A 115,418-nucleotide genomic window follows, 5' to 3' on the forward strand; every position below is an offset into this window, starting at 1 on the left:
AGAGGATAGGGAGGAGAGGTTGCATCAGCTATACCCCGTGCACGCGTTGGCATGTTATGTGGAACACAGCCACGGTGAGGTGCACACAGCAGCTGTTTGTGTGCTATGCAGACAGAGTGGCTGTAAAGCCCCTGTCGAAACAGAGGCTCCATAGGGTTGAATCCTGATTGGCTGAGCCTGTGCATGCAAATTTCAGTGCGCTGAGGCGACTAGATGAGTGTTTAAGCCAATAGAGCCCCGTTAGAGGGCTCCGCCTCTGATCATAGAACTAGAGTTACAATGCATAACTATCATTACACTCTTTGTAAGCCATGCTATATAAAAGCAACAGCTGAAATGTGATCAGGATGGCTGTCTTACGATTTCAAACTGCACGCTAGCTTATAGTGGGTTTAAATGTCTGAGATGTGGCTTGGGTCCAGGAAAATCATAAGATGAATTCTAAAACTGAAATACAGCCAGTGTACTAAAATTAGGGTGATATGATTCCATCTCTTAGTTCTGGTTAAAAGCCTTGCCGCTGAATTTTGCACTGACTGCAGGGTTGTTTTCCGACAGGGATTTCCAACACAGCAGGGATCAAAGAGAGTTACGGTACTCTATAAGAGACTAAATCAGAAATGAATGTCCATACATATGTCCTCAACTTTCTTACATTTTGCAGACCTTAGGAAAGTGAATGAATTCATGAATTAAGTTCTGAAGTAGTGTACCGTATTTCCTCTAATAGTGGCCTGTAGTCAATTAAAAGCCAGGTCTCCGATAATGGCCGGGGCCGCCGTCGACACGAACAAATAAAGGCCGGCCTCAAATACAGGCCGGGGGAAAAAACAAAGGAAAAAGACTAGGTCAAAACCTAGTGTATGGCTGGACCGTGTCCATCTCCTCTCTCCGCCGCTGTCCTCTCCACCGCACCCACGGCCGCATTGATCCTCCCGGTCCAAGCCCCGGACGCCCGGTGACGCATCAGCATCGGGACCCCCGCCGAAATCTCGGCCGGATCACCGGGAACACATCGGCGCCCAGCTTCAGTTAGCTTCAGTTAGCTTCAGCTTACATGCAAATAACGGTGGATACCGGTAAACTCCTGGTGCCTGTTTGTAACTGTAGTTTGTAGTAACGTACAAGTGCCACAAGATGGCTCGGCCGGCGGAAGTCTCTGGAGCATGCCGTCGTCGATTACCGTAATTATCGTAATGCACTGCAGTAACAAAAAAACGTCTACCTAACGTACCCCAACAGAAGCAGATCAGAAAACAAGGAAGCTTCGTACTAAAATATGAGCAAATATACTTATCAAACAGAGGGAATTAGAAATAAAGGCCTGTCTCTAATATAAGCCTGCTTCCAATAAAGGCCTGGTACCCTCTGCAGTTGAGGTAAATAAAGGCCCGGGCCAATATTAGAGGAAATACGGTATAGCTAGTTACTCACCTGCGCAGAATCAGCCACTCCTCCAGAGTAAAAAAAATGACAAGGATATCTACGTTGGCCCTGAGGGTCAAAACACAACAACATTTCACAAAACACAACGGCATTTAACAAAACACAACAACATTTCACAAAACACAACAACATTTAACAAAACACAACAACATTTCACAAAACACAACATTTCACAAAACACAACAACATTTAACAAAACACAACATTTCACAAAACACGACAACATTTCACAAAACACAACAACATTTAACAAAACACAACAACATTTCACAAAACACAACGGCATTTAACAAAACACAACAACATTTCACAAAACACAACAACATTTAACAAAACACAACAACATTTCACAAAACACAACATTTCACAAAACACAACAACATTTAATAAAACACAACATTTCACAAAACACGACATTTCACAAAACACAACAACATTTCACAAAACACATTTCACAAAACAAATGAACATTTCACAAAACACAACATTTCAAAATACAAATTAACATTTCACAAAACAAATTAACATTTCACAAAACACAACATTTCACAAAACAAATTAACATTTCACAAAACAAATTAACATTTCACAAAACAAATTAACATTTCACAAAACACAACATTTCACAAAACACATTTCACAAAACAAATTAACATTTCACAAAACACATTTCACAAAACAAATTAACATTTCACAAAACAACATTTCACAAAACAAATTAACATTTCACAAAACAAATTAAAATTTCACAAAACACAACATTTCACAAAACAAATTAACATTTCACAAAACAACATTTCACAAAACAAATTAACATTTCACAAAACACATTTCACAAAACAAATTAACATTTCACAAAACAAATTAACATTTCACAAAACACATTTCACACAACAAATTAACATTTCACAAAACACAACATTTCACAAAACAAATTAACATTTCACAAAACAAATTAACATTTCACAAAACAAATTAACATTTCACAAAACACAACATTTCACAAAACAAATTAACATTTCACAAAACAAATTAACATTTCACAAAACAAATTAACATTTCACAAAACACAACAACATTTCACAAAACAAATTTACATTTCACAAAACAAATTAACATTTCACAAAACACATCATTTCACAAAACAAATTAACATTTCACAAAACACAACAACATTTCACAAAACACAACGGCAAAAGAGAAAACAATTCAACATTTCACAGAAAACGGAAAAGGTAGGTCCTTTCTTTGTTGTTACTGATTGGATGTATTCGTTGTCACTCAAGGTAACAGGAAGTGGGACCAGAGCAATGGCTCTGAGAGATGTGTTCCGCTGGTTCAAATTACAGTAACAGAAAATGTGAAAATGTTTGTGAAATGTTCATTTGTTTTGTGAAATGTGTTTTGTGAAATGTTGTGTTTTGTGAAATGTTGTTGTGTTTTGACCCTCAGGGCCACCATAGTGTCCCTATAATTGTAATACAGTAAATGCCACTATCAACCAGCTAATTGTATGAAGCCTAATTGTAGCTAGCTAAATAGAAAGCAGAATATTTATCTCTTTCCTTTAGCCAATCCAGTAAGTTACTCACCTGTGCAGAATCACCTGCTGCTCTCTCTGCGGTTCCCTTTTCCATTGACAGTACAGAAAAAAATGAAAAACAATGGTGAAATGTAAATAGAGAACGAGATCCCTAAAACTGCAATAAATACCATGACTGTCCACCAGCTAATTGTACAAAGCCTGTTTGTGATAAGCTAAATATCAAGCAGAATATGAAATTCAGTGTCATCTTACCATATTATTTGGCCCTCCTAGTTAATCCTCACCTGCGCAAAATCAGCTGCTGCTCCTTGCTCCTCCTATACCCTGCAGGAAAAACAATGGTAAAATTAGGTAGTAGTAGTAGTAGTTAGAAATTGATCCCTGAAAAGTATCCCTAAAATTGTATAGGCTAAATACAATTATTGTCAACCAGCTAACTCATGATGCCAAGCTAACTGTAGCTAGCTAACATATATCAGGCAGAAATTTTAGCTATTTCCTGTGGCCATATCCCATTCCCAGCAACACACTCCTCATCTGTTTAAGATCATCATGTTCATGTACCGCTGCTCCTGGCTCTATCTATCTAGCCAATCCCTACATACATGAAGAGTTGGTATCGCACAGTTGCCAACACATGCTTTCGGGTCCTGTCTCACGCTCTCGTTTGTGTAGCATGAGTCACGCTACACAAACAAATCTCAGCCAGTAAACGCGTCAGAACATACTAGAAAGCAACTATTTTTTCTTCAAGGTTTATCTAAGAACCCTGGATTGTCTATTTTTCTTCAAGGTTTATCTTAAGAACCCTAGATTGGCTATATCTTCCACAGCACCGGCCATTTTTTTTGTCACTTAAGTGATTGTTGTTGCACTGCCTGCATCACTTCACCACGTTAGGCGCGAGAAGGTATCCCGAGCTCATCTACGTGAAAAGACAAGATGTATATGTTGGTTAATAGAGGTAAGTACCTTCACCCCTTAGATAACTGTTTATAGTAGGAATAATCTTTGTTTTTGTTCGGTAAATTTTCAGTCAGTAACGTTAGCAGCAGTGCTAGCTAAAGTTAGTGTTAGCTGGCAAACTTGAGACAGTCACAGTCAAACAGCTGCACACCTACCGCTAGTTAAGCGATGCAAATTAACTTAGCTAATGTACAACGCAGATTACAAAAAATGAAGTCCTATAACATACCCCGATTTTTGTTTTGACTTATGTGACCATTTGCTAGATTGCAGAGATGAGCATGATTACGTAATATCTGAGTAAGCCAGACATCTTAACCATGTTTCTCATAACCGGAGTATGAGCTTTTCCGGGTTATTCTAACCGAGTTGTAACGTTTTATTGTGTCAACCCAAAACAGGGTTACTTCAGTCACCAGAACATTAATCTCAATGCATGTAAACGTTGCCATATATAGATCACTTGAGGACTTTGTCCACAAACAATAGCCTGTGTAGTTAAAGTAAGCAATGAACATACATGAATTAAAAAACAAAACAGACAAAAAATAGCGTAAAATACTGTACTGTAAAATTGATTTAAAAAATATTGTATGCAGTCTCAGATTAACTATATTGTTTTAAGCTGTATATTAGTAGTCTATGGAAATGACATAATTCTTATGGCATCATGTACAGCTGCTTTTGGTCATTGTGGAATTCTAATTCATTGTTGAATTGAAACATCACGTGACTGACCACTACTCATTACTCCTCTTTTTCGAAATGGCCAAATGTCAGAGAAGAAATATAGCATGCATTGAAACAAAGAGGATGTAAATATACATTGATTATTCTAATCAAGTTATTTTTTCCTTTGTCAACCCAAAATAGTGTAACCAGGTTAAGAACATCAATCTCCATGCATATAAACGTAGACATAGATAGATCTCGAGGACTTTGTCCACAAACAATAGCCTATGTTAAACCTGCAATAAGCAATTTCAGACCCTATAACCGATCCTGAAACTAACGTGTGCTGTGTGTAGATTTCTTTGAGACGTAATGATATAAACCAATATCCACATATGCGGGTCAGCTGTGTTGCTGTTTTCACCTCTTTTCTAAAGGTTGTTGTCAAAACCCGGCCCGACATGAAGCTCCTCTCGGCCCATTCAGTAGACAGTAGTTTTTCATTTTTTTAAAAGTAGCTTGTCTCCTCCCTAGCTGTTTAAAAGCGCCGTTCACCCCCAAGCATAGTCCTTCGCTAGTTTTGTCCTTTGGGGCCTCCGTAGTCCAGGAGCTTTGCTTTATTGACAAATGTGTTGCGGTTTTTGTCACCCTCTAATTGTCGGAAAAAACAATTGCAACTTTAAGCTAAGCAATGTACATGCCTGAATTTTAAAAAAAAACATAACAAAAAAATGAGTACAGTAGATGCCGTAAAAATGTACTTAAAATATTTATTTTAGGAAGTAATTTCACAGGACTAAAAATGAGGAATTTGATATTCGTCCATTTCTCTGAATATCATTGCCTGGTATCTATCAGCTATATTTCTTCCTCTCAGTGTTTATAGAATTAGAGCACTAATTGTGGGTATGTGTCTCGTCAGAAGATAATTGCATCATTTAGAACATATAGAGGCGCCTCCATTGTGGTTTGCTTAGGACTTGATGATGGTCTTAAGACCTGAAGATGGCCATGGGTACTCTACAGGGAGGGTCACCGATATTGTTGTACATATATACTGTATAGGGTGTCACTGCTATTGTTATATATATATACTTTGCCTTACTACTTTGGTGGGCATTTTTGTACTCCAGTGCAGAGATGCCAACCTCAAACGATCAGAAAGTGTAGTAAGAGGTCTGCAAATGTGTAGTTGGTCAGCTTTGTCAGGGAGCACGCTGAATAAATGTTGGAGATGAGGTTATCTATGGATATCCACTGAGAAGCCTTCTATTTGGCGTCAGTAAACCTACACTCTCAGAAGTGACATAAGTACTCCTATATGGTACATTAATATTCCTTGCAGTACAACCCATAGGCAAAATGTAGATAGGCGCAACACAACGGGCAGACCACAGGCGGAACAAGAACAGACCGGCGTAGTAGCTTAACATGCCGTGCTGCAACTGAGCCACAACAAGTTCAGATATGCAAGTGTTACAAATGCTGCACTCCCTACTTGTCAAATCACATCTGCCACTGATTGGTCAAGCTAGGACAGAAACAGTAGCCTACCATGACCCCCAACGACTGTATAAAAATAGGCACATGTCAATCACTTTCACATCAGTGGATTTTTTTTTTAAATGCAGTAGTTCAAGTGTGTGTTGTAGTAGAGTAGTTGATCGTGATAATCATACACAAAAAGTGTAGTGGTTGGCATCTCTGCTCTAGTTTATATATTTATTGTAGATTTTTCAATTTTTGTATTGTACATGAAATCCGCTTGTTTGGGAATGTGGAGTGCAACTTAATCTTTATGCATTGTTCTGTACTCAGCTAATCATGTGACTGCATGGACTGATCATGTGATTGAATCAATAATGGCTACTTAAGATGGCTTCATTCTATGTTGTTTTTTAAGTCTGAGTCTAAGTCACTGTGCTCGAAACGTCACTTCTCTGGTCCATTGAAAGAATTGAAGGGAGCCTTGCAGTATGCAGACTGTTCTTCACTGATAAATTAGCCATCCCTTAAGCCCACAATTAATGATACAATTCAGTTTCTGAAATGATGAACAGGGTCAGCCGTCCCATTAGCCTATAGTTTTTGAAAACAAAATTATTGGGTGTAATTTTGTGAACTGCAGTAGGTGTAAACATAAGTGAAGGTCCAGGATAGAGTCAATAACGTGCTGATCAGTGTCAAGCAAAGTAATGAGGGGAGGGAAATTATTTGGAATGCACAAAGTAACAAAATGTATTCAATCTTATAATCACATAAAATATTGTGTTTGAAAACTGTGGCACCCTTATTATTGGCTTACGCACTAAGCCTAAGCCACTGATAAGTGTTCCTCATTATTCATCATGAATTTATTTCATGCAAACAGAATACATAGTTACCTACATCTTACTGGACAAAAGAAGATTGCATAAATTATGCTAATGAGCAAGGGATTGATAAGTATGAGAGTCAAGTCCAGAGTTACTGCTCAGTGGGGCAGAGATCAAGGATTCACATCATCACCGATCCATAAGCCTTCTTCAGGGTTAACAGGGATGGTATGAAAAATATAATTATAATCACTTTCTTCTAGAAAACAGATATTGTTGCAATTGTATAATCCTGCTAAAATAAATGTTATTGTAAATGTGATGAGAAGATGTGAGATTATCTCTGTATTAATGATTCATTTTAAACTGAAAACCTTATTTAGCAGGATAGCAGGAGCCAGAAGGCATGGAAACTGAATTCATTTTCAACAGGACTGATGTTGTTAAGGACATACACCTCTGTTATGAATCAGAAAATGTATCTTGCATGAAGGTAATCACCTCTTCAACAATACGTGTGTTATTATATCTTTTCCTTGGTTCATTATCTGTTCTCACAATGTGTGGAAACCTTCTCATAATAATTTCCATCATTTATTTCAAACAGCTCCACACTCCAGCTAACTACCTCATCCTCTCTCTGGCTGTGGCTGACCTCTTTGTTGGGGCTTTAGTCTTGCCGTTCAGCATAGCAGTCTCTGTAAACTCATGTTGGCATCTTGCAGATGTAATTTGTAAGATAGCACGCAGCCTTGATGTTTCACTATCTACATCTTCTATTCTGAACTTATGTTTTATTTCTATTGACAGATATTATGCAGTGTGTCAGCCTCTGAGGTATAGAAGTAAAATTAATTCTCATGCGGCTGTTATCATGATCGTGGTGAGCTGGGGTGTTTCTGGCCTACTTGGAATTGGCTTCATAATTATGGGACTTAATGAAGGAAAATGTGAAGGAAGGTGTTTTTCATTTCACATTCCAATTTCAAGCATTGCCGGATGTTTTTTCTCATTTTACCTCCCAGCAATCATAATGCTCAGTATCTACCTAAAGATTTTCCTGGTGGCACAGAGACAGGCACTCAGCATCCAGAACACAAACTGTCAGAGCATAAAGTCTGGAGCATCTGTCAGTAAGATGGAGAGAAAGGCCACAAAAACTTTGGCGATTGTTATGGGAGTTTTTCTGATCTGTTGGACTCCTTTGTTTACTGCTACGACCTTAAATCCGTTAATTAATTATTTAATTCCAATATCTGTGATTGAAACATTTACTTTGCTTGGATGGTTAAATTCAGTGCTCAATCCATTTGTTTATGCATTCTTTTACAGCTGGTTCCGGGCGGCTTTCAGAATGATCATTTCTGGCAAAATATTTCAAGGTCGTTTTGCAAACTCAAAATTGTTTTAACTGATTGACTGGAGTGCTTAAGTACTAACATGTCAATAATTATGCTTGGTAGGCTACAATAGATACAATTAACTTCCACTTCATCTCATGTATATTTATTCAATTTATTACTGTACTCTACGTACAAATGTTACATTTACATGCATGGAATAACCCAGCTATTGGCTAGATTCTAGTTCTAATCTTATTCAGGTTAAGATGATTACATCATCCTTTGATACTCTGTGATTGAGTATCCCTGTTGCAATAAATAAACCAGTTAACAGATTATTACCGTCCACAGATACAATGGTCTGCCAGCAAAACATTATGAAACATGTGGCTTTCATAATGTGGCCTTTGTGCTTTTTGTTGACATCAAAAAGAACATTGTGCGAGTTTGTGCAGACGGCAAACACCTCAAGCAAAGTCAGTAAAATGTTCACAATGACTCAATTGCATCATTACATATTTATGGTTATAATACCTCTGTGACTCTCATCCGTGATTTGTAGTTGTATAAGCCATTGGTAAGACATGAAGAGCTGTCACTGTACAACAGGTAATGTGAAATGGGTTATTTAAGTTAACAAACATGAATTGTTGTCTACTAATCAGCAGGAAACCATTAATGAAGGATGAAGATCTTTTAAAGGGGGTTGACATGAGTACAGTTTTGGGCAGGCTCTGTTAATGTTAGTAAATGCTCTATTGATGGAAGAGGAAGTTCCAAAACTGTGACAGATCGGTCATAAATAGGTCATGAACAGAGTTAAATTACTGCATTTACAAATGCATTTGTTAATAATCACTTAGTTAATATGAAGAGATTTATTCATGCCTTATTGTCATGGCTGCTCCATCTACTGCCCATTCCTAGTCTTCCTCTGCTTGTCGCCTGCCCAGCTGATTCTTATTGTGCTGATTCCCTTCCCAGTGTATATAAGGTTGTTCTTCCCTCTAGTTTGTGCAAGATTGTAATGCCAGCTATTCGTAGTATTCTGTTACATCACCACACGGCCATCTTGGTAGGAAAATAACAGGTGATTGTAATACATTATCAGGTGATTGCAATCAAATGACAAACACAGCCAATGAGCTGTGTGTATTGTAAAGCGCCATATTGGTAGGAAATGCATGGGACATCATGGAAATACTATGAATAGCCCTAGCCTGCAATCCAGTTTTTGATAGTCCAGTAGTAGACTACCTATTTGTCTGTTCCTATCTATCCTTTGAGTTCTGTTACCTGCCAGTTTACCATTAAACCATCAGTTATCCCTGCAACCTTTGCCTCCGTGTCTGCATTTGGGTCTGAGTCCTGAGCCTCACACTTAGTTAAACATTTGTTCACCATTAATTAATGCATTAACTCACATTAGTTAATACAACCTTATTATAAAGTGTTACCAGTATTTCTTACTTGTACATCGAGACTCAAATCTGAATCAGACATTACTCCTAAATTCTTTGCTGCAATTTGTAGACTGACTACAAAGTTGTTGCTGAATCAGCTTAACCCGTTGAGCTGAAAACACTAATGAAAAGTCTGTAACTCTTGAAATATATACGATTAGCATTCTTAGAAGTGGGACACTTTGTAGCTATGTGGTGTGTTCAATTAATGATAGGTATAACTTACGAATTTCTCCTTAAATACCCTATGACACAATTTGGCTCTGCACATGAAGTCAGGAAAGATATATTACAGAGTAGGCATATGTTGAGACAGTTGTAAAAACTAGTAGGAAAAACTAGGGACTGGGAATTACCAGCAAACATAGGCCAGCAACTTACAGTCCCACCAATGCTAGTCAGCACCAGCCTAAGCTCTGAACTGGTATTGTGGTGCAACACTCAGCAGTCTATTTCCACAAGTCTAAAGTATGTATCCAAAGATTAGTTTCTATGTTCTGGGATGAATGGATGGATTTACCTTTGAAAGGAGTGCGTGGTCTAGATGGTGACCCTGGGAGGACTTCAGAGGCTTCTGCCTCACCAGGGGTACTTACTCTCCGGGTACCTTGGGGATTGACAGTGTTGGATACAGGGTTAGATCTTGTGATCATGTGATCATGTGTTTGAATCAATGATGGGTACTTAAGATGGCTTCCTTCTATGTTGTTTTTTAAGTCTGAGTCTAAGTCACTGTGCTCGAAACGTCTCTTCTCTGGTTCTTCTTAAAAGAACTGAAGGGTGCCTTGAAGTACACAAACTGTACCGATAAATTACCCATCCCTTAAGGCCAATTCAGTTTCTACAATTACTACAATCAGTTTTAGAAATTATGAGCAGGCCATTTTAAGCCAACAGGTTCAGTTGTGCTATTAGCTTTATGTTTTTGAGAACAATGTTGAGGTTAGAAATTAGTGGGTGTAATATTGTGAACTGTTGTAGGTGTAAACAGTGTAGGTCCAGGGTAATTCTGATCAGTGTTGAGAGGAGGCGTGGACCGGGGTGGTTCTGGGAAGCCAGAACTTCCTGTTGAGCCTTCTGGAGCTGTCAGGGCCTGTGATGAAAACTGTGATGGTAGGTGCCCGCTTGATAACCCCAACGACAAATCCACTCTCACCTAACCCCATTTCCTTTAACATCCAAGGTAGGTTTATACTTAGGTGTTCACCCAAAAGAGAACAAGAGGATAATTACATGACAAGCTGTGCATTCTTCAATGTTAACATCTCTGTTAACATTAGATTCATATAAAATACCAAGTCATGAATTATGGGAAATGGAATGGTGATGGAGTGGGTAATGGGGAGGAAAGATTAATAAATAGGATTTGAGCTTTTGAAAGATGATATTAAGCAAAATAATGAGGGGAGGGCAAACACTTGAATTGCATAAAGTAACAAAATGTATTTAAGCTTAACATCATATAAAAAATAGTGTTACAAAGCCTCTTATCATTGGCTTATGAATAAGCCTAAGCCGGTGATAAGTGTTTCTCATTACACACCGGAAATTTAGCTCATGCAAACAGAATACATAGTCACCCACATCTTACTGGCCAAAAGAAGAGTGCATTAATTATGATAATGAGCTAGGGATTGATAAATACAAGAGTCAAGAGTTACTGTTCAGTGGGACAGAGATCAAGGATTAGGTATGGTATGAAAAAATATGGATTGCTAAAAAAAAAAATTATAATCACATTCTTCCAGAGAATACATATTGTTGCAATTGCATAATCTTGTTGAAAGAAATGTTATTGTAAATGTGACTGAGATCATTTCTGTATTGATGATTCATTTAAAACTGAAAACCTTACTTAGCAGGATAGCAGGAGCCAGAAGGCATGGAAACTGAATTCATTTCCAACAAGACTGATGTTGTTAAGGACATACACCTCTGTTATGAATCAGAAAATGTATCTTGCATAATGGTAATCACCCCTTCAACAATACGTGTGTTACTATATATTTTCCTTGGCTCATTCTCTGTTCTCACTATGTGTGGAAACCTTCTTGTAATAATTTCCATCATTTATTTCAAACAGCTCCACACTCCAGCTAACTACCTCATCCTCTCTCTGGCTGTGGCTGACCTCCTTGTAGGGGCTTTAGTCTTGCCGTTCAGCATAGCAGTCTCTGTAAACTCATGTTGGTATCTTGCAGATTTAATTTGTAAGATAGCACGCAGTCTTGATGTTTCACTATCTACATCTTCTATTCTGAATTTATGTTTTATTTCTATTGACAGATATTATGCAGTGTGTCAGCCTCTGAGGTATAGAAGTAAAATGAATTATCATGCTGCTGTGATCATGATCATGGTGAGCTGGGGTGTTTCTGTCCTACTTGGAATTGGCGTCATAATTATGGGACTTAATGAAGGAAAATGTGAAGGAAGGTGTTTTTCATTTCACATTCCAATTTCAAGCATTGCCGGATGTTTTTTCTCATTTTTCCTCCCAGCAATCATAATGCTTAGTATCTACCTAAAGATTTTCCTGGTGGCACAGAGACAGGCACGTAGCATCCAGAACACAAACTGTAAGGGCATAAAGTCTGGAGCATCTGTCAGTAAGATGGAGAGAAAGGCCACAAAAACTTTGGCGATTGTTATGGGAGTTTTTCTGATCTGTTGGACTCCTTTCTTTATTGCTACTGCCTTAAATCCGTTAATTAATTATTCAATTTCAATACCTGTAATTGAAACATTTATTTTTCTCGGATGGTTAAATTCAGTGCTCAATCCATTTGTTTATGCATTCTTTTACAGCTGGTTCCGGGCGGCTTTCAGAATGATCATTTCTGGTAAAATATTTCAAGGTGATTTTGCAAACTCAAAAATGTTTTGATTGACTGGAGTGCTGAAATACTAACATGTCAACATTTATGTTTGGCAGAATTGAGACAATTTATTTCTACTTTCTCATGTATATTTATTCAATTTATTAATGTACTCTATCCACAAAGGCTACATTTACATGCACAGAGTAACCCAGCTATTGCCATATTCTAGTTCTAATTTTATTCAGCTTAAACTGTTTACATCAGCCTTTGATACCCTGTGATTGAGTATCCCTGTTGCTGTGAATAAACCAGTTAACATAATATTCCCATTCACAAATAGAATGGTCATTATGTCAAAATAATATGTAATATATGGCCCTCAGCTGCTCACTTTAACTGAGCAGTAAGTTACTTCTAATATAGGTGAAAGAAATCAGGATCCCCATAGTAATAGTAAAAGTAAGTATTGTTTGAAGCTGTATATTAGTTTTCGTATGAAAATGACATAATTCTTTTGCTATCAGTAATGGCTGCCTTTGCTCACTGTAGAATTTTAATACATTTCTGAATGGAAACATGTAAACAATTACGGTAGCTGATGGGTGCAAACGCGCTACAAGGGCCAAAATAGAAATTGCATTAAGCAAAACGCACTGCAACTTCAAAAACAATACAAATTCAAAAATACATTCAAAAATCTAAAGCAAATCTAACAGAAACATGCTGCAAAAGAAGAAACGCGCTGCAGAATGCCAAAGCAAATACATTAACAGAAAACATGCTGCAAATTCATAAAAGATGCAAATTCAAAAACACAAGCAAACCACAAAGACAAATGCAAAAGAAAAGCGCTGCATTATCTAGTCAACATAATGGAAGTGCTCCAGGCCTCTAGGGAAGCGTTAAATGGAATAGGATGATTTTCGACACGAGAGAGAGAGAGACACACAGTTTCAACTGTTAGGCCCTATATCTAAATGTTGTTATGCTTGTTATTATTACAGTATGGCTGACTTTGAGGGCCTGATATGACTTTTCTTTAACAGCTTGGGCCTAAATGTTAGTGTGTAGTGAGAGTAGGCTACACATCTGCAGGAGTGTTTTGACATAGAACTTGTGCAGTTACTCTAAACTGTACAGTGTCCAGTCAGAAATATCAAAAAGTGTAATACATGCAGCATTTATAGTTAACAATGGCACATATTATAGCATTTTTCATTATTATTTTGACATCAAACATTACGTAATATGGGTGTTCACTTATTGAATTTGATGATTAAATACAAAGTAATTGGTTTAAAATAGTATTTATACATGTTTAAAATATTGCGCTTTTATTTTGAAGGCTAAACGCCAGAAGCGTTATTTTCTGTTAATTTGAACCAGCGGAAGGCATCTCTCAGAGCCATTGCTCTGGTCCCACTTCCTGTTATCTTGAGTGACAACGAATACATCCAATCAGTAACAACAAAGAAAGGACCTACCTTTTCCGTGAAATGTTGAATTGTTTTCTCTTTTGCCTTTGTGTTTTGTGAAATGTTGTTGTGTTTTGTGAAATGTTGTTGTGTTTTGACCCTCAGGACCACCGTAGGTATCCCTATAATTGTAATAAATGCCACTATCAACCAGCTAATTGTATGAAGCCTAATATTTATCTCTTTCCTTTAGCCAATCCAGTAAGTTACTCACCTGTGCAGAATCACCTGCTGCTCTCTCTGCGGTTCCCTTTTCCATTGACAGTACAGAAAAAAATGAAAAACAATGGTGAAATGTAAATAGAGAACGAGATCCCTAAAACTGCAATAAATACCATGACTGTCCACCAGCTAATTGTACAAAGCCTGTTTGTGATAAGCTAAATATCAAGCAGAATATGAAATTCAGTGTCATCTTACCATATTATTTGGCCCTCCTAGTTAATCCTCACCTGCGCAAAATCAGCTGCTGCTCCCTGCTCCTCCTATACCGTGCAGGAAAAACAATGGTAAAATTAGGTAGTAGTAGTAGTAGTTAGAAATTGATCCCTGAAAAGTATCCCTAAAATTGTATAGGCTAAATACAATTATTGTCAACCAGCTAACTCATGATGCCAAGCTAACTGTAGCTAGCTAACATATATCAGGCAGAAATTTTAGCTATTTCCTGTGGCCATATCCCATTCCCAGCAACATACTCCTCATCTGTTTAAGATCATCATGGTCATGTACCGCTGCTCCTGGCTCTATCTATCGGCTAACGTATACAGAAAAAGTGTCAATCCCTACATACATGAAGAGTTGGTATCGCACAGTTGCCAACACACGCTTTCGGGTCCTGTCTTATGCTCTCGTTCGTGTAGCATGAGTCACGCTACACAAACAAATCTCACGCCACTAAACGCGTCAGAACATAGAAAGCAACTATTTTTTCTTCAAGGTTTATCTAAGAACCCTGGATTGTCTATTTTTCTTCAAGGTTTATCTAAGAACCCTGGATTGACTATATCTTCCACAGCACCGGCGCATTTTTTTGTCACTTAAGTTGTTGTTGCACTGCCTGCATCACTTTGCCACGTTAGGCGCGAGAAGGTATCCCGAGCTCATCTACGTGAAAAGACAAGAAGATGTATATGTCGGTTAATAGAGGTAAGTACCTTCACCCCTTAGTTAACTGTTTATAGTAGGAATAATCTTTGTTTTTGTTCGGTAAATTTTCAGTCAGTAACGTTAGCAGCAGTGCTAGCTAAAGTTAGTGTTGGCTGGCAAACTTGAGACAGTCACAGTCAAACAGCTGCACACCTGCCGCTAGTTAAGCGATGCAAATTAACTTAGCTAATGTACAACGCAGGTTACAAAAAATGAAGTCCTATAACATACCCTGATTTTTGTTTTGACTTATGTGACCATTTGCTAGATTGCAGAGATGAGCATGATTAGATACTTACCGTAATAAGAAAGGATGGTGGAGTGGAGAGAAAGAGAGGAGAAAGGGAGAGGCCTGAAGAAGAGAAGGATAGAGAGGGAGATACAGAAAGAACGGACAGTGCTGAAGAAGAGAAGCAAAGAGAGGAGGATGATAGAGCAAGAAAAGACACTGAGGGAAAGGAACAAGAAGAGAGAGATGAAGAAAGAGAGCAGAGAGGAGCGAGCCTCCAGAAGTGGAAGATGATTTTCAGGTAACATATCCAATGCAGCAGTGGCAGATTTTAGTGTGCGGTCATGGAAAAGCTTTGTATACTTATTGATGAGTAAAATACTATAAGAATGTACAAAATGTGTTGATCTTAGTTTAAAAAATATTTTGTCTTACGTAATAAGACTGAGTCCAGGAACAGACTGTCACTTGAAGGCACACTATCATCTGTAATATTTATCAAGATGAGTCGGGTTGAACCGTGTTACAAATATGAACCTCCAGCAGAAATGATTAAGAAATCCAAGTCTGCAGCAGCAGCATACAACCAAGAGCATTCCTGATGAAGTATTACTTATGCACATTAGGCCTACAGTACTTTTTTTTTTTTTTTTAGCACAGAAACATGTTTTTCTAGCATGTGCTCACTGTACAACCCTGCTGTGGATATATATTGTTTATTTGTTTAGAATAAAACTTACCCATACTGGGTATTATTCTGGATGTGAAACCGCATAATTGCTAAGGATTGGTAAACAGAAGTGACTGAGTGAGGGAATGACTGACTGACTGACTGACTGACTTATTACATAACGGAATGCCTGACTGACTGAGTGACAGACTGACTTATTGAGGGAATGCCTGCCTGACTGACTGACTGACTGACTGACTGACTGACTGACTGACTGACTTATTGAGGGAATGACTGCCTGACTGACTGAGTGACAGACTGACTTATTGAGGGAATGACTGCCTGACTGACTGACTGACTGACTGACTGACTGACTGACTTATTGAGGGAATGACTGCCTGACTGACTGACTGACTGACTGACTGACTGACTTATTGAGGGAATGACTGCCTGACTGACTGAGTGACAGACTGACTTATTGAGGGAATGACTGCCTGACTGACTGACTGACTGACTGACTGACTGACTGACTGACTTATTGAGGGAATGCCTGACTGACTGACTGACTGACTGACTGACTTATTGAGGGAATGCCTGACTGACTGACTGACAGACTGACTTATTGAGGGAATGCCTGACTGACTGACTGACTGACTGACTGACTGACTGACTTATTGAGGGAATGACTGACTGAGTGACAGACTGACTTATTGAGGGAATGCCTGCCTGACTGACTGAGTGACAGACTGACTGACTTATTGAGGGAATGACTGACTGAGTGACTGACTGACTTATTGAGGGAATGACTGACTGAGTGACAGCCTGGCTGACTTATTGAGGGAATAACTGCCTGACTGAGTGACTGAGGGAATGACAGACTGACTGAGCAACTCAGTGAGTGAATGACTGACTAACTGAGTGAGACTGAGTGAGGGAATGACAGACTGAGTGACTGACTATGACTGAGGCATTGACTGACTGACTGGTTATCCTGTTATCACGTTACAAATTTATGCTTGTAGACAACCATACTTTTTTGGATTTTTTCAAAGAAAATACATGTATGAATTTCAATGATTACTGGCCTAAATATCGCTGATTCCCATTATATATTTGTTTAAAGGTTTTAGAATTATTTTTAGTGTTTTACTGCTGTAGAATGCAGAAAATTTTACGATTTATGAAAATCAAAGTCCCCTATTATGGTTTCAGCTGGCATGGGGGTGAGTATAGATTATGACTGAATTTTCATTTTTGGGTGAACTATTCCTTTAAGAATAAGCGCAAATAAATCCAACAAAGTTCAAATGAAAAGGCATGAAAATTGAAGTGTTGTTGCTTATTATTATTTTTATTATTTAGTTATTTATTTATTTTAATTTTGCAGCAGACTGGATGTTTAGGCATATTTTTTCCCTCTGCTGGATAATGCACTTTTTTATTTTGTCTTAAATTGGAAGACATTTTTGCAGTCTTCAGCAATTTAATCTCTCTTTCCAATTGTATGTTTATTGTCATTATGTCCTGGTAATGTTTTTAAAAAAAATTCAATAACTCCCATTTCTGCTAAATCCCTTTTCATCTTTTCCTTTCTGCTAAATAGTATTAATATATGCCTTAGTGTCTCTATTTCACCACATGTAGTTCTTTTGAACAGTTGGGGATGAGTAAAGACGTTGTTATGTCAAAATAACTGACCCCCTTAGCTTTTTTCAGGTAGTATTTTCAAGGGGCGAGGGCCGTTTTTGTTCCAGAGCCCAGCAAGAAGGAGGTTTTACTCTTTTTTTTTATTGAGTATTTATTTGTGTCAATCTGCCTTGTCACATTTACGGTCAAAATGTGTTAAGATGTTTTTATTATTCATTTTCAAAACTTTATTTGATAACATTATGCATTTTGGAGGTTAGTTTAGTTTGGAGGTTAGAGTTAACTTTGTTATGATGACATCTCATGCAAACAGAATACATAGTTCACCACATTTGATTGGCCAAAAGAAGATTGCATTAATTATGACACTAGGCTGAGGATTAATAAGTACAAGAGTCAAGTCAAGAGTTACTGCTCAGTGGCACAGAGATCAAGGATTCGCATCACCATATGCATGAGAACCATCTGCAGGCTTAATCCGTATGAAAAAATATGGATCTCTAAAATAAAGTGAGCATTTCTTTTTTGCAGAAAACTGATATTGTTGGAATTATATATTGTTGCTTGAAGAAATATTGTAACTGTGAGTGAGATTATCTCTGTATTAATGATGATTCATTTAAAACTGCAAATCTTGTTTAGCAGGACAGCAGGAGCTGAAAGGCATGGGACCTGAATTCATTTTCAGCAGGACTGATGTTCTGAAGGACATACATCTTTGTAATGAATCAGAAAATGTATCTTGCATAATGGAAATCACTCCTTTAACAATACGTGTATTATTGTATATTTTCCTTTGCTCATTATCTGTTCTCATAATGTGTGGAAACCTTCTCGTAATAATCTCCATCATTTACTTCAAACAGCTCCACACTCCAACTAACTACCTCATCCTCTCTCTGGCTATGTCTGACCTCCTTGTTGGGGCTTTAGTCTTGCCGTTCAGCATAGCACTCACTGTAAGTTCATGTTTGCATTTCAGAGATATAATTTGTAAGTTACGAGGCAGCCTTGAAATTTCACTGACTACATCTTCTATTCTGAATTTATGTTTTATTTCTACTGACAGATATTATGCAGTGTGTCAGCCTTTGAGGTACAGAACTAAAATAAATGTTCATGTTGCTGGGATCATGATCCTGGTGAGCTGGGGTGTTTCTGCCCTAGTTGGAATTGGCATCATAATTATGGGATTTAGTCAAGGAAAATGTGAAGGAAGGTGTTTTATATTTCATATTCCAATTTCAAGCATTATGGGATGTATTTTCTCATTTTACCTCCCAGCGATTGTAATGCTCAGCATCTACCTAAAGATTTTCCTGGTGGCACAGAGACAGGCATTCAGCATCCAGAACACAAACTGTCAGAGCATAAAGTCTGGAGCATCTGTCAGTAAGATGGAGAGAAAGGCCACAAAAACCTTAGCTATTGTTATGGGAGTTTTTCTGATCTGTTGGACTCCTTTCTTTCTTTGTATCAACTTTAAACCTTTTAATGAGTCAATACCAGTTCCTGTGATTGAAACACTTAGTTGGCTTGGATGGTCAAATTCAATGCTCAACCCATTTGTTTATGCATTCTTTTACAGCTGGTTCCGAATGGCTTTTAGAATGATAATTTCTGGCAAAATATTTAGAGGTGATTTTGCAAACTCAAAACTGCTCTGACTTATTGTTTGGAGTGCTGGAATATTGGCATGTTATTGTTATATTTCCACTTCATGTCATCTATATAGTTTTTTTTTATTATTACTGTACTCTACACACAGAGATATCTCTATCCCTTTAACAATAAAGCCAATGTAGTCAAGCAGGATACATAAATAAAAATAAACAGGTAACAGCATTACATAATGAATGTGTGTAGTAAATAATGTACTGAAATGAAAATAATGCTTACGTTTTTTTTGTTTTTTTTTGTTTTTCAGGAATTAATCTTACAGGATCTAAATCAAGTATCAATTGCATGCAGTCTCAGATTAACAATATTGTATGAAGCTGTTTATCAGTTTTGTTATAATAACATCAATAACAATTCTTATCACATTGAGAATGGCTGCTTTTCTCTCATTCTGAAATTTCAATAAATGCTTTATTTTAAACATCAAAGTCACACACATCTGGTCACTCCTTTGAAACAAACGATGGGAGAATATATGTGGGAGCTTTGTTTTTGATGATGGTGAACAGACATTAAGCACATATACAATAACACAAACAATAAGACAATAATAAATAAAAGAAAGGCAAACAAAAATATCTTGCTATAAATCAGGATTTATAACAAGTTTACATAGGAATTAAAATATGTTTGGATGTCTAGAAACAAGTTACATTAATTGTAAGCCCGGCTGTATAAGTGGTTCTGCCAAATGCTTAAAATGTAAAATGATCAGCTGCACCTGTCTCAGGCTGCACTCCGCCAATGGAGGTTAAAGGTCAGAGATTTATAATATTTAAAGCTACACTAAGCAATTTTTTCTGACCACTAGAGGGTGACAGAAACTGCAACACATTTTGTAAACACACACAGCAAAGCTACTGAGCGACGGAAGCCCTTAAGGACAAACTGTGCAACTTTGACATCAAGCTTTAGGAAAGAGGTGAAAACAACACAGCTGGTCCGCGTGTGTGGCTGTTTGTTTATATCATTACATCTCACGGAAATCTCCATGTAGCACACGTTAGTTTCAAGATTGGTTACAGGGTCTGAAATCGCTTATTGCAGGTTTAAATATCATCCCATCTTAGTTCTGATTACGTAAAAACCTTGTTACTGCATTTTATGGGAGAGGGATTTCTGACAAAGGAGAAAAGAGAGTTACAGTACTCTACACAAAACATGGATAATTTTCTCAAGGACCTTAAGGTCAGCAAACAAGCACAGACCCTAAACAGGCCCACAGCGCGTTTTTAATTCAATTCAATGCAAAGTTTTAATTAGTCCATCAAGAATTATAATTTATTATTCCTGATTTTTTGTTAATAAAACCGGAATTCACTAAAAGCCTTTGTTTTATTTATTTATTTATTTAACCTTTATTTAACCAGGGAAGTCAATTGAGAACCAAGTTCTCATTTAAAATCATGACCTGGCCAAGAGGCAATAACAGTATACAAGTCTATACAAATAGTAAAACATAAACAAACAACATTTGAGTCAGTTTACAGTAAAACATCATGATATACACAGTATGTACAACAACAGAAATCTATGTATAGTTGCAGGGCCAGAAGAAGCAAATTCAAAAGCAGGTGCAGTAATCAGAAACTATGTCTTCTAATGATTTGTTAAAGGAAGGCAGTGGAATGAGGGTGTGGAGTTTTAGGGACTTTTGCAACTCGTTCCAGTCACTAGAGGCAGCGTACTGGAATGAGTGGCGGCCAAAGGAGGTGCGGACTTTGGGGATGATCATAGTTATGACTTTGCCGAAGCATAGATTACGGTTGCTGGTGGTGATGTTGAGTAATGAAAAAGGTATGTCGGATTTTTACCAATGATGGATTTATAAATGAACTGATACCAGTGGATTTGTCGCCTGGTGTGAAGTGATGACCAGTTGACTAGAGAATAGTCAATAAGTGTACTCTAACTGTACTCTTTTCAACAGTTGGGGATGAAAAAAAATGTGGTTATGTCAAAATGGTCCCTTTAGCTTTTTTCTGGTAGTATTCTCAACTGCCAGGGGCCTTTTTGTTTCAGAGCCCAGCAGAAAGTACATAGCTATGCTCTTTTTATTGAGCATTTATTTGTGGCAAGGTAGATCTTTTTTTAGCCTGCCATGTCACATTTAGGGTCAAAATATATTTAGGTTTGTTAAGATGTTTGTTTTGTTCATTTTCAAAACTTTATTTGAAAATATTATGGATTTTGGAGGTTAGTTTAAACACATGCACACACACAATCATAGAGTTGGTGCATTATTACTCATCACAACTTTGTTATGATGACATCTCATGCAAACAGAATACATAGTTCACCACATTTGATTGGCCAAAAGAAAATTGCATTAATTATGACAAAAGGTTGAGGTTTGATAAATATTAGAGTCAAGTCCAGAGTTACTGCTCAGTGGGACAGAGACCAAGGATTCACATCACCATAGATGCATGAACCATCTGCAAGCTTAATACATATGGTATGAAAAAATATGGATTTCTAAAATAAAATGAACATTTCTTTTTGGAATTACATTTCTTGTCAGAATTACATATTCTTGCTTAAAGAAATATTTTTGTAATTGTGATTGAGATGTGTCTCTGTATTTATGATGATTCATTTAAAACTGTAAATCTTGTTTAGCAGGATAGCAGAAGCCAGAAGGCATGGAAACTGAATTCATTTTCAACAGGACTGATGGTGTTGAGGACATACATCTCTGTTATGAATCAGAAAATGTATCTTGCATAATGGAAATCACTCCTTTAACAATACGTGTATTATTGTATATTTTGCTTGGCTCATTATCTGTTATAACAATGTGTGGAAACCTTCTTGTAATAATCTCCATTATTTACTTCAAACAGCTCCACACTCCAACTAACTACCTCATCCTCTCTCTGGCTATGTCTGACCTCCTTGTAGGGGCTGTAGTCTTGCCGTTCAGCATGGCACTCTCTGTAAGCTCATGTTGGTATCTTGCAGATGTAATTTGTCAGGTAGGACGCAGCCTTGATACTTCACTGACTACATCTTCTATTCTGAACTTATGTTTTATTTCTACTGACAGATATTATGCAGTGTGTCAGCCTTTGAGGTACAGAGCTAAAATAAATGTTCATGTTGCTGCGATCATGATCGTGGTGAGCTGGGGTATTTCTGTCGTAGGGGGAATTAGCATCATATTTATGGGATTTAGTCAAGGAAAATGTGAAGGAAGGTGTTTTATATTTCATATTCCAATTTCAAGTATTATGGGATGTATTTTCTCATTTTACCTCCCAGCAATCATAATGCTCAGTATCTACCTAAAGATTTTCCTGGTGGCACAGAGACAGGCACTCAGCATCCAGAACACAAACTGTCAGAGCATGAAGTCTGGAGCATCTGTCACTAAGAAGGAGAGAAAGGCCACAAAAACTCTGGCGATCGTTATGGGAGTTTTTCTGATCTGTTGGACTCCTTTCTTTCTTTGTGTCACCTTTCAACCTTTGAGTAATTATTCAATACCAGTCCCTTTGATTGAAACACTTAGTTGGCTTGCAATGTCAAATTCAATGCTCAATCCATTTGTTTATGCGTTCTTTTACAGCTGGTTCCGGGCCGCTTTCCGAATGATAATTTCTGGCAAAATATTTCAAGGTGATTTTGCAAACTCAAAACTGCTCTGACTTATTGTTTGGAGTGCTGGAAGTATTGGCATTTTATTGTTAGGTATTGAGGATGGCACAATACAGGTCAACGCCTTATTTCCACTTCATGTCATCTGTAATTTTTTTAAAACAATTACTACTGTACTCTAACACCTTTAACAATATAGCCAATGTAGTCAAACAGGGTACATAAATAAAAATAAACAACAGGTAACAGCATTACATAAACAATGCATGTAGTAAATGTAATGAAAATAATGCTTTCATGTTTTTTTCCCCATGAATTCATCTTACAGGATCAAAACCAAGTGTCAATTGCATGCAGTCTCAGATTAACAATATTGCATTAAGCTGTTTTTTTAGTTTTATTATAATAACAACAATGACATAATTCTTATAACATTGAGAATGGCTGCTTTTGCTCATTCTGAAATTTCAATAAATGCTTCATTTTAAATGTCAAAGTCACACACATCTGGTTATTCCTCCTGTGAAACAAAAGATGGAAAACAAATATGTGGAAGTTTTGTTTTTGATGATGGTGAACAGACAAGCACATATGCAACAATACAAAAAACAAGACAATAATAAACAAAAGACAGGGAAAAAAGAAGTTACACTAATTGTAAGCCCAGCTGTATAAATGGATCAGCCAAAATGCTTAAAATGTTAAATGGTCAGCATCTGAGGATCTCAGGTTGCATTCCGCCAATGGAGGGTAAAGGTCAGAGATTTCACTAGGAGTAATCACATAAAATTAGCTCTAAGGGGGCTTTCACACCTACCCTGTTTGGTCCGTTTTAATCGAACCATGATGCGTTTACTCCGTAAGTCCGGTTCGTTTGGAGAGGTAAGAACACGCATTCGAACTCTGGTGCGGACCAAACAAGCGAACCATGGTCCTCCTGAAAAGTCGGGACTCGGTCCGTTTCCAAGTGAACCACGGTTCGGTTCGCTTTAGGTGAGAACGTAATCAGACTTAATATAGGACCTAATATAGGAAGCAAACCAAAATACAGTGCATTGTGGGTTGAAAATGGATGTTGACACTTGGCAGAGACAGCCGTGCCGCTCACTAGCCTAGCAGCAAAATGAGCCGAGGGCAAACGTGGGGGAACAATGAGGTGAGGGCTCTTCTGGAAATATGGGCTGATGATACTATTGCACAGATGCTTGTGGAAACACATAAGAATACCGAGGTCTTCAAACTCTTCAGTGATAAACTGAAAGAAAGGGGAATTGAGCGCACAGTGGACCAATGTCGGTTGAAAGTTAAAAAACACCAAATCATAATAATCAAAGCTACTATCGCAATCGCAATACTCTGCTGTTGCTCCATTGTTGTCCGTGACAATGTGATTGACAGGAAGTGATTTTCTCTCGGAAACGTTCTGTCCAATAGATGAACGGCATGTAGGACGGCATGTCATTTGTTTACAAATGTCGGTTCACTTAACACAGGACCGTGTGAACACTGACCGGACCTAATGAAAAATGCAACAAAGTAGCAACTCATCCACTGATTCGGACCAAAGCAAACGGACTATAGGTGTGAAAGTGCCCTAAAACTAGCAGTCTGCCAGTAGAGAGGTGCTAAAACTGGGGAAATACAACCCCATCTCTTAGTTTTGCTTAAAAGCCTTGCCACTGCATTTTATGAGAGAAGGATTTCTGACAAGGGAGCAAAGAGAGTTACAGTACTCTACACAAAACATGGATATCTTCTCCTAGGGTTAGGGTTAGGGTTAGGGTTAACCCTAACCTTAAAAGGTAACTTCGGTATTTTTCAACCTGGACCCTATTTTCCCATTTTTTTGTGTCTAAGTGACGAAAGGGGACAACAATTTTTGAAATTGGTCCAGCATTGAGCGAGATCGCTTCAGCCGGCAGCCGCAAAATGAGCTGCAATGTAATCCGATGGGGCAAATCGCACCGTCAATGTACGTCCACTAAAAGTGCTTGTTTTTGCCACTGACAGGCTCAGATTGTTGTTATAAGTGTCCGACAACATTATGGAAAGGACCCTACAGAGAAATGAAACGTTTTTCTTTACCTTTCGCTTGATCCGGTCTGTGTGTAACTTCCTGCAACAACTCAACTCTCGCGAGACTTGGTTACAGTGGACGTACATTGACGGTGCGATTTGCCCCGTCGGATTACATGGCAGCCCATTTCCCGGCTGAAGCGATCTCGCTCAATACTGGACCAATTTCAAAAATTGTTGTCCCCTTTAGTCACTTAGACACAAAAAGATGGGAAAATAGGGTCCAGGTTGAAAAATACCGAAGTTACCCTTTAACCCTAACCCTAGTCCCTGTACCAGAGAAACTCTGCGCCCAGTTCACCAGGCCTGACAAGGAGGAGGCAGTGGCCAGACACAAGTCACGGTTCTTCAAGGACATGTGAGGTTTGGCTCAATACATAATATGTTGTAAGAATACATTTCTGGTTATTGATGTTTATGTGATTATGTTTGCCAGTTCTATTACCACCCGTTGATGTATCCCTGTCATCAAACTCTAAAATCTACCTACTTCTTTTTTTAAACAGGCACCAATGAGTTCCTGTCCAGGGGTGGGGGTTGAGAACAGGCCCAGGTCCTGTCAGCCCGACTACACTTCAGACTGCTGTGTACTCCCTGGTTGTACTCTTCACATGGAGCACGGTATCTGAGACCACACACGAATAAATGATTGCAATAACCAGACACTTGTGTTGTATCAGTACTGAACACTAAACACCATTTTAACATGGGGAACAGTGACCCACCATCTACATCAAAGAAAATTAAAGAATAAAGATTCCTGGCAGGGTAGTTTTAAAATTGAAGAATACCGCTTCAAAATACTCAGTTGAAACATTTTCATGTGTTTTCTTTTAATAAGGATTTTAAACAGTTTTTAAATCGTTATCTATGTCTGTAAAGACTACCTCATTGACCAGTCTTTGTATCTTGCTGAAACTTCTGTTTATCTGAGGCACTTCAGCCAAAACTCTGGGGTTTAGTTACTCTTTAAGGTCTGCAAAAGATAAGAAAAACAAAGCAGTAATCTTTAACTGGAGGAAGCAGCATGGAACACTCCTTACATGTTCATTAACACAGAGGTTTGAATCAAATATCAAGATCAATAGCAGCAGGATTCACACTGGCTGACAGACAACCAATGTGATGCTGAATCATGGCTGGTGACAAAATACTGTGAACTTCCCCCTAAAATACCTAAAAATACCCTAAAATAAAAGACCCCTGGTGGGACCACCAGGGGTCATTGAGGGAGTTCCAGGGGGTCCCCAGCAAATTGATGAATTGTTTAACTTCAACATGATTTCATTTACAAGAGGTTAACATAATTAGAGAATGTAGAAGAATGACTATTTTGATCATAGTTTCACTGTTATCTCTCTACCTACAATACAGATAGTCATGGAATTCTGGACAAAATCATATCTGACAACAAAAATATTATCAGATTTGGGTCCGAGAGACAAAATCTCATCATGTAAAATACTTTATATCTTAATAAAAGCGAAACCGGACTGTACGAACACAGCTGACAGACGCAGCAGCAGATGAAGCAGGAGGCTCGTTCCCGATGCACAGCTCAGAGGCGCGTGCTTTGCTCGTACCCTGAGGTGACGTCACACACAAAAAACAGTGTTTTATACGGCTCTGAGTGATTTAAAAAAATAATCGGCCTTCATGGTTAAAAAATACATAATTCAAAGAGTGTTTTAAGGTCTTGTGTGGTGTTGTAGGTATCTTCTGAACAGTTTTAGAGGACTGTCTTTTACAATGGCCGTCTATGGGAAAAAGCTTTTTGGGCCGCAGGTGAATTTTAGGCTGCAGTACCACCGTTGGCCACCATGTCAAATTGACAGCAAGGCTGAGACCCTTGCACGTTCGTTCACGTTGATGTTGACGTCATCTCTGAGCGACGTCGCAGCTTCACTGCGGTCATCACATTCACGATGGCAGAACCTGAACCTGAGTATGTATTTGCCTTTTAGTCACTATAGCTAGATCTAAATCCATCCGTTCCATTTTACTTACATGTTTAGCCTTTCGTGTCTTTACTAAGAAATAGACATTCAAATGATTCGGTCAAGAGCTCTATTTAGAAAGTTGACGGTAGAAAATGTAGTTTCTAGTGAGCACAATTTCACATGGGCCTCTACCGTGTAGTGATGAGATGCTCACAACACAGCTATGTTTCTGTCAATATGGAACCATTTCTGTTTATTAAACTTGGCATAAATGTATCATGTAGCTTCCGTTGTGCATGTTTTTATGTTTGTGTTTTGTTTGGAATCGGCACAGAGCTAACTCGCTAAAGTTTGCTAGCAATCTATAAAAGTTACCAACACTAACTGGAAAGTTAACGTTGGATATCATTTATTTACTCGCAGTTAGTGCAATTTGGACAGTACTAAGTGTTATTTGTTAATTTGCTAAACTATGACCAGTTTTCTGTTGTTTTCTTCACGGACGTAGATAGATAGATGGATAGATAGATAGATAGATAGATAGATAGATAGATAGATAGATAGATAGATTATTAGCCACACGACCAAAGCCGGTGGAATTTGTTTTCGGTACAGTATATTAAACTCTGCAGCACAATACATACATGGACAACAGCAGAAACTCCACATATTATCGTGAAACAATACAGTGATACAATAGCAGAAACATATTACACACAGTCACATACATTAGGTGAATGGTATGCATGCCAGTAGTGTGTGAGGAGGGGACTAAAGGGAGGAGTTCAGAGTCCTAATACTCCATATTTATTCCAGCATCTTTGCACTCTGCACCATTGCACTATTGTCCTTTGCTTACAAAGAATATTTGTACATAGTAGTTAAATGTTTAGGTTTACCTCTGTTCATCTTGTTGTCCTTGTTTTTAGCTGTATATCTATTCTGTGTAAGTATATTGAGAGCAACGAAAAACCGGAGTCAAATTCCTTGTATGTGTACATACTTGGCCAATAAAGCTGATTCTGATTCTGATAGCTATGGGGAAAAAGCTGTTTATGAAGCGTTTAGTCGTAGTGGCTGACCTGTAGCGCCTCCCTGAGGCTATACTATGTTCCTGCAATACCGGAGGCTGCAGTTTCAGGACCGCAGTCCTAGGACTGCATTTCTAGGACCCTAGTTTTTCGCGACAGCGCCACCTAGCGAATTGGATGACCGCAAATAGAGGAGGCTGCAGTTTCAGGACAGCAGTCCTAGGACCGCATACTTTCTGTCTAACGACTTATAGTTTTAAAGGTTTATTCCACCCAAATACTACTTTCTGTCCAAGTACTTAGTTTTAAAGGTTTATTCCACCCAAATACTACTTTCTGTCCAAGTACTTATAGTTTTAAAGGTTTATTCCACCCAAATACTACTTTCTGTCTTGCAATTCAATTTGGTTGCTAAGAGTTGCATGTTGGGCAATTTGTGGGTGGTCATTGAGAGGTCAGAGAGAGAGAGAGAGAGAGAGAGATGCAAGAAAACCAAATAGAAATAACATGTTATTGACATTTGACTTTTCCTGACCCTTCAATATTCAAACCCCAGATTGTGAAGTAGTTAACAGCACTACCTACCAATTGAATGGTCTCCCTTCTTTCCTCAATTGCTCGTCTATCCCTCTATTAAATTCCTCCACTTTACTGAAATAGTAAACGGACAACATAATCACTGCTGGGTTAACAGAAATATTGGTAACACTTAAAAAAGGGTACATTAATTAACATTACTACTTCTTAATTAAGGTATTAACTAATATTAGTAAATAGTTGATGAAGAGACTGGCTGATAACACGTATTGTGGGGTAAACAGGCAGTCAGCACAGTTTAATTATTAAGATTATTTAAACTTAATTAAAATGGTAAAACAATGAGTATTAAACAAGCATTTACACTGAAGACAGTAGGCTACTGCTGATTTAATGTAGCTGACAGACACAGATCACGACATGCTTTTATCATCTTTTGAAGTTTAATGTGCTGGCTAGAATTAATTATCATAGTCATTAAGTCAACAATTAATATAAGACACCTAGTTGGGCTTGCCACAATTGCGCTATGGTTTCATTAAACAAATAAACAAATAGGTTCGTTTTGCAGCAAGCTATCATAAGCTAACAGATGATTGTTTGTAGTGCCTTTAAGACTATCATAGTTAGCTACTCACACTTCGGCTGCCGTACCATACTGTAATAGAAGATGTGATGATGGACTCAATGGTGGCTGAGTAGAACAGAACGAGAAGTTGTCGTTGTTGAGCTTTTGCAATGATGTGTTCAGTGTTAGTTTTGTTTTTTTTAATTTCAGGTTATTATTGCTAATGTATGTTCTGAGGAATTTAAAAGAGTCTGTTTGTGTGTGCTCCTGTCAGAGTGAAAAAGGTGATCAAGTTGGTTCCTGAGTACCTTCTGAAAAGGAGAAAGGCATACCAGGCCATCAAAGCCACGCAAGCCAAGCTTGCACTGCTTGAGAAGAGAAAGGTAAGTGATGGTTGTCTCTTTTTTTGTTTAGCAGCTGCTGTGTAAAGAAGCAAAAAGAGTGGGAATTCGTTCAAATGCAGGGAAACAGCATGACAATTATGCTGTATGCTATGATGAATGTCCACCTAATTACCATTTTAAAGACATGGCTTGACTAGCAAAATCTAGATTTAAAGGAAAAATCCACCCTAAAACACTTTTAGAACACTGTTACACAACAGCTATTGGTGCTGTACCTTGCATTTTAGGTTTTGTTGTTTGGTGGTATTTTTTCTTTTTCCCAGGGGTAAAGGGCAAAACTTAGACGACGGGATGTCATGTCGAGATATTTCCAATGCAGTTACAACACAGTTTGATAGCAGAAAATTTCTGATCCATCTGAACAATCAACAGTAAACTTCAGGTTTTGGTGTCAGTCCCTCAGAATCAAAGAGCAAATGCTTCTTTCTAGACTCACCATTTTACACTGTTGTTCCACAATCAGACGGGGAGAAATCCATCGCAGAAAAGGCAGAGAGACCGATTTCTCCACTGACAGTATCCTCACTAGACCAGAATGCAATGCAGCCACAAGACATGTATTTTGAGTTCTCAACGTGGGGTCCGAGGACCACCAGGGGTCCTTGAGGGGGTTCCAGGGGGTCCCCAGCAAATTGATGAATTGTCAAACTTCACCATTATTTAATTTACAAGAAGTTAAATCCAACTAGAGAATGTAGAAGAATGACTATTGTCACTGTTATCTCTCTACCTACAACACAGATAGTCATGGAATTGCGAACAAAATCATGTCTAACAATAAAAATATGTTCAGATTTGGGTCCAAGAGAAAATATTTTATCAAATGGGGGTCTGTGGCCCTATTGTGGACTGAATTAGGGGTCCTTGATATGAAAAAGGTTGAGAATCGTTGCTCTAAGCCATGTCTCTGTGTTCCTCTAGGTATCAAAAGGCAAACCGTTGAAGTTCAAGCGTTTGGAAGACTTCTTGAAAGACAGCCACCGGTCGCATCGTGATGAAACTCGCATCCGGAGAGCTGAACAGAGACCGGCCGCCCCTCTGCTTCCTGCTAAGAGCAAACTGGCCTTCGCAGTCCGCATCAGAGAGTGAGTAGTTTGACTCAGCTGGTGTTTCACAGGGGGAATGGCGTCTTCTACTATTGCGAAGAGATGGCGATCGACTCTAAACGGACAAATCTGCAACCTGCTTTCTTGCGTCTTTCTCAGTGAACCTCTGTCCCACATGGATGCAACAGCAAACAAATGTCATACACACAGAATGTCAGAATGTTTCTTAGTGACTCTAGTTGTTTGGACTTTGAGAGGGAGGTTGGTTGGTTCAGCAATTTTGAATTTAATTAGCATAAAAATCTTACAGGTAAATCTTACTGGGTATTAAGGTATTCCTCTGGCAAAGCCTACTCCTAGGAAGTGGAGATGCAACGGTGTGAGATTTTCATAGTACAGTAGAGTCTGAGGAAATATTACGGTGTCAGGGTATTACGATTATTAAGCAGTTATAATAACAATTATTTTTATGCCACTAAGGACAGGGAAAACTCCAAACTCGCCTCTACGTTGTTGAGTATAAGTGACAATTTCATGTTTAATCCCTACCAGTGTAACATTTCTTTCAGCAATTTACCACAAAGCTAAACATGATTCAACAAGGGCTGCAACGATTAGTCAGCATAATCGACAAAATAGATTATGCAAATTCGTAGACATGGATTATTATAGATACACCACATTTATACATTTTCATGCTCAGTGCATGATAGATATGCATTATCAACAGTCAATGATGCAATGTGCAAAGGAAGCACTGGATGGCAGCACTGCTTGAAATTCCTAGCTGGCCGTCATGCAGCAGAGAGGCAAAGAAGACATTCATGTCATATGGCTGAAAATTCAACCAAACCCACAAGACGTTAAAAAAAAAAAATGTGATCCTGAGTTTCAGAACAAAGTCTAGGAATATTTCAAATCTAAATGCAATAATAGTCTAGTCTTGTTTATTTATAATAGCCCTTTATCACAGTCAAGTCTCAAAGAGCTTTACATACCATCATATACATGTCATATACCATACTACATCACACATATACATACTACATATATATACACATCATATACATCCTATACTAGGTCATATACATGCTTCACATACATCGTTTACAACATCCATATTCATACTATACATCATATACTAGATCATATACATCAGATACCATACTACACATAAACACACATCAAATCGTGAACCCCATAGTGCTTATCGTATAGTGAGATAAGCATATCGTCCCATCCCTAATATTAACATAACACAATTGTGGTTGCATATCTTTGTACAACGAAAATCCATATATGTACGTGAACGAGCGTCATCCCAGTTCAGTAAGCATCAGTGTCTCCTCTCCTGTTAGGGTCAAAGGCGTCAGTCCCAAAGTGATGAAAGTGGTCCAGATGTTGAGGCTGAGGAAGATCTTCAGCGGGGCCTTCGTCAAAATCAACAAGACTTCGGTAGCCATGATGAAGATGGTGGAGCCCTATGTGGCCTGGGGGTAAGTAACTGCTGACTAACGCTTGCCTGTTGCATCCCCTCTCCTTCCATCTTCCCTGTAGCTCTCTGCTCACTACTATGTTGTAAAGCAGTAATGAAATGAAGCAGGCTGAAAGTTCTTCATATTTTAAAATGTGTCGTTTTTAATAGTTTTACATTGACTCACTGAAGGCAGAGCTGTATGGATTTAATATGAGGGGATGAGGAGGTACTGACTGAACAGTGTAATGTCTGTGCTGACTATTAGGGGAAAAACAACGAAAGCTGCACTCTTTGGTTTTGATGTGTACCACAACATTTGCAGAAATCCTTCCAACATCTGCTTAGCTGGAGATTGAAACATTTGCTATACCCAAGTGCCATTCAGTCACGTCTTCATTGGCTGCGTCCATTGTCCTTTACTAATTAAACTTGGATTGAACTCTGCTTGTTGCTTATTGTGCACAAATTGCACCCATCCCAACAGATTTCCCAATTTGAAGTCTGTGCGTGAGCTCATTCTGAAGAGGGGGCAGACCAAGATAGGCAGACGGCGAGTTCCTCTCACGGACAACACCCTCATTGAGCAGCACATGGGTAAGTCTCTTCCGTTGTGATACAGCCAATACAAAATGACAGCAGGGTGTCGTGTTTAAGTATCCTTGAGCAAGACATTCGACCCTGCGAGTCGGCTGTGTGCAGTTAACTCGTGTCATGTTAGATGATTTCTAGGTATTGAAGTTTAAAATGTTTTAACAATTGCCTCTCATTTGAAGCCACCAACTTTGTGATGTTGCCTAGCGCAGCTTTAAATAATGTTTGAACCTGTAAATTGACAGCTTTTCCCTATGCTTCATTTCTCCCTTTCTCTTCTGGCTTACACTCTTCTTACTGCAATTTCTGTCTCTCTCATCCCTCCCATCCTGTCTATCCATAACTTCCTCTTTCCCTGCCCTCCTCCTCTCCATCACTCCCCTCTCTCCTCTCGTTTCTCAGGTAAACACGGCATCATCTGCTTAGAGGACCTGATCCACGAGATCTACTCCGTTGGTAAGAGCTTCCGGCCCGCCAACAACTTCCTGTTGCCGTTCAAGCTGTCAGTGGCTCGTCACGCTGCCAGGGATAAGGCCGGTCTCTTGAAGGACCTCGGAAACCCCGGATTCAGGGGGACAGACATTAACTCTATCGTCAGGCAACTCAACTGAGGAGGAACACGGGCAAGATGGACACTCGGCAGCAACTTCAAGGATGCTTTTCCTGAAGGACCCAATGCCAACGATGACAGAAAACATGTTTATTCTGTCACTGTCTTTGGCACAGCAGCTCGTGGGTTTTGCCCAGAGTTATACATTTATTTTCAGATGTATTTTGTACACTCATTCTTCTCTGGTTTCACCCCTTTACAGCAAGCTGGAAGAAATCAGAGGGACTAAATTGTTTTGTTCAGGGAGTCCCCTGCCTTTCACATGTTGTGCGCTCATGGTTTGAAAATAAGGCCATGTAATGCACCTTACCCCAGACTGTGATAGAAGCAGTTGTGCTCCTTTATGGTAATCTTTGTAACAATATTTTGTAAAAAAGGAAAATATCTTAAAGGGTTGCTTGGCTCCTACACAGTATTCCTCGGGTTGTCAGAGGAATGGATCTGTGCTTGCTACATACAGAAGACAGTAATTAAATAATCAGGATGGGCTGTCCTGCATACAGGAGTCATTTATTGGGATCAATAGTTTTCAGTGTCAAAAGGTGTAAAGGCTCCTTCAAGGGCCATTCCACCCCCTCAGGAAAAAGAAAATCTGTGTGTAACACTGATTGGATGTGATTTAAATGTTTGTTTTACAATAAATGGAAACACAACTGAATAGCTGCCTTTTGTAACAAGTTGCAAGATGTTTGCATGATTAGAGGTGGAAATTATAAAAGGTAGATTTGCTATGTTGCAAATTTTTTATTTTGTATTTTTTTTCAAACTGTACCCGAGGACACAGGGATTCTTACCTCTCCTGCATTGTTGATAATTTCTCCAGCAGTGGCAATTGCAACTGTATAGTCTATGTATAATATTACTGGCAGGGATGGTTTGAGCTTACATTATTAGCCAGCAGCCGCCCAATCGCCCACAACTTTTGGCAGAGGCCTAAAGCTATTTCTAAAGTAACTCTACATTATTATGTTTCCATAAAATGTGTCTGGTTGCATTTACACATACAGGAGAAAAAGCTCTCATGTCAAATTGTATAGCACACATTTTCATGGCTGTCAAACAAGGGAGATACTACACTTAATTTTATTTTCTGTTCAGACCGATATAGAGGGATCAAATCCATCCCATAAATAGCATCCGTTTTTCTGTTTCTGTGGAAATGTTTACAGCCTCAGTCGCCCCCCGTGGTGGCTCCCTGCTTGTCACTGTTAATTCAATGAGAAACATATGAGTCACAAGCCGGAGGACAGGGAAGGATGTGGCAACCTATGCAGCTGCGCTTTTACCGGATGAGCAGGGAGAAATCGACGATTGCGTCAGAAAAGCTTAATAAATCTAACCGATATTTAGTCATTACAAAACATTACGTGGAAGTGGTAGGTAGACTACATGGACCAAATTTCTGCAATGAAGGATAATCGTATAAAACGGTACTTATCCTTGCTTTCGACGTAGCAAAGGACAGGTAAGAAAGATGACAGCGTGCGTGTGTATGTGTTGTGGGGGGTGGGGTGTGGGGGTGTGATTACCGTCAAAAAAGCTGTAAAAATCAATCAAGTGACGCGCGAATTGCCATGGTAATTAATTACCATGATGACGATTTTCCCTTCCTCCAGCGCAGCCAGGGATGCTGACTGGCGTCATGAGAAATCAGATCAATTTACTACCAATGTCGCCCATTTTTACAAAATATAAAGAACATTGATCTCACCAATTACACAGCTGCCAAACTGTTGTCAGCATATTTTCCCTGAGTCTTATTTTTAATTGAGTCCAATTTCAAAAAGGACTTCATTTCTTTTCAATTATGTGTGAATAAAAAAATCTGAATGGAAAATACCCCATATGCTCACAAATCAATATTGGCAGTCAGATTATGCTCTAATCATTGCAACTCAGCCAAAGCACGTGTTATGATGCCTTAAAGTGCTATCGGAAATGTAATTACGGTTTGACAGACATACGTGAACGGCCCAACAAAGTGGCAAATACGGCGTTGAAAGTCGTTTTCCTGATACTTGAGTTGCCGAAATGTGACGAGGAGGGGGCGGAGAGCATGGAAGCGGTGTAAAATCGTAGCAAAAGTTATATTTGTACAGTACAGCAACCTTTGACGAATATATTCATAAACTATCACATGTCTGATGCACATTTTCTCCTCTAAGTTCTGCACCACAAGGTAGCTTGATTTTTTAACGAGTGACCACCAAGAAACTGCGTTTGCTACAGGGTCCATCTCGTTATTACATTCTACCAAAAGCACTTCAATGCGCGAAGTCGTATTTACAACTGCTGTGTCGGAATAAGGAGTTTACGAGGCGCACGTGAAGGCAGCACTATAACCGGTGTCAAGGAGAATGGGCGGTCCGCCATCGCCTGACCCCATTCGTTCCTACGCGAAGCGAAGTGATGTATCTGCCAACCTAGAAGAGAGTACTCAACGGTAAGAATCATTGCTTGCTTTTGTATGACAGAGGACTTGCCTTAATGTACGAATAGGATGAATGTGCTTATAATGTCATTAAGCGTTAACCACCGAGAGCTCGGAGATTGTGTCATGGTGAACTCCAATATCAGAGAGTACTTAACGTTACCGTTGGTGCACGAGTCAAAGTTTGGCTGGTTGGTTAAGGTAAGACCATGCGGACGTGTAGGTTAGTTACATAGTAAGCTAGCTTCTGTTAGCTAGTGTGCCTCCTTCTTGCTATTCTTAAGGTTGTGATTGTATTTGATGACAGCTGCCATACACTGGAAACATTACAGCCGGGTAATGTCACCTCCTGTAGCGTTAAATGCGCCAAGATTGTCAACCACGTTAGCTAACGTTAGCCGGTTTGGCTAGTTCACTCACAAGGCGACTGCATTGCTCAAATGAATGACTTGTCGGAGCGTGTGGGGATTAATTAGTCAACCTGGCAACAAATCTGTCCATTCTCACACTGCTTGTTACAGAAATTGCTAAATAATATTCTAAACCCTACAGTAATACATTATATCAGCTTACCTGCAGCTCTTATTTAGCTATGTCTGTGTGGCTGTTATACTCGTGATCAGATAACACGTGTAAACATACACGGTCAACGACTCCCGTATTATTGCCTTTGAAGTATACAGTCAATATTTACCTGTTGGTTCGATTTAACTGAAGCTTTATACTTCCGTTGAATACCATCAGAGGTGCTGCTCTGAGCCACCAGGTGCCTCTTTGGTATACCTGATATTTACATAGGCTACTGACTGTGACAGTGATCCCCGAACTGGGGGGCTGGACACCTCAAAGCATCCATTACATATGACAGAAAAAGTTTCATTTTGCTGTTATTAAAATATTGAATGGTATCTGTCCTTAGTTTCAGTCCCTCCCTAGACAGGCATACCATCTAGTGGTACCATTTCAGTTTGGAGCCAGCGGACAAAATCGGCATAGATGGGGTCCCCTAACCAAATGTGTATTGTTTTGAGGGTCCTTGACCTGAGAAGTTTGACAACCTCTGGGGAATGGACATGCACCCTACTCATCCCATAACCTTAGACAGTCTAATCAAAATATTTGTAAAAATTTGCCTCTCATAGCTAGAAATTAGACATGTGTCCGACCAAAGACACAACTTTGATGAGCCAGCTGCGCATGTTCCCATCACTGAGTTGCATCACTTCAACTATGAATGTAACTACAAGTTAGTGATTGCATGCGGGCCATTGTGTGATGTAACCCAGAAATTGTTCATTGACAACTAACAATTGACAGTTCAGTTTAGCAAGTCATAGCAATGTTTCTGTGGTCTTGACGCAGAACCAACAGACAACCTATGATTACACAGCCTGCTTGCATCACCACTTGCAGTGTAGCTCAGACCTCGGTTCAAATCCCGAGTCAGACAGTGTATGTGTATTAATTGGAATGCCCACTTTTCCCTTTTCCCTTTTCGTCCTTACTTCACAGCCTTACCTCCTCTAAATAACTATGTTCTGTGTAAGATTATGAATGGAAAATCGAGACACGGGTTCAAATTATGACGACAAGGAGGTAGTTATAGCAAGCAAGCGCTGATCGTTGTGGCCAACTTTACCACAGTCCAAACTTCCATTGTTTACTTGTTTGGCAGATTTGGCAATTTAGCAAGCACCAAGATGGTTGCAGCTTATCAAGGATTACATGCTTGTTTTTACACGTTAGGGAGAGCCTTTTTCATGTTCATTAATCAAGACTGAGCTGTCCATATGTGAAATCTGTTTCAGTCTGGATTCTCCCATTTGTGAACTATAGATCTTAGAGTAAATGTGAAAAAAAGCAATGTATTTGACCAGTGGGTAAAACTGAGAGTCAGAGGCCTTGACTCATACATAATAAGCCCAAATATTTGATTTTGTCATCCATTTGGGACAATTTATCTAGCCTCTCATGGCTTGTTTAAGCAATCATTTGCTAAAGAGAAAGTACAGAAACAACATTGAGAAGGCATCGGCAACCGTGCTGCATTAATGCTCAGTTCTTAGAAAACATGTCTTTTGCTCTACACACACACACACACACACACACACACACACACACACACCTTCCCAGTGGTGACTGAAGTCCTGTGTGAATTTTGTCAGATGTGCTAGATAAGTCCAGACTGACCTTCCAGCTATCAGCTGTGAACAGCTACCACATCTTCTACCAGCTAATGATTAGACACAAGCTTTAACCAAACATCATTCTCCTTGTGTTATCTATATATTACAGTAATTCTGTCACATGAAATTGACACATTGTTCATGTCACGTTTTTGTTTTGCCCAGTCTTATCAGTCTTCAGTGCAGCAGCCCATGCTAGGCCTTGATTCACAGTCACTGTCTTTTAGCACTGATAACAGCAAGTTGGTCAGTGTTGATGAATATATTTTTATGTTTTCCTTAATCATGGCCCTTATATCAACTACTTATAAAAAGATCTTTGTGCTGGTCCCAGCCCCTCTGTCTGTCTGCCTGTCTCTCTTTCTGCCTGTTATATCGCTGATTCACTGAGCAGGCCAGGGTTCAGCTGAAGGTTTAATGATTACTCAAGATTATTGCCCTTTTGGGTTGCTCAGATACAACCAGGACTGGGGCCCATGGGTGCACAAATTCCAAAGAAGATGACAGTGGACCAGCTATGTGTGCATGCGTGTGTGCTCACGTGTGTTTGTGTGTAGAGGGCACAAGGCGTGGGCAGTGTCAAGGTTGCTTGGTGTGATTTTCTTGGCCAAAAATATCTCAATAGACACTGTTATCGCAATATTTCTGAAAATTGGATGAAAAAAGAACAAAACATAATATTGCGCTGTTGTTTGTGTCAGTTTTACATATGATGACATTTGGCTCGGGGCATTTAATTGCGTCTTGTGAATGTAAGTGGATCTTGTGTACCGAGCACATAGGCTTTAAAAACAGCATGACTCATCTAAACTCATTGCATGCATCCAATTGTCTAACATTGAAGTAATGACATGCATACTAATCTATCACTAGGCCTAATTGCCGTTAGTGATAAAAAGCAGTGTTCAGGTATTCTTCTTCTTTTTTGTATTAATTTCTACTACCCAGAACCTGTGAAATAATATGGATGTGCATATGCTTCTTTGAGACCATTAGGCTTAAATATCAAATTCTCCTGGTCTCCGTTAAAACATGTCTGATGCAACAGTCTGTCGTGTGCAGCTGCAAACCTTCCCGCGCTGTAATTGCTCTCTTCCCATCAAACAACTGGTTTTCTATTTTCCATCATTTACACAGATGAAAGGGTGAGGGGGTGGAAGCATCGCAGCCAGCAGCTCAGCCCTGCCGACATAATATGTAATGTGCAATCATTGTCCCTGTGTTGCCAGGCAACCGTGGCTTCCCTGACCTTTTTGTGTGATGTTTTTTGTAATGGTGCCCCCCTCACCGCCAACCTGGCCAAACATTAAAGTAAACTGCAGAGCCTCTGTGGGATTTGGCTTTGAAATGTTGTCCTTTTTTCTTCTTGAATCATTATAATGGTAGAGTGTGGAAACCCTTTTAATGAAAAGATTAAGGGAGAGAACATTGTTTTGTGATTATTTTCAGTGTCGTTTCTGCTCTTCTTGACCTTGTACACAGTAGAGAGAGACACAGTTAAAATGGAAGGCTAGCGGGAGGACATAAGACAGGGTATGACTCAACATCATGAGTACACAGACTGTACATGACATTATATCACAGATTACCCTGAATTCAAGATGTCTAATACAACATTGATGCAAGTCAGTGATAAATCTATTGCAGTTCTTCTCAGTCTGGAGGTAACAAGATGATTTCTGCAATCTAAAAAATACATGAATATAATTGAGTTGAATATAAAAATGTATCATGGTTTGAATCATAGCTCATACCACAGTTTTTGTGCATGACGAAGACCTTATTTTTTTTGCGCAATAATGAATATTTGCAGTTTCTAGACTTCTTCCAATAATTTGTAGGGATGCACCGATGCCACTTTTTCAATGCTGATACCAGTTACGAGTATGAAAGTTTAAGTATCGGCCGATACTGAGTACCGATCCAATCCATTACTTTTACTGAGGCTAAGGCTTACTTCCTTAGTTTGGGGTCAATGGACAGAATTATTGAGATAAAATCCTTGTTTTTCCCACTGTTTGAGAAATACAGGTTTCTATGTGCCACAAATGCATAAAATCAAGACAGTTTGCTTTTATTTCTTACATGTTACTCATGGCTTTTATCAGATTTTAGTCTTGGGTAAAATCTCCGATGCCGGATATTCCATTTTAGCCTGGTATCGGCACCGATACCGATACCAGTATCGGTATCGGTGCATCCCTAATAATTTGTCAAAATAGAGAAAATAAAGAAAAAAAAGATCAGTTAAAGTTTGCTATTTTGCACACTCATACCTACAATAACTAGATGTGAGGAAGGAAGTTTCTTAACTTTTTCACCTAGCAACCCCCCATAAATAAGGCCTTATTTATGGGGGGTTGCTAGGTGAAAAAGTTAAGAAACACAGCCCTAGTGAAATAGGCCTAGCCTTGGCCAACTGGTGCAGAAGCAGATTGTTTGCTCTGAGCCATCTTTCCTTTTTAAAGGGCAGTCTAATGCAGCAAGCAATCAACTGTACTCTATACTTCAGATTGGAATAGCTTCTGGGGTTCCTGTGTTTCTGTTAAGTAGCCTATTGGAGTCAACATGAAGAGGGTGACTCTGCCTTTGCTTTCCAGGAGCCCACACACAGCATATTCAACACAAGAGCAAAGATGGCTGAATCTTTCTGATTTGAATTTATCTAGAATTATGAGTCTCTACCTACAGAAGCAGATTCAGAGAGCCTCACCCTCGTCCTCTCTTGCAACTGAAAGGCAACCTACTGCACCACGCCCCATGACCTTTTTAGTATCATTTAAGCTATGTGGACTTCATGCACCCCCTGTCACACATTATGGTTAACAGCTGAGGGGAACACCTTCTGCTTTGGTGAACTGTTGGCATAGCAAGGCTGCAACATCAAACCGCCCCTGCTATAAAGGTCATTCCAGTTGGGTTGAGTTTCTCTTAGGCTTGGCTGAGAGATAAAGCGGTCAGTGTTTCCCATGCTTCGGCTGTGTTTTCTGTTCTTGTTTTTTTTGGAATGCAGATTAATTGGAAGGTTTTCGGGAAATGCAGAAATGGATATCATCTGTGTTTTGTGTTGTTTTTTGTTTTTTTTTACAAGTATAGTATAGCGGAAGCATATTTGAGAATCATTGCAGCATTTGGACCAGATATGTGTTTGTGGGTTAATGTGCGCGTGTGTGTGTGTGTGTGTGTGTGTGTGTGTGTGTGTGTGCTCACCTGTGCATCTCTGTGAAAAAATCGATGCGGGTTTGTTGTGAGACGATGAAGCTAATCAACTGTAAGTACAAAGCAGAACAGATCCCAATCCCAATTGATTATACTGTAGTGACTCCAAGTCCTAATCTGACAACAATTGGTGCTGTCATCTAGTTGTTGAGGACACAAATATCTGAATATTGAACTGTTCATCCAGTGTTCTCTGGTCTTTTGGAAACGCGCTTTTATTTTCTGAAATATGACACATTCCCCAGCAATTACAACTTGAGACATTGTGTTTATTAGAAGTTTTATGGTATGTCAAGTTTAACAAGGCCATATCCTTCAGAGGTTTTCAATAGTCCCTTAGTAACAACAGGAGCCATGACCGGTTTCCCCCCCCCCCCCCCCCAAGTATCTGCTCAACACTGCAGGCTAAATAAGTGGTTTTCTGTGGTCAGGTGTGGTTCATTAGAGACACGGCAGAGATGATAGTATTCTTCTTGTCTTTAATGATTCACTGTGCATGATTTTCATTTTCCGACTGATTTTACAGTTCATTTTGTATGTTGACTTTAGATCTACATTAGTTTGTCGTTAGTCTGTATACAATACACACAAGGTTGTGTTTGACCTGATGTGGTTGTGAATTGCTTTGATAGTCTTAGATAATGACGTACATTTTAGATGGGGAAACATCTTTGACCGTTAGGATTGCTGTCTATTTTTGAGGTTGACTGTCTATTGATCTTGAAGACTTTTAAATTCTCTTGTGACTACAAACTGCTGCTGCCCACAAATGGTACACTGGAATGTAAAGTAAAGTCTCCCAAACCTTAACTGCTCTGGCTTGTACATCAAGTCTGGCATTTTAAGTAGCTTTACCTTAGTAATTTTCCATAAGTCCCATGCTGTGAAATGGCTGTGGTGTGGTCCTTGATTTAATTGCTGGAAGGATTTTAATCCAAGGGCCGTTTCTAACCTGTCGGAAAGGTCTTAATGCATTGTTAAATTTTTACCATGACATCTTAACAGTAGGGAGTTTATTATCTTTACCAGCAGGGCAACAAGGGGCTTGCCAGATCCAGCTCAGTAACTCTCACACAGGAACAAAGGCTTTCTATGGAACAGCAGGCTGAAGTGCAGACTAGCGGTGTTCAGAGAGGCTACTATTAGTATTTGTATCTGTATTTGAGACCCAAACTTTAGAGCAGTTTTTGGATCACAGTCTGCCATGGCTCAATCAAGATTTGTAAACGGAGTGGCTTTGTCATCAGTGGCCACGCATTGTGAATGATGTGACTCAAGTGCTGCAAAACAAATCCTAACCCCACAATCATTCATTTATATTGATGCAAACTTTGCAGAGCTCTGTACAAGGATCCTGTGTCTCAAACATATTGAGATGAAATTGATCAAGCTTGGTTAATGATTATAGTATTTTAAGATATAATTTCATTGCAACGTTAATTTACTGAAATGTTTCCATTCTGAAGATATCATAGAGCTTGGAACAAACAGGGTAGAACATAAGTGGAATAAATCCAAGACGTGCAACACTTGCACTACAATGTCATCAGCAGTGGAAGGATGCAGCAGTAATGGATTCTCTCATTTGAAATGAATGACCTTCCATTGGAGAACCACATATTCCATGCATTAGCTTTGATTGGGATGAGTTAAAGAGCTACATTATACCTCTTGAAGCAGCTGTGTGATGATGAGTGCATTTAAATTGCCCTCTTAGTGTCTATAAGAAGAATCAGACATGTATATTTTTCTGTTTTTATCTCATACTAGTGCAGTGCCCGTTCGCTTTGAGCCCCGCTGCTGCACAGAGCGCTGTTCGCCCCGCCCCGCTGCTGCACAGAGCGCTGTTCGCTTGTTTATTCAAAGTTTAATATTAATATTGAACGTGTCGCGTGTCCAATCCGACACTGCACATTCTTGGGTCCCCAGCAATACACCCGCCGAGTGTGAAGTAGATCGGACGAACGGTTGTCGAGATATGCGAAGGACACACATACAGAGATTCCTCGCTTTATTAGTATGATATATAGTTACACATTTTGAACCAGTTTTGGAATCGCTTCTCTGTTCCCAACCTAATTCATACCTCAGGTTATAGATAATGAGCCGTAATGATGAGTGTGGTATTTAATGGGGTCAGATGTCTTGGCCAGGGCTTGATCAACCCAGCTCAGGAGAATCACACAGACAGGCCTGTCACTGCAGAACACTACTTTTGTTTGATCAACACACACACAAACACAGTCTCTCTCACTCTCTCTCGCTCTCTCTCACACACACACACACACACACACACACACAGAAACAGAGAGACTGAGGCGGTGAAGTTGCCAGAGGAGTAGACTATGTGTGGGAACAGGGGGTTGAAGGCTACAGCCTCCTGGATCACACAACAAGCTTCATGGGCAAAGTAAAGCTTTTGAAGTCCATTTTGAAGCCGAGTACACAGCAAGTTTACTTCTAAAGAGGTACACTGCATCATCCCTCTCCTCTGTGATCCTGTAATTGCTGTATCATATTTGTCAGTATGTTCTGTGAAACCCTGTAAGTTATCTGCGCTAATGTCAATTTTTTTTTCATGTTGACTAAGATCAGATGAAACTATTGATCCCCTCTGGCGAAATTGGTAGTTGTCCTCATGGTAGTTGTTCTCTCTATGTTTGATTTTCCTCTTCAGCTCCCTCTGGATTGACTAAACGTCCTCCTGAAACCACTCTTTTTGTGATTTCATGTCCTTGTATCCATGGTTTACTGTTGGGAGAACGGCAAACTGTTTTCGTTGGAATTGTAGTGTCCACACAGAATTTGACATAGTCCATAATGCAAAGGTAGAGTCCTTTGGTCCATGTGCTGAAATCAGCCCTCAGCCCTGTAGAGGCTCCATAGACTCACTGTCTTGATGGCAATGGGCTGCTGTTGTTCTCGTCATTTTTGGCCAGGTCACCCTTAGGAAATGATTCTTCTTAATCTCAGTGGGACTTACCTGATGAAATGAAGGTGGACAAAACTGTTTCTGATTATCCAGCGTAGTTTGGGGAGCTATGATAATCTTTAACTTTACCCAGCCTTTTAAAAACACTACAGTAGAGAATGCTTAGCCAAATGAGACACTCATGTATTATGGTTAAATTTCTATCTTCACAAGCTAGTATATTGTGTCATTGACAACATGTCAATTATAAGGCACTGGGCTGCTGAAATAGACTAATACGTGTGTGTGTGTGTGTGTGTGTGTGTGTGTGTGTGTGTGAGAGAGTGTGTGTGTGTGTGAGAGAGAGAGTGAGAGGGAGAGAGAGAGACCTTGAACCTTGGAACCATTGGCACCTGATGTCAGTGTTCTGAATGCAAGTAGCTCATCTTTTCTCTCTCATAATGTGTGAACTTGCTTTGAAGTTGATGTAAATGAGTTTATTTAAAACCAGCCAGTTTATTTTTAACAAAATGACCATGTTTTCACTCTGGCTGAAATACCAGTTTTATGCTTGCTGGTTTTGGAATGAATTTGTAGTTGAAGTTGCTTGCAACAGGTGCAGAGACTTTTGTCTTATTTAAATACTGGAAGTGGCAAACTAACCAAATTACCCAGCCCAATTTTCTTTATAAAAGACAAAAGTCTCTGCACCTGTTGCAAGCAACTTCAATTTAGGGAAGCACTTTCATGTAGCAGTCGTGACCCCTGCTGTAGGGTAAGTTGCTCCCACTGTTAGAAAAATGTATAGACAATTAAAATTCATCATCTGGTCTCATTGAGCATCCAAATTCCAAAATCCCCAAAACAACAGGGTAATTACAGTGCATTTAGTCCCTATTAATTGACAACAGAATACATGGGTCCAGTCAGCAAAATTTCCCTGCCGGCTCTCCTAATACTACAAAAGTGTCAGTGACAGTGTCTGGACTTTGACATTAGGTTGACAGTTTTATAGCACAGAGGAAGAAAATTAAGGATGTTGCATTTATGACAAATAAGTAATGATCTCTTGGCAACATTTTAAAATTGCATATTTTTTCTTTTGCTGCTGGGAATTTTTGTATAGGTGATTTAAATGAATCAATACAGTACTACCTGAAAGATCTGATTTAAATGTGTTGGACAGCAGGACATTGGTTCTTTTTGTGCCTTTTTTTTTTTTACGAACATCTTCTACTGTTTGAGCTAAGCATGTTGTGCAAGCTAGTGAACAAATTAGGAACAAGCTATCACCAAGTTGGATGCATTGATTCAGAATTCAGAATGGTGAAAGCTCACTTAACATAATGTTGCCGGATTATGAAAATAAGAATCATGACCAGCCCAAAATTGGTTAAACTATTAAGTTGAACTCAAGTCACTAGCGGCAAACCAACGTCATCCTATCACCATGTGTCCAAACCGAGGGTGTCATTTTTTTGAATGGGTCATTTTTTATAGGCTATATACCGCACACAGATACACTATCTCATGCAGCCATAGGCCTGCACTTTCTCTCTGATGAACACATGACCCTGTTTTAGAGGGGTAATTGAATTGGAGCCCAACATCTCACGAGATCCCACCTCTCCCTCTCCTCTCCCCTCGTTGTTCTTTCCCTCCTCCTGCCTTGTATCACTTGTAATTCTCCACCGCCACCCACCTCATACTTTCCCCTAATTTCTACTATCTTCTGCTGCACAGATCCTCTCATCTCTCCCCCCCCCCTCCCTGGTCTGTCCTCCTAACCCTACTCCACACCTCCTCTCCTCTCTCCCTCCCCTCACCTCTCTGCAGTAAGCTGCCCGTTGGCTCTTCCTTGTCGTAGGGAGCGTAGGACAGTGCAGCTCCAACATTGCGAAAGAGCAGGTTGTGAAAGAGAGGATGGTGTTTCGTGTAGTTGAACAGGAGAGGTATGTGAGACTCAAATGAGCACAGCAGGGAGTCAAAAATCTCTCTTCACCTCTGACAACAAAAACATATCCAGTAAGTGAAACCTGTAAAAGCACGCTGTTGTGTATCGCTTGTGCAAATATAACATGGGATTCAGTTTTGTTTGGTCAAAATGATCCGTATTGAAAAAGAAAAGAAATACATGTTTTGGGAAAGATTGTGTTTGTATTGAATCTTTGGTAACAATGTTGTGACAGGTGATTTTTCTTATGTATGTGTTTGGTGTGCTGTGTTTTTTTTTTTTTTTGCAGAATTTCCCTGTCGACTCCACAGTGGTTGTGATTGGTGGTTGTGAGCGAGATACTCCCCTTCGGTGAGCGTTAAGTCTGAGTGGTCTGTGTGTGTCAGCCAGCCGACGGCAGCTCGAACTGAGTAGGTAAGTCTTTCTGTGTAGCTTTCTCTGTCACATACACACACTGCTGCTACGAGGAAAAAGATCATATCACTTGTTTTTTTTGTTGTTTTCCCCTGAATAATTGTGTTATGAATTGTGACGCATCTATCAGAATGCATTGTTTAGGAAGCTGTAACACTGATTCTTATTAAATTAGGTTTGCAAGTTAGAAATAGACATTTTTGTGAAGCCCTAATGCGGACACAAACATAGCACTGTACTAATTGTGATTGTAAGTGTACTGAAGGCATGTGGAATAGTCAAGAATATGTTTTTTTTTGTTGTGGAGTATGCAGATGACTGTGTGTGTGTGTGGCAGGGAAGGGAAGGTTGAAGGTCATGCATGCCTGCGTCTGGCTTATTCTCATTTTTACCTTTATCTCACGGATCCTTCACTAGCTTTTATATGTAGGAGGAAACTAGTCATTGAGCTCCAGAGTTTCTGGCGTTCAGAGGCCACAATCCAATTTTACAATCTTTGCTGGCTAATTTTCTATCTTAAACTTAAACAAAAATGCTGACTCATAAGATAGTAACACACAGGTCATGCTGCCCTGGTGCACAGTTACCCTCACACTTGAAGCGGTCTTGTGTGTGTGTGTGTGTGTATTTTCAAGGCTGGGTTGCTTCAACAGTATCAAAATCAAACTTGCTTTTGATTAGATGTACTACATAAAGACGTCACTCTCTTCACTCTTTTTCGCAATCATCCTCTCACACGTACACTTCTCACTGTCTCTCACTTTTTAACACATGAATTTCCCCTCTCTCCTTAATGCAACACACATTCATCTGTCTTTCTCTCTCTCTGTTATCTAGATTAAAAAGAACGGGCAATATTATTCCTGTTCTGGCGTCTTTGCTCCTGGCAGTCCCAAGGTCCCAGTTAAGACTTACGGGTGATAAGGCTTTTGCTTTGGCTCCATCAAGACTGTGGAATAGCCCTCCCCAACCATCAAATCAAGCAGTCAAAAATGTTTAAAATGCGTCTTAAAACCTAATTCATTGGCCTTTCACTGTGTCTGTGTCTATTTCATGGTTTTAATCATGTTCTTATTACCTTATTTCCCTTACATCTTATTTTCCTGTTGGTGTTCCTTGCTCTGCCTCCTTTTTTCTCAGTTTTGTACCCCACCTTTTGTGAAGCACTTTAGTACACATTGGGTTTGTGTTTTTAAAGCGCTATCAGTGCTGTATAATGCTCTACAAGTAAAGTTGGCTTGACTTTCTCACATTTTCTCTCTCTCCTACTCCCCCTCCCTCTCGCCCTCCAGTTAGCTCTCAGTGAGTATCCCTATGGGTGAAGCGCTTCCTTTGCCGTTGTGATCGACCTCCGAGGCCGTGCTTCCAACAGCCTTCACCCCTCCACCCCCCAGCCTCCACCTTAAAGCATCATGGGGGAGGTAGTCCAGATGCAGTTCTCCACGGTGGACTACGTCATCTTTGCCTTGCTGCTGGTGGCCTCGGCTGGCATCGGCCTGTTCTACGCCTTCTCTGGCGGCCGCCAGCGCACAACACAGGTAGGCACTGGGGTTAGACGGATACATCGGCGAAGAAATCATTTTTTTCTGCTGATGATGCCTCAGTAAATCAGTGTTTCCTATAGATTTGGGTTTTTTTTTGGGGGGGGGGGGTTTCGGGGGGGAGGGTAATTTAGTTTATGAAACTCGGGTTTGCATTTCTGTCTCTCTCTCTCTCTCTCTCTGTTCCCCCCCCCCGCCTCTGTCTCTCTGCTCTCCCCCTCTGTCTCTGTCTCTCTGCTCTCTCTCTCTGTGTTTTGGGCAGGCTGAGCAATCAGGCTAGATAATTAATTTTCATTGTATTTACATTTTCCTAGCTGTAGGGCAATTTTCCAGCTTGGAGGTGGAGGGTGGGGTTGCACTGCAGCTAAATTAAACACTGGATTTAAATTGGCACAAAATTAGATTTTTTTTTTTTGTGTTTTTAGAAACAGTGTCCTGACCTGACATTGGCATTTTGCTTTTCGTAGGAGTTCCTGCTGGCCGACCGGTCGATGAGCTGCCTGCCTGTGTCTCTGTCCCTGCTGGCCACTTTCCAGTCGGCCGTGGCCATCCTGGGTGCTCCGTCTGAGGTCTACACCTACGGGACCCAGTACTGGTTTCTGGGCTGCTCCTACTTCCTGGGCCTGCTCATCCCGGCCCATGTATTCATACCAGTCTTCTACAGGTTGCGGCTGTCCAGCGCCTATGAGGTACACAGTACACTGGAGAAGTAATAGACAGCAAGTACCCATGGTTTGAAATGAACACTCCTCTTCTAAAAAGGTTATATGCAGATCTACTTGATTGAGACAAAATCCGGTTTAGATGTTATTTGTCTAGTTTGTAAAAGATATTCTTTAAATGGAGGTTTGTAAATGATATATTTTTCTCATCTATTTCTCTGTTGTTGTGTACTCTCTTCTTTCTTCTGTCTCTCTTTCTGCCTCTCTCTCCCTCTCAGCACACTCTTTCTCTTGTTCTATCTTTGTCTTTCCGATGTATGTCCTCACAGCTCAACTTTCTTATCTGTTAATGTCCAGGAGAAACACGTCTGAACGGCTGTGATGGCTCTTTATCTACAGCCAGACTGACAGTTTTTATCCTGAACTTAAACAACTATAATTTGCAAATACACAGGAACTAATGCAGTTATTTCATGTACCTTAAGGATGACTGCTTACTTGCATATCTGGCTTTGATACTGGGGAACAAAACTACGAGTAAATGTCCACAGCGTTAACCTTAGATCACAAGATGACACTGACTTTGAGATTGCATTTGTAATCGGCCGCTTTTGTTCCCTTTCTCTCCTCTCGGCAGTATCTGGAGCTGCGCTTCAACAAGACGGTTCGCATATGCGGGACTGTGACCTTCATCTTTCAGATGGTATCTTTGTTTATTTCATAGTTTGTGTGTATGTGGGATTGGGTGGTGGCATGTCTCCACATTGTTTTAGTTGTCAGTGTAGTGGGGGGTGATGTGGATCTAATCTAACTGATTAACCTGATGATTGATTCAATATTATTTTATTGCAAGCTAAATTAATTTACAAGCCTCCACCACAAAAATAGTTCAGCCGGACTGCAACCATAAAAAACGTCTGCAGCTAGCATCCATGGGCTACACTGTAGCAGAACTGTAACCATAGCAACATAAACAAATCCAGTAAAATTGATGTTCAGCCTCTAACCAGTAATAAACGTTTCATGCTTGCAGAATAAATTGAAAGTAAAAGTCTTCCATGTTTCTAATTTCTGTTATCTGAGTGTTTGTCTACTGTAACCAGAGTGTTTTTGGTGTTTTTAATAATTTGATTGTACCCATAATCACAGCAGGGAACGCCCTCCAGGGTATTATTGCTTATTTATGGAGCCAGACTAACCTTTGACCCCTAAAAATGTCACAGTGGCCCTTGTAAAATTTCCACTTTGGGATGTATTTCCTTGATGAGGTTAATAACATCTATATTCTTTTCAGTAAGAGTCGGAAAAGTTTTATACACAATGTTGAGTAATGTCTGTCATTTTTTTCAGCAACTTGACTAGGTTTTCTAATAGTAGCTAGTCTTGAAGCAAATCTATAGACAAATCAATGCCCCAAAATCTTTTCAGAAATGTGTATGAACAATAGGCTCAGTTCAGGTCATGAATTTATTACTTATTTAAGTTTGGGCCTGTTTTGGGGTCAACAACACTGTTGAAAACCACTAGCAAAATGTCATGTATTACCTTAGGTCAGTTCCACAACATGACCGCTGATCTCAGCTTTGTTTGCGTGTCCCTGCTCTGAAATGTTTGTCTCTGCCTCTGCAGGTCATTTACATGGGGGTAGTCCTTTATGCTCCGGCCTTGGCGCTCAACGCAGGTAAATACACCAGAGTAGCTTCTTCTACTGTGTCACATTTTACCACAGCATCAGTTACACTTCTGACAGACACTTAACTGGGTTGAACACTGGGTTTTGCTAGGCTTTACTCTCATTTGTATGTTCAATTTTGAATGAGAGTCTGGGGTTCCCGGTGATCCCGAATACAGCATGTGTGTTATAGCTACTTACTGGGAAATTAAGTTCAGCTAGAAGATGATTGCATAAGAGCGTTGTTGTGTAGTGTTCCCTAATGAGATCGCTGTGTTCAATTGCAGTGACGGGCTTTGACCTGTGGGGGGCAGTGCTGGCCATGGGACTGGTGTGCACTCTCTACACTACTCTGGTAAGAGACTGAACCTACGCTTTGTCTCCTACATACCACTTGTCAGCTTGTTGTTTCAGTTCAGTGGTGATTGTTCGTAACACTCATGGAGCTTAATAAAAGTTTTGGACTCTCTGGAAATGTGAACTACCCCTGCCTGAATCCCTGTGACTCTGGGGCTTAACTTAGTAGACACTGGTGATTGAAATCAAGGAATACTTCATGTCCCCATCTTTTACCTGAATCACATCATTCATTCCCATATCTCCTCCCCTCTACTTATTCTGAAATTATCCTGAAATGCTTCCTATGTTTCCCTCTTATTTCTTTATCTAGCACCTCTATCATAAGTGATTACTCAAGGGACACAGACGCATTTGTTACATTTATTGTCAGTAAACCAAGACCCATGCACACCTTGTTATTGGTTGTTTGTAATGTTGGTGATCTAGGAATTTAAGTTTGCTCTACTGTTGCGCTCATTTTATGTCGCTCTGGATAAGATTGTCAAAGTGTAAATTTTAACCATGGGGACTGCTGTATGTTGTGTCTTCCAGGGAGGCCTGAAGGCGGTGATTTGGACGGATGTGTTCCAGACGGTGGTGATGTTTGTGGGCCAACTGGCGGTCATCATCGTGGGGGCCAGCCAGGCGGGGGGGATAGGAGAGGTCTGGAGGAAAGCCGTCAACGGCAGCCGCATCGCCAGCCTAGAGTGAGGAGCCAGCATTTTCATAGTACAGATAGTACACAAAGTATTGCTCATTACCTCAGAAATAGCGATCATTTGGACATGTGACTCGGACACATTTCTGGAAGACATTAAGACATTAAGTATAAAATTTGAAATATCCATGGACCATGTGTACATATTCCAAATTTCTGCAGTTGACATAATTTTAGTTTCATGCATAAATGAGGAAATTCCAACCATTTTTATGAGTAATTGTATTTATTTTGCATTGCCAATTTTATTTGATTATGGCTGTTCTAATAACTACCTCAAACTGTAGTAATAATAATGTAATCATGTAAAAATTACACTATTGGGAAAAAGGTGATAACATTATCAATGGTCTGAAGATGTTGTTAGCTGTACAATAAACATAGTTGCTCAATTATTGCAAGTAGGATAAGAGCATAAGTTAAATACATAACATATACAGTAAAAAGGTAGGAGTTCAGCGTCTTACTCAAGGACACATGGCTGTCGATAGACACCTTGGCTATTGCGAGAATCAAACCTGTGTGGACTTCATCTTCATCTCACTGTATCTCACTTTCTGCCTGTCCAGCCTGAACCCCGACCCTCTGGAGCGCCACACTTTCTGGACGCTGGGTGTGGGCGGGGTCTTCCTCATGCTGGCTCTGTACGGGGTCAACCAGGCCCAGGTCCAGAGATACCTCAGCGCCCGCACAGAGAAAGAGGCTGTCATGTAAGTATGATCCATTGCTCAGAACTTGTCAGTGTGGTTACTTAGAATTGGGTTACGCCTAATGATGTCAAACCGCCTGCTGTAGAGAGTGTAACCCGTCTGAGATCGTGTACCTAATGCAGATTGTCCTGAAGCCCCTTGGCTCCCCCACTGAGAGGCCGTCAAGCAAAGGCTCAATGATCTGAGAATCTAAAACCTCTTTACAGAGTTTCTGTTTTGTTAGGATCATTTACATTGCAGAGAAAGATAGAAAACACGTGTCACTATCCAGGAAAAGTATCAAAAGTTTTTTAGATAATAATTAATTTAATTTCTCAGGCCAGGAAAAGTTTGGGAATTTCTAAAAACTGGACGGAAGTATGAAAACATTTTGTCACACAGTCCCAATACAATCATAAATACTTATAGGCCCACTGTCAATTCACGTATTGTCATATTATTGTAAAGAAAGATTTTCAGCTATAGAGTGATATGGCTTCGTCGACAGTCATATTGCCCAGCTACTCACAGCAAACATCATATTGAACATCAACCAAAATCTTCAAATCCAGTCAAGAAATTAAATTCTAGAAAAACCACAGAAATCGGAAATGGAAAATTCATCGGAATCCCGTCATATTTTTATGTTGTTTTCCCTCTTCAACTATAGGGGTCGAATACTTTCTGGCGCAATCATATAGCTAATGGCATAACACAGTTACAGCATATTCATAATGCATCTCAAAACACATCATTTTCTAATGTGATCATTATGTAAGTAATGTGCATATAAAGAGTTTATGGTGCCACACAGTGCAGTTCAGGTAAAGTGTTACTGAATTTCACAGATTAGTGAGAAGAGCACTGGATCTTGTTTCTGATAAAAGACAAAAACAATCAGGATAGATTTAAGGACCGTGGCTCCAGGTGGTGCTTCCCTGATAAAACACAGGGTATTATTCTGAACTTGATGTTTAGTCATAACAGAATACAAATGCAGCGTTGAGCACTGAGGTTCAGTTACACACTGATAAAACACAGAGGTGAAGTGATGCTAAAATACAGAAAGGAGAGGAAATACAGTTTTTTACAAGTGAGATAAGAAACCCCAAGGGACTCATAAAAAACATCTCCCCTTAAAATGAACAGAAACAAATCAAACTGCAGCTCTAACCTTAACACACATCTTTTTACTGCTACTTTTGGATATTTTTTTTAACCATACTTTATTTTTTAGATATTTATATTGATACTTTTTACACTTTTAAACATGACTTTCTCTGTTCTTGTGTCCCTTTATGATGTTGGTCATCTTGTTTCTGTTGTTTTCTGTGTTTCTCAAGGCCCTGAACTGTTTTTAACCATGTTTGTTAAGCATGTTGGGGGGGGGGAAACCCACTTGTAACTTTTGTCCCCACCCTCTGTGTCCTTCCAGGTCTTGCTATGTGGTTTTCCCGTGCCAGCAGATCGTACTGTGTTTAGGTTGTCTGATGGGTCTGGTCATGTTTGCTCGTTACGGAGAGGAGAGCCCTCTGGACAAGGGCTTCGTCAAAACCAACGACCAGGCGAGTGATACTCTACTCTACTATAGGGGTTCTCCACCTTGGTGATGATTAATGAAATGTGTGGTGGGGGGGGTGGGGGTGATCTAATATATAAATTTACTATCATGTGTGATGAGTGCCTTAGTCTTGTGAAATAATTAATATTTGCAGCATCAGGGCTTCTTTCAATAATTAATCAAGTGTAATAGCTTGGGATGGAAAAATAAAATTCATCCATTGCTAACAAAGTTCACCATTCTGTATGCTTATGCCTGCAACAGTTGGTCAAGAGAAAGCATGACTTCGATTTTGGGGGGGTCATGCACCAAAAATGAGACCCGCTGCTCCACTACCTTGATTACATCACATCTGATGAAATATCTTGCAAAATCCCCTAGTGAGGGATTTTGGTCAACTTCCGCCTGTTATGTTTTTTTTCCCCAATAATTCAACTGGCAAACAAGTTCTGCTTTTGCAACACTGCAAAATGAACTAATCTCAGATTTTTCAGCTATTGTACATATGTTTACTGATTTTATTTTAATAACTCGCACACTTTCTTTGCAAATAGTCAGGCTGAGATCAATATTTGTTAAAAACTATTTCCTCTAACTGACATGTCTGTGGAGGCCTTAGTCAAACAACTCAGGGAACACTTTAAAAATGAATGGTTGCTGGCTGGTTATCAAGCAAAAAGAGATTCAGTTGGTCAATAATACATTAATTACCATTACAGTTACAACTACAATAAATTGCACAATAAATATCAAAACTGTATTCGAAATTTCCAAATCACTGACCTGCAGAGGGAAATGTGTTTGACACAGCTTCTTAAGCAAGTGCTGTACAGAATCACTGTTAAATGTCAGATAAAGACTTACATTTTATTCAAACAAAGCAAATCCTAAGCAGTTTAAGTGTGGAACAACATTCAGACTTTTTTTTTTTTGTGTCAGTATCTTTGCAGCGTCAACTCTGATGTAAAAAGCCATGGGAGTTCTTGCATGAGCTTGATTGTCCATTCTGGTTCTGTAGGTCCATCCTAATGCCCAGTTTCTTTCTGCAGATGGTGCTGTACTTTGTGATGGATGTGTTCCAGGGCCTGCCGGGGCTCCCTGGCCTGTTTGTGGCCTGTCTCTTCAGTGGAGCTCTCAGGTAAGCCACCCAAGAAACAAGGCCTGGAAATAAAGGGTCATCCCCCGGGCCAAAAGCTTGTCCGGTGTTTGTCCTCTGCCAGCCATGAAGGAGTTAGTTTCTTTCCAGGTTGAAAAACTATGAAGCTGAGTCACAATTTGAGATCAAAACAAACAACTAAACAACTGGTAAACTAGAGTAGGATGAGTATTCTACCTTGGTTGTAACGTGACCACACACAAAAAAAAAAGAATCTGGTCAAAACACTGGTCCTACTGTTACTGAAATTATATGGTTGTCATGGGAAATTGTTTTATCATTGTTGGCTAGACCCGAGTAATTTATAGACCTTGGTTTCAACCCAAGGGGAAGCAATCTGTCTCTAAATAATAAAGCCTGGCAATAACATGCCTGGCCGGCTGTGATTATATTCTCTTATGTGCTGGGTAGTAAAACGATAAGGAGTTGTTGGGCACAGTCCATTAGTTTTACTTTGTGTGTGTGTGTGTGTGTGTGTGTGTGTGTATGCTTCAGAAATGGGGTTTTTGTGACTTTTATGGATCCCTCCATCCACGCCTAACAGCATTAATGTAATGGTGTTTGTTCTGCACTTGATTTTATAGAACACATTTCCAGCCCATTATACAGTATATCCCCAGCCAGAATGTCACACACTGCAAAGCTCTATTGTCTTATGGTACTGAGTGAGTTTCCTTGGGATGTGACTGTTTTGTGTTTTTTTTTGTTTTTTTTTTTTCAGCATGTATACACAATAAATTCCTGCTCTTTGAGCACAAAAACACCCCCCTTTATCTCTTCAGTAGATTCAATTGTACTTTTATTCACAACATAGGTTATTGTCAGTGCAAGGTTAACACTTTGGTAAATGAGGGATGCAAACTATTTATATTGATATAATGGTTTGGCTTGCATTGTCCTGGCATGGTTTAGGTCCGCTAAGCCCCAAGAAGACAACGTAAACTCCAGTAAATTGTCAGTGACCACCCATTCTTTCCTGATGGGAGTGGCATCTTTTAGAATGACAAGGCCCCTGTTTACAAGGCCCAAGGGGTCTCTGACTGGTGCAGTGGTTTCCCAGAGTTTTCCCCACAGGGATTAATGTGTCGTCATCTATCAGTGACGAAGTGAATGATTATGAAAACTATATATATGTCATGACCGTCTCACTCACCAGATCCTGCTGCACTGCCCAGGAGAGCATTTTCTGTCATCACCAATAAGACAACAAATGATGTCACTGTTTCTAAAAAATCCTAACTGTACATTCAATCCCCTATTTTCTCTCTGTGTTTCTCTCTCTCTCCCTCTCTCTCTCTCTCCAGCACCATCTCTTCAGCCTTCAACTCCCTAGCAACGGTAACCTTGGAGGACCTGATTAAGCCTCATTTTCCAGCCATGACAGAAGCCAAAGCCACGCTGCTCTCCAAAGGACTTGGTAAGATCAGTGGTGCAGACTGCTCTGTCTACTACACACACTTAATTTGCACACACTTTTTGCTACATTTAGTTTACCACCGACATATAAACACAAAGCTTTCTTCAACTTAAATAAATAAATATATAAATAAATGATTCTTACTGGCAGTAAAGTTGTAGCAGATGTTTTCATTAAATCTCTTGGTTGTCCATTCCGCAGCTTTGGCCTATGGCCTGGTGTGTCTGGCTATGGCCTATATCGCCTCTCTAATGGGATCTGTGCTTCAGGTAACTACTCACATGGTTTGCATTATAATTAGACAGTGATGTAGGACTGTTGACAATTAATTTACAATTGTAATAATATTGCCCACTGCAATTTCCAAATCAGAAAGGGCTGCCATTTATTGTCAAGATGGAAAAAACATATCAGGCGGCATCCTAAGCGAGGTATTTTTGTTCTGCACGGATTCCCTTTCCTACAAATAAAGTTGTGCCATTTTATTGGAAAAGTTCAAATCCTAAGCATTAGCATCTTGGTCACTCACATAATTGTTTTTGAACAATTTTAAACATAATTTTTTTTTAAGAAATTGTGCAATAAAAGCTCTGTCCACATGTATTGCAATTAATTTTGCAATATTCAGACAAAAAATCTCAAATCAAGTTGGTGTTTGTTTTTTTGGGTCATTATGCAACTGTACCATGATTTAACTAGTTTTAACTAGTATACACAGAACTCAACAACTCAAGTAAAGTGACACCCACTGTACTGACATGCTGTCCTGTCTTCCTCTGTTCCCCCCCAGGCAGCCTTCAGCATCTTTGGGATGGTGGGCGGTCCGCTGCTGGGCCTCTTCTGCCTGGGAATGTTCTTCCCCTGGGCGAACTCCATAGTGAGTCACTTTTGAGTTTTTGATTCTCATGTCTGAAATAAGTTATTTGGTTTGGGGTTGATCAGGCACTCGTCTTTTAAGTTTTTCTAAGCCTTGATGAAGTTGGGTTTTCATTGATCAGAGTGTTTTTTTTTTTTTGTGGCAGCAGGTAAATGGTAAGAAGAGAGATGTGAACTGTAATGAGGAAAACACCACTGTCTCCTCTGAATCATCTCATGTTGCACTACAGTGACACACAGTCACAAACCTGACTATCATTATGTTGGGTCTTGTTTGGGTTCAGGCTCATAGCATGCTGTTCAGGTGCAGGTTTAGGCCAAAACGGCTTGGACTGGATGAACTCATGTCAGGCCGGGCTGAATCTCAGTGTCCAGACCCACAGGCTGAGCCTGCACAGACTTTCTCGCACATTTCCTGTTCGAACAGAGTCCAAATTCCATTTCAACTTAATTATAGAAATATGGAGTTGGTTATTTGTTGTCTGATCTCATCCAAACGAGCACTACTACTTTGTCCACCATGACAGTTTCTGTTCTTCACCAGATAAAGCTTCAGCTCATCTTTGTTCTGCACCACTCTTCTGCCTTTCTGCTTTTCCTGTCTTACCCTGCTTGTCTCATCTCATCTCCTCTTCTCTTCCTCACCTCTCCTCCTCTTTCCTCCTCTGTCACCCTCTCAGGGAGCGGTGGTTGGTTTGATAGCAGGCCTCGTCATGGCCTTCTGGATTGGCATCGGCAGTTTTGTGATGCGTATGTCTGCTTCACCGTCACTCAACGCCACCGCCCCACCCCTCCTTGGCAACATGACTACCGCTGTCATGACAACGCTGGTCAGCTCTGCCACAACCAAGCCAAGGTAACGTCATACATCAGAGTTCTGCTTAGGGATACAACTCTTATCTGTTGAATCCTGAGTACTAAACTTAATACCAATGCCATTACTTTTACTGGACACTATAGATGCAGACCAGCTGTCATTGTACAAAACATAATATGACATTGTTAAGTGCTAGACATATAATCATATTTCTCCATTAGAGAGATGTAACATCCTTCTTTGTGGAAGGAAGGAAGGAAGGAAATGCATTTTGCTTTGATTTCTGACATGTTACAAGGAATAGCTTTATCTCTTATGTCTGCCAGGATCTTAACCTAAGATGTGATTTTGAAAACATCTGTAGCAGATAACATGGAAACATTGAAATTCTTATTTGTCACCAGTGGGATAATGAGATTTAAAATGTTTTTTTTCTTTCTATTTGTTTCTCTTTGTTCCATCTTCCTTGCTTTCTTTCCCTCTTCATTTCCTTCCTCCATTCTTTCCCTCTGTTTTCTCTCTTCCTCCCCGTACCTCCATCAGGCCGACAGGTGTGGAGGCGCTCTACTCGTTGTCCTACATGTGGTACAGCGCTCACAACTCAACCACTGTTGTGGTGGTGGGACTGATAGTCAGCCTGCTAACAGGTAGACACACTCAGGCACACATACACTCACTACTTAAGTTAATATTCCACATCAAGGACTCAAACGGGTCCTCAAAGTATAGTGATACAAGTACACAAACACTTGAGCACACACAAGCAAACTTTCATACAGGCAGACAGCGCACAGACATAAATGGTAAATGGGCACAGACAATGCACAGCCACATAGATTGTGAATGCAAACCCCCAATTAGTAGCTAGGTAGCTAGCTAGTAGCTAACTAGCTACTACTACTACTACTGCCTAGGCTACAAGTAGTTAGCTATAGTGGGCCAAATATATTACCTTAAAATGTGAACCTTTAGCCCTCTGGATTTTTTTATTTTTTTTATTTTTTAGCCTTGATATCCATTCATCTAATATGTTTTTTCAGTGGGGAATGATATGGTGAAAGTGAAATAATACATTTTTCGTATTTCCGATGTTTGTATGATGTGCATCGTGGTACACAATGGTAGGACATAGCTGGGCTGTACTTGCTCTTCCAGGTAGAGGTAGGTAGAGGTAGAGTGTGTCGCAAGTTCAATGGCTGCCGTAAAGTCCAATCCCTCTCCCTCACTCTCCACTCTACTTCCTACAAAGCAGAAATGCAAAAACAATCCACCGAAATATGGTAATGGGTAAATTGCTGTCATGTCCATGTATCCCACCCATGTGGCAGGTCCCATGAAGGAGAAGGAGCTGACCCCAGGCACAGTGTATCCAGTCCTGGGCAAACTGCTGTTCTTTCTGCCTGAGCGCTACAGAGAGAAGCTCTGCTGTGTCACTCCCCTGGCTTACAAGGTAATCTCATATTTACGATCAATGCCGCTTTGTGTTTTCCTGCTTTGTCTGTTCACCTCAGCCTGAGATTTCATTGGCCTTTTTGTGCTTGTTCATCAGCCCAAAGCAATCAACACGCAGCCTTACCAGATAGCCAAGAAGGAGAGCAATGGAGCAGCCTACCCCAAAGAAGAGGTGATCACAGAAGACAAAGAGACAGAGGAGAGTGACAGAGCGAAAACAGAGGAAGGAGACGAGGAAACGGGGACTCCTCTGCCCTCATGTCAACTGACGGGTCACACGGTTCAGGAGACGGCTTTGTGATCCTCCTGTTCTCCTTCTTACAACACACAAAACACACACACAAACATACACACACACACTCTCACTCCCAACTACCATCCACCCTGGGCTCAGCACGTTCTTCCTGGGGGAGAAGCCCTGTACCGGGGCATCAGGGGCAGGATGAAGCCCCTCTGTGTCTGGAGCTTAGATGTGAAGTCCATCACTAAGTGGACAGCGGAAAGTGGAGTTTAGTCCCAAAGCCCTGCAGAATGGAGAAGATAATGCAACACTAAGGTTTGGTGTTGTTAGTTTGTTTTTTTTACTTTGCGAGAATCAATTTGATTAGGATTACAGAACAAGGCTAATGAACTTCAATATCAGTGTGTGGAATGGGTGCATTTTATTGGTACTTCACTGCGCCACACTTCCTCTCAAATGAAACCTACTGGAAATCACCACTTGCCAGGCTGGAATTGTGCATTGGAAGCCAAAATGGCAGCAATCAAAGGAGACAACGAAATGGAAACGCAAGCAATCACAAGGCAAGTTGGGAGGGGAAAAAACCTCTCGTTACGTCCATCAGTCTCCATTAGCCGCCCTGAAAACCCTTGACCGCGCACAAAGGCTTTTGGATCTGTCCTAATGTGTCCAGTAACAGTTTGAAGTTGAGACAGTGGGGAGTTACTCATGCACAAGGAACTGTTCCACTGTGACTTTGGATCTAAGTCATTCTGCTTGACAAAAGCAAAAAAAAAAAATCAGGTAGCAAATAGTGTAAACACAAGATGTGTACATAAAATTTGTTATTGTTATTTTTGTAGAGACGATGGGAGCATAAAATCACAGAATATATACAAGAGAATATAATATAAAAAGAAAATTATGTCCCGCGAGACTGACACTTAATTGAAGATTAAGAATGAGATTTGTGCTATTGTGATAGCCTTGGTTCTTGTGTTGTGTAGTTTCTTTACATGGCCTTTGTTTAATGCTGTTTGCCTTCCCAGCTGCTACTATAGATCTATAAATACTATAAATCCACTAAAACAAAGCTGTAAGTTTTCAGATGAGGGCAAAGATGGCGTGCCATAGCAGCAGAATTAGACGAAGCACAATATATCCTCAGCTGCCATTATCATGTTCCTAGAAAGGAGGTGCATGAGGAGAAAACGTCATCACCGTCAGTTATATGCAGTACAAGTGTGCATGTCTTGCCTGAGAGAGGCTGTACAAAACAGAGAACTCATGCATATGTTGCCTCCCTCATTTGGACTGGCAGTGACATTGCTGTCTCCTCATGCATCTTCTAGTCTCGTTCCCGGAAAGGAAATCGTCATCCGCTGTTTACTTCTCATTTTCATTGTAGAGTACTGTACCTGTATTTTGCTTTCTCTTGATGCCACAAATCCTTTTTTGTGGCCATTTAATTAACAGCAGACATTCTGTGTCCCTCCAAGTGAGCACTGTGTTCAGTTCAGTTCAGTTGAAAACGCACAATCGTACATAAGAGACCAACCTTTCCTTTCCTCCTACTACTTCACTGGGTACGGGTTGAAGTGTACTTATGGCTTCTGGAAAGCATGGGAACACTCAGGAGAGATGGTTTTAGCAAGGAAATGGAGATTGTCCAGCTTCTTTTTAAAGACATGTATTTGTATCTGAATCTGTGGCAGGGGAGCTTGCTTTTGGGCCTCAAGTGTAATTCACTATACACAACAGAGGCCAGTATGTTGCCCACTAAATGCATCTTTCGTCAACGGAAGTGCAAATGGTATTCTATTACATAACTAATCTAATCATCAGAACGTCTGTCGCAAATTTGGTTTATGTCACTCTTCGTTGTGTTCACCGTGACATTACAGTTTGACACACAATCCATGTCCCTTTTCTCCCAGGCAAAACCCCATGAAGTTATGAAGTGCCTCATTTCATAGCCAGTTTATTGAATGTTGTCATTTAGCCTCACTGTTCAAGCACGTCAGCGGTGCTCCGTTAGTCCGTATGTGTCTTTGGTTTTCATTAGCTTTATACGCATTACAGCACAAATGGCTTGGCCGCCTCCTTTCCCCCCCCAGCGTTGAACTTGCCCGTGCTTCTGCATGGGTTTACATCCGGTCCTTTGTGGGACGACTGCCCTGAATGATGATAGACAAAAGCACAGCATTTGTCCGCCATCTTGGACCTTTTGGGATGGATCTCCTTTAGCTCTGTTTGGCAGTTACTTGATGTTTAGTGTCATGTTCTTGGAAGTAAAAAAAGATGTTCCAGTCATCTCAAGTAATTTTGTATATGTATTTTAAGCATCTTTGTCAGTGCCCGTCTTTTTCTTTAATTCAGGTTAACGTGTTGCCAGTGCCGGTACGTGATTGATTTGCGTAATGATGTGTAATTTGAGTATGTACTTTTTTTTTTTTTAATTTAAAGAATTTGGATCCTGCTGTGCAGAAGGTTTGCATAACTATGTGCTCAACAGTTGCTTCATCAACATCATTTGTCATTTTTTGGAATCTCAGTGAATTCTTGACCATCCTGTCCACCTTTCAATGTTGGATCCATGTCATCTCTTGTCATCGTGTAAGAAGGGGGATGTGCCTGTGTGTGTGTGTGTGTGTGTGTGTGTGTGTGTGTGTGTGTGTGTGTACAAGTGTTTTTGGTCTGTGTTTTGTCTGTGCTCTTGTGCTAGGGCTTGATAATGGACCTCAATGCCATGCCTGTTTATGTGACTTACTATGGTTTGATCATGACTAGTGTTGTTGAACGGTACTGAGCCTGTGAAACTAGTCTGGCCTTACACCTGTTCCCAAAGAGTTTCTTCTAGCCCACATGAAGTACACTCGTAAAAAAGTAATTTTTAATGCGTGTACAACCCACTTTTTTGTTCCTTTTCTATACAAGATATATTAATAACCAGTTCTGTCAGTATCCTTGTCTCAGATTAGATGCAGATGTGTTAAAAATGACATCCTTTTCAAGGGTGCATATAGAAATTTCTCATTTAGGTTCTGCAGGTGGTGAAATGACGCTTTTTTTTTTTTTAGCCTAACATATATTCATTTTTTCATTTTTTAATTGGGTGCCCTGCCTTTTCCACCAGATATTATTCCTGTTTATGAATGAATTCTTAAGTTGCTAGAGTTGTGATTGTCCTTATATTTCAAGTACAGCCTCGCCAATTAAGGTGAGACAGACTTGAACAGCAGAAAAGGAGCACTCCACTTAGCATGTCTCCTTTTAATTGAAAAGGATTATGGACTCTCAAGACTACTAGATGTTAAGCCCCTTTAAACCATGTAAGCGCCAGTCCATTACAAAAGCAAAAGATGTTTGTTTGTACCATCACCCTAAAGCTCAGAAGTACTTCTATTTATCCAAAGCATATAGAATGTGAATTCATTTAATATATTTTGATAGTTTTTTTACCAATAGAAAACATATGGAAATCATATTTGTATATTTTCGTAATTTCACGTAAAGCCTGTGTACATTTCATGAGTTGAAATGTACAATTCTATATGCAAGAACCATGAAATGTTTTTTTTTCCGTGAATGACAGGCAGAAATGGTAAGGTAGACGTCTGCTAACTCGTGGACACATCTGCAGCACTAGAAATTAGCGTTAGCATTTTTCAGAGGGACAGTAACAGCCTTCGCCGTGTTCCAGCATTATAAAAATGTTGGTTGGTTTTAGCTTATTGCTAGTGCTACATCCCATGTTCTAGCCGTCACATTCACAATCAATCAAAGCATTTTAATGGTTCCTAGAGAGGTTTTTAGATACTTTTTAATTACATCCTGTGACAAGTATGTAAGTTGAGACAAATTTTTATTATTTATATGATTGCATAGTGTTGAATCCTTGTTCTTCATACCTGAAATTACTTGAAGTGTGTGCCTGTAATGCTATACCCTAATGATACACAGATACAACCTCTTTAAAATCGGGGTGATGAACGCCACTCATCCACAAGTGCTGAGATATTATTATTATTATTATTGATGTTAAAGATGTCCTTTATCAGCCCAGATTGGGTTGAGCACTGTGATAATGATGACAACAAAGCACAATGAGGTCAGTAGTCCTCTTATTTAAATAATCTCACTGAAGCCATCAGTTCTTGTAAAACAACTTAGAGACATTACGTTCATAAGTTTAGAATTGTGTTGATTGTAATGAGGCAAATGACTTGCTTGAGGTCGTCTCTAAAATTACGATACAGTATATCTATATTCTATTGATTAGTGGCCTTTTCTGTACTGGATCAATTTGGACCGCACAAAAATACAGCTGACTGAGAACACACTTGATTTGCCCGTGAAAGAAAAGCATGGCACTTAGTAATTTCCAGCGATAATAAATATTCAGATGATCGATATTTATTATCCTGTGTGATCGTTCTCCCATTCATAAGAATTCTTCCTAATATGCATTCCAAAAAAACCCGAAACAAAACCCATAAGCACTGAAGTCGGGACGACTCCTCTGCTTTGGCTGTGCCTTCATACAATCTCTGTATTGTGATACTGTTGTTTTCTTCAACTGTTGGTCTTGATAAAAATCTGTGGTTGAACCTCAGATGTTTCCATGATTTCCTCTGTCCTGATCTCATTTTAGAGAGAGAGTTTTTTCAGGATATTCCCCTCTGGAGCTCGACTCTAGCCTGAGAATTTCAGCTCAGTCTGAAAAATCAGTCTAGACCTGGACCAAACCCAAGGAGTATGATCCTTGGTGAGTCTTGCTAAAGCCCCAAATTGTTAATAGTTCAAGAATGAATCACTAAGATCCATATTTTTAACATTTTCCAACTTGATCCCAAACCAAACCCCGCTCCCAAGAATACAAGAGATCATGGAAACACACATCTGAAGATGCAAATGTATGTTTTACCACTGAATATGTCACTGAAATCCAGCTTCTGATGGAAAAGTTGATACATTAGCCAAATTGGGGGTTCCTCTTAACTCCCCCATGTCAACATTGATTTTGTCATAGAGATCTAATCATTTGAACTGCTGTCATAAGAGAGAACGCACCGTTTTTTCCTCTTTAGATAGCAAAGAAAAATCCTGTCACATGATATGGTGGGGAAACGATCCTATTCAAGGAGGGAGTGTGAAACAGGGTTATGGTCCATACACTTTTAATTCAGTTAAAAATGTAAACTGCAATTCAGTCGCTTGACACTGAAGTTCCCAATTGTTTGGCAGTATTGGATGTGTAAGTTTGATGTATTTAAATTTTGAGATGATAATATTAAAAATGATCACAATGAAAAATTCCATTATTGGCTGAAAGTGTTTTGACCCCAACCCTGATGTGAAGAAGGGCTACAGGGTCCCGCTGGTACGGCAGCGCGTCCAACATGACCACTGTTTGTTAGCGCCACCCAGTGGGCAGAGTTTTCCAAATGTTGATATTTTAATTGTCCTCCCAAGATTCAGTGTTTGTAACTGGATGGGCTCTAGTGATAAAAGACCATTGTTGTTGCTCTGTTTTTGAAAAATAAAGAATGTGTGATTAGAAATGTTTTTGTGTTTTTTTGTGAAAGTCACTCAAGTCATTGCTTTCAGCCAAGCGAGCTGGTCCATGTGCTCCGAGTGTGCTGCTAGTTTCTACTACTTTGAAGGAAGCTACACATGCATCAGTAACTGTTGTATAAAATCTGTTACTGCGGTTATGGATACTTCATGGTAGCAGTGCTCAGCTGCCTAGTGTACCTATTGTATCACCACAATCATAAAAATGAATGTCCTTCTAGGTTTGCATTGCGTATTGTAATTTATCTATCTACATCCGTTTACCACGGACTACTACTATATACGTTTACTTTAAAGTTTTACTGCACTACCCCACATTTAGAGGTAGTAAAATAATGTATAATTGATGAGTTTTGTTCCAAATAGGTCATAAAAGTAGAACTTATTGGAAAATAAATAATAAAACATAGGGTGTAAAATATTTTCAAATGATGATGTAACAATATTGACTTTTATAATAACTCCTGTTATTACATTCTAATTCTTCCAAGTTATTACATTTTAGTAATATTATTACATCATAAAAATATGTTACACACCTTATGAAGTAATAATTACTGGTCAATGTAACAATGTGATGCTATAACATTATTATTACTATTATTATTATTATTTTCGACCCATTTAGAATTCTTATTTTTTTTACATTTTGACAAGTTATTACGTTATCGTCTTGACAGTGGTCTCATTTTTTTATACCAGCGTATCACAATTAATTTGTACATGATATATTGATGTTTAAAAATGCTAAATGTACCTTTAAGTAAAGAGTTTGTTTTGTTAATCCACTGCTGCACAAACTGGGATGTCTGGGAAGGTTCTTTCTCTGTTGGATGTTTTGAGAAACTAAGATCTTTCCCTTCGGTCGGTGCTTTCCGATCCCAGGGGAGAGTCTTATTATTATTATTATTGATGTTAAAGATGTCCTTTATCAGCCCAGATTGGGTTGAGCACTGTGATAATGATGACAACAAAGCACAATGAGGTCAGTAGTCCTCTTATTTAAATAATCTCACTGAAGCCATCAGTTCTTGTAAAACAACTTAGAGACATTACGTTCATAAGTTTAGAATTGTGTTGATTGTAATGAGGCAAATGACTTGCTTGAGGTCGTCTCTAAAATTACGATACAGTATATCTATATTCTATTGATTAGTGGCCTTTTCTGTACTGGATCAATTTGGACCGCACAAAAATACAGCTGACTGAGAACACACTTGATTTGCCCGTGAAAGAAAAGCATGGCACTTAGTAATTTCCAGCGATAATAAATATTCAGATGATCGATATTTATTATCCTGTGTGATCGTTCTCCCATTCATAAGAATTCTTCCTAATATGCATTCCAAAAAAACCCGAAACAAAACCCATAAGCACTGAAGTCGGGACGACTCCTCTGCTTTGGCTGTGCCTTCATACAATCTCTGTATTGTGATACTGTTGTTTTCTTCAACTGTTGGTCTTGATAAAAATCTGTGGTTGAACCTCAGATGTTTCCATGATTTCCTCTGTGTCCTGATCTCATTTTAGAGAGAGAGTTTTTTCAGGATATTCCCCTCTGGAGCTCGACTCTAGCCTGAGAATTTCAGCTCAGTCTGAAAAATCAGTCTAGACCTGGACCAAACCCAAGGAGTATGATCCTTGGTGAGTTTTGCTAAAGCCCCAAATTGTTAATAGTTCAAGAATGAATCACTAAGATCCATATTTTTAACATTTTCCAACTTGATCCCAAACCAAACCCCGCTCCCAAGAATACAAGAGATCATGGAAACACACATCTGAAGATGCAAATGTATGTTTTACCACTGAATATGTCACTGAAATCCAGCTTCTGATGGAAAAGTTGATACATTAGCCAAATTGGGGGTTCCTCTTAACTCCCCCATGTCAACATTGATTTTGTCATAGAGATCTAATCATTTGAACTGCTGTCATAAGAGAGAACGCACAGTTTTTTCCTCTTTAGATAGCAAAGAAAAATCCTGTCACATGATATGGTGGGGAAACGATCCTATTCAAGGAGGGAGTGTGAAACAGGGTTATGGTCCATACACTTTTAATTCAGTTAAAAATGTAAACTGCAATTCAGTCGCTTGACACTGAAGTTCCCAATTGTTTGGCAGTATTGGATGTGTAAGTTTGATGTATTTAAATTTTGAGATGATAATATTAAAAATGATCACAATGAAAAATTCCATTATTGGCTGAAAGTGTTTTGACCCCAACCCTGATGTGAAGAAGGGCTACAGGGTCCCGCTGGTACAGCAGCGCGTCCAACATGACCACTGTTTGTTAGCGCCACCCAGTGGGCAGAGTTTTCCAAATGTTGATATTTTAATTGTCCTCCCAAGATTCAGTGTTTGTAACTGGATGGGCTCTAGTGATAAAAGACCATTGTTGTTGCTCTGTTTTTGAAAAATAAAGAATGTGTGATTGGAAATGTTTTTGTGTGTTTTTTTGTGAAAGTCACTCAAGTCATTGCTTTCAGCCAAGCGAGCTGGTCCATGTGCTCCGAGTGTGCTGCTAGTTTCTACTACTTTGAAGGAAGCTACACATGCATCAGTAACTGTTGTATAAAATCTGTTACTGCAGTTATGGATACTTCATGGTAGCAGTGCTCAGCTGCCTAGTGTACCTATTGTATCACCACAATCATAAAAATGAATGTCCTTCTAGGTTTGCATTGCGTATTGTAATTTATCTATCTACATCCGTTTACCACGGACTACTACTATATACGTTTACTTTAAAGTTTTACTGCACTACCCCACATTTAGAGGTAGTAAAATAATGTATAATTGATGAGTTTTGTTCCAAATAGGTCATAAAAGTAGAACTTATTGGAAAATAAATAATAAAACATAGGGTGTAAAATATTTTCAAATGATGATGTAACAATATTGACTTTTATAATAACTCCTGTTATTACATTCTAATTCTTCCAAGTTATTACATTTTAGTAATATTATTACATCATAAAAATATGTTACACACCTTATGAAGTAATAATTACTGGTCAATGTAACAATGTGATGCTATAACATTATTATTACTATTATTATTATTATTTTCGACCCATTTAGAATTCTTATTTTTTTTACATTTTGACAAGTTATTACGTTATCGTCTTGACAGTGGTCTCATTTTTTTATACCAGCGTATCACAATTAATTTGTACATGATATATTGATGTTTAAAAATGCTAAATGTACCTTTAAGTAAAGAGTTTGTTTTGTTAATCCACTGCTGCACAAACTGGGATGTCTGGGAAGGTTCTTTCTCTGTTGGATGTTTTGAGAAACTAAGATCTTTCCCTTCGGTCGGTGCTTTCCGATCCCAGGGGAGAGTCTTATCGTACACTGCCCCCCCCCCCCCCCCCCCCCCCCCCCCCCCCCAGTCCCTGTTAGGTCAGTCTGACTGCGGCCCTCTGGGTCCCTGTCTGCTGTCGCCCTCTGAGTTTACACTATCTGGTCTAGACATTTGCCAATGCTGAACAGTAGAATAAGCTGGTCCAATGATAAACTGTGCTGACAATATTCCTACGACCCTAGAATTATTATGAAGTGCCTGGAAAAGAAATAAAATAAGAGCCGAAGATAGTTTGTTTTTATTAAATCAAATTACTAATTTAGCTATTTGTTCATTTGAATGTTTGATTTAGTCAGTATTAGTTAATTGATTCCTGTGTCATATGTTGATATACCAGGTGATGTATGTTATTTTGTTTCGCTGTGACAATTGCAATCTATCTATCTATCTATCTATCTATCCGTCCATCCATCCATCCATCCATCCATCCAAAGACCTAAATGCGACCATAGCTTTACACTTGGTTTTCACATCACCGTACCATAGCTTTTTATTAAGTAGTCCTATGAGTGAATGTACATACACAACTATGTAGTCTCATTTGCCTTCATTTATGAAAATGTTCCTTGACTTTATCCTAGGTTGCATTATATGCTTTTTGGCAAAAGATTGAAAAGAATAATGAAAATTACCTATCAACCTTCACACCTTACATGTCATTACATGTTTGCTCCTTATTTATCAATGTAAAACACTTATTCTGACATTAAGATAACTTTTTCATAAATCACAACTTAGGCTTGGATTTGGTCATAGGTTCAAAATTTGGATGTGAAGATGTTCCATAAACAAAGAACCTGGATGTCTTCCCCTGCCATGCCAAGTCATTCATTCATTTCATTTTCAGTTCCCTGGAAAATCATCGCAACAAAGATTAACTTGGTGATAAGATGCTTTGGGGAAATCCAGCCAAGTGTTGTTGCCCTGAACACTGTAATATCAGCAGAGGAAGGAAGCAGTTCAGCACGTTTGAAAGGAGGTTGTGTTTATGTGAAACAGAACTGTAACGACCCCAATAACTTACTGCTAACAGCTTTCCTCTCCAACAGATAGGAGTTTTACATGTACAAACATTTCTCATAGGCAGAAATAATCTCATTGGTTGAGTTAAACCTCGGTGGGTGGAGCCAAAGAACCACAGTTTTTCTGGCAAAGTAACATTAGCCTGAAACCCAGTGAAAAAGGTAAGGTATGAAGCCTAGCGCTCTGCTACTAACTGAATGAATACAATGTACATACTAAGTTAGCTAGGTTAGCTAGTTAGCCTAGCTGACCTTCCGAGTTCAAACTAGCCACACTAGCCGCTATCTAGGTAAGCTAGTTAGCTAGCTGCTGACCTTTCAAGATCATTAATGGCTATTTATATTTTTCTTAACATTTTGACCAGAGTTCCTTCTTTGCTATTCAGGTTTTCCAGTTAGTTAACTTACACTGAAAAACTGTGGCTCTTTGGCTCCGCCCACTGAGGTTTAACTCAACCAATGAGATTATTTCTGCCTCTGAGAAACGTTTGCAACACTCCAATCTGCTTCTCTCCTCCTCACCTCTCTCCATTGTTCTCAGCTATTGTTCAACACCATCCTCTTCCTCACTTCTCCTCCTCTGCTCTCCTCCCTCTCTTTCTTCTTTATCTCCTTTTTTTTTTACCTTGTTCTTCTCTATCCTCCTGTCTTTCTTCCTCCTTGATCTCCACTTTCCTTCTCCTCTCTCTCCTTCTTCTCCGCCGCCCTCCCCTCTTCCTCCTCATCCTTCTCTCCAGTCGTCCTTCTCGTTCCTCTCATCCTCTCTCTCTCTCTCTCTCTCTCTATTCCTGCTCACTCCCGGCAAAGGCCTGGCCAAGCAGGGGGAGTGTGGCCACACAGCTCCATAAATCCAGCCTGAAATCAGCATGTACCGGCCATAATGAGCGGGAGATACTGAAAATATGTTGATTATCTCCCAACATGGGGGATGAGGGGGCAGGGAGTTTGGACATGGGCTTACTTGGAGCAGCCCCAGTGGCATAAATAGCTGTCTTTACATGGAAACATGGACACAAACACACAAACACATACACACTCATACACAGACACATACACTCACACTTTGAAGGCAGCCTCAGGGCCTGCAGATGGAGTTGCTCCCTTGTATTGCACCTGTGACTGAGGTAACTGCCCCAATATACTGTAGGCTTTGGTTCTGCTATTTATAATGAGGCTCCTATTCTATATTAAAAGTGAAAGTGCATAAATTCTTTACCTAAATTAAAGTGGAAATCTCTGGTGGAACAGAACTTGAGTGAAAATTGGAGTATTCAGATTCTACTTGAGTAAAAATATTTGGCATGAAAAATTATATGTTCAATATAATGTTCTTGTATCTCAGTGCAAGGAGCCTTTTTGTTTCCATATACTTTGATAACTTTGATGGATTAAGCTGAATTTGTTCCTGGTTTATTTATGTTTACTGCTTCTTCTTAAAGATGGCTTGCTCAAGGAAAAAAAAAATGCAGCATTTTTATAAAAACATCATGTTTGTTTGTGAAATATTTTTCTTATAAGTAACTATCTGGTATCTGCTGGTTAGATGCAGTTGAGTAAAAAGTGGGAATTGAGTAAGAGTAGTAGAGTAGTAGAGTAGTAGAAGAGTACTTCAAAATTGCAAAACAGAAAACATTTATGACTTATTTATTCTGGTCCAAAGTTAACCCAGTAAGAAACAGGGAATCTTTGTGGAGAATATCCAAATATCTATTCAAATCTTCACTAATCCTGATTGGAAGCTCACAATTGTGCATATCTTTCTTGTGCGTCATGCTTGTTCTCTCATTCCCACCTTTGCAAATGCACTACACACTTTCTTGCAGCACTTGTCTGTACGTTTAGAAAGTTTTCAATTCTAAAGTCTATGCTTATTCTATACTTATTTCTCTTCTGTCAGTACTATCCACCAGCTCAAAACTTCTGCACAGATAAATGTACTTTGCAAACCGTGATTCTGAGCCTGTTCCTGATTTGATCTCCGCCTCTCTCGCAGTTGCTTTACCAAACCGTCTGGCCTCTCCTTTCCTTCTGTAACCTCCGCCTTAGTAGTCAGACTCCAGCAGCTCCAAATTAGTCATCACTACACGAGGCAAACAGGGGTAGCAACCTCCCCTCCCCCCACCGGAGAGATTTATTGGGATAGCCTTGAACGCCGGGCTGTTTCTCGTGGAGCCGAGCCCATCTTGTTCAAGGGGGAGACGAGTTCAGCTAGTCTGGCCTCTCATCCGTGGTCGAGAGAGAGAAAGTGCGCAGGCGTTCTCATCCCTTCTCTCAACCCTACCAACAGGATTTATCGCATCTGATTTCTGTGCCGATCCTTAAAATTACAGCTCCCTCATTTCTGTAATTACAGTCTAATTATACAGCAACAAAATACGATACATGGTAAATAATGAGTTGATATAGAAACTACAAATAAGTGTCAAAAAAGAGGGAGACTAGGAAGTGTTGAAGTGTTTTTTACTGATGGTTTATGTATCTCAAGGTGTGACCCAGTCCAAGAATTTCACCAGCCAATATTCAGGTGAGTTCAGGTGAATGGTCGGCCTGTTAGCTCTGAGATCCAGTTGCTTCAAATTTTGTCCAATTTTGTTTCTACATAATTATACTGTTATGTAAAGGAGCTGCAAGGGAGCTTAAGTGTGGCTGATGTTGTCGCTTTGAAACCATTTCAGTAGACAAACGTGTTATTATGCTGTTATTTGCAATCAAAGGGCCGGTGTTAATATTTAAGTGATATTGTTTATGTCAAAATTGGTGGTAGATGCATTAAATGTCATGAAAATATCACAAAAACATCCAATTACTTAACTTATGGTTCACATGATTAGTTTTCAGCCAAAGACTAATCGCCTTACAGCCCCATTGACTCTCCAAAGGAAAAGGCCCTGTAAAGTGCAGTGGGGACCGTACAAAATACTTTAAGCTGCTGGGAAATGCAGCATTTTTTAGCTTAGCTAAATATTTGAGTTGGGATTACTTGTGAGTTTGGAATCCAATGTATTCCACCTATTTCTAATCTAGCCTTGTCTTAGTTTGGGTGGGTTCATGTGTTCATTGTGTGACATTGTCCCTTATGTGCTGGGTAGGTTTTAAGGCTCTATTCAAAAGAAATAGTAGTGTAGTTTAGAAAAATGTGTGGGCATCAATCTGAAAATTAGGCTCCTAATTCCATTCCTAATTGACTTTTTGAAAATGCAGTGCACAAAGCATTCATCCGTCACAGTGATATGCAGCATTTGGCCTTCTCTCAGTTCTCATTCCTATGATAATAATTTTGAAATCCCATCTCACTTTCATCATGGGATGGCAGAGTGCATTAGTTACAACATTTCTCACTGCCAATGGACTGGAGAGATTCAATTATTCAAGTAATGTGCACCATAACTTAAGTTACCCAGTTAGTTAATCAATGTATTATCTGCTCATCATCTGAAACTTGTAATTTATAAATAAAATGAATTCACTTTACCTTGGCTAAAAATTGAAATGTTACTATCTTGTGTAAGATGAAGTCCAAGTAGGCTACAAATTTCTGAGGAACACCTAACATTTAGTTTGTATGTGAGCCATTTCAACATGCCTGTCTGGACCTAAATCTAATTTGTATTACATGCCACTGTATAGCCCGTCTCTCCAAGATGTTGACACTTGGCATGCTGTGTAAATGACGATGACAGCACCTAGGGGGATTTTCTGGGGATAAGGGCACATTTTCTGGTTGAGAGCTGACAATACTATTTGAACATAACAAATCCTAACAGATTTTGTGAGTCTGCAAAATCAGTTTTGAGTCTTGGTTCTCTGATTTCTGCCTTTTGCAGAGAGTTGTTTACATTCATGCAAGTCGTAGATTGGAGTTTCAGTTATATAAACATTTTTCGGAGGCAGAGTTGTTCTTGAGGCAGAAATAATCTCATTGGTTGAGTTAAACCTCAGTGGGCGGAGCCAAAGAACCACAGTTTTTCAGAGCGCAAGCTAGCTAACTGGAAAGTCAAAGAACGAACTCTGGTCAAAATATAAATAAAGAATATAAATAGCAACGACTTCTTTTCATTCAATCATCACCATGGCATTCATGATGTTGGAAGGTCAGCAGGCTAGCTAACTTGGGGTCACCACATTTTCAAACCCCCAAACCGGGACCCTAAAGTGTACCGCACGTTCATGCACGCGCACATGTATGCGCTTATGCACGCACCATAGGCGTTTTCATCAGGATGGGGGACAATTATTTCAGCGCTTAGCACACCTAGTGACTGCACCTTTCAACACCATGGACGTGTGGTGCATTGTTTATGTTTTTTGATTGGGTTAGGTAAAAATAAGCGGGACAGAACATGATAAACGTCTATGTAAGCGCTGAAAACAAGTATAATACTATTATTATTATTTTAGTTGTGGTGAAAACCAGGACAATTTGGTAGTCAATGTTGAAAACCGGGACATTTTAGTGTTTTACAGATATTTGTCGGGACTCGGGACAACCATCTTGAAACCGGGACAATCCCGGACAAACCGGAACGTCTGGTCACCGTAAGCTAACTAGCTTACCTATAGGCTAGTGTGGCTAGTTTGAACTTGGAGTCTGCTAGGCTAACTAGCTTACCTAAATAGCTATAGGCTAGTTTGGCTAGTTTGAACTTGGAAGGTCAGCTAAGCTAACTAGCTAACCTAGAACGTGGTAGCAGTGGCTTCATAATTTTACCTCCTCCTCTCTTACTCATTGCCTTTTTACTGGACTTCTGTCTGAAAAACTATGATTTTTTTTGGCTCCGCCCATTGTGGTTTCACTCAACCAATGGGATTATTCCTTCCTCCGAGAAATGATTGCAAAACTACAACTCCGAAGAATGACTAATGAATTCTTATCGTAAATGGTGTGTAACTTGTGCGTTCTGTGGAAGAATTGTGACTAAGTGGTCATTACTACACAGATGTGAAGTGGTCAGGGTTTCACAGCTGGACAGACAGCTGCCATGTGTTCCCACAACAATCCCTCCCTTGCTGCTTATCTGTCTGTCCATCCTTTCACTCCCACCACACACACACACACACACACACACACACACTTTATCTGACACCAAAAACATCTAATAAAAAGGAGACCCTGATAAAGGTACATTTTAATTGTTTTTACAAAAAGCACACAAGTGACAGAAATCTTCCATACTGTGAACGTAAAGTCTGACAAAATAAAACTATAATACTGTACAACCTTTAAATCAAGATAAACGGTGACACACTGTTCCTCCATGTGGTGATTTGTGTTTCATGTTTCTGTTATAAATAATAGTGGTGTAATTTGCTAAGTGAAGCGGCCTTTTCATTTCCTTGTATTAAATTCATACCTGACACCCTGCTGTCTAATGCTCAAATGATGGAATTTTTAGCATTGGCATGGCATTCACTGCAGTTAGACAAACATGTACACACTAAAAATGTCAAGGAGGATGAATCTAAAGCTTGTCTGTGTGTATTAATCTCTGTGTGTATATGTATCTGTACCTGTGAGAGTGTGTGTGTGTGTGTACTCTTCCTTTTCTGTCTGTACAAATCAAAGTGACCCCCCAAACCTCAGGGTTTTAGAGCAAGAAAAACCCTTTCCAATGATCAGAGATTGTTTTTAGTTAGACATGCAGTGTATTCATGAATCAAACAAAACAGCTTTTGGATTTTTACCTAATCAGGACATGGAACTAACCTTTGAGCTACCAAAAGTCATTTTCAGAATAGAATAAAATGATGTAACACCGGGTGGCAACCTGCCCAATTGGCTGGTGGAACTGACAGATTTACCTAGTAGCCACTGCCAAATATCATGTGGCTGGAGGTAATTTAAGCCCTGAGCTTTATACTCAAAAGACACCGAAGACTGCAATATATTTTAACTGAAAACTGAATGTATTTTATCTCCCTTCAAAGTAAAAGTGAAATGTTTGGCTTTCTTCTTTTTGTAGAGAATTTCTTGGGGGGGCAAAAGCATTGTTTTTCTGTATAATAATGACATTGCATTAAAACTGAGAGATAACCACAGAAAATGTAGTGATTTTCTTATTTTTTTTATTTTGATTGTCGTGGCTTAGAAAACCGATGAGTAGAAAGTGCATGAAGCCCGCCCCACTGTAGTAAGCTTGCTGCTTATCTGATCAGTGGTATGTTTTGCAGTCATGAGATTTTGTATTATATGAAATTGGAGATGCACATAGGATCATTTTTATAAAGTAGTTTGAACTCCTTTTTCTAAGTAACTACAATTAACAAAAATATATTTCTCTTTAGGATAGCTTTGCTGTAGTTCAACTTCACCAAGTAAGTACGTTCAAAGCAGTTTCTCCAACACTGCTAAATGTTACCGATCACTTTGTCCACATTGCTTTGACTTGTCCTTTGTCATCACATCAGTGCACGATTCAGTACCTGGCTGGCTGAGATTAAGAGTCAAGGAAAGGGGAGAAAGGTGCGTCCAGCGTTATTCTGCGTCGGCCTCTAAGGTGGGGGTCAGTGGGCGTGTCCCGTCCCGTCCTGGTGGAGGCGTCTGATTGGTTGGAACTCCTGATAGCAGCTCTCCCATGCTGCCGCAGTAGAGCAGGGAACGCATGGGCCACTTCTGGAGGGAGAGACAGCGCACTATGGTCACCTCTGTGATCATGACTCACACATAACTGCTTGGCATCAAGAAGATGTAAGACTGAGTAAAAATGTATTTGGCAAGATGTGACAATATGCTGTTTTAAAAAATTTGAATGCTATCTAACCTATCATTTCCTTTACATGTCATGCTAATACAATTCATCACCTAGATCTGTGGTCATGTATGTGTACAGATACATTAGCTTTCATCTTATTAGCTTAAAAGGGTGAAAATATATATGAGACAAATTACACTTACACAAAAATGATTTAAAGTCTTTGCAAGAAAAATGAAACAATGATTGTTATTATTTATTTATTTAATTGGAAATTTTGTTGCCATTTGAACCAATTTTGCCTCCCAACCAACTTTTCATCACCACTGTTGTTACGCATTGGTTTTTTCCACTGATTCTTGCCAGCTATTGGCCAGCTTGTATGTGCTGCATTCAGTACTTGCCTATAGACCCAACAAATATGCCATAATTTGCCATGTACATTCAGCAGTCCATGTATAGGTCAGTAACAGTCAGTACAATATACACACAGTACACAGTATCACATGCACACCACGGTTAGGACCAGGATATGGTTTTCCTGTCTTACCTTAACAGGATGGAGGTATCCGCCCGGCCTGGAGGGCAGAATGTGCTCAGTCCCTCCCTGGTCCAGAGTCTCTGTTAGGTGGGCGATGTAGTTGGTAGCCAGAACCAGAACATCCAGTTTGGACAGCTTGGTATCTGGTGGGACTGAGGGCAGAGCAGCCTGCGGAGAGGGGAGGAGGTCGGACAGACCTGGGTTCAGTTCCCTCTCAAGTCACTCAATTCAAACTCAGGAGGATTTTCCACAATATCCAAATATCAAAACCCTCTTGCTCGTGAGGGCTGTCAAATCTGAGAATGAATGCTTGATCATTAGTCAAGAAATTTGAGATTTTATTTTCATTTTCAGCTGACTGAATTGACAGTGAATTTTACCCCAGGGGAAGATTTATAAGTTCTAGATACTAGATTGGTATTATGCACATAATAGACATTAGCATATTGTAGGGTGACAGGGTGGGCTAGCGGTTAGAGAGACAGTCCCATAACCAAAAAGGTCACAGGTTTGATACCTGCAACAGTCATGTGTCTTGGTGCTGACAAATATGTCGGATTATTTGCAGCAGTGTGGCCTATTAATTAGACTGACTGTCCTGTAAAGAAAATGTTGCAGGTTTGATCACCACAACATGAGTCCTATCAAAGTCTCCTTGAGAAAGTCACTGCACCCTTATCTGTTCACTCGTAAACCACAATGAACAGTGGCAGCCAGATGGCTAAAATGACAAGTGTAAATGTCATAAAGATGCATGTATTATAGATGTAGATGTATTATTCTGAGGCTAGATGCACACAGGAAGAGAAAAACTGTCTTTAACCTGGTGTGACCCAAATTTGATAATTTCAGGCTAAATACAGAATAACTCTCAGATCAAGGTCATGTAAAGATCTGATTTTTTAAATTTCCTGATCTTGTGTAAATCCAGCCAATACTATCTTTTCTTACAATGATTCCCCATCGAAAATATGTTTTTGGGTCTAGGCAGAACTTGATTGGATCTATTCCTATCCTGTCCTTTCCTGTGTGTGTGGTCTACCTGCAGACTGTGGAAGGCCTGTCGCAGGTTGCGTACGCGGCTCCTCTCCCTGGCAGCGTTTTCTGGGGAGTGCTGGGGCCTCAGCATCCTGGCCTGGACTGTCGACCCACAACCAGAACCCGAACCGGTGTTTGGGCCTGAACTGGAGCTGGGCCCAGATCCAGACTGCACCTGGATCAAAGTATCAGACTCTTAGAGCTTGACATTTACGCATGTACTCACTAATACTGTGTAAGGTCTTAATGAAAAGTTCTCTGATACAGAAGTGTGACTGAGTGATGTCCCATACTGTTTTCCTTACTGGAAATCTATAAGGTGATGTGTTGCGTTATTTCTCGGTGCAAAATTTATTGGACCAAGTGGTTCCTATACCATTTATGTTCAACGTGTGATGAATGTTAGGCAATATCCAACTGGCTGCCCAAAGGCCTTCATGGCTGCATCATCACCAGTCTTTGAAACCAGCGTCATGCTTGACTTTCAATTTGAAAACCTTCATCCTACGTAACATTTATATTGTCCCGTCCTGTTTTTACACCATTGTGAGTATATTACACATTACAGAGATTTTCATCAAATTCTAGCAGTATTTATGTGTACTTGTGTGTTATGTGTACTTATGGTGTGACATGTTTTTTGCATGCTTTTTCATGTTCACCCAGCAAACACATCTCGGTCACATGGGGTAGAAACGAAATTTTTCATGCAGAGCAGGAAGACTCACCCACTTTCTTGGTTCCCGGCTGCTGCGTACGCTCTGCCTGTGGCCATGCAGGGATGCTTGGCTGCCGGCTGGACAGGCCTGCTGGCTCTGTGGGTCGGAGATGAGCTGGTGGTCCACCGCAACCGACATGAGACCTTCCAGAGGATTCACAGCCATGGATGCTACTGGATAGCGCCCTCCCAAACTGGTGTAGCAGCCTGTCCTGATGCCTTAAAACTTAACTATCTTCCTTAGTCCACTTTCATTTGCAGTCTGCTTTGTATTAATCTTTTCAATAGCTACTGAAGACCATTCTGTGCAAGTGAGCTGCAAGCACCTCCGAGTGCCTTTCCAAAGTTCACGAACATCTCTGGTGACCAGCTCCAGCGAGGACCACCCCAGTTGGAAACCCAGACCCCCGAACAGCTGATGAAAACGCTCCGCAGTCACACCAACGGCGTTCATTCGTTTTCCTCTCGGCTGCTTCTCTGCGCATCACCGTCCATCTGGATCCCTCCAAGTCTCACCCTCTGTCTTTCTCTCTCTTTCTCTCTGCCTCGCTCCTTCCTTCTCTCTACTTGTTTCCTTATCGGGTGAGGTAATGTGGGGATCTTCAAGTGGTCCTTATCTCCCCCGCCCGGTCGTCCTGATCCTCCCCTGGACGTTCGGCTGCCAAGAAGAGCAGGCAGGCGGGCAGGCCGGCCCGGGGGAGTGGAGGATTGGAAGGGTGTCCCGAGCCAGGGCACTAGGGGGCTTGGGAAACTCCAAGCCCCACTAACAGCTGGACAGGGGTGGGAATGGGGGTTTTGGGGCAGTGGAACGTCAAACATCACCGAAGGGAGGTGGTGGAAGTGCATTTCTGTTTGGTTGAAAACTTTGGGGTAGATGTTCTAGGATGGGATTCCCCTGGCTTGGATAACACAGAGGAGGTTGTCGGTAGCTTTAGAGGAGGAAACTTAGCACTGTTGGACCCTTACACACATATGATGTCAACAAGATGGAATAGAGGGATCTTGATTTAATAGAATTATTTTCACCACACATGCAAACACAAGCACACATGCGCTCACACACACACAATTCACTTAATTGATTCAATAAAACTGCAGAAAACACATCAATAATGGGCAATGTCAAGTATCATCAGTCTACAACATGGCATATGCATTTATGGGCATATATAACTAAGGGGCTTGTGCAACAAATGAATGAATCTTTGTTTTTGAGATTTTTTGGTATTTCTGATTTTCACAGTCAACAGCAGAGAGAGAGAGAGAGAGAGAGAGAGAGAGAGAGAGAGAGAGAGAGAGAGAGAGAGAGAGAGAGAGAGAGAGAGAGAGAGAGAGAGAGAGAGAGACAGGTTGATGACATGCAACAAAGGTCCCAGGCTGGAATCGAATTGAGGACATTGAAAGTACTTGGGATGTGCCTTAACCAATTGAGCCATCTGGATGCTCCAGAAAACTGTCTTTTTATATAAGAGACTGACACTGAGACAATGCACCACTCAATATCAATTTTATTTGGTCAAAAAATAACGTCAGAACATTGTGTCATTATCTAAAATACAACATGCCATTCAGGTCATCTTGGAATGATGTCAAACACTGCAATAGTGATTCTGTTTCTTATCTATAACTTAAAAAGGCAAAGATCAATTATTGGTGGTATTATCAATGAAAATACTATTTCACAAGCTAGCCAAAAATTAGACAAAAAAGTCTAGAAATGTAATTTTCAAGGCATTACTGGGTAAACATTCAATCTCACACTATACCAATAATGTGAAAAAAAAAAAACATTTTTCAACTCTCCCTACTAAAACAAGATTAACCAATTTCTATCCAGTGAATAAATTGGTTCATTTATCATTTTCAAACAAAACTTGTCTACTCAACTTTACTGGTAGTATATATGAGATAATCATGAGCATCAATTATCATTTTGGTCTCTTTTCAGCATTGTTACTCTCATTTCAGTCTATTAGTAAGTTACAAATACTAAATATCAAAGTATCAACAGAAGCTTTTTGAAACCAAATGAAAAAAAAATTGTTAAACTGGTAACTTCTGCTTCTAGCCATTGTAATTTACAGTGCTTGGAAGCATCAAATCAAAGCTAATCAGTGAGTTATGCTGTGTAATTTATGCTCTGCAAGTATACTAGGAAATAATTTGATAGATAACAGTTAATTGAGAAAGCTCCAGATTAAATATTATCAAAGGCAGCTGTGGTTGTCGCAGTACAGTAGTGTGCTGTTGTTGGATGTAAACACTTCATCCAGAATTTTGTCAAAATATCTGATAGCAACAGTGCATTTCTGAAAAAATAAAATGGGGTTTGAATGGGTTTGAAAGTGTGATAAAATGTACTGAGCACACAAAAGTCTATGCATGCATTTCACTATGATAAAGAAAGAAAAACAGGATTTGGAGGTGCCAGGCAATCGTGTGGCAGCAGCATGGTTGTGTGTCTAGCGTAAAGGAGTTTCGTGTTATCAGGGAGAGGAATGTCTGGCACATTCTCCACGCTGTCATCACAACAACACCAAGCGCTCCCTGACCTCCCATCTGGGGCTGCTGAGTAAACTACAGTCAAGACTACAAGGCTGAGGCGAGTTTAGAGGAAGCCAGGAACTCAAACAGCTACAGCAGGAGAGAGAATGAATGGATGCTGGATACTGGAGATTTAGACTGAACAGACACACACACCCTCACCTCTAACTGTGAGTTTGTTGGCTGGCTGGTAAGCTGGCTAGTGGCCCGGCCCACAGCACAGTGACTCTCAACCTTTTCAGCTCATGACCCCCCAAAACAATCTGATGCCTCCTTGTGACCCCCTGCTGCAGGCATTTACTTGGAAAATGTTAACTTTGACACCAAATGATGACTTTTATTTTTTTTTTATTTCAGGCTATTTCACTTGATCGGTAATTGAAGTAAGCCTAAAGGCTGCAAATATTCATTATTTCGTAACAAAAAGGCATTCATCAAAAAGATTAAAATCGTGACAATACATTTGTATATGGGAGATATTTTACATTACATAAATCATCTTGTGACCCTCCGGAAGGCCCCGACCTCCAGGTTGAGAAACAAGGTTAAGATTGACCAGTTTGAGGGTCCAAAAAGTAGATGGGTAGATGCTCCAAAAGGAGATAGACTTTATTTTGTATTTCTTTCTTGCCCAGTTTCTGTGGTTCTTTTCACAATAAAAGCCTCTGGCTGTTGTTCAGATGGAACCTGCATCTCTTATCGTCACATCTGATTATTGTATAACTCCACTGTTCACATTACAGTGCTGACATGGGACTATAAGTCTGCATTTTCTGTTCTTTCTGTATTGCTTTCTCCACAGTGCAAGTTTCAAACTGTTTGAAAAATTTCCGAAAAAGGATTCTGACCCCAATCCAATGAACTCCATTGTGCCAGATATCAATACATTTTTCAGATACTAACACTACACAAGACTGGTCCACATATTGATAAGTATTAAGAAATTTCACTGATAGAGCTATAGTACATTGTTTTATCAATCCCACCTCATAGAGAAACACAACAGACAAGTCTTAACCTAGAATCCCAATCTGAATGTTTCTACTTGCTTACTGCTCATGAACATGCTCCAGATCTTGTTTCTCTACATCCATCCAACCAATCGATCTGCCCATCCACTCACAAATCAACCTGCTCATCAATCCATCCTCTACTATTTCTTCTTCTTCTCCAGTGTCTTGGTGAAGCTCTGGATGTCCCGGGCCATTAGCTGGGGCTCCTCCATGGCAGCAAAATGGCCACCGCTGGCCATGGGCGTGAAGGTCTTGAGTTTGCGGTATTTCTGTTGGACCCACAGCTTGGGTGTGTGCATCAGCTCGTTGGGGAAGCAGGCAAAACCAGTAGGCACATACACTGGGATCCTGGGAGGGGAGGATGGTGTGTTAGAGTCAAATTAATTAAAGGTACGCCTTAACATTTAAGCAATAAGCAACTTGAGGCTGTGATTTTCACTACACAGTCCGGTCGTTGATTTGTTGATTTTTGATTGTTGATTTCTAACCCAATAACTCACAACATCTTAACCAAAATGACTCCTTGGTTACCGCGAAAGTCCTGCTCAGCCAATCAGAACTGAGGACCAGAACTATCTGTTTCATAATTTGAATTGTATGATGATAAATTTATTAAATAAACAATTCAATAAACAATAAAGTTTCTCCATTTGTTCGGGGACTCGGGGATGCCACTCACTTCTCATGGGGCTGGTTGAGGCCTTTGCTGAAGTTTTCCTTGTAGAACCTCATGGAGGAGACGATGCAGCCGGACGTCCAGTAGATCATCACATTGGTCAGCAGGTCATCCAGAGAGAACTTCCTGCAAGGCAACACACAGATGCTAGACAACACAGGCACATCAGATAACGGCTGCAGTAGTTTAACATAACAGTAATGACGATAATGATGATTCTGCTATTAATGCTACTTATTAGTAGCATTGTATTGTAGAAGCTCCCCTTCATCCATTTATCCTGCACATGTCCTGGATTAGTACTGCAGACAAATCTTTCTTGAATATTTTATAGTAGAAAAAAAATATTATATTGAAAAAGAACAAACCAGAACAAAACACAAGAGTGTCTCTCAAGTACTGCAGCAGTTCAGCAACAAGCAGTGAAAACGGCTGCATCCATAACTATTACTACTAACCACAAATACTACCACTACCACTGCTACTACAAATAATAATAATGGAAATAATAACTATTTATATATTTATAGTTTAAGTAGTTATATAATTGTAAAATTGTATAATAATTTGATACTGATAAGAGAAGTGGGCTTCACACTGTGCTGTACTACTACACTAAAGTGAAAGTTTTAACAGGATGGATGCCTTGATGGCAAATGTCAGCACTGATACTATTCTATTCTATTCTACTCTATTCTGTTCTATGTACCTGGTGAGTCCTCCGTCGTCCAGGCTCCTGAAGTCGTGGTCGGTCCATGTGGAGAACTTCTCCAGAATGTAGGCAGCCAGACCGACTGGGGAGTCGTTCAGTCCTCGACCTGAGGGGAGAGAAAGTGACTTGAAGTAATAATAATGACGATAATTAAAGTTAAAAATCATTAGTTATTTATTCAGTTATTTATTCATCATAATTAGAGTATTTGTTGTGATTGTAAATTCCCAATGTTAATCTCCCATAGCCAACCCCAACACTAACTCTAACCGTATCTCTGTCCCATTAATCCTAGTTGTTTACACTCTCTTCTGAACCCTAATAAAACCAGGCAAGAAGACCAACAACAGATTCCTTGGCTAATAGTTCCAGGGGGGAGGAACTGTACAAGCACACATTCATCTGGGAGCTGCACAGTACTGTACATCCTCTCTTGTCTCTTACTGTTGGCCACTGAGCAGCTCCACTAGAACAACTGGGAGTGAAGTGTATTGCTCCGGGGGAATTCAACAGTATTTGTTAAGAGAGGGGAGATAGTATCTTTTCTACTTGCCCTCCATACAGTCTGACTAATCTGAATCTGACCACAAACTTGCTTATCTGACCATTATGCTACCATCAACCCCCCCCCCTTACCACCTCTCTCTTCAGCTGTTTTCCTTTCACTTCTCTGTCATGCTTGATCACTCAAGGTTTCACATAAATATTTTGTTTTATCTTATCACTTCATTTTATCACTGTGGTTCAGTCCCTTGCGCTCCTTACTACTGGTTGCTTGCAGTGTTGGTGATCTAGGAATTAAAGCTCATTCTACTGTTGCTCTCATTTCTGTGTTGCTCCCGATAAGAGAGTCTGCTAACTGCGTAAAATGTAACTAATGTAACTATGATGCTGCCTCAGATCGCCTTTTTTTTTGTTTGTTTTTCAGCTCTTACCCACGGTGTCAGGTTTGGTGGCCTGGATGTGCATGTAGCCAGACTCTTTGACGGACTCCACCACCAGTTTCTCCATGCAGGGGTAGAGCCGCTGAATGTCCATGTCCGTGAAGCCGAACAGCTTGGGGAAGCGACGGCCGAGCATGATGGACAAAACCATGGGCAGCCCCGGCTTGGAGGGAGGGGCAAAGTTCAAGTGCAAGCCTTTCACTATCCTGGGGTACGCAAAAAACAGCTTGAGACTTAAAAAAAAACAATAGAGCAATATGGCTCCACGTTATTCAAGAAATTACAAAGATAAGCTAATTAGAGATTATGGGAATTATATTATATGATAAATATGTATTTTCATAGGATTGCTCTTCCCAGGACAAGCAGATGTACACTGCAAAAAATTAGGTTAGCATCTTGCATGGTTAGCATATGGTGTAATACTTCAAAATGAGGTGTAATTTTACTTCAACTAAGTAACGTTATCTTCAACAGACATTTTTTCAGATGTTGAGGAATTCCTTTTCTCTCTTACTTGGGCTCCAGCTGAGACATGTTGGTGGTGATCAGCCAGCCCCAGTCTCCTCCATGGGCGTAGAACTGCTGGAAGCCGAGACGCTTCATCAGTTTGTGGAAGATGCGCGCCGCACACACCGAGTCAAAACCTTAAACAACCACAGAAACACGTTCACACACACACACACACACACAGCGAGTCTGAAACTGCAGTATGATACCAGGCAGTTTCTGGGGATGTTTGATTTCTTTCTCACAATCACCATTAAAAGGTGCTGAGTGTAGCATTTCAATATCAATACATAATTACCACATTCATTTTGAGGCATTAGTATAAATATGGTAAACAAACGAGACCATAGATTAAAAGATTAGCAGTCTTTACCGTCTTATTACTGCATTTCACATTGTGTGCCACCGGGCCGGATTTCGGCTGACTGACCTTTCTTATGTGGGGCTTCGGAGTAGCCATAGCCCGGTATGGAGGGACACACCACCTCAAACACAAGGTCATCTGGGTCTGACGGCTCCGTTAGCAGTGGGATCATCCCATAGAACTCGTAGAAGGAGCCGGGCCAGCCGTGAACCATCATCAGTGGAACAGCGCTGGTTCCCTCCGGTAGGTTCTTGGGCTTCACGTGCACGTAATGGATATCGATGCCTGGATGGAGTTCAAAATGCAAGAACAGGATACAGATCAACTGGATGAGAATTTTGCAGATGAAAAATGAAAGTTTGCAAGCTTGAGAGCTTTCCTTTACAGCCATAGGAAACCAAATGAAAACTACATGCTCTACTGATCAAGCTACACAGCAATAGAGCCCTCAAGGCATAACTTCAGCCTTTTTTAACCTGGTCCTTATTTTCCCATCATAACGATCGATTCTGACCAAATTCTCGACAACTGCTTAACTACACAGCTACGTGCGTGTGCATCTCTCTAATACAGTCCTATGAGGCCAGTGAATACTCAAAATAAATAAATGAATAAACAAATACATAAATCAACCCCCCAAACAATCGATGGGAACAGGGTGCAGGTCGAAAATGGTTGGTTATGCTTTAAATCTGGCAGTGTTAGTGCCTTGCTCTACCTGTTGACCAACACAGGGAATGGAACCACTAACCCTGGCAGTGTTGATACCAAACTCTATCCACTGACCTACATAGGGAATATAAACCCAATCTCTAGTAATGTCAGTGTCACACTCCACAGGACTTGTAGGACAGTATCTTCTTCATGAATGTGCCAGCAGTGCAGCCTCACCTTCGATGTTGGTTTTGAAGTGTGGGTACTGGTTGAGTTTGTCCACTTGTCTCCTCCAGTCAAAGTCGTTCCTCCAGTAAGACACCACCTTCTGCAGGTACTGGGAGTTGAAGCCGTAATTAAACTGGCTGTCCTCCAAAGAGGGAATGGGGCGCGTCTGGTCTATCCTCCTGTAAAGGTCCTGGGAGAAGAGGAGAGTGGAGAGAGTACAGTGAGGGCTTTGAAAACTTTTCAACCTGGGTACTTAATTCAGTTGACTAAGGGTGCGATCACACATACAGTTTGTTTTCCAAAGGTATTCAGTGGGAAAGTTTATTTTCTTGCATTTTTGTATTTTGTTTGTTTAGGTTCACACTGCCCAATTATGAACAAACCAGGACTTGTACACAAACGTCACATGGACTCACAAGTAGCTTGTTTATTGGACAGAGTTTTGGTAACCTGTCATCCTGCCAGGTTAAAGATTTTGGCAGCTGGGGAGTCAAAACAAATTTGATTTTAGTCCCTGTAACTTGAGTTTTAGTCTGCGCTTTTTTTCTGCATTTTACCTTCTCTGAAGCTCACACCAGTTAAGAACACACAGCTGAATATGAGCATCAGTCCAGGCTGCAGTTTGCCCTCGGTTCATTTTTTTATGCTCGCCTTTCAAAGATGCTGCTATCACGTGTCAACATCCGTCTGCTCATAAAACTGTGTTTCCTGTAGTTGGTTTGGATTATGGATTATGCATTTCTGACTGATGATATAGTTTACTTTGGCAAAATGAATGCAGATTAAGTCCCCAAAGACTATAATGGTCCAACTCTGAGCATCTGCTGGCCAAAGTCGAAGGAATGAAGGTTTTTATCAATCTGGACCATAGACAAGTTAAGAGATGAGATAGAGGCCAGTAGGTGTCAACATGTCAGCGCAGGGAAATTAGTATTGTATGAAGATGTCGTAACTATACTGTATTAACGTCATAAATTTGAATCTTGCCCAGGAACAAGTCAACACCTCTCCATTTCTTTTCCTAGTTTTCCCTCTTCTTTCCTGTTCTTCTCGGCTGTGTTCTGCCAAATGGAGCCCAAAAAGAAATAAAAACATTTTGAGAAAACAACAGTGAATCTAACCTCCAGCTCTTCGTCACCAGTGGTGACTTTGTAGGGGCGAATGGTGAAGTCCTCCCCGTCATCGGGGGGCGCTCCAGACCCCCACCAGCCATCCTCCGTCTTCAGAACCTGAGTCTTGCTCCTCTGAACCAGGAAGAAGATCAATCCTGCGATCACCAGACCAACCAGCACCTCGGTGAACATGGTGCTGAGGTCTGCACCGAGAGAGGGACGGGTGGATGGAGAGAGACTGGATGGACAAGGATGACTAGGACAAAGGGAAGGCAAAGGGTTTATCAATAAAAATGATGGTAAAATATCTTTGTCAACAAATACTTTACATGGCCAAGACTTGATGAAAACCAGACAGTATTCATTTCAAATAACAATGATGTTTACATTACATTCTACTTCATGTCATGATTTTGTCTTTAAAGAAAGAGTAGACATCTTTGCTCTCACATACATAGCACATGTTTCACATCTTCAGGCATGGAAAGACTTAAAAAACTGTCTGCAAAGTTTTAGTAGGTCTAAAATACCCAAAACGAGATGAAAATACGACTTAAATGGATGTGACAGAGACTAGCCTAAAATGTCCAGAGGATTTGCTGACTAAAACTAAGTGAAAACAAAAAAAAAAATGGATAAAATGACAAAAATGTCATGAAAACTAAAGAAACGTTTGAGTCATCAGATGCAGACTAAAACGAAATCTAAACAAATCACTGCCAAAATTTAAACTGGGAAGGACAGAAGAAGGATGATAAGAAAACAGGTGAGGCAGGAAGGAGGGAGGAATAGAGAGAAAAAAGGAATACAGAGGATGGAAGACAGATGATGAATGCAGGAAAGACGAATAGCTCAGCAGTTAATAGATAGACACTACAACGCATAAACTGGCTATAGTAAAAATACTGCATAAGCAAGAACATATTAAAGTGGAACTATAACAGTTTACCAAGCTAAGCATGTATGAGTGCCTAGAAAAAAAAAACACAACACAACAATTTTGCAAACCATGATGCACACAATAATTCCTTATCTCTGTGACTTTCTCCATCAATGACACAAACAATTTGAGTCTGGAGCATGATAATATAATTAACCAGGACAGGAGTGTACAGAAAAATGTGGGAATGCTTAAAAACAAAAGTGCCACTGTTGTTGTGGCTGTTGTGAATATCCCAGTATAGCCAGCTGAAAGGATTAGGTAGAGAATGGGGCAGATAAGGCCCTGCAGTCAGTCACAACTCCTGAGGGAAAACATGACGGCTGCATGACAAAGCTTTTCTCTATCAGGAATAGCTGCAAACATGGAAACAAAAACCTTCACTCTTTTCTGCTCTGCTTTACTCTATGGGGTATTTCTATGGGATTGACAACCAACAGATCCCATTTTTCATGACGATCACAACTCAAACTGTCATAACTTCACCTAGTCCCTTGGACTGGCACTCATAGCTTACTGTGCATGCATGTCGACAGGAAATATTGTAAACACTGTGTACAAAGTTAAATGTCTGGTCCATGAAACTAGGTTCAGACATAACAGTGTTTTTTTCTAGAACAGGCATTAACGAACCAGGCGGCGATGCAATGACACCCCCCTAACGCCCCTAACACACACACACACACACACACACACACACACACACACACACACACACACACACACACACACACACACAGCAGACGCCTGTGTGTTACAATCTGATTATAACGGCTGCCACAAAGTTGACAAATTGTTGACGTCAACTTTATTCAAGTTTCGTCCGAGGCACTGACGTCAAGTTGATTAACGTTAATTCACTTTCAACTTTCCTGTTAAAGTTAGTTCACTGTCAAGTTGAAAAAGTATGCTAACAACTTGCTCTATGATCCCAAACTGCCCCTTGACCGACTTTACATTGGGCAACAAACGCAACATTGGTCAGCAACATAACTGCAGAAGCATTCAGTGCAACTAGCATAGAAACCAAGCGATGATACAGCTCGAAAAGATGAATTACACCGAAAACAGTTAAGAAAATGTAACGTTAACCGAAATTTACAAAAGTCTGGAGAAGTTTATGCTAATTTACCTGTTTTCTGGCCCTGTGAGGAGCAACGGCAGCTACAAACTCCTCGACCAGACCTGCCGTTGTAACTGCCCACTGTTCTCTGGCCCCGTTCCATTACAAAAATTTGTTTCCTCTCAACTGTCCTAGCTTACTCTTCTAACTCTATACCAAAAATAACTTTGAAATTGAGAAGGGTGAAAAATAAAGGCCAACCAGGTTCGGTGTATAAATTGTTTGGATCCTTCGAGATATACAAAGGGAAAAATAAGGCGAACACAAAAAAGTACATTCGTTGGAATTGAATGTGGCTTAATGAGGCGAAAATGTGCAGAAACGGATGCTGGGAAGTGTAGTGTTTCCCTTTGTGTGTGCCTGTGTGTGCGTGTGTGTGTGTGTGTCTGCAGGTAAGTTAAATGTAAGGCTTTTAAGACCTGCTTAATATTAGTTTAAATCAAACGAAGACTAAATTGGCGAATGAGCCTGGAAAGTAAAGAAAACAGTAGCAGTATCAAATTATATGACTACACAAACAGGGAAATTTATCACTAGAAAAATGGTGCATGGAAAAAAACATTTGAAGACCCTTGAAACAGTACTCAAGACTCAAAGGTAACTTTTAACCATGTTAAACACTTTTAGTTTTTTACAGTTCAATTTAAAAAGGACTTGTAGACACACTGACTCAATGTTATTTGTACCTGACAGGTTAAAATTAAAGAAAGTTACAATTATGACAATTTAAAGTGTTTGTGATATGAGGTAAAAACAGATAAATTTGAAACTGAAAACTACCTCAGCTCTGGTGCGCTGAGTAAATAGGAGCTACATTATAACCAGAAGAAATATAGATTTTTTTTTTTGTCCTGTGATTAGCTTTAACTCTCTTTGTGAGGAACTTTGCTCAACTACAGTATGTTATCTAAAACTTTACCCAGTAGAACACATCCTACAGAGCAGAAGCATGTACAGATTTCTGATTAGTTTCAACACGTAGCCTTCATATAACATCACCACAAGACAAACAGGAGAGATACTGGCAGCACTGGGGTAAATAAACATTTATTGAACATGTAACGCAGTTAGTTTCAGTAGACGAAATGGCATTGGAGGCGTGGGGTTTCTCAACAGTTTTGCAAGGAAATCAGAAGGTCCCGCTTCAGTCACGTGGCACATGGTGTCCGTGATGAACATATTTCTCCATGTATGAGGAAAAACAAAATGAAAACCTACTGCTGTTATAAAATCCAAACCTACATAACTATACAGATGTAAATAGACAAGACATGCAACGTCTTCTTTGTCATTCCACCTTTAAGTCCACCTTAAAACCGAAAATAAACGCAAGCTCTTCTAAATAACTCAAGGTGCCGAATCTGCTTACAGAGCAGCAGAAGATCTGTACCCCCCTACCCCTCCCTCCCTCCTCCATTTCTCCATCTTTAACCTATCCTTTAATTTTCCCGGCTGCCCACACTGGCTTTACTACACATTTATACAACCAGGGATGCGATCAAAACATTTGAATTAATCAGGCGGAAAAGCAGGAGGGGAGTCTCAACTGGAAATGAAAAGGAAAGTGTTATAAAAAAAATGAAATCCTGAGAAAAATAAAATAGATTTACATCACATCTCTGACAGTATTAGTGTAGGTAGCCAGGTGGAATCTCATCCCATCCCCTCCGAAACCTTCCCATTCGCCCGTCTCTCTCCGACTCTCCGCTCCGATCCTATTGTTTTGTGCTCTCAACAACCGCCGCGTCCAGATTCTGATCTCAGTCCAGGTGTTCTAGAAGGTCAGGGCTTCTAGAACGTTTCAGTCCGTCTCCATGGAGCCGCTGTGCGTCTCCTTGGACACCATGAGCCTCATCAGTTTGCCGTGGAGCTTCTCGATCTTCTTCACATCCTGGGCCTGGTCCGTCTTGTACTGTAAACACTGTAGGAAGGGACAAAGTGACAGAATTAAGTTCATGGGCCTCAAGGTTAAGGAATCACCTCAGGAGTGTAAGGAAAGATTGCAAGAGTACCATTTTCTTGCCATGTTCCCTCATCATTTATCCCCCCCCCTCAAAAAAAGACATCTTGGAAAGCGAAGTCATTCTCATGGCAGTGATGCATGTACAGAAGCCATGGTATACAGTTCTGTAAGATATTACCTTTTACTCTATTTTGTTATCCTTAGGGAAAGAGGAGAAATTCTGGAAGAAAATAAATATGGACTGTGTGTGCGCTGTGCCACAAGACAGAAATGGAGTCCAAGTCTATTTGAACTGGAACAACAGAGTTCAGTGGTGTGTGTGTCACTGTTTATCACTTTCCAATCAATGGCCACATGACTCCACTTGATGATGAGATGTGTAAACTGAGGCAGGGATACACCAGTACCAATGCTGGTATCAGATATTGGGCTAATACCGAGTAAATATAGATTTTCCCCAGTAAAATAACTGATCCAAGAGCCACGTATAACATGTCACAAATCAGCCTGATTTTCTGTTTTATCAGACATAGAAGAATGTTAGAGAAAAAAACATGATTAGATTTTCACCAGCACTCCGTATCGGTTGATACTAAAAGTTCAGCACTCAAAACTGGTATCTGTGACTCTTTAAAATGAAAATTAAAACAGTAACTCTTCATGTCACTTACCACGGCATCGTCGGTCACTTTAATGCAGAGGTTTCCATCGCAGTGTCTGTACTTGAGAACCACTCTGACCTGCAAAAAACACAACGACTTCAACTGCTGAATGAAACTATTCACATTCTCAAAGAAAAATAATCAGATCTCTCTTGACATGTTCACGTCGCTAAGTTCAATGCTAGCAAACAGTCAGTGCTGTGTTAGCTAACAAGCTAGCCAGCTACCATGCTAACCTACAAGAGAAAAATAATGTTTTCACCTTCATGGGATCTGTCAAATACAGTTTTTCCGCTGCACGAGAGAACTCCTCCCATGTCTGATAGTAAGGCATTATTATAGTGAAACAGAAATATTATTATACAAAAGAATCTGTTTCAATCTGCCTTTCGGGGTTTGCTAACTTCGGAACACCACATCAGCAGCAGCGTGAGCTCGACCAATCAGCGTGAAGAGAACATAATACCGCAAGCACATCCGGTTCACATTTTCAAAATAAAAGCACGTCTATGAAGTCACAAGAAAATGAACAGAGTATTTATATTTATGATACACGTAGGGCAGCAAAACCAGCCACTAAATCAACAAGGATCAACAGAACAGGTAAGGATCAGGTGTGCCAATCAAAAAAGTTAAATGCACAGCAACTACTGCAACTTGTTTTTTAGAACTGTGCCTTTGTAGGACTTTTATTTCCAAAATACTCCTCAGCGGCGGAACAGGAAATAATACTGTGCAGCACGGTGAGGGAAATCCTACATCTCGCCCTCTAGTGGTTAGGCACGAAACTGACTGAAAAAAAGCCTGCCACTTTCATCCATATTCCTCAGTCTTTGATGATATCACAATTTACATGAATAATCTTCAATCCTAGTTCTTGTAATCATGCATTTTCCAATAGGGTGCATCAAACCCCATCCTAGATATTTAGGTGTCTTGCTCAGGGGCATTACTGTGGCTGTGCAGCGTATCAGACATCAGCAATCCAGTCCTCTAGCACAGTGGTTCTCAAACTTTTTGGCTCGTGACCCCTTGAAACGAAGCAATGCCTCCTTGTGACCCCCCCCCCCATCACAGGCTGCATAATGCAGAATGGTGAAGAGTTCACCCAAAAAATGATTTTCCCCTTTTCAGGTCGTTTCATTTGATTATCAGAGGAGACTGAGAGGCTGAAAACTATTCAATATTTCACAAGAGAGCAAAAATGAGAGAAAAATCAGAAAAATACACATGATAATACATGTTTATAGTAGAAATATGTTTTTTTCCTATCTCATGAATCATCTCGCAACCCCCCAAAATTATCTCGCGACCCTCTGGGGGGACCCGAGCCCCAGTTTGAGAACCTCTGCTCCAGCAGGTAGCTCTTGGTGTATCACTGTAAACTGTCATTCTCTCTGTGTGCTTCTCTCTCTAGGTTATTTCTCACTCCAAGATTGAATGTAGCTTAAGTATGTAAGCATGTAAGATAGATAATGATAACAGCTTGACGGACTGGATCCTCTATATTTTAGAGATACTGAATGATGAACCCTAAAACATGGATATTTAGTGTTTTGGGGATGAGATCTGCTGGGGGACAGGAGTGATATTTCATGGTTTGGACAGTAGATGGCAGACAGAGTTCAGGTATTTTTACAGTCAGCCATCCACAGACACTGTTCAATTATCAGACCTCATAAACTTCAATAATAGGTTTTACACTGAAGTATACAGGACACCTTAAGTCTTCTGATAGCTGATTCCAAAAACTAGTTGGTGTCTACATGCAGCAGAGTCTACATGTTAAATTCCAGTGCAGGTTTATTGGAGATTCACGTTTGGCGCTCTTCTCCCGAGCGACTTGCAGTGAGTGCAGCAGTAGAATAAGCTTCACTTCCTTGAGATCCAATGAAAGTTACTGGATCTGCGTGTCAGATGTCACAGTAACAGAGCTGGTGAGGAGTGGGTGGTGCGGTGACGGCTCCGACATCATCAGCTGAGTCAGTTGCAGCTCAGTCACCAAGTTGGTATGTTTCAAATTTTTTAATCAAGGACTCCAAAGTCAAGGAGTCAAGGAGTGAGTAAAGGATCGTGTGACATAGTATTAATAACATTGGGTGAAGGGAAGTTGTCTTGATAGGCCTAGGAAATAGTAATATACTGTTTAGCGGGATGCTTTCATCTAAAATGCCCATAAAGTCACAATGAAACTGCATTTTGAGAGCATCTTGCTTACTTAAAGTGATGTATTTCCTAATGAAACAGGATGTTGGGGCGGGACATAATGCGGGGAGAGGTCAATCAAGAGTGTAAACTAATGGGAGATCAGTTAGGGAGAGAAACCGTTTTATTGGATGGGAGGGGCGGAGGGGCGGAGGGGCGGAGGGGCGGAGGGGCGGAGGGGCGGAGGGGCGGAGGGGCGGAGGGGCGGAGGGGCGGAGGGGCGGAGGGGCGGGATCGTTATGTCTGTGATGGTTTTATTTGTTGGTGTTTTTATGTCGCCTCCTGGTACACAATGAAATCACCACTAAAGATTTTCTGTTTTCCAGAAAGTAAAAGTAATGCGATTTTATAATATAAAAATACAAGAAAATAACATTTTTGTGGCATAAACTGTCAAATCAGTGCATGGTGTGATAGTTTGAATGCGCAAAAAAGGCGAAAAAGTAATTTTCATTTCAGTGTGACTTTAAATACCATTTTTATTATGAACAGACCCAGTAGAAAGTGGATTCCTAACTCTAGAGCTTTACCGCCTGAGCTACACAGAAGCAGCAATCTCCCTCAACAACCTAACAGACCTGCACTGACACGGAGTCCAAATTGCGTGATAGAAACTTGCTTTACTGGCTATTATATGTCGGTGAAATCAGCTTGCCCTTTCCACAGAGGCGAACTCCTCCATCAAAGTGTGGCGACATTAGATAAAGGGAGGAGAGCACTTAATGTGACCTTTGCCTCCACCTTTTTATTTCTCAGAAAACCCTTTCATAATCCTCTTTCAGAACATCAGACACCCGGCAGGGGCGGCTGGGCCTCTTTAAGCATAACATTTACTGCATATCCACAGCAGCTCATGTGTCTGCTATGTTGTTTATTACCTGCCATCATCTTCCTCATTGTCACATCCACATGTCAGATATAGTACGATGTCTAATTTCTACTACAGGGCCAAACAAAGCTATACAGGGCTTTTCCTTTGGTCTGGTTTCCACTAAAATGGCCAAAAAGGGCTATAGGCCAGGACTTACTTGTTATTCATGTCAATTCCCCCACTCAACGTGCTTATGATTCTTTTTGCATCTCACTGCAGATAGAGATGATACATCAGTGGGGGAATAGTTTCCCTTTAAGCTTAATAAAGAAATGGTGCTTTTCATTTCTGGCTGTAAACATTCTGACTTGGCCTTGGCTCTGGTGAAGCCTCTCTCGGCCTCTCTATGGATAAGTGGCTTATAGTATTGGCTTAAATTGCTGCTATATGCCATTATAGTAATGGTGACGTCTAATGTTACACGGACACATGACACAGACACACACACACACACACAGACTGGTGCCATGAACCCTCGCTGCCTGCCTGTCTGTCTGTCACGGCCTTGGTGACATCAGAGTGGCATTTTTGTTTCTTGCTGACATGTAGATTAAAGCCTGAAGGATGACCGTAACTGCCGGAGCTGTCTTCTTCCTGACTCTCTCTCTCTCTCTCTCTCTCTCTCACACACACACACACACACACCAGTAAATCACACAGCCGGTGCTGGGAGCCACCTGTGGCAGGACATCATCTCCTGCGTGTGAGTCTGACGCCGGCTCTTGTCTGTAGAGAAAGTCTGCACACTTTTTTTTTTTTGACTCCTAACTTCAAATTTTGAATGGAAAGATAGACTCAGTGTCTTATGTGCTAATTGAGTTTCATGACCCTTTGTGCTTGTGCAGACTGTTTAAATCATATTGCATGGGTGTCAAATGCCAACCTATGGTGATAAAGCAGTTTTTATTAATCCCTGAAAAACTGGCTTTTTGGAAAGACAAGGTTATGATATCAGTGTTTTGCTATTGGGATTTTTATGAATACCCCTTCCATTGACGGCATCACCCCATTCAAATTTCTAATCTCCTTTTGAAAACGGCTTATGTCAAAAAGCGCAGTATGATTAGGCCTCTATCTCCAGCAGTTACAATCCCAGTCATGAGAAGGGTGTGTTGTGCATCGGGGGAATCGGGGCAGTGATGCACAGCTCACATTTCACTTGGCAGGGATCATTTTCTCACCTGGTTGCGCTGCTGTTTGCTCTTGTATGAGCTGCTTCAAAGGCTTGTGGGAAAACTGTCTTGCCGTCGGTGAAGCTGCTGAAACGGGACGTGAAACTTCTCCAGCCAGGAATGCAAATGAAAAATGGATTTGCTCGCCCCGGAGGCCCACCTCATTTATTTTAATGCAGAGACCCGCTGTTGTTCCCGCAACCCTTAAACCAAGCTCTGCTTCTCTCTGTTTCTCTGTGCTCTCTTGTGTTTTGGCAACTGTCTCTGCAGATCATTTGTGATGATTAAGGTAAAATTGAAATATTGGAGGTAGGGAGCCATATTCATGATTTCACTATGAAATGTAGATAATAAACTTTGCTTGCTGGTTGCGGGAGCCCAGACTCTTTCTTGTGCACTATGCAAGCAAGAGATCAAACACATGATCATTGAGTGACTTAGGCAACAGCTCAGCCCTGCTTTTGCAAAGTTGCTGGGGTTTGGCAGAGAGAGCCTGCAAATTGTTATTGCAGATTGCAAATTGCCTGCAAATCCCTATAGGCTATGCTCCTACTATGTACTATAACATTTCCATAGGGATTCAATAAAGGGTAGAGAGATTATAGCGACCTTATCATGGTTTATGGTATTTTTTTTATCCCTATTGTATCACGTTAATGTCTTTTATTCCTACAGGAACTTATAGGCCTAGTTTATAATCTTGCTGTGATATTTGTATTGTATCATTCTAAAATGTAGCTGTTCTTGGATCACTATAGTTATTTATTTATTTTCAAAAGGAAATTTGATAAACCCGTGGCACGCTGAATTTAACATAGTTCTTTGGTAACATCTTCACTGTACTTCGATCCCACGGTCTACATCACAGCAAAACAGATCCAGCTCAGTTGTCAGGGGCAACTTGTACGTCTCCTACGTCCCACACGTTCTCAAAATCGTTGCGTCAATTGCTGCCTTCAAGTGCTGTCGGAAACATCACTATTCCCAGTAAAGAGCTTAAGAAATGTGGCAAATGTGACTGGGAAAGTCGGAATTTCCATGACACCCAAGTTGCCAGGATGTGAGGCAGGGGGTGGAGAACATGGCAGCTGAATTAACAACTGATGGTAAAAGTGATGTTTACAACAATTACCCCCATGACATAAAATTATGGAAATCCTGACAAATGTATAACATCACAACAAAACTCCCTAAAAAGACCCTATAGGAATATTGCAGGAATATTAAATAACATAGAATACGATAAGGCCATGATACTCACTATCGATTACCACAGATACAGAGTAGGCTATATAGTGATGTTGTATTAGGGTAAAACACCATTTACATGCCTGATGCACATATCCTGCTCTTCATTCTGCTGCTGCAGCACAACAGCTCTGGGCCTTTTGATTCATACAGTAAAATGACCTTTGTTACAGGGTCCATTTTGTTTTTATCTCTGACCAAAAGTCATGGGTATGGGAAGATATAGCACGTGTGATACTTGAGTCCAAATTTGATCTCGTAACCTAGTTGTTGTCATTATAAAAGAGAGCAAAGATAAAGCAAAGAATTGCCAGAAATCTATTTGAAAGGCATATATTGGAAAAAAAAATCACACCAGAGGAGCATTAAGGACAGTGATGTAGTGGTAAATATAAAGGTGTTAAACTATGACACCTGACTGTAGTCACCACTAGGCCACCAATATATATAAACAAAAAAATAACAATATTTACAGAAAAGCATTAATTCATGCTTTCCCCCCCTGTTCTCATGTAACTTCCATCCATGTGATACCAGTTACTTTGATGTTAGCCTTTACTCTGAACTGGATAACAGAAACATTTAGGTCAGTGTAAAAAAGGTTGGTAAACTAACTTTAAGTGTTTAACTTCCACTACATTCCTAATTCAGGACCAATGTTTCTATGTGTGCGCCTGTGCAAGACAATTTGGTGACCAACTACATCTAACAATTTATGAGACCAAACAATATCTTGTCATTCATCAGTCATGGCTCCACTTGTCCTCAGAAATTTAGTCGATATAACTGGGTTTTGAAGTTTTGGTGGTAAATGATATTAGATCCAGGGACTTGGCTTTATAATGGTGTTTAATGAAATGAAGCTCCTGCAAAAAGCACTTGAATGCGCAACAAGAAAGTTGTTTTTACCAGGGTCACTTGGGGGCATTCCTGAATTTAATTGAGAATGCATGGTAAATTCCAATTCAGTTCCTGTTGGTAGAGAGGTTGCTAATGAATGGGTTATGATTACATGTTATGCATCAAATACCACCTGAAAGGTACCTTTAACATTATATAATATTGATAATATATAACATTACGTGTAATCTCAGATATGTGGGAAGAAAAAAACTAAAAAACACGATATTTCATGGAATTTCAATGAATTAAATTCAACTTTCTAAAATTCCAACTCAGTTCCAATTCTGTTTCTTGTAGGGTTTTTTTTGTGGGTTTTTTTCAAATTGCAATTCCAGTAGGCTACCGGAATTGGAATTGATGAGTTTATTCATGAATTGACCCCCAACCCTGTTTTTTTTTTTTTAGGATAAGGCCGGTGTTTTTTAATGCATTGCTTACAAATCCTATGAAAATCAACAATGATTTTGTTTTGCCAGCCAAACAAGTGTTTAGCTTACAATCGGAGCCAATTACTTCCGGGTTGACGGCTAAAAACGGTACGTGGGAAGTCAGAAAGTAACGGGAGTAGAGCAAACGCATTGTTGATTTTGTTATTTTCATAGGATTTGTTGACGGTAAGCAATGCATTAAAAAACACCGGCCTTATCCTTTAACGACTGGAGATCTGGGAAGTCGGAGCTCACGCGGAGCACGTGAACGCAGCACGTGTTGCAGCCAGCAGGCAGCGGCAGCAGACGGGTTTCCCAGCGGCACAGCGCCGCATCACGCCGACTCCAGCGCGTTAAAACACACCGAGAAAACGCTGCGATTCCCCTCCGCTTTTTCTCTCTCCTCAAAGTAAACGCCGGCAGCGGAGACGCGACGCTGTAGAACAGATCATGTAGGATTCATTTGTAAATTCCCCATTTCTTTTCTTTTCTTTTTTTTTTTATTTTTTTTTTTACTTTTGTTGGATAGCCTTCAAACTGTGAGCCGATTCTCTCCCGTCGGCGTCTCATTCATCTCGTCGTTGCAGCCGATTCAAGTGGCGAACTTTTCTCCAAACTACTAAACAAGTCAGCCGTCGTCGATATCCGAGGGAGTCTGCGATATATTCGGCGTGACAGCACTTCATCATGAGGTAAGAAGCCCTAAATGGTTTTAATTATGAAACGGCATTACAGAATTGACCGGTATAACATGATGAAACTTCAGCTCGAGCTCTGGAGCTGCGGGGGGTTCATCATGCTAGGACCGTGTCAAACGAGGGAAACTACAATTAGGATACAAAGCACGTTGATTTGATATGTAACGGACAGCAAGTCTGCCTTTTTTAAAAATATGCATCCCCAGCAGTTTGTATGGCAGAAGCCCACCGCAGTGCTCCGTCTTGTCTGCTTGCAGGGCGAAATATTATCCTTTGCTGCACAAGAGGTTGAGGATGGTCAGTTTACACACATTGTTGAATGCATCTCGTTGATGTAGACAAGCATGACACTTGTAAAAAAAAATAAAAAATAAAAAAGACACCTAGTCGTTACAGAAGAGTACACGCCGTTCAACTCCCACAGCTCCAACATGAGTCTAGTCACACAGACAATTTCTGCTGCATTTCTGGACGTGCATTGGTTTGTAATGGCGCTTGCTCATTCCTGCTGCTGCTGCTCCCGCACTGCATAAGAGGGATTATCTTTTAGCACTGATGATGGGATGGTATTTTATTTTGATGCCACATTATAAATCATATACACACGCGCGCGCACGCACGCACGCACGCACACCCGCTTTTGACCACCAGAAGCGTTGACTGTCTGCTTGTCTTGTTTCTCAAAGCAGCTCGTGCACTTTTGGGCAGGCTCTTTGAAATGATATGGAGAATGGGCTGGCACATGTCATTGAATCTCTCTCTCTCTCTCTCTCTCTCTCTCTCTCTCTCTCTCTCTCTCTCTCTCTCTCTCATACACACTCACACACACACACAGACGCAAAATATGAATGCTTTTGTCAGCCACTTGGTTGTCTGAAGCCTGTGTCAGCAAGGTGACAGACACTTCATAGATCAGTCTTCAGCTTATGCAAGACGTGCATGTGCAGTCAGGACACACCTTTTTAAAAACTAATGACAGTCCACCTTTAGCAGGCAGGGACGCACCGATCTGATACTAAAAGTGGGTAAATTTCCCTTAAAAACATGGGATATTCAGCCTTAACTGGTCCAGCCTGAACCATGCTGTACATGTGAAATGTGAAGATGTTAAAAATAAGTGCAGTCATGTTGTAGGCTATGCATTCCTCCGTGTTATGCAACAGGAATGGAGTCTTTGTTTCCCGGCTTCAGCGTGATGTTCACTGTCTCCTGACCCCAAGCACAGTGCATCCATACAAGTGGCTCACTGTATAACAGCTGGCCGGTTATTAAAGAGGGAGACTGAGAGAGTGTTTGGTGCTCAGCGTGTCGGCCGACACTCCGAGTTATTAGTGTCCGACCGTACTGGAAGTGAATCGTGTCGGCGCTTCCTTACTTGTGTGTTAGCTGGATACGAAATGCCTGAAGGTCTTAAGATAAACAATTAGACTTTAAAGACTTTCCCCTGGTCATTTTCATAACCCCCTGAAATGAAAACGTCAGAGTTACTGTATGCTTACTATCTTTGTCTTGTTTGGGACTTTTCTACAACATTATTTCTACACGTTATCATTGTTGTGTGCTTTTAAAATGTATTCAACCACCTATCTGTTTGCAAAAGCCACACTATTTGTTATGCTGCCGCCTAAAATCCTCACCGAAAGCTTGGAAACACCTTGTTTATTTAGGATTATACACATGAATGCCAGTAGAGTGATAGTTTTCAGCTTGTTTTTGTTGTTTTTTTGTAGATTTGTCTTTGTTTTCCCCCCTCAGGAATCTGTGCTAAAATGGCATGAGGCTGCTGATCAAGCGAAATGCGTTGGTTTTACTTGATTCTGTTGGACATGGCTGTGGCGGCACAGCAGTTTCTGTCAGACATTTCCCTTCGCATGGTGCAGTGAGTGCTGCTCTGCTCCACACAGGGAAAGTTCAGATGTCAAAACAGCTTCTATGGAAGTGTGTGACCCTGATTTTTTTTTTTTTTTTCTTTTTTTGGGGGGGGACCCATGACTCAACTTTGTATATGTGTGTGTGAGGGAGTGAGACATGCAGTGCGAGTGGGGCTTGTCCCCCCCTTAAAGAAAGCCCCTAATTGGATCCAGCTGTTGGAATCTCTCTGTAGGCCAAACTGTGGTTAACAATAGCTTTGGTTGTTTCAAAGAGCCGCATGTTGTGTCGACGTACCGGAATGGAAACCTCTAACTCCTTTTGTGTGATTACATTGTCTGTTTTTATCTTACTCATTCGTTCCCCTCCTCTCCCTCGTCCTGTTTTAACAAACGTCCCATCGGTCGCTTCTTTGAGTTTTCTCGCTGCGTATCGCACTTCAAACCCGGAGCGGAGTTGAAATTGGGTTAACAGAAGACTAGCGATGGCAACCGAGAGGAAAATGGACACGGTTGCTTTTTGTTCATCAGGCCGTGTTTTCGCTTTAAGGCATGGTTTGTTTTCCCTGCTTTCATTCAAGGAGAAAAACAAGTGTGTGAAGAAGAGAGGTATTGATGTGTCTGTGGGGTGTAACAGGTGTGTGTGTGTGTGTGTGTGTGTGCTTGACTGGCGGCTCCAGCTGCTCAGAGCTGATTCATGCAGGCCATTTGTGTGTGTGTGTGTGTGTGTGTGTGTGTGTGTGTGTGTGTAAGGTTGCAGCCACAATAAGAAACCTACATTTTTATCCTCTGACTACATAGCCTGTTGGGTTTCAAAGTTAACTCGTCATTTTCAGTATTTTACCGACCAACTTGGTGCCATGTGTTCACACTGCAAGCAACGAACAACTGGAAGTCCATTCACTTTCTATAGAGCTGAGCAGCCTGGGGAACTGGAGCATGTGTGGACGGTCAACAAGCTGGTTGGCTGGGAACAGTCGGCCACGGCTGAACTTTCATCCGTCGTCAAGCAGCCAGTAAGCTTTCTGTGCTTCCTCATTTTCCCCACCGAAGTGACTTTATGAACAATATTTCCGCCTGGAAAGTGCAAAATGGATGAGAAGTTGATTCCAGCCATTCGAAGCTTCCCGGCGCTCTACAACTTTTATTTGAAAGACAGCAGAAATAAACTTCTCAAAAAGGAAGCTTGTGAATGGTTGGGTCCATCATCGGGGTTGATGGTAAGCTAAGAGTTGACGATACCAAAGCAGCGAAATATAAAAACATATCTGCACAAGACCTCTACGTAGATGCAGTTGGAGCCTCTCACACAGCCCACTATCAGTCAGAACAGAGAGACCCGTCACTCTAGTTGCTCACAACGGTTCAGTTAGGGCAGGGCGATATGGCAAAAAATATGATCACGATAATTTTTTTCCATATTGATCAATATCGATATTTATCACGATATATAATTTGATAATGCTGCCAGTTTGAAGAGTATCCTGATAATGACTGATGAAGCCTGAAGAAACCAGAGGGTTCATTAGTTAAACTTTAGAATATAGTTTATTAACATCAAAAATAGAATAACACCAGAAGAGGGGCAGAAAAGCAGATTTCTACTTTTACTTAAAAGACACCTGTCAGTGACACTTCTGCCGGTTAGATGTCCCGGTGGCAGACGGTGGCTGTCATGCGCACACACACAGGTATTTAGTCGGTGCTGGCTAACGTTAGCTGTCCGGTTAGCTTCCACTGTCACTTCGGTTACTATCTGATGAAACGGACAACAACGAGCTCCTCACATGATGAAATAGTATGTCATGTTACCTTTTTTGTTAACAGTTTCCTCACCTGAGGATAACGCGAGTTCACTAGTTTCACCGTCGCTTTCGTGTCCCTCGGCACTCATGTTTTTCCTCTTTTTTCAGAGGACATCCACTTTCTTCACCGGTAGCTCAAACAATGCTTTGCGGTAGGAAATGGGCGTGTACTTTGACGTGCAAGCCAAAAACTGCAGACTGACTGGCTGTTGTCGCGTTTGTTCCCGCCGTGTGATAGGCTGTTAGATCTATCCATATCGAGTAAAACATGTCCAAAGCTTATCATCGTTATCGACATGAGTTCTATCGCGGTCCCCTATCGAGATCGTTTTATCGCCCAGCCTAGGTTCAGTGGTGAATAACCTTCAAAACATGGTTGGTTCCCACGCTGGTTGTATCTCAGCTATTTCGGCCACACGTACCTGGCTGCAGCAGATTCCTAAACCATGAGGATGGAGCTTTATAAATAAGGGCAGTCAGTTGGTTCCCCTGCGTCGTGTCAGGCCGCACTTAACATCGATGTCAGCATATCTAAGGCCGTTTTTGATAAGCGTCGTCCGGGCGACGGGGCTGTGAAGTGTCACGGTAACGAGCCTTGACAACCGCCGAATGACCTCTTGCCTCCCAGGCGTTGCAGGTTCACGCCAGAGATGAATGACAGGAGCTGAGGTTCGGCCCGACTCTGTTATCTACCCGGCCTGAGCGGACAGGGAGCCGGACCGCTGCGTCAGAGAAGCTGTTTATACTGAGAAGGAAACTCACAAATCACTTCGGAGCTTGAGTTGGACCGGGGCCAGTTGCGTTATCCGGTCCAAATGAGGTATTAATGAGGTCAGCGTGAGGTTAATTTGAAATGAGAGTAAAATGGGTCTTTTAAGTTGATTTAAAATGCTTAACGTTTAGTCGCTGACTCAAGTAGCTTCTTGAGTTGTGTGAAGTGTAGACGGGATGAGATGCAGGGAAATACTCAGAGGGGAGTTTGACTCATGGGATTGAGGTGTTGCTCTTCTTTAGACTTTAAATCCGTCATATAGCGATAATATTCCTACAAGAAGGAATGACTTTATTACCAAGGATCATGCCAGCCTCATGCACAAACTATTTCAATGTAGCCTTCTTTCCTTCAGATTTCCTGAATAGCTGAACTTGTTTTGTCTCCATTCTTTTAACTTAAGTTACCACTAAAGGAGAGTGGTAACAAATTACAGAATTAAAGTTTGTTTCATGTTTTTATGATGCAAACTAATCATCAGACATACAGTATATATTGACATTAGGAGAGGGGGGAATAGATGATTGCTCCCAAGGCTGTGTCCAGACTTGAGAAATTATAAATTGACCAATGATGAAAGGTTTTTATCAACCTTATTAAGTGTATAAATCTCCAAAATTGCGTCTCCTGTATTAATGTTCCCCATGTAAATACAGGCAGTGATGTAAACAGACCTTGTGTTAATCCGTACATGTGTGTATATTGCTCTGATGCCAGAGATGTGCTTATAATCTTAATGAGGTAATTCATACAATATGTTTAAAAGAAATCATTGAATCTGACTAATGGAGGAGAGGAGTCTCAGTTGACCTAGACCCCGTTCAGGCCTCCCTGAGCGAAAGTCAAGGCAGACCCACATAATCTCTCTCTCCTTCTCGTTATCTTTCCGTCTCTCTCCCTCTCTCCCCCCCTTTTCTCTTTCTCTGCCAGCCAAAGCCGCGGCCATTTTTCCTCCTCTTCTGAATTTCATCTGACGGCGGATTGAGCCCTAAAATGTTAAGTGCTTACGGAACAGGACAGGAGAATGACGTTATTGTGCTCCAGTGATTTTCTTTTGAAGTTTTTTTTTGGGGGGGGGGGGAGAGATTTTGATCGCGCTGGCTACCGGCCACCATCTGCTCCTCGCTCTCCTCATCTCTCTCCCTTCTTCTGCCCTCCCTCCCTCCCTCTGCCAATCCATCCTTAATCTCTCTCTCTCATTTCCCCTTTCTATCTGCTCCGAAAAGGCCCGCTTTGCAGTTTTCTGTCAGCCAGGAATCTTTGTTTTTTTTCATCCCGTTTGACGTCACAGACGAGTTTCATCTTTCACGTCTCACTTTTTCAGTTTCAAGTTTCCCCCTGACCGATTGTTTGCAGAGGTAAAGTCAACCCAAGGAGGAAAGTAATCACAGCCCCTGTGTTCGAGGCGGACCGAGACAGCGAGCCTGCGTGCTTTCTGCCGGGATTACTGCTGATTCACCGGAGTGGAGGATATGACTTTGCGCTCTCAGTGTAGCCACAAGCGGTAATTGCGGCGTCAAGCCACATGGCAAGGCTTCTGTGGTCGCCAATATTAAAATATTTAAGGGAGAGCTTTTTCACAGAGGAGATTACTTTATGGCATTTCTACTTTAGTAGATGGTAGAGAATGATAGGAAAGATGGGGATGGCATGCAAGATGATGTTATAGCTGCATGGTATCTTCCTTAGCCCACCTTCCTTTCAACGTCATATAAATTAACTTTTTTCACCTTTATTTAACCAGGGGAAGTTGACCAAGCACACATGCTCTTTTTTTAGCAGAACTCTCTGCAGCAGTTGGGGGTTCGGTGCCTTGCTCAAGGGCAACTAAACGCCAGTTGTTGAGGGAGCGGACAGTGTTACTCACTAGGGCTGAACAATTCATCGAAATTTTATCAATCGCAATATGGCCTACTGCAATTTTCAAATCGCAGGAGGCGCAATATTTGTTAAAAGGCGAAATGTGTGTCAAAATACCATTTTAAATGAAATATTGTCGTGCTGCAGAGATGTCCAGGCCTACACATCATATTCTACAGACTTAAGAAAACATCTTTGTTTGGTACAGATCCCCGCAGAAATCACACCATAATCATTTTAATACGTTTTTCAATGAAAATGAGAATAATGATGTAAAAATGATCATTCCCGCTAATATCGCAAATCATATCGCAATTGCAATATCAGTCAAAATAAGCGCAATTAGATATTTTTTCAAAATCGTTCAGCCCTATTACTCACTCACTTTCCCCACCCGCGTTCTCCCAGCCGGTCTGGTGATTCAAACCGCCGACCTTCCAGTCACAAGCTCACAAGCTCAACCTCTAGGCTACCACCGCCCTTTTTCAGATTGGACAATGGCTTAAACTAGGCTGGCGTGTGTGTGTGTGTGTGTGTGTGTGTGTGTGTGTGTGCATGCACATTCGTTTAGTCATAGGTCCTCTGATGAATGATGCTGCAGTTTAATCCTGTGGCATGTTCCTATCTTTTTGTGATGACTCCTTTAATAAGACAGTCAGGATAGTCCGGACCAGAGTAAAGAAATATCTTCTTTCTTTTTTTGGCTTTCAGGGGCATTTTGGTCCTTTTTTCTGGGGCAATTTTATTGAACTGTGAATACATTTTCATTGCATATTGGCAAACAAACGCTCAATTTGTACCACTAAGATTTACATAAACGTCTTTCCCACTGCTGGAAACTGGCAGCAGGCCTTACAGAAGAGGATGGTCGTCGCCTTTTTCCCCTCGCTGTCCCCAACCGACCGGTCCGTCTTCCACCCTTCAATTGTGTTTTTTTTTTTTTTACGATTGCCTATTGGTGGTTCCTTTGCTGATGCAGCGTTCTCCTGTTATCAGGGGCATTTTTTGCCTGCTCATTTTTTATTTCATAGGCATTTTATGAACTTTCAACTCGTTTTTTGAACTCGAACTCGTTTTTTGCCCTGAGCTCCGGTTAAGTTGACCCGACCTCGGTCTGGACAGTCATGAAGCTCCTGGCCTCTCTCTCTCTCTCTCTCTCTCTCTCTCTCTCTCTCTCTCCCTCTCCCCGAAGCTCCTCTCTCTCTTCCTCATCTCCCTTCGTGTCTCCCTCCATCCCTGTCCACAATGAAGCCTCTTCCTCCCAGTGAAATGAAGAAGATGAAGTATTAGTGGCATCATGGGTGTTTGGCCTCGCTTCACTGACAGGATATGAATAGCCGAGGACGAGTCAATATGTTTAGAACATGAGATCAGAAGGATTATTTGAAACTCTAGCCCAGCTCATGAATCATATCTCTGCTGGCTAAAACGATCCAGAGAAGAACTAGGCTTCCCCGAAATGCTGTCTTTTGGGAAGAGACGCTGATTGACATGGGCTCAGTAATAAAGCCCCAGCTATGTTCCTCAATATTGCAAAAACGTCTTTTTATGCTCACTTGAGGCAAAAAAAAGTTTATCGATAAAGAGGCTGCTATCCAGTGAATACCGCTGGAAAGGCATTTGGCAAACAAATAATGATATAGCATAAAGACTTTATTTTCCTCATGGATGCTTTTTCTGATGCAACGATTTACATTCAGGAAGAGCATTATGGACGGAAACACACTTAAGTTTGTTTATTTTTTTTAACAGTATTCCAAATGTTCACTTAAAATTCCCTTGACAGTTTGCTTAAAAGTTAGTTAAGCACAACAAATCTTGTGTTCCTTGTGTAAATATGTTGTTATTAAATGCGATGATGATGCCCCTGACCTGACAGATGGATATGATGGAGAATGACACAGTATTTTCAGAGTCAGCAGTAGGGCTGCAACTAACGATTATTTTCATTGTCGATTAACCTGTCGATTATTTTCTCGATTAATCGATTAGTTGTTTGGTCTATAAAATGTCAGAAAATGGTGAAAAATGTCGATCAGTGTTTCCCAAAGCCCAAGATGACGTCCTCAAATGTCTTGTTTTGTCCACAACCCAAAGATATTCAGTTTACTGTCATGGAGGAGTAAAGAAACCAGAAAATATTCACATTTAAGAAGCTGGAATCAGAGAATTTTGACTTATTTTTCTTAAAAAATTACTCAAACCGATTAATCGATTATCAAAATAGTTGGCGATTAATTTAATAGTTGACAACCAATCGATTAATCGATGAATCGTTGCAGCTCTAGTCAGCAGTAGTGGGGTTGCTATCTAACCTCAGGCCGGCCAACTTTCTCTTGCTCCTCTGTCACTTTTTTTTCTTCTGGTCCATTTTTATCACCTTTCCGTCTCCCCTACAGCTCAAGAAATGAAAGTGTAATACCAGAATAGAAGCAATATACACTTGTGTGGCAACTAAGATTATCTCAGCAAACCACACAACAGCAACTCCACCTTTCCACACACAAACCTGCATCTACTGCAACATAAATTGTTTATGTTGTATCTCTCAATAACTGTCAAAATAATTGATCATTTCTGCCATTATACCCACCTAACAACCAAGCAAACGCCTAAATAAAGAAATAAAGCTTTTTAGTGTTTTATTCGGCCCAAAAAAACTGGACAGTCCTCACTGCTTCCCATGTAATGTGTGATATTCATAAACATAACAGTGCACATGTTGCTGTTAGAAATAGGTCTTTGCTAAGCTCCAGAAATGTCCATCTGTGTGTGTGTGTGCGTGTGTGTGTGTGTGTGAGCGACAGGAGCGCTGTGTGTTTAACCTCAGAGGTGTTGTCCTCGGCGTCCTGTGGGTTTGGTGCGCTCCTGCCAGTGACATCAGTTACCGGGTTTGGAGCCGTGGAATGCTGTGAACATACAAGGTGGTGTCTTCACCTGGGGCAGGGTGAGCTCACAACACATTTGTCACCGAAGAGGCCTGACCTCCTGCTGTGTGTGTGTGTGTGTGTGTGTGTGAGAGAGGGAGAGAGAGAGAGAGAGAGTGCGAGAGAGTAGGTGGGACAGATGGCAGCCAGAATGAGGATCCTGACAAATGCACAGACTATATGTGTTTCCCATTCACACACTTGTGCACACACACGCACACACACACACACACACACACACACACACACACACACACACACACACACAGGCTCTCACCACAAAGCCCTACCTCTCACCCAAAGTTGTTTCATTTTCACTGATGCGTACGATTTTCAAATGTCTTATCTGCTCAGTATAATATTGTGCATGTGTAGTTTATGCTGCAGATCGTGTCGAGAATATAGTTTAAGTAAATTAAGGATTAATCCATTAAACATTAAAGGAAAAATCCGCCCAAATCACTTTAACACTGTTAAAAAAAAACAGTTATTGGCGACACACCTTGCAGTTCTGGGTCCATTTTGTTGTTTGGTGGTGTGTTTTTCTTATTTCCACAGATAACCGAAAAGTATTCAACATCTATGTATTTATTTTATCCAGATATGATGAAATATAGGTCTAGTGCAGTGATTCTCAACCTTTTTCATATAAAGGACCCCTAATTTAGTCCACATTAGGGCCACGGACCCCCATTTGATTATATTTTTTCTCTCTGACCCAAATCTGAGAATATTTTTATTGTTAGATATAATTTTGTCCAGAATTCCTTGACTATCTGTATTGTAGGAAGAGAGATAACAGTGAAACTAAGATCAAAACAGTCATTCTTCTACATTCCCTAATTGTGTTAACTTCTTGTAAATGAAATAATGCTGAAGTTTAACAATTCATCAGTTTGCTGCAGACCCCCTGGAACCCTCTCAAGGACCCCCGGTGGTCCCCGGACCCCACGTTGAGAACCACTGGTCTAGTGCATACATCAGTGGCTTGTCAGCTGTTATTCATGTTACCTAACACACATAAATTGCGTAACATGCGTGGATCTGGCGTGTGTGTTTTCATGTATACGTCTGTGTGTTTGTGAGGTGCGAGTGTGTTTGAGTGACCCCTACTGAATCTATTTTTTCAGCTGTGCACCAGTGTTTGTAAGACTTTGCCAGTGTGTGTGTGTGTGTGTGTGTGTGTGTGTGTGTCCTCACCTTGAGCGTCTCGGACGGTGCCGGTCGACAGTATCTGGTGGCGGCGAGGCGGAGCGCCGACCAGCTGCATGCCCAGGATGCGCTCATCTGTGTGATTCGCCAGCGGGAGGCCGAGCTAGCATGATGAGCCGCGACAGCTCATGAATGTGCATTTCTCCGCTCTGCCCTGCCAACCTCTCGCTCTTTCCCCTCCCCTCCCCTCCCCTCCCCCTTCCCCTCCGCTCTCCCATTCACTTGTATTCTTTTGAGATTATGTTTATGGCGTTTCTGCCCTGTTGGTCAGTATGCAGTGGGGAGTGGCAGCAGAGAAAGGAGAGAAGGGGACGCAGAAGCATTTTTCCCCGCCTCCCCTTTCCTTCCTTAATTTCTGCACGGAGTTTAATTGGAAAATGAGCGAGGGAGAACGCTGCTACAGTTCTGCATGACGAGCATGATGATTGGAGGCTGGTCTCTTGTTTTGTTAAGCGCCGTTCTGTCTCAGAGTCATTTAGAGCAAGCAAGCTGGAAAAAGAGCCTGATAAGATACCAACAGTCTGTTAATGCCTTGCAGACTTTTCCACGTTAAGACATTTTCACTTCATATGAAAAATGACTCTATTGAATAATGTTGTAATCTGCACTAATACTTTTGGTACCCTGAAATAGAGGGGATCATGTACAAAGACGATGTTATTTAACTGCTCATCCAGTATGAACTGTACACTCAGATTAAAGCTTACAGTCTGCACTCTGACCTTATCGTCTGTGTCCAAATACGTATGGAGCCAAATCTATCATGTTATTCCATGCATTGTGAACATTCATATCTACATAACGGCTATATTTAAAGTAATATATTAAAATCTGATGTTTTCAAATAAGTAAATGTCTATTTTGCTACTCCCTGTCAGTGATTGGTGTAACACAACAGTGATTCAAACTATATCCAGATCATGAAATCCTCTGGCACTCAGGAAGTGAAACGTTTTATGTTTCCGGCAGCAGCAAGAGTGATTTGTTTGGAATAAACAGAAGAAGAACTGGGTAGCATGAGCAAAGATAGCCACCATTAGAAAATCCAAGGAAAAAAACGTCAGAGTACTGGCCACACTGTTTGATTGATAAATGATCTCTGCTTAGCACCTAAGATATTGCAAAATACAAAACAAGAATCTTGCAGATTACCACTTTAAACAGTGGGAACAGGACTGGATGAAAACCTGATGATGGTCCAGAGCTGAAATTACACCCGCCCCCCCCCATCGCTACAAGAGTTTCCAGTGGAAACAATGCAGAGAAGTCTGTCTGGAGCTGCGGACGTGGCTCCTCTCACCTAACAGCTGTGCAGCTAGAAATCAATAGGATGAAGCAGCAATGATCTCTCCTCTCATCTCCTCTCCTCCCTTTCCTCTGCTCTCCCTCTCCTCTCCTCCCTCCTCTCCTCTCCTCTTCTCTCCTCCCTCATCTCCTCTCCTCTCCTTTCCTCTCCTCTCCTCCCTCATCTCCTCTCCTTTCCTCTCCTCTCCCTCTCCTCTCCTCTCCTCTCCTCTCATCTCCTCTCCTCTCTGCCCTCCCTCATCTCCTCTCCTCTCCTCTCCTCTCCTCTCCTCTCCTCTCCTCTCTGCCCTCCCTCATCTCCTCTCCTCTCCTCTCCTCTCCTCTCCTCTCCTCTCTGCCCTCCCTCATCTCCTCTCCTCTCCTCTCCTCTCCTCTCCTCTCCTCTCCTCTCCTCTCCTCTCCTCTCCAGCATTATTGTTGCTAAAGCTTGAAGAGTCAGTCAGGAAATAGACTAGATGGAACCGTTTTGTATTACTAAACCTGACAGAACATTTAGTTCATTCATCAACAGTTGGTCCTCACAAGGATAGAAGTGAAAGAACACACACACACACACACACACACACACACACACACACACACCTACACACACACAGAGCAGGGTTAGGCTGGTTAAAGGGATTATTGTTGCTCCCTCGCCACTACTAACTCCCTGAACCTTTTACCAGGTCACTGCTGACTACAGATGCAACACACACACACACACACACACACACACACACACACACACACGCATATCAGTCCAGCAGTGTTTACTTAGAGCCAATGCTAATCCACTTTACTGAAATGAATGCAGACACTTTTATTGTAGTAGGCTATTTTCATGGTAATATGAAAATGTGGAGCTACTGTGTGATTCTCTTGGGGCATTTCAAAATGTTATAGCTTGTTTGTGTGTGTGTGTGTGTGTGTGTATCGAGTTTCTGCTGCCGTGTGTGTGTGTGTGTGTGTGCTAATCTTTCTCCTACAGGCAGATTCACTTTTTTACTACATGAGAGCATGACACACATACAAAATCTCTCTAATCTAGTCTTGACTGCAGTGACCCTGCCATTCTATATGGAAACATTAAAGCAGCTGCTCATTTGTCTGTCAGCAGCTTAAAGTGAATATTTTCCCCTTTTTTTATGTTACATTCTTCACATCCATCACTTGCATCTTGACATGGACTGATAACTTTCATCTGCACCAGGAATGTGTAGCATCCAGGCTTCTTTCCCCCTCAACTCCCTTTTATTGATAATTGTTAACGGGCAAAACTCTTGTTCAAAGCACAAGGAAACAATCAGTATCTTTTCAAACTGCTTTAGTGTGTGTGTGTGTGTGTGTGTGTATATATATATATGAGTGTACTTGTATGTAACCATTATGTGTCAAGGGAACACACTGCTTCTCATTTGCACAGTTTCACACATCCGACTATAGTTGCGATGGTAGAAAAGAGCGTTTATGATGAATTTTTCCTGACCAGATTCTGGGATTTGAACCAGCGACCCTCCAGTCACGACCCTGCTTCGCTGCATCAGGCTACAAAAGTCTGATTTTCTGACTAAATAAGGATTACCGGGCGGCCATTTTTGTTGGGTGACTGTCGAGGAACTCACTACAAATGCTATGCAAAGTTGAATATTGCCTATATGAAGGGAGACATTCATTATACAGTATATCCACTATTTGAAAAATGGCTTTTTTCTTTTTTTTTTAAACATAATTGATAATGATGTGACACCTCATTGATCCCTGTAGGGAAATGTTCTTTTCAGGAGGTCAGAGTGCAGGTTCAGCACAAATTAAAACCAGCTGTATTACTTTTTAAAGGATATCAGGCGACTCATTCAGTGGTTGACAAACAGATGCAGACTAGCTTATCTATATTTTTAGAGATATTGAATCACTAACTTCAGTTATTTCTCCCCCCCCCCCCCCCCCCTAAATTAATGCATATAGCATTTTGGAATGGGACTCATATTGTATCAATATTGTCCTGACACTCTGGCCATCCATGAACACACACACACACACACACACAGAGGCCTAGAGTTTAGCTCTGTAAACAACGTATCATGTCTCTTCCGTGCTGCGGCCGCTGAACAGCCCCCCCACAAAATAGTTCCTCCCTCAGAAGTGGTTGCCCCGGCAACACAACCACGCCGCCAAATTGACACTCTTTTGTTTGGCCAATTTTACCCTCACTAGATCTTCAAGTGACTGGAGAGGGGTGGAGAAGAGAAATAAGAGAACCAGGAAGACGGAGAAGGCAAAAGATAGGAGGAGGAGGAGGAGGAGGGAGGGAGAGTAAAGAGAGAGTTGTGAAACAGGTCATCCGGATCGCAGGCAGGCCTCATTTGGCCTCGGTAATGACGCGACCCCGGACAAACCTCTCTGTCTTTGTTCCTCGGGACAATGGCTGCGCACTGAGAGAGAGAATCGTCTGACACATGAACTCCCTGCAGCGGAGAGGCGCAGCCAGCTCTGATCAACAGGCGGAGAGGAGAGGAGAGGAGAGGAGAGGAGAGGAGAGGAGAGGAGAGGAGAGGGAGGAGAGGAGAAGAGATGAGGGAGGGGAGAGAGGAGAGGAGAGGAGAGTTTATCCTCCGGGCTGTTTGAAGGTGCCCCGCTTAGCATTTTAATATCGATACATCATTACCACATTTATTTTCAGACATTAGTGTAATTACCATAAACAAACAAGGCCATCAACGGAAAGATTGGCAGCCTCTACACTGCATTTTACATTGTGTGCCACCGGGTCGGATTTCATGGGAAAGCTCCCCCGTTGCTTTACGGCACAAAGGGAAATTGGTTTATGGCACAAAACAGGAGCTGTTTTACTTTGCAAGTAATACACAACTTTATTCCAGTTCCACTATCCTAAATATGTAGTTTCAACTTTACGTTAGCTTACCTCATAAGAGTGCATATGGGATGTTATTGGCTCTAATCTTCTCTAAAATCATGAATTTGTCCCAGACAGATAGTTTGCCAACTCCTTGGCAAGAAATAAGTAGAAGGGAGGGAGAGAGCTAAACTGGTGCAGACCAGAACCAGAGAGGAATAGAGGCCCATCCTTAAGCGTGAATTGTCTGGAAAACTCAAAAAAAACAAATTAGACTTGCACATCAACACATTCAATCCTTCTTGTGCTGAATGCAGGGTTTGGGGGGCGGGGGCAGGGGGGTTCTAGGAAATGGCTTTCTAATTGCTCATTGTCAAAATCAAGCACGCTTCAGGTCTCTGTTGCAGCGTGAGAACGGCACAGTGCATGTGTGTGTCTGATGTTGAATTATTCATCTCGTCTAGGTAAGGCAGCAGGCTGCACCCAGCCGATAGCAGCATTGTGTTTACACTGCTCTATACTATTGAATTGTCGTCCTTAAACGATTATATTATTCTCTTTGACGTATGATTTGGGTTTGTTAAGTTGTTTGCCGTTTTTGATACTGATTTTATGAGGTAGGACATTCAGTAAACACACATGAACATGGTGGGGTGAAAGAGAGTGGGTGGGTGTCCTACACTTTGGTAACAACATCTTTTCTTCTCATCTTGTCCTTGTCTGTCTAAATCAACCTGCTGATGATCTAGTTATCATCAACAGCAACAAGCCTCTCAAAATCCGTGTTCTTTTCTCTTACTTCTCTTTAGCATCTTTAGTGTTTGAGATCCTCTGCTACAGATGCTTAGCTCCTCATTCACTGAAGCCTTTCGTTGACCCCACTTCCTGATTCACTGGCACGTGACCTTTGACACAGTAAACTCATCAGTGGGTTATGGTTAGGCTGACTGGGTTAGCTCTGAGTGGCTCGCTCTTTTGTGTGCCAGCTGTTGAGCCATGTTTCCTTCTCACCATTTTCCTTTTTGTCTAGTCTGTCCTGTATCCAAGTTATTTTCATGCCTCTGCTGACTTTCACACGTACACATCATCAAACCCCATGATACACGGGCAACATGTTGAGGCAGTGGAGATGAGCAATGTCGCCATCAGGAAAATAGGATTTGGCAAATGGACAAATTCAATGTGGATTACAGTTTTGTCAGCAAACTGTTATGGAAAAAGGTTTCTGGTTGTAATTTTGTGCAACATTGCACAACTATATTGCACCAAAATGCTGCTCATGCATCACTGCATAAAGTGATACAATATTTGTAATCAGGAACAAGGCTGACTTTGAATCTAGGGTTCAACTGATACGGGTGTTTGAAGGCC

The 115,418-nt window shown here is 40.6% G+C and overlaps 9 protein-coding genes across 10 annotated transcripts; 6 read left to right on the forward strand and 3 right to left on the reverse strand.

Annotated features, from left to right (window-relative positions):
• The first annotated feature begins 7,351 nt into the window (after positions 1–7,351).
• LOC139922102 (trace amine-associated receptor 1-like) lies at positions 7,352–8,356 on the forward strand. The gene has a single exon (XM_071912552.2). The coding sequence runs from the start codon at positions 7,352–7,354 to the stop codon at positions 8,354–8,356; it is 1,005 nt and encodes a 334-aa protein (XP_071768653.2).
• Positions 8,357–11,633: 3,277 nt separating this feature from the next.
• On the forward strand, positions 11,634–12,638 carry LOC139911677 (trace amine-associated receptor 1-like). Its single transcript, XM_071899246.2, has one exon. It carries the CDS (start codon positions 11,634–11,636, stop codon positions 12,636–12,638), a length of 1,005 nt encoding a protein of 334 aa, XP_071755347.2.
• Positions 12,639–18,408: 5,770 nt separating this feature from the next.
• On the forward strand, positions 18,409–19,410 carry LOC139911636 (trace amine-associated receptor 1-like). Its single transcript, XM_071899195.2, has one exon. It carries the CDS (start codon positions 18,409–18,411, stop codon positions 19,408–19,410), a length of 1,002 nt encoding a protein of 333 aa, XP_071755296.2.
• Positions 19,411–22,068: 2,658 nt separating this feature from the next.
• On the forward strand, positions 22,069–23,073 carry LOC139911674 (trace amine-associated receptor 1-like). Its single transcript, XM_071899243.2, has one exon. It carries the CDS (start codon positions 22,069–22,071, stop codon positions 23,071–23,073), a length of 1,005 nt encoding a protein of 334 aa, XP_071755344.2.
• A 3,924-nt stretch (positions 23,074–26,997) lies between these two features.
• rpl7l1 (ribosomal protein L7-like 1) lies at positions 26,998–33,961 on the forward strand. Of its 2 annotated transcripts, none has more exons than XM_071899226.2 (6): positions 26,998–27,048; positions 29,460–29,558; positions 30,501–30,664; positions 31,984–32,121; positions 32,587–32,696; positions 33,096–33,961. In XM_071899226.2, the coding sequence occupies exons 1-6, from the start codon at positions 27,025–27,027 to the stop codon at positions 33,302–33,304; spliced, it is 744 nt and encodes a 247-aa protein (XP_071755327.1). In that variant the 5' UTR covers positions 26,998–27,024; the 3' UTR covers positions 33,305–33,961. The 2 variants fall into 2 exon arrangements, with proteins under 2 accessions (XP_071755327.1, XP_071755328.1); XM_071899227.2 differs by having other exon boundaries at positions 27,019–27,044; positions 29,450–29,558.
• A 1,752-nt stretch (positions 33,962–35,713) lies between these two features.
• Positions 35,714–60,939, forward strand: slc5a6a (solute carrier family 5 member 6a). The gene is made up of 18 exons (XM_071899224.2): positions 35,714–35,746; positions 46,294–46,418; positions 47,711–47,956; positions 48,427–48,648; positions 49,259–49,324; positions 50,251–50,302; positions 50,581–50,648; positions 51,185–51,339; positions 51,920–52,060; positions 53,475–53,604; positions 54,650–54,738; positions 56,061–56,173; positions 56,375–56,442; positions 56,964–57,050; positions 57,730–57,905; positions 58,410–58,513; positions 59,195–59,316; positions 59,416–60,939. The coding sequence occupies exons 3-18, from the start codon at positions 47,831–47,833 to the stop codon at positions 59,617–59,619; spliced, it is 1,923 nt and encodes a 640-aa protein (XP_071755325.2). The 5' UTR covers positions 35,714–35,746; positions 46,294–46,418; positions 47,711–47,830; the 3' UTR covers positions 59,620–60,939.
• Positions 60,940–75,978: 15,039 nt separating this feature from the next.
• tcf23 (transcription factor 23) lies at positions 75,979–78,658 on the reverse strand. The gene is made up of 4 exons (XM_071899196.2): positions 78,503–78,658; positions 77,779–77,949; positions 76,746–76,904; positions 75,979–76,116 (listed from the first exon to the last, which is right to left on the reverse strand). Exons 1-4 carry the CDS (start codon positions 78,656–78,658, stop codon positions 75,979–75,981), a joined length of 624 nt encoding a protein of 207 aa, XP_071755297.1.
• A 3,233-nt stretch (positions 78,659–81,891) lies between these two features.
• ephx1 (epoxide hydrolase 1, microsomal (xenobiotic)) lies at positions 81,892–89,374 on the reverse strand. The gene is made up of 9 exons (XM_071899272.2): positions 89,322–89,374; positions 87,259–87,505; positions 86,147–86,327; positions 85,322–85,540; positions 84,899–85,028; positions 84,373–84,587; positions 83,435–83,543; positions 82,729–82,851; positions 81,892–82,397 (listed from the first exon to the last, which is right to left on the reverse strand). Exons 2-9 carry the CDS (start codon positions 87,439–87,441, stop codon positions 82,190–82,192), a joined length of 1,368 nt encoding a protein of 455 aa, XP_071755373.1. The 5' UTR covers positions 87,442–87,505; positions 89,322–89,374; the 3' UTR covers positions 81,892–82,189.
• A 969-nt stretch (positions 89,375–90,343) lies between these two features.
• Positions 90,344–92,368, reverse strand: srp9 (signal recognition particle 9). Its single transcript, XM_071899264.2, has 3 exons — positions 92,200–92,368; positions 91,947–92,015; positions 90,344–91,233 (listed from the first exon to the last, which is right to left on the reverse strand). The coding sequence occupies exons 1-3, from the start codon at positions 92,269–92,271 to the stop codon at positions 91,114–91,116; spliced, it is 261 nt and encodes an 86-aa protein (XP_071755365.1). The 5' UTR covers positions 92,272–92,368; the 3' UTR covers positions 90,344–91,113.
• Between the last annotated feature and the right edge of the window lie 23,050 nt (positions 92,369–115,418).

Source organism: Centroberyx gerrardi, chromosome 18 (assembly GCF_048128805.1).
Source record: "Centroberyx gerrardi isolate f3 chromosome 18, fCenGer3.hap1.cur.20231027, whole genome shotgun sequence".
In the NCBI taxonomy this organism is placed as follows: domain Eukaryota; kingdom Metazoa; phylum Chordata; class Actinopteri; order Beryciformes; family Berycidae; genus Centroberyx; species Centroberyx gerrardi.

Coding starts and splice junctions, on each gene's coding strand:
- LOC139922102 (XM_071912552.2), top strand. CDS start 7,352: ATGGAAACTGAATTCATTTTCAACAGGACTGATGTTGTTAAGGACATA.
- LOC139911677 (XM_071899246.2), top strand. CDS start 11,634: ATGGAAACTGAATTCATTTCCAACAAGACTGATGTTGTTAAGGACATA.
- LOC139911636 (XM_071899195.2), top strand. CDS start 18,409: ATGGGACCTGAATTCATTTTCAGCAGGACTGATGTTCTGAAGGACATA.
- LOC139911674 (XM_071899243.2), top strand. CDS start 22,069: ATGGAAACTGAATTCATTTTCAACAGGACTGATGGTGTTGAGGACATA.
- rpl7l1 (XM_071899227.2), top strand. CDS start 27,025: ATGGCAGAACCTGAACCTGA. Junction 30,665..31,983: donor TTCGCAGTCCGCATCAGAGA/GTGAGTAGTTTG, acceptor CTCTCCTGTTAG/GGTCAAAGGCGTCAGTCCCA. Junction 32,697..33,095: donor CCTCATTGAGCAGCACATGG/GTAAGTCTCTTC, acceptor CTCGTTTCTCAG/GTAAACACGGCATCATCTGC.
- slc5a6a (XM_071899224.2), top strand. CDS start 47,831: ATGGGGGAGGTAGTCCAGATGCAGTTCTCCACGGTGGACTACGTCATC. Junction 50,649..51,184: donor GCACTCTCTACACTACTCTG/GTAAGAGACTGA, acceptor TGTGTCTTCCAG/GGAGGCCTGAAGGCGGTGAT. Junction 57,051..57,729: donor TCCCCTGGGCGAACTCCATA/GTGAGTCACTTT, acceptor TCACCCTCTCAG/GGAGCGGTGGTTGGTTTGAT.
- tcf23 (XM_071899196.2), bottom strand. CDS start 78,658: ATGGCTGTGAATCCTCTGGAAGGTCTCATGTCGGTTGCGGTGGACCAC. Junction 77,950..78,502: donor GCCGGGAACCAAGAAAGTGG/GTGAGTCTTCCT, acceptor ACTTTGATCCAG/GTGCAGTCTGGATCTGGGCC. Junction 76,905..77,778: donor AGGCCTTCCACAGTCTGCAG/GTAGACCACACA, acceptor CCCTCTCCGCAG/GCTGCTCTGCCCTCAGTCCC.
- ephx1 (XM_071899272.2), bottom strand. CDS start 87,441: ATGTTCACCGAGGTGCTGGTTGGTCTGGTGATCGCAGGATTGATCTTC. Junction 85,541..86,146: donor CTTCAAAACCAACATCGAAG/GTGAGGCTGCAC, acceptor AACTCCATCCAG/GCATCGATATCCATTACGTG. Junction 82,852..83,434: donor GACGACGGAGGACTCACCAG/GTACATAGAACA, acceptor GTTGCCTTGCAG/GAAGTTCTCTCTGGATGACC.
- srp9 (XM_071899264.2), bottom strand. CDS start 92,271: ATGCCTTACTATCAGACATGGGAGGAGTTCTCTCGTGCAGCGGAAAAA. Junction 92,016..92,199: donor ATTTGACAGATCCCATGAAG/GTGAAAACATTA, acceptor TGTTTTTTGCAG/GTCAGAGTGGTTCTCAAGTA. Junction 91,234..91,946: donor AAGTGACCGACGATGCCGTG/GTAAGTGACATG, acceptor CCCTTCCTACAG/TGTTTACAGTACAAGACGGA.